This window comes from Pempheris klunzingeri, chromosome 4 (assembly GCF_042242105.1).
Source record: "Pempheris klunzingeri isolate RE-2024b chromosome 4, fPemKlu1.hap1, whole genome shotgun sequence".
NCBI classification, from domain to species: domain Eukaryota; kingdom Metazoa; phylum Chordata; class Actinopteri; order Acropomatiformes; family Pempheridae; genus Pempheris; species Pempheris klunzingeri.
This window is the reverse complement of record NC_092015.1, coordinates 12,513,172-12,641,943: the sequence shown is the minus strand read 5'-3', so window position 1 is coordinate 12,641,943 and position 128,772 is coordinate 12,513,172. Positions and strand designations below refer to the sequence as shown.

The 128,772-nt window shown below is 42.3% G+C and overlaps 2 protein-coding genes across 2 annotated transcripts; both read left to right on the top strand.

Moving 5' to 3' along the window:
• Positions 1-9,144: 9,144 nt before the first annotated feature.
• Positions 9,145-100,242, top strand: dscaml1 (Down syndrome cell adhesion molecule like 1). The gene is made up of 35 exons (XM_070829078.1): positions 9,145-9,187; positions 18,257-18,577; positions 25,455-25,601; positions 67,066-67,212; positions 67,741-68,019; positions 69,348-69,623; positions 70,334-70,633; positions 73,497-73,639; positions 74,376-74,505; positions 76,208-76,486; positions 77,787-77,915; positions 78,087-78,266; positions 79,751-79,956; positions 80,900-80,996; positions 81,171-81,299; positions 81,517-81,684; positions 81,953-82,023; positions 82,228-82,468; positions 85,843-85,989; positions 86,086-86,241; positions 88,566-88,705; positions 91,757-91,910; positions 93,811-93,928; positions 94,076-94,239; positions 94,417-94,515; positions 96,288-96,476; positions 97,192-97,320; positions 97,409-97,567; positions 97,694-97,849; positions 97,962-97,992; positions 98,133-98,251; positions 98,416-98,568; positions 98,852-99,046; positions 99,209-99,517; positions 99,671-100,242. The coding sequence occupies exons 1-35, from the start codon at positions 9,145-9,147 to the stop codon at positions 100,240-100,242; spliced, it is 6,276 nt and encodes a 2,091-aa protein (XP_070685179.1).
• An 11,258-nt stretch (positions 100,243-111,500) lies between these two features.
• On the top strand, positions 111,501-117,806 carry gvin1l2 (GTPase, very large interferon inducible 1-like 2). The gene is made up of 4 exons (XM_070829245.1): positions 111,501-111,543; positions 112,575-114,409; positions 114,587-117,561; positions 117,665-117,806. The coding sequence occupies exons 1-4, from the start codon at positions 111,501-111,503 to the stop codon at positions 117,804-117,806; spliced, it is 4,995 nt and encodes a 1,664-aa protein (XP_070685346.1).
• Positions 117,807-128,772: the final 10,966 nt, after the last annotated feature.

Below are 128,772 nucleotides of genomic sequence, written 5' to 3'. Positions count from 1 at the left end.
TATTTACCAATATAATATTAATATAAACACCAATAAGCTGTTGTCTGAAAAGAATCACGTGACCATACCTGTAGCAGAAGAGATGTAAAACGAGCGCTTCTTCCTGGACAGGCCACGCCCCCCTCAGGTGCAACCAAAGCACCTGAATGAGCGCGTGTGCAGATGCGTCCCCCTTCCTGCCACGTGTTGTGTGCTTCCTGTAAGCGGACTTCCTCATCAAAAATCAAATCAAATCAACTTTATTGACCAAGTTTGAACAGGCAAACAAGGAATTTGACTTGGTAAACTTGACTCTCTATGTACAGTGAAGGAAAGAATAGGACAATATAAACAATATAGAACTCTATTGACAACGGTATATACAATGGAGGTAGGTGTAGTGCAAATTGCAGTGCAAAGAAAGTAGTGCAAAAAGTAGCAAATGTTCGGGGGGGGGGGGGGCTGAAGCAGGAAGTACAACCTCTGCTGGGCCTTTTTCCGGACAGAGTCTATGTGCTGAGTCCACTTCAGGTTTTTTAGCCTCTCACTGTAGCTCCTCTTAGCTACCCTGATCTCTTTTGTCAGCCTGTGTCTGGCCTGCTTGAACAGGACCTGATCCCCACTTCTGTAGGCCTCCTCCTTGGTCTGACGCAGCTTCCTGAGGTTAGGTGTGAACCAAGGTTTATTGTTGTTGTATGTGCAGATGGTTTTGGTCTGCACACACACAGGTCCTCACTAAAACTGATGTAGGACGTCACAGTGTCCGTAAGTTCTCATGAGATATTTGATCCATCGGCACTTTTATTACGGCACACTAACCAACAATTAAAAGGAAATAAAAGTCCTCCGCATTGTAAACTGGGAGTCCCGCCTGGTCTGTGTGTGCGCCTCCATTTTAGATGGTAGCAAATGAATTTGGGCTTTACAACAAACTTGATTTTATATCCGGAAACGCACCACAAATGATTGGGAACACGGTTACTTGGACTTGTGGCAACAGAAACACTCACAAGGTGGCGGCATAAGACCAGCGTGACAACAGGAAGAAGACATCCAGCGGCCACAGCTTCCTCCGACGGGCCGAGAGGAGGTGAAAGCTGCTGAGGAGACCCAGCGACCCCAGACACGGAGGGACAGAACAAGTAGGTGGAAACAATAGCCTTGATAATCAAACGTTTTGATGGATAGTTGCTATTACAAGCCATAAATTAGGCAATAGTCTGAGAAGTGTGCTGCAGATCACATCAGATGAAACTAAAACACAACTAGAGGCACTTTATAGTCACCAAATAGCACCAAACACCAACTGGGAGGACAGAAATGGGCATTTTCTCTCAGGCAGGCCGCAGCAGACCATCCTCAGTGGTCCCAACATGGAGGGGGAAGCCAAACAAGCTGCAGCTGCTCTTATTTTTTGGGGGGGGTTAAAGTGAGGTCCTACATCATGCGTCTCTAACTTACTTCCCACTGGCCGTCACTACTTTAAACAGGACGTCCCGTTTTGCCGCCAGCCAAAGCCGAGCAGTGGCATCATGCACTACTGTATGTTCATCGCTGCAGCAGAGATGACAAAGCGCATTAATCAAACCGCCAGAAAACTGCGCCTGATTAATTATCCCTGAATAAATAAGTCGTTACAGGGAGAGACAGGAGCTGTCAGCTGGGTGAGTCTCAAGGACCCCCTGCTCTCTCTGTCTCTCTCCTCCACTCCCCCCCCCCCCCTCCTCTCTCCTCTCCTCTCTCTTTCCCCTCAGCCTCCTGAATTTGTGGAAAAATGAAGCTGTACACGTTAACCCAGCCTACGGCCAAGCGGTTTTACCGGTTAGATCCCACAGCTACTTTCCATAAGGGCTTCAGCTGAGGTAAGCATGGGAAGCCATTTATCACACAGTTCACTAGAGCTGATAACATCACAGCACCAGGAGCAGGTTTGGAGAAGGACGCACCAACTGTGTTGGACATTGTGTGAGAGGGCTGATCGGTTTCTGTTCCCAGAGGCCTTTAGGATGGCTACCAACTGCTGAGACAAAAGGCTTCAGGGTGGCGGAGGGATACGGACAGGTGGAGAGGGGATGAAATATTTACCCTGCATGGAGGGGTTTGACTCAACAGTTTTAAGGGCAAGGTGTTAAATAAAGCAACCGAAGCACTTCATGAGGAGCGACTGACACCGAAGCAAACTGTTTCTCTGCTGGTCGTTACTAACTTTATGACTGTTGCTCTCCTAGTTGGTGCAAAGCAGCTGTGTTAAGTTTCTATGAGCCCTTCCCTTATTAAACGGAATCATTTTACACTTTTAAAGGTTCATACTTGTATTTTGAAGTCCTACCAGAACAGCTTTACACGGTTTAATGTTCTAAAAAACACATTATTTTTCTCCTAGCAGAGTTGGCTGCAGCTGTTTCCAGCCTCCGTCTAAATGCTCCCTTTTAGAAGAACAGCACAGTGTGCGTGCCTCGCTCTTGCCTTTTGACATCTTCGTGTGCTTCGTCGTGCTTGTGTAAGTGAGGAAAAAACAATGGCAGATTCAGAAATGTTCAGTGAGAGGGGAACGGTCCATGGATGTATAAAGAGAATTGGATACAGCGTTGGAGGTGGGGCTCCGTTCATTCCTATGGGTATGTAGCATGATGATAATGGTGCGGCTCTTCTAGACTAAATGGCATTGGACTGAATGGATTAAATGGATGTCTGAGTCATTTCGTGGGGGCTGTGACGCTCAAAGAAATGTATTCACTGATTTACAGGCATCTCGTTCACAATGTAAGTCCAAGGGAAAAAAGTCTTATGGGCCCAGTGGCATCTCGTGGCAGCGCCATTATAATAATTACATGGTTTGGCCACTATGTAAAATTGGCACTTCCTCGGGGGTTGGAAAAGTTGGCCTGCTGAGGGGCTGTAGGAGGTCACGGATCCCCATATGACATCATAAGAGGAGCTAAATCTAAACAGAGCGTTTTCACACAAATTTACAGAAAGACAGCCGAGGAAACGGTGAAAGGCCTTTTCTCATAGTTTGGTGGTCTGTAGGCACCCCAGGGACACACTTTTATATTGAAAAAGACATTAAAAAGAGGATTTTGCATAAGATGGGACCTTTAATCATTTAGCTGTGGTGAAATCTTGTGACGTGCGCATCACCTGACCTCTGTCATGGCTGGCAAGACGCTGCTAACCTGCTTCTACCCAATATGACCAGCCTGTTTGTAGTAGTACAGTGAGCAGTTCACCATTCATCAAACATTTACATTAATTTGTGGACCCCCTGTACTTAACTCATTTGGCCCTATCCATTATCTCTGATGTCTTACTGTAGGGTTCAGGTAAAGGATAAGGTCGTTGATATCCTAAATTTAAAAAAAAAAAGAAAATACTTAAACTCATTAAAACCAACTGAGCTTCTGTCCCTCACGGACTCAGTAACTCCGAGCCCAAAGCCCACTGGTTCCTCCTCAAGCCGTGATTCTATAAATACACATCAGGAATGTATAGTTTAGTTTCTTCAGAAAAAAAAAAAGAAAACCGGGCAAAGTAGTTGTGAGCAGTGAGTATTTACAGCAATCTGGATTGACCCGACTTGTGCGATTGATCTATGCAAAATAAGCCGGAGTCTTCACGTTCATGTTTATGAAGGAACGTGTCAGCCGGATCAATAAAGTGGCTCACTGAATAGTTTTGGCACAGCGATGGCTGCAGTATCAGGCTGTGGCTGCACAGGTAGTACTTGTTAGTAACATCAATTCATCGTTGGCTCTGGGATTTATTTAATATAAGAAAAAAGGAGAATATGACAAGTCTAGTCCTTCAAATGAATGTCAGCGGTCCCTCTCACTTGGCCTTGGTCCCTACAGGGTTTCACAAATCAGTTGTCATAGTCACCAGACCGACAAATCACAGTGTCTTTAGGATAACTGGTGATGTTTTTTTTTAAAACGAAGAATGTAAGGCTGAAATAAGCTTTTCTGTCTTGGCATCATGTCCATTAATTTTGTTGTTGTGAGTGCGTTTTGTGTGTCTGTCTGTGGAACAGGTTCAGCAGTAAGACAGAGGTGCAGCACTGTTAAAGCGTGGGAAAGTGATAAGATCAAAGCACAGAGGGTCAAGATGGAAAGTCTGCCCTCAGCTAAGCTACAACATCCTCTCACACCTGCCAGCTCTCCCCCTCTTTCTTTCTGTCCGTCTGTCTGTCTGACTCTTAACAGCTTACTGTTGACAATTTAACATGATGTAACAGACCAGAACTGTAAAGATTTGACTGTAAACAGTAGTTTATTTCTGTTTGTTCATCCCATATTTACACACGCTAATTTTCTAAACGCCCTAGAGATACAGTTTGATTTATGACAGTTGACATGCATAATACTTCTAAGTTACAGTTAAGATAAAGAAGTTTAGTTACCCGGTTTCATAGTATGACTAATATATTGAAGAATATGTGGTGCAGGGAACACAATAAGGAAAATGGATGGAATGTATGAATCAAGGAATCAAGACTCGAGTATGGCATTCATTAAGCTATAGTATGTTTTGGTGTGGGGAGTCAAAGATGCCCCAGTGACACCCCCATCACACGCGTGTGCACACACACACACACACTCACTCAAATTCCCTACCTTATTATTTGTCGGGAAAACAAACACTACTTGTTTACTAGAATAATGCCACCTGGCCCCAGCTTTTCTGTTCGTTAGTCTGTGGTAATTTGACTAAACAAGGCTTTATTGTGCCATAAAGAAAAACCTTAATGGTACTAGACTACTGTGGTTCATAATCCAGCCTTGTCAAGAGCAACGCTGAGGTACCGATTTTTAGAAATGCAAAAAGTACTGTGACTGAGTTTTGAAGTATACCTGAGAGGGGAACGTTTTTTTTATCAGGCAAACATCTTTTAATTTTTTTCTAATTTAAATCAAATTTTAACATATTTGCTTTAAAAAGAGAGCGAATTGATCAGCAGGCCAGACTTTTGGCATCATCCCTTTATGGACCAAGACCTTGAATTGGAGTTTGCAAAGATCGGCCTATATTGGAAATTCAATGTTGTCTGATCTTCTAATGATAACATCTTTAAATGTGACCACTGGGTGTCACTAGATATCTCTGATCAATATCTCCGTACAAGCCACAACCACATTCATCTGACTCAGTCTTTAATATATTCAAATTCAAATGATAAATGTTAATCCTTTACTAAGCTGTTCGAATTTTATTCTCCTCGTTATGTTTAAGGAACACAGTTGAAGTCAGAAAGTCAGGAAGTGTGTGTGTGTCACCTACTAGGGAGGGAGAGCAACGGGTCTCTAGGTTGGTCCCACAGAGGACGCCTCCAGCGGCAGCCATCTTGGAAGTGGTGGTATCGCCCTGGCATGATGTGTTTTTGTCTGCGGGCGCTGTGTCTGCCTCAGATTCGCCCCGTTCTTCATCTCCAGTTTTTTTTTTTCCTCTTCCTCTTTTTCAGTCTCATCGTCTTTCTCCCCCATCTCCCTTGTCTCCCTCCTTTTCAGCCATGCAAATAGTCTCATTTGCAATTGTGAAAAAACAAGTGGGGGGGAGAAATGGAGAGATGAACCTCCAGCCGAAGAAGGTGCCCCCCTACACACACCACCTCCGCCCCTCACCCCATCCTCTCGTTATCCTCCCCAGCTCATTTGAATAAATTAACACCCCTTGATGTCTCATGTGCACGTGCACGTACTCGTGCACAAACACACACAAGCACATACACACTCAAGCAAATGCACACCTAAATACATGTGCACGCACACCCCAGTGTAGGGTAGGGGAGCAGCCAGAAATATGTCCTGCGCTTTGCCGCCATGTAGACACATGCTCACACACACACACACACACACACACCCTCTGATGTGCTGATACACTCTCGCACATCTGCCACAACAATCACGCGTGCTTGGTTAAAGGCAAACACGCTCCATTGGTCGACGCCTTCCTGTTAATGTACTGCAGCACAGTGGTGTGTGATTCATATTAGCCTAATGCAGAGGCTCGTTCACACACAGCGGCACACAGAGCTAGCTAGCCGGCCCCTCTGAATAAGAGGAGTTCTGCAGCACGGTGCTCAGCTTTGACCATGTTTAGGAGTGTTTATTTTTGTTTTCTCTGCCAAAATGTGGTTTTAAATGAGCATCCCTCCTCCATTTGACCTGCCATCGAGTGGTTTTGCCTCTTTCTCACTACCCTCCAGCTCCTCCAACCACAATCCACCACCGTCACCCCTATTCCCGCAGCTCTCTGCCCATTCTCATTGCAATCCCTGTGACCTTGCACAGAGCTAAGCAGCAGTGCCATGTGCCCTCTTCCTCTCCTAATTCTGACCTTGCTGAGGTTTCATTGGGCCGGGGGCTGTGCATTAATACTGGATACATTAGCGCTAATATGATCCTAGCATGTAGTCAGGGCCTGAGGGGAGCTCTGATTGTCTGAGCATTAACATCCACATTAAGTTATCCGCCTCATCACTCTCCCTGTCTACCCATCACCCCTCCCTCTGCTTTCTGTTCCTCTGCTGCCCTGCTCGCCCGGTTTCTTCCTCAGTCAACAAACTCTCTTCCTCTCACTCGCCTCCCTTCGTTTCCTATCTCCTTCCCTATCTCCAGGCAACGACGGAGCAGAGTGATGGAGATGAGTCACATGGTGCTGTGGTTTTTAGTGGTGTGGTGGCAGCCTGTCCTGGATCCTGTCCTCAGTGACAGTCACTTGAGCTGTCTGGGAGCTGCTTGCCTTTTCTCCGGCCTGGCTGGCCCGGCTCAGCCTGTCAGCCCCTATGATGATCACTGGCTGACATATAGTACAACCTGCTTGGTGCTGTCAGGCCGACTCACATCAGCCCCTTAACCAGCTTGCCACGCTGCCTTTTGAAGTCATGACAGAGACTTCACGTGTTACCATACGGGGCTGCTGGGTGGAGTTTCCGTGTATGAGGAGCTTGGTTTGAGTGCCAAGGTGCTGGATGTTGTAATATGACCAGTTCGTCATCACTCACCATTCACTACAGGCTACACTTTTAAACCAGGACTATGATTTGTGGCTGGGGAAAAGCAATAAGCTGGAAATGTGTTTGTCTATCAAAATAATTTTAGAGCACACATCGGGATGTATGGAATGTGTAATGGGAGTGCTGCTGTGCACACTAAATCTGTCCCCGTCGTTTTTTGTGTGTGTGCACGTTTGCAGGTCTGTTTGAGAGAGAGACAGAGAGGGTGCGTGGGTGTGTGTGTTTCCACCTGTTACATAATAGAGAGTGGAGGCAGAGTGTGCTGCCTTGCCTGCCACACTACAGCGGCTCTTCAGTGGGAGTGAGAGAGGCCACAGCTTGCCTCAGCTCGATTCCACAACCAGGACTACTTTTGGTTCCGACACTCAAAACACCACATTATATTACCGAGAGAGGCACAGAGAGAGAGTGATGGCGGAGGTTATGTCAAGTAGAAGGTGTTTGATGTCAGATAAGCAGTGTGACTGAGTGGACAACGAGTAGAGTTTCTATGGTTGGTCTGAAATGGATGAGCGACAATCGGCTGTGCTTTGGTATTTATTTCATTGTGTGTTGATTACTCAGGTGTTGAACTGAATGACATTAAAGTGGAGGAGATTGAATGAGACAGCTTTGCAGTGTTAAAATCTCAGAGGCCATGTGATTCAGTTTATTTTTTCTTTCCAGCAAATTAATTTAGAATGAAATAGGACAGCGTAAAACTTGATGAGTAAGAAAATGATTTTATAAAAAAGAATATGATTAAAGCTCTGGTTATAGTTAGGTTTAGGGGTAAGTTATGGTTAGTGGTACACAATGAACCAATGACAAATCTTGTAAGATTTTCAAGACTAGGGTTACCATTTAGACATGGCTGTTTTTCACACCAAACTCTAACCCTAGTATCTGAATGTCGCAGCAGAGATTGAGACTCATCAGGCCAGACAAAATTTTTTCCAGCTGACAGGTGTGGCCTTCTGCTTCTGCTTCAAGGTTTGACTTGTGCGCTCAAAGATGCTCTTCTGCATTCCTCGATGGTAACGACTGGTTATTTGAGCTACTGCTGCCTTCATGTCATCTCAAACCAAACTGGCTATTTTCCTCTGACCAAAGTCACTTAAATGACATTTCTTCTTCATTCTGATGCTTGAACTTCAGCAGATCGATATACTAGACTAGGGGTTGAACAGGTGTACCAAATAAAGAGGCGGTGAGTGTACCTATATGTGAGTGTGTGTGAGGGAGGGAGAGAAGAGGGAGTCAAAGGGCAAGATTCATACATAGAGATTATTGACCATCTCAAGCGCAGTATTGGCCTGATAAACGCCTTTTATCATTGAAGTTGATCACAGATAATTCACTAGTGCTCTGATTTGATATCAACTCTTCAGTCTCTTCTCAAGAAAAGTGGTTTGAGTGTTGGCGGTGACACGCAGGTGCGCAGCGCAGAGCTCGCTTCCACTTTCCCCTTGAATGAAACGGAGGCTGCAGCTTCTCTGCGCTTCTCCTCCTCCTCCTCCTCCTCCTCCTCCTCCTCACCTGCATTTCGCTCTCCAAAATGCACATGTTCTTTTCTAACTTTACAATGACATTCTGTTGTTGTGGACTGTTTCCCTGTTCGAGTCTCTGTGCGCAACACTGCGAAGACAATGACAACCGGTTTATGGAATTCTCGAGTTGATTTGCAAGGGAAATACGCACAGGCATTTTCCTCCAACGCCTGTTTTTGTTTTTTCTTTCAACTCTCTCGTATTTAAACAAATTTTGGACGACTTGTGCAACGATACACTTTGAACTTTGCCACTGGAACTCCATCAAGCTGCCGGATAAAACCGTCGGTCCAGTGCGCGTAATGCAAAGGTCCCAGTGGTTTCCGTTTGGTCGCTCTTTAGCGCGTGTGGCTCACCTCTCCATCACGGCGTATCATTAGGATACCGGGGGTGGGGCGACAGCAGCCTGTCCCGGTAAGGGGAGGAGAGAACAGGGAGCAGAGGCGGTACTTTCTCCGCGGCTCGTTTCTCGGCGCTGGAGAGTGTGGGACCAGGGCTGGAGAGACCGCCAGGGATCAGCAGAACCAGTCCAGCACGGAGCCTCGCCTGGCCGACCGCTGCGCCGTGCACTCTTCTTGGGGGGACTGCACAACATTCCTGTGAAATATAACTGCTTTTAATGGCATGTGGCTTGTAACTTTACTTCTGCTGTATTCTTTGCAAGAAGGTAGGTTGGAAATGGGTCTCTTCAAGTGTTGCTTATCTGCATGCTCTCCAGTGCGGTGCTCAAGTTGGCTGTGCGTGTTTATCAGCCAAACAGGTTCGTGCATGCTGTTGGATTGGATTGATGAAATTCTCAAAGGAGGGACAGAGAAGACGAATCAAACTCTAAATCACCTTTGGAGGAACTTTTCCATACTGTTTTTATATGGTGCCTTTCTGATAAGCCTTCATTTTCCCCCTGATCCAGTGCTCGGGCTTCTCTCACGTTCCCAGCATCTCATAATCATCAGCTTGCGGGTAGAATGATTAAAAAAAGGCTCCAAAAAGCTAATGACCACAGAATCAATATGCACTTCATCTGTGTGAGCAGTGAGAAAAACCACATAGGTCTCAAAAGTGCACAGCGCGTCCGTTAAGACGAGGGAGACGGCGGCATTTGCATTTTGCATGATGAATATGTGGAGGTGTCGTGAATATGGAGGCTGTTGAATAGAAGGAGAGGCTGATAAGGATCTGCAGGCGCGCGCACACGAATAGACGGGCGACCTCGAGCGCAGATGCTGGCCACAGCTGCAGGGTGTTTACTCGCAAAAGTCCAAGGAGGCAAAGGAGTTTAATGTATTTGCTGACTTTTTCTGTCCTGTCCCAACACATATAAGATACCCCTGTGTGTGTGTGTGTGCGTGTGCGCGCGCGTGTGCATGGTGAAGTGCGTCCCTAGGGGTTAAAGCATCCTTTTCATCAGTTCATTGTTTTTTTTGGAGGGATCACTAAAATAGTGCATAAACATCAGTTCTGTGCGTGCCGGTGTGTGTGCGCGCATGTGAGTGTGTGCGGCGGTGTGGCAACAAGGGTCAATACATTTTATGAGAGACGTGTGAACTGATGCTGGGGGTATTGAGCGCCGGCCTTTAATTTGTGGATAATGTGCTCCAGTTGGATGTTTTTAAAAGACGAGGCGATATATCAGTGTTTATTTTCTTTGATAAAATGTAGGAGTGTCAGTGGATGCAGACTCAGTTGTTATCATCCCTGGTCTAATTATTCATCCACCATTTTCTGTGGCACCAGATTCTACTGATTGGCTTCACTCTAAATACTGCAGATGGGGAAGAGAAGGATTCAGTAAACCTTTTTAAATGCAAAATCTTCTGTTTATTTGTTACATGTGAATTTCTGCCACTTCCTAACAACCGCACAACAGAAAGAAATATCCAAGATTTTATTTTCACTTAATTCACTCATGCGTTTTCTTTACGCACGCGTCTGTAAGGGGAAAAGCCTGCTTATAAACCTTATTAGTTAACAAATGTGAAATAATCTCGTGCATTTGTTCAGAATAGTGGGCAGTGCGCGTGTTTCGTGGTCCTGGTCTCCATCACTGGCCTTGGCAGTGCCCTCTGCCAGGCTGCAGCTGCGGCGAGGACTTCTGTGCTGTTTTTGTTGTATGTAATTGGATTACAGGGTCTATTTCGATTATACACACTGTACATCGCCCTGTCCCGTGACTGAACGAGATGTACTGTGTGTGTGTGTGTGTGTGTGTGTGTGTGTGTATGTGTGTGGTGAGGAGAGGGGAGGGGAGGAGGGTTGGGGGCTGCAAACAGCTACTGGAGCGGAAAGAGTGCTTGAGATGGGAGAGATGTAGATAACGCAGTGGAAAACAAACTTCCATTTCCCGATGTTTTTCAACGCCACGTTCCGCTCATCTTGCACGAATCAACTGTGATTTATTGTCTCGTGTGGCTGCTGTGTATTTTAGATGTGAGGCATTTTTAATAAACTTTATTTTAAGGGGAAAAGGTAGGTCTATTACCATACATGCATATGCATTAGTACTGCGTATTTTCCTGGCTTGGCCGCGCCTCCTAGAATGGCACACAATTCTCAGCTTATTTTATTTTTTTCTAGCATCAGTATGAAAATATGTTTCAGATCACACCACTACATATTTGTAAGAGATTTTTTTTTGTCTTTTTCCTCATCTCTTTTTTCTGTCATTAATTCGACATTCATTTGGTTATTAGTGACCGTTTGTTGCTTTGGTTTGGCTGCATATCAGCACACCTGCACCCTTGAGTGCGGAGAGGAGGGGGAGAGGAGGGGGATGGATAGATGGATTGATAGAGGGAGTGAAGGAAAGGGGGGGGGGGGGCTCATTCTTCTTTGTCATGATTTGGGAGGTTGCTTGTCATGTTATGGAAATAAAATTCAGACAAACTCATCTGAGGGCTGTGTGGGAATCTGCTGTTAGGCCTGACAGGCCAGAGCAGGGCCCGAGAAAGTGGAAAATGTCTTTAAAAATTATTGCAATGAGTATATTTTTAAATCTGTTGGAAAAAACGGCAATCATTTTGGTGTGCACTTTAAGGAGATTCAATCAGTGATTGTGCAAATTTCAAGGAAAAATGCCACGGAGTTAACGAGATGGAGTGAGAGCTCTTGCAATAATTATTTCATCAATTAATGTGATTCCGGTTTTATCCAGTTTCAGTCGACAGGGGCCCTGCAACACACACTCGACATTAAACTGAAACAGTTTGGCTTCTATATTGCGCTTGTACTTTATTTTCTTTTGTGCATTTCATGGACTAAGCATCGTTTTTCCCTTTTCCAGTAAATAATACACCGAATGTTAAGACCATTTCAATGCATGTGTGAAGTGTGAAGGGTACTTTGGGCATCTCCTCCGCTGTAAGCTCACCTGTACATAGTTCAGAGTGTTGTCTCATTCCTTTATGATGGACTCCCGGGTGCTCTTGAGACCGGCCTGAGCCGCTCATCTGCCGCGTTGCAGACCACGGGCTGTGTGTAAATTTGGAGTCAAAACAGACATAGACTAGAGGAGAAGTGCTTGGAGGGGGAGCCCAGTAATTGCGCTATGAGTCAGACTCTGGTGGCTACTAGGCTACAGCCGCACGATGCACTCAGATGTTGCGTCTGGATTGGACAGCTGAGGCTTTAGTGGCTGATGGACGTAGTATAGCAACAACTTAGGAGTTTTTACCCCCCTTTCTCTTTTTATCTTTAAATCTCACAGTATCATTTCTGGGTGAACTTCTTATTTGGGGATTGAGAAGTGTGTCGTGTGACATCTAATCCAAGAGCCACTTTTTTGGTGTGTTTAAAGGAAAGTTAAAGGGGTGTGCAGGTGAATGAGCAGAACTTGGACGGGCATAGGGTATATAGTTTGTCGTTTTATTTCCACATCTTCAATAACATGCTTTAGTATAATTTTACAAGAATTATGCCATACAGACCCCCAACATCAACTGTGTGTATATGTAAAGGTTTGTTTGTAATCAGTTTGTAATCAGTAAGAATTCGCTTACAGTCCACCCATTGCGCACATCTCCAATAACGCATGATCATTTCCAAAAGTCACACTGGATCAAAACACGAAAAGAGCCACCATATGTCTTATTTCTCCTGCTCCGAGTCCTGCTGTGCGTGCACAACCTGTCAGTTTTCTTTGAGAGTGAGAGAGAGAGAGCTCCTCAATGTAATAGCTACATGTCACTCTCAGGTTAACTCGCCTTCCTCGTTGTGCTCCGGCGAGCAAAGCCTGTTTTCATTGTCAAGTATTGGCGCTCTGCGTTTGGCATTTGAACCATGCAGCACAAACACGTCCATCTGTACAAGGCACTCAGTCTCACATTCAGTCTGAACATTTTGTTTTATTTTGAAACACAGGAAGACGTCGGCCATTCGTTGCTAGATGATGATATCTGAACTTTCATCAAAACACTCGGAGAAAATTCACCTGACAGCTTGAAGTGATTTTTTTTTCCTTTTCGCGGTTTTACAAGAGAACACATAAGTGCACGAAAGGACTTGATTCCCAACTGTTTATCATTACATAGTCATAGATCTTATTGTCCATAGCAACAACATCGTTATTTCACTAAGCTGTCACACATAAGTGGATTTTCAGAGCTCACTCAACAGGTTTTACGCACAGTAGTGTCCGGTTGCCCGGTGCCCTCTCCATTACGCACGGAGAGAGATTGACAGTTATGTCTTGAATGAGTCCAACAATCACACTTCATCAACTCTGTCTTCCACTCTGCGTCTCTTTCTCCTTTTTGGCTCACTATCAAACAATTTATGGCCCTGTCTCTGACGGAGAATAGGAAAAAAAATCATCTCTACAAATCTGACACCCACTACAACAGCGGAAGTCATCCGTTTGAAGTGGGAGATGCGAATTCAAATGCTGAAATGGCTGCCTAATATTTTACTGACACTGCATAAACTGTGTATAGGGGTTGTTTACCACCACCCCATGCGTGTGTGTGCATGCATAGTGTATTCACATCCCTAATATCATGCCATGCAGTTATTCTTTCTTGACTACAGCGTTTCTCCCAGTGAAATGACACCATGTTAGAAATTATTTCCTTTCTGTCTGCACACAAAAGCAGTGAGACACATTGTCATGCAACCCCAATGCATATCTCAATCTGGAGGCTTTGTATAGTAAATGAGCAGCACCCTCTATCAAACATGATCGTATCTATTGCCTTTTATGTTCTGCTATTTTTCTGTCGCATCCCTGCAAAGACTGTATTGCCAATGACTTCAATGCTTCAGCTGTTATTTGGCCTGAATGTGTTTTGTGTGCTGTTATCTGTAGTGCTACATGGTTTGCCACATAGAAAATCTACTTGCTATTATGAATGTATATGTGCAATCTGAAATGTATTTATATGACTTTACGTGTGTTTGAAGGGGAGAGAGAGAGAGAGAGATGCGGACGGGAGAAGGAGAGGGATTTATAGCCCTGTTTTCCTATGCACGTGATGGTATGAATCTCTGTGTGTGTGTGTGTGTGTGTGTGTGTGTGTGTGTGTGTGCTTGAATGAATGTAGATGAGACAGAAAAAGCTGCATTATGCATAGCGGTTCACCATAGGCAATATCCTTGCTTCTCCAACATACATATTCATACTCCATTTTCATATCCACTGCAAGAACAGGAAAAAAGTGCAAATGTATTTGAGTGTACAGCAAAGAAAGATTTGAGTCAAAAGAAAACCAGAAAGGGAAGCAGGTATTAAGAAAAGTGAAGGTTAAAAAAGAGGAAAAATGGAACAAATATAGAAAATATATTTTGAAGAGTTCAGCTGACAGGAAAGATGTTTCTGGGTGTTTCACCCCAAATCACTTTGACCTTCTTCATTGTAATCAATACATCCAGGCTTGAAGAAGGAAATCAAAATACGGTTCAGGATCAGATGAGTGCTGCTCCTTTGCTCCTTCTTTCTCTGCTGGGAAAAGGGTGGAAAGGGAGCCTGGGGCTATGAAAGGACTCTGATAACCATCTGAGGTTATATGTAGTCCAAATAAAGAGGGAAAACTAGGTTATTGTGCTTCATGTTATTTGTATGAGATGTTTACAGTTGATTATGATATCTGGCTGATGGCATTGTTTCTTTTGTTTCTGTGTAGTCATCTATACATTTTATTTCAATTTCATGGAAGGTCTATGATGGTCTTGTCCGCTGGAGGCCGAAATCGGTGCAGCGTAGACCGAGGCTCGCCTCTGTGTGGTTGTACACATGTGTCTTTGCGTGCAGGAGTGTGTGTTTTGTGAACTCAGTGACCTGAATTCATACCATAGGACAAAGCGATTAGCCATCGCATCATAAGCTGCTGCTTTTTAGAGGTTTTCCGTCAGAGTTTGAGGTGTTGCATCCGAGGTGTTTTGAATTTGTTTGAGGTGATTTTGGTGATATCACATGATGGTTTATGTTTGAAAAGATTTCCACTCTGGGAATCGGGACCCCTACAAGGAATGCCAGAACAAATCTGAGGGGTCAGGAGAAGATTAACAGGAAAGGAGGAAACATATATTTCTGCTGCACAACGCTTATTTATTCAGACTTTCCTCTTGTCACCATCAATTAGTTGATAATTTTACCTCTTCAGGCCTTTAGAAATGATTCTGATATAACGGGGTAACAGCTGGATGAAGGGGGTAATGAGTAGACATTGCTTCACAGGGGACAAAAGGCGAAAGTTTGCGAACCACTAATAAATGCAGTAATCTCAGGATCTCTCAGCCTTGTATGTTTTTACATGTGCAGGCATAGATCCACCATACCCACCATTTTCTCTGTGGTGAAATCAAACAATTCCATGAAGGCCATCCCATCTATCAAAAGGGTACTTGTACCCATTTGGTAGGGCTTTTGAAGGATAACATTATTTTGTAAGTACCAGTATGTGAAGGGATGATAGTAATCTGAAAACAATTTCTTGTGTAGTGATATTGTTTCTTTTGTGAGGGCTTTTACAGCTAGAATAAATTGTTTTTGTCATGAAAATATTCTGCTTCTAAAAATAGCGTTCATCATCACAGAGAAGCAGGTCACTGTCACCGGTATCATCTGTTAATAGTTTCCTCCTTATTTTCTGTGTGTGGAAACACTTCCGTGTGTGTTCCTCACCCAGCCATTCATGGTGGAGCTCTCCGTGGTGCTGAAAGTGCGGATCAGTCAGCCTGGCAGCCTGCGAGAGTGATTGACATGGATTCGAACAGTAGGATGGATTGAACTTGACCTGAATTCAGATTTTTTGAACACAGAGGATCTGCTCCAATTTTCTCTGGTAGGCAGGAGAACAATGACTCTCTATCTGCTCAGCATCTCTGCCGTGCCCCGAGCAGCGATCGCATCTTTTTCCTGCACACCTCAGCCTCTGCTGTTGGCTGAGTTTGACATCAAGAACCGAGGCAGTCATTTAACATTAACCTCTTTATCCCTTTGACCTTACCACACGCAGACACACACGCTCAGTCACTCAGTTGCATCCAAACACCTTTGCACCTGAGCACCTTTCCCCCCAAGCAGCCACCCGTGTCCTGTCTACAATATTCCACTCCTGTCTAGCACTTCTTCCGTTCCACACCCACACTTTTACACAGTAACCAGGGAAGTCGGACATCGGCCTCCCACAGCAGTGCGATTACAGAGTGGATAGACTGTGTGTGTGTTAAATGTGAAAGGAGATTATGTGGGTTTAACTCTCTGCGTCTGGCATACAAATTCCAATCACATAACATTGCCTGTCTCTGGTGTGGCAGGAAAAGACGAGAGAAAGTGTGTTTGTGTCTTGGAGAGGGTATCTGGTAAGGGTGAAAGAATGATGGCAGATGGGAAACACAAAGAAAAAGATGAGTGACACAAAAAGATAAGAGATAGTGATGCAGATGGGTGCAGGACGACAGACAATGGAGGTGAGCATGAAAATCACCTTATGTCAGTTTGGGTTTTATCCTTAATCCTTTTACTTTTGAGCCTTTGAGCCTTTTCTTATGTGATTCATTTAATTTATGTCATGCTATTAATGTCATTATGTCACTGCATGGTACTATTTATATTGGACAGAGCGGATATAAAATGGTCAACCATTCATCCATGTTGTTATTAGGTATTAAGATCTTAAAAAGGCAGCCAGTGGACCTCTGTCTGTCGTTTTTATAGCTACTTGCTAATGATATCCATTGATGTGGAGGAGCTGTAGAAATTAGAACCTAAATGACATCTGATAGTGTCTTTATATCTCCATTGATGTGCCTTAGCACCATATTTTCTCCCAGCTCAGAGCGAATTTAAGAGATAGGACTAATCCAGGCATTGTTGACACAATCCGGGAAAAGGGATTAATTAAGTATCATTGTCTGAGAAGAAACTTCTCTGGCCCGGGGTGCAGCGTCTTCCCCTGGCCTCCAGCCAAGCTGAGCTCAGCACTTCTTTACACTCCTCTACATCCCCTCCACCCCCCACACAGCAAACACACACACACACAGAAACGCACAGATCTTCAAAGACGCCTCGCTACCCCGCTCTAAACTGGAAGAAGGCGTTTGAAGGAGAGGATATATGGTGGTCGGTCTCCCCTAGGACAACTTATCTGGCAGCAGCTCTTCATCTGTGCCACAATACCATTGTTTTACAGCAAATGTCTGCGCTATTCAGCCCCTCGTATAGCTACAGACAGACAACTATATACAGTAGATATGATAGACTTAAGCAGGTCTAAGAACTGCAGCTGTTTGCTATTCCTGAAAGACGGAGGGTATCAACAGAAAAGATGAAGGTGGCGAGGGGTCGAGTTATGTGACCCGTTTTCCCCTCCGATTGAGAGGCAGATTTCCAAAGGGCTCTTTGGACACATATATTAGATTAGAGATATTAGGATAATGCATATGGGATGAGATGGATGACTGCAGTTTGGCACACAGTTGTTTGGGTTGAGGTGACCTGAGTGCCTGTGGATCCTGCTTGTATACTGTATGTGGGCGTCTGTCTAAGTTGTGTTAGATCAGGTAGTATTTTCAGTAATATTCCACAGTGAGTCATGCTCACCTTAAAATCTATTCCAGTGTATTGACTCATAAAATAACAAATAAGTAAACTATTGTAAGTGTTGTAAAAAGTCTCTAGAACATACTGCGCCTAAAAACAACAATACAGCATAAGGAAAAACTCTTTCCTTCCTTTTCCTTCTTTGTTCAAATGTGTTTGCATTCTCTGCATTATATGGCATGGTACACAACTGTGAAGACATTTCATTAAATAATGAACAAAGAATATTCATCTTGTTAAAACCAAGTAGTTAGTTGGCAAATCTGCACATCTCATATCATGATCGTATATTGTACAACTTAGTACCTCAGCAGTCTGTCAGTTCAACACAGTTTTACTAAAGAGACAGAAACACTAAATATTGTTGAGCAGTACTTTTGCTAAGCTCTCCTTTTAGTAAACGATAACTGCATTTGTGAACATAGTGTGTTAATACTTTGTATCTGCATTGTGTTGTTTCATCCTTAAGTTGCATAAGTAAGCTGAATTGGTAGGTTAAGTGTTAAATTTATTCTTCCATTGTATTTTTTTTTATACACTATGTTATTTAATTCAATGTTTAGATTTATTTTATGGTCAGTGATAAGGATGCCAGTAATGTCGCAGTGATGCACTGTGATGCTCCCTCTCCTCATACCTGTCTGATATGAATGTTGCCTGTAAGTCTGACTAACTCTGTCTCCCTTTCTCTCATCCTAACAGTCAACAGTGAGGATGTTGTCTCTACGCGGCTGTACTTTGTGAACGCCTCCCTGCAGCGGGTGACCTTCTCCAGCTCGGTGGGGGTGTCCCTGCCCTGCCCTGCGGGCGGCGCCCCCCATGCCGTCCTGCGTTGGTACCTGGCCGCCGGAGACGACATTTACGACGTGCCCCATATCCGCCACGTGCATGCCAACGGCACCCTCCAGCTCTACCCCTTCTCCCCCTCAGCCTATAACAGCATTATCCACGACAACGAGTACTTCTGCACTGCTGAGAACCAAGCAGGCAAGATTCGTAGCCCCAGCATCCACATCAAAGCAGGTGAGGGTGGGACACACCACGCCAATGGCCAAAGGGATTTTGTCATTTCCAGGGGAACTTCACTAATTTGTCTTACTAACCGCATCAGTACTGAGATGTTTCTTAGGTCTCTGCCTGTATTTTCAAGGTATTTTGAATTGTGACAGTACCTGAGTTTATTACATTGACCAAATGAGGTGGGGGGTAGTGGCGTGGCTCTATGTTAAGCTAGCCAAGTCGCATCTCCATTTGGCTTGCTAACGCCACTAAGAGTGACATGGAAAGCCTCCAAAAGTTGGTGGTGTTAACATTTTGTTCCCACTTACGTCAGATTACTGTGAAATCATCATCAAATGGGGTGGAGTCGGCACAGGTTTTAATCGGCATAGCTGACAACATTCCTGTGGACGCCGCCGGATACAAACCTGGGATGTTGTCATTCACAGTTGGCACCTTAACCCCAAAGCCAATAGGGTCTTTCATTTGACTTTAAACACCCACATCTTTTAACGCCACATCTCCAGTTTGTAGACTTTTAAAAATTAGTTTAACGTCAGCATTGTTTTTTCAAACTTTGAAAAACTCCTTGCCAAACTATTATGCACGCAATGTACTATTGTGTGCAGCACAATATACAGAAGGATCTGTATGATATACAGCCATGACGGCACTACTTAGCTACAGCCCAGCATCTGTAAATACGGTCACCCAAACGGCAGTCATATTGGCATCCTACACCTACAACTTCTCTCAGTGGGGGTGAAGTGTCTCAAAGCGCAGTGTCTTGACCCTGTGTATTAAAAATCCTGTAGAAGACCGACACACAGCCACGTAGACATTTGGTTTGGTGACCTGTCCACACTCCCTGCCAAGGTCAAAGCTGGAGAGAGGAGCTGAACACACTGAGGGAAGGTGTTAATGCTCTTTCTCACACTCACACACACACACACACAAACATCACAAACACATGCACATGACCTGTGATACACACTGGATACACGTGTATACAGCAAACATGCACACATGTATGCTCACATGCATATGCACACGCACGCACCCACACACACACACATTTACATGCACACCAGCCTGTGCGTAGCTCATGCCAGCAAGCCTCCTGTCTCCCAGTCTGTCCATCTGTCCACGGACTGGAAAGTCCCCTAACTACACACATGTACACACACACACACACACACACACACACACACAAACATAGAGCCATTTTCATCAAGCTGGCTCTTGGTGTTTAGTTGCCAGCTCTTTGTCAGGGTGTTTGGCAAGAAAATTTTGGAGAGTCAGCTACAGACATGGAAAGATGTGAACAGAATTGTGAAAAAAAGTGGATTTTCAGGTCATGGTAATAGCCAGGCAGACATTTTGACTGTGTTGATCAATCCTGCATGATAAGACCATCAGCAGTTCTCTACCCCACACATGGATATGAACAAAATGATTCTCCAAAATGCTGCCGGATTCTCTTCCTCACTACCATACACACACACACACACACACACACACACACACACATATATATGTACACACATATAAACACACCCACATGGCCTGTGTGGTCCCTAGAGGAGTCCAGTCCCTCCAGCGTGAGAGTGACCTTCTAGCCAGCCTCAGTGTTGGGATGACCTTCCCGCCCAAATAATTACAACAATTAATCAATTAAATGCTGAGGCAACCACAACTCCACAGCTCCATAACCAGGGCTCGCGTGCATGTGTGTGCACCTCATTACCTCCAGAGTCCTACACAACACACACACACACACACACTCACTCTCACACACACACACAACCCTGCAGTTGCCATGGGCGACAGAGGCGTGAGCGCTAGGGTGTGGCATGCCCTGTCTCAGGTGGCGCAGGAGAATGATGACAGCTGACAGTTCGCAGTGTGACACCCCCCCAAAAATCTGCCCCACCCCCACTCCCCCGCGCCATCCGTCTCGTTCTCCCTCCCTCTCTCTCTCTCTCTCTCTCTCTCCCCCTTGTCTTCACATCTCTCTCTATCCCTCTCCCTCTTTCTCACCCTCTCCCATGCATGCTGATTGTGGTCCAATAATAGCACTAGCACCTGTCTGGATAGCTCTGCATTTATGAAAATCACTATGTGGGGTGCTTGTTTTCCTGTACAGGTTTTTATTTGGCTCTCTCATTGCTACTTATCTAGTTTTCTTCATTTATTTTTACCTAAATTTCTTTGATTCCGTCTTTGTAAATACCAATCTATTGCAGATATTTATTTTTCAGTTTAAAACAAATTAGTCTGACAGCCATTAGTTTCCATTCTTTTTTGTGTGGTATAAAAATCAACTAGAAAACTTTTCAAACTTGCTTGAGTTGAGTAATTCATTACACCAAACATAATGTCTGCATAATTTTGTCTTGCTATTGTTACATGGTAACAGTTACGCAGTTTGAAGTCCAGATTGATTTGTCACAACAATTAGATAACTAGGACAAAAATGAAAGCAGACGTGACTGTGATGTATTACATAACAAGTACATTTCAAGAGTCTGCCATACTATGTGGAAATTAATTGAATCAATGGATGCTTGGAAGGAAAATAGCGTGCCCTATGATTTGAGGTGAATGGGTTTAACATGCAAAATCACAAGTGAGGTCTTTAAACAAGACAAAAAGATACAATGAATTAAAACATTTATTTGCTTGCTTGTCATCTGTTTTTTTTTTTTTGATTACCCCATTACTTACCCCATATTCTTCCTAGTGCTACGTGTGCTTCAGGATGTGTTCATGTTCATGATGGATTCTTTTGCACTAATGGTAATTATTATGATTATATAGCTATTTCACTTACTCTTTAAACTGATTACTGCAGATCTACAGTCAGGTGTAGAAAAAAATGTATTCTAATGATGTTAGGTTTTGAAAGAATAGTAGACAAAAAAATTATATCCCATTGTAGTTGTTTTAATTCCTTAGTTCTTTTGTAATGTCCTACTTTCTTGGCTGACTGAACCCTGGTTAAAAAAAAAAAACAGCTACATATATTAATGATTTGTTATATATATTAATGAATTCTATGTAATTATGCTCAGAATAATTTCTGAGAAATGCATTTGTTGGTAATTTTACTTCTACTACTACTTCTAACTGTACTCATCCCTGGTGACTGGGCTGTTTTTTGACACTGAATTATGTCTAACACATTATCTCCACTTGTTCATTCTTTCAGACGGATTAGGGAGGCAATCGGTTGGGTTTCCAAGAAAACCTGTCAGTTGTCAAACCTGCTATTATCAAAGAAAAAAGCTGAGAAAATCAATTTCACGTGGACAAAAAGACTCGGTATTAAGGGATTTTTGTGAATTGGATCCTAACCCCTAAAGCAAAGCTTTTTTGTGTGTGTATCATAGCCAGCAGTTTGGCAGCATGTATAGCCTCAGGAATCAGACCTTATTGTATTTTAAGGATTAACTCTCCTCTTACATCTGAACATCTTCTCCCCATGCATTCTGCATTTCTTCTTCACTTTCCATTCTTGAGGATACACAAATAATTTTCACTTTTAGTAACAAGCTTAAAGACCCAATGACAGATGTGTCATAACTCTCAAAATGAAAGCACACTTTTTGCGCATACAATTAGTATTGCAGTCATTTCTGCAAGAAACATATTCCGCTCGAATCTGAGGGTTTCATTTTTTTGTGCATCATATACATCCTTACACAAAGTTTAGAAAATGAAATGAGAACACCTGTTCAGTGAGCTCACCTGATCTCCCTCTTGTCCCGACTAAAACACACAAACCTGTCCTTACTGATACAGTAAGAAGGGTCCCTGAACCCTATACACTAGGACTGTGCTGTTCTTCTGCTATTCATTCAATAATGAAACCTGCATTCATTATTTTCTCCTGTATTTGATTATTTTTCTCCTTCTCTATCTTCCTCCTCCTCTGTGTTTTTGCTGCTTGCTTTATGAATAAGTAAATGCAGTATTTGGTTTCCCCGTCGTTAATTATTGAAGCGACAGTGATACAAGACTTGCCTCCCAGTGCGCCCAGTGCACCAGACCCATGTTTTAGCTCGTTCCTAGGCAACCAGGCTGCATATAGTCAGGCATCAGTAACATCCTAATGATTCTGCTGCGCATGCGATGAGGGGGAGTGCAATTTACACACAAATCAGTTGGGCTACCATTTGTATCCTGTCACAAGGCTTAAAAGAATGAATATGTAATGTTTTTTTTTTTTTTCTGTGTCTTTCATATCTTGGAAGAGGAACGTGTGTTAAATGACAATGCCATCACAACAGTTGCCTCTTCTTGGAGCTGGTTATACGGTTGTGTACAAGGGCATGCTGCCATACTGGACTTATTTGACTGATTTTAATGGCGAGAGAAGTGGTTGAACGGCACTCTCTTAGAAGTTACCAAGTAAAGGAGAAACTGAGGTCAAAGCACAGAAAGTACAAACCTGAGGTGACCTTGACTGAATTTGAACCTCTGCTGAATTGACTCGTGATGTCCGTCATTATTGTACTTAACGTTTACAAGCTATCAGGCTGGTTATATACACTCTATATAAGAGGCACAGTGGGCATTGGGGATCTTCTCTGCTATTGATGAGAGGCAGCAGGGTCAATCAGAGAGTAAATAAAAGATTGAAAGAGGTGGCTCGGCCACAGCAGCCGTGGCTACTCAGTCAATCCTGGTTATTGATCTGCAGGTAGATGGCATCAATGAGAAGCAGGGGCTGTTTAAGTGAAGAATTGAAATGAAGACTTGATTGGAATTATTTGTCCTTTAGCTTTGACTTGTTTACAAATGAGGCTTCAGCTCACATTAGCGGACTCTGTGTCAGGTGACCAAAGTGAGAATTGATAACCTCTCCAGAGGATATCTTACTGCAACCATTAATTTAGCTGAGCTACAAATCAGCATCAGTAACACCACAAATGGTATACTGAAGACCCCAAATCCAATGTAGTAAATCTCTATGTCTGGCATAGTTGCAAATATAAGGTTAAATTTCAACAGTGTTGAAAGAGTAGTCCCTAATCTACTCCAGTCTTGGCTCCTTCACAAGTCAGGAAAGAAGAAAGAAAGGGTCCAAGGTTCAGCCAATTATGAAAAAGTAGAACAGTGTAAAAGCAATGGACGGAATCAGACAAAGACTTGAGAGATTAAACCTCGGACCTTAAGGTGAAAGACTCCCCACCATTTGGACAAGGACATTGGCTTCGGTTCCACTGGGTTCCAGTGACAGTGGCGGCTGGCATAAAGCATTATTAATGACCAAGGAAACTGGCCTTCAGGCTAGGTGTTAATTATATCACTGGAGAGCTGGGGGAGAGAGCGAACACACAGGAGGGTGGGGCCACTCCCTGTGTTTGTGTGTGTGTGTGTTTTACATTGTTAAACCATTACTGTCCTCATTTCTAAGGGAAGCCTGGTTGAATAGCAGTGATAGATTGTGTTTGATTGTGATGCCAGAAACACTCCATAACATCAGGCTTCAGATCCAACCTGACTATATATTTTTTTCTCATCGTACTCATGTCAGGCAGTTTAATTTTTGTATATGTCACCGTTACCGGAGTAACATTTGGCAACGCCTCTTTATACAAATGAGATCAGGTGTTCGGCTCAGTTCAGCTCACAAAGCACAGGTCAGTGTTCATTCAGTCAAGCAAGCATGCCCTTGAACTACCTGTCTCCCCTCTTCACCAAAATAATCCATTAGTTTAATTTCACTTTACTTAATTTATTTAATGAAAATGTATTCTCTGATTCAGCATTTCACATTTTCTCACTAATCTAAATGTGACAGAGTTAACTGGAGAGATAATTTTGTTAGCTACAGGCTACTGTTTTCATCATTAAGCCTGTCTTAATCACTACCATCCTTTCTGTACACTGGCACAGATTCACAGCCTAGTGCTCTGCATGCCATGTGCAGGGGGTGTGTTTTTGATGCCTGGCGCCTGCATGTGACAGGTCCATCGGCCGTGAGCAGCCCTCCACTCCTCGCCGTCTCATAGCATCTGTGGCATTGTTATTTAAAAGGCCAAGGGCCACTCACTGCGGATCCCCTTCAACGCAGCTCTGTGTCAACCCTCCTTACTATCATAGTGTGACTTCCAGTCCGGGGCTAAAGAGAGAAACCTTGGTTTGATGTGGTTGAACAGGACACCAGAAATTTTTTTTTTACCGCTTTTACTAAGAGTTAAGGATGTCAACTTTACAGTGTCAACATCCAAGTCAAGAAGAGTGAATTGTTACTTTTATACAGTGCTGAAACCATTAATCAATTGGCAGATTGACAGAAAAATTAATCACCAACAATTTTTGTTTAAGTCACTTATTGAGCAGAAATGCCAAATATGTGATGGTTCAAGTGTAGCAAATGTAAGAATTTGATGCTCGTTTTGATGTCACAACAAATCTTTGGGTTTTGGACAAAACAAGCTGCATGAAGATGCCACTTTCAGCTCTGGGAAATTTGAGTGAGAGGTGTTATTGCCACAATTTATTTTGCTGAAGTGCAATGTTGCATGGTGACACCACAACCACCAATGATTTGGTATCCTAAAGGCCTAAAATGGCAATGAATTAATCTTTGCAACTGTGAAGATTTGATACTTTTCTGTGTTTTATATCCTTATAAATTGCATATTTTTGTGTTTTTGACTGTCGGTCTGATAAAACAAGAAATTTAAAGACAATCATGGGCTGTTAGAACCTGTGGCATCCTCTGATGACCAGTTGTCTGTTAGTAACTTTCACTTTCACCACTTTGTCACCTGTTAAAACTAATGATCAAGGTTTGCTGAGCCTGACTCTCCCTTTCTGAGACATTTACTATCACCACCAGCCAACATCCTTCCACTGACTAACTTCAGCTCCTCTCTCCACACACCAGTGTTCAGGGAGCCCTACACAGTCCGTGTGGCCGACCAGCGCTCCATGCGGGGTAATGTCGCTGTGTTCAAGTGCCTCATCCCCTCAGCTGTCCAGGAGTACGTCAGCGTGGTGTCCTGGGAGAAAGACACCGTCTCCATCGTCCCAGGTAGGAAATTCAGCCGATGACATTCAGTTAAGGTTCTCCAAAAACACAAACTAAGTCAGTCTGCAGACAAATCCAGCCCCACATCGACGTTGTGTTACTGTCCCTTTGCAAATCTGCCTTTCCCGCTGAAATGTACTGTCAGTGCAACTCCATTCGGCCATTTGAGTTATATTTGGCTGAGTGCGTGCTCGCTGTGTTTGATCAGATGGTGAATAATAATGGAAAGCAAATGATCTAATGTCATTCCAATATGTCAGTGGACTCAAGAACATTTGCCCTCAGAGAAATGAGAAATCTCTCCTGTTATTTTTAGACTGAGTAAATCCCAAACCACAAATACTGACTTCTGTCAGTGTTTTAAAAATGTTATTTTCCCTCAGATTTCTTTGTAATGAAGATTTTCTCCTCGTTTGCCAGGTTTGTGACTGTTGACAGACCTTAATCAATACTAATCAGTTTAACTTTGTCACTGACATTCCCCATTTTATCAGTGGGAGAAGATGGAGGAAGGTTTAAAAAACAGTCCAATCATTCAAAAAAGAAGTCTGATGACATGGCCCCTGCCTGGCACATCCCTGGCTCCTCACTCTCTATCTGACACTGCTGTGGTTAATAGCTGTGTTACAGGGATAAATCAGGCATTAGTAGACTTGTGTCTAGTGTGTGTGTGTGTGTGTGTGTGTGTGTGTGTGTGTGTGTGTGTGTGTGTGTGTGTGTGTGTGTGTGTGTGTGTGTGTGTGTGTGTGAAGAGAAGGACAGAGGGTTGTATGTGGGCGAGGTGGGGGGGGGGGTCTAATTTGATGAGTGATAGATCTGTTTAGCTGCTCATCACAGTCACCCAAAAGACAGGAGCCACACCTCTAGGGCTCTGCTGTGTCTGGAGCTGCTCTCTCTGCTTCATCTGATCTTCTGTTCAAATCATGCAATGTTTAACAGAGGAACGATGATATCAGTTTGAAACTGAGCCTGCTACATGCGGCTGTATGCCATGTCTGTGTGTGTGTGTGTGTGTGCGTGTGTGTGTGTGTGCGCAGGCTTGTGCGGTGCAGTGTTAACATTTGCTCCGTGGAGCAATGGCAAATTGCAGGGTGTCAGATGAGACTGTTTAGGTCAGATGATACGTATTGCTCCCACTGCCCCTTATCTTGCTCTCTGATACCGAGCACCCCTTTCATCTCTCTCAATAGTGTGTGTATAGAGGTGTGTGTGTGTGTGTGTGTGCGTGTGTTAGTGTGTCTCTTTGTATGGCTCTGTCCTTCACACAGGAGCACTCATTGATCCAGCACAGCTGTAGTGTGTGTGTGTGTGTGTGTGTGTGTGTGGCCTGAGGGGGGTTTCCAGTCTGGATCGATAAAGCTTGCTGTTGGATTCCCCTCTCTCTTGTCACGGATCCCTCAGTGTGAGAGTGGTGAGACCGGGCCAGTCTGTCTGACAGTAAAACATGCACATATGAGCAAGCAAGAACATGTGTGTGAACATGCACACACACACACACACACACACACACACACACACACACACACACGCAAACACATGCAAACACACACACATATTCACATGAGCAGCTTTCCATGGCTAAGCTGATCAGGACAAGTCATCCATATGCTTTAATAAATAAAAACTGTAATATGATTTTCCCTATTAACATTTGACATATTGCAATACAGTATGATTACAGAATATTCTTATCAATAATTGAACGTAAATTTTGGATAAAGTTGTATATATAATATCTGCTTATTTATTGGAAGTAGATCTACTGTAAATACTGTAAAATACTGTATATTCTTGGAGTGTAAAAGTTTTCAGAAAAATACTTGGCTATTTGGCTATTAATTATTATGATAATCAACTGATCATTTCACTTATTTTTAAGCAAAAAATGCCACAGAACCAGATGCTTGTTTTGGCTTCTCCGACGTGAGAATTTTCTGCTCTGACTCTGTTTTGTCGTTTAATCAAGTGAGACAAGACGTGAAGATGTGACCTTAGTCTCTTGAATTTTATTAGACATTGTATAAACAAAATGATTAATCAACTAACCCATAACACAATCGTTAGGTTATTCGATACTAAAAATGATCGTCCTACAGAACACCGTCTGAATTTGCATTTGAAAAGGTTTGTGAGCTTTTTGTTTTCCATCATTCTCTTTCTTTCTTTCTCTCTCTAGTGCTGATGAATGGGTCTTATTAGTAACACAGTGCTCCTCTTCTTCTTTCCGTCCATCTTTGGCTCGAAGCCTCCTCTCATCTCTTTCCCCTCCCTGGTACAGACTGGTGGCCTGTGTCAGCATCACGGCCACACACACACACACACACACACACACACACACACACACTCACGCACTGAGTCCACATGTGCGCCCCTCCTACCCCACTACACTCCACCACACACCTCATCCATCTATCCATCCATCCATCCATCCACTCCATCTATCAGATCCTGGTGGCATGTACAGCTTTCTCTCTTTCGATAGCACTCGAGATGCTCTAGTGGTTTGCCATTTATTAGAGACAGTGTATGCCAAGGTATTGGTTTGACAGGATGACACATGTCACACAGACAGCCGTGTTGGTCAATAAAACTGAGTTTCATTGGGCTTTGATGAAGAGGCAGGAGGGTGTTTGCTGACAGCTGGCCTCACTGCGAGACGACCCTGCCTGGGTGTTGTGTCACTATTTGACAGCCAAATCTGTTTGCGTTGAGGCCCGTTCATGGAGCCGTGTGCGTGTGTGCGTGTGCGTGTGTGTGTGTGTGTGTGTGGGGGGGGGGTAGACAGATAGATAGATAGACAGGCAAACAGAGGAGGGCTTTGTGTGTTGACTGGCTATCCTGGTTTTTACTCCCGTGTCTTACCTCCCCTTCTCTTGCTATCTCTCTATCTAGCCATGTCTCTCCCTCTAATTGATGGTTTGCTGTTGTTGCCGTTGGTTAGAAAATTAGCATTTGTTTGCTTGTCAGTTAAGGAACTGAAAGAGGATGCTCTGTTGACGGATGTGTATGAAGGAACTTCATCTGTGTGTGTGTGTGTCACTTTGTTAGTATCCATCTCCTCCTCCAGTTGGAGCTTAAAACAGTGTGAGTTTTATCTGGTCACCATGGTAACGGGTGCGAACCGGCGGGCGGAATGAGGAAGGTGTGAGGATGCATCGCTGCCTGATTTTTATTAGTGCATCACCATGGCTCAGCTCTGCCACACACACACACACACACACACACACACACACACACACACACACACACTCACACAGACACACACACTCACACAGACACACACACTCACACAGACACACACACCAAACAACACACACACATAGCTGCATATTTATTTCATACACTTCAGTGACAGGTAGTGTAGATATACATGTCATCACTGTCAGGAGAATGACAAGTGTAGAGATAAACCTTAGAAACCTTTTTCTTTCTTTCTTTCTTTCTTTAACAAGAATGTCTTGTGTATGTTGAATGTGTATCATGACTATGATCCAATATATCGTTATTGAACTCTCAAACATCAGTACATGGTATCAACCTCCTTTAGCCAAGCTAAGATAAAAATGCAGAAATTTGATTGGACCTATTCACAGGCCTGTTCATGATTTTTGTCATTACCTATGACTAACTCTATGATAAAATCATTTTTTACGTGTTTTATTTTGTGTTATGTTTAACCAGATTGAATCTTTGCTGTAAAATTTCACACACTGTGACATTAGAGATCGTTTTTTTCTTACAGATGCAAACATCACGCTTGTGTGAATCATATTACAAACTGTGGTTGACTGCATTAAACTGGTGACACAGAAACATGCTTTATTGAATGTTGAAGAAAAATTGACAGTGTGAGTCATATTACAGCAATGACTCAGGCTAAGGAATTTATACCTTTGCCATACAATGGAAACAATATTTCTAAAATGTAGCAGACTGGCTAAAACTTAACAGCTATTAAGTTTTAGCCAATCTGCTACATTTTAGAAATATTGTTTCCATTTTAGGAGCAAATGCATATAAAATGGTATACTAATATTAATCATAACTTGTTCACAAGTTCCTGTGGATCGAGTCATTGATTGGGAGAGATTGGGAGAGCATCAAGGCTGATGAGGGTTTGGAAAAGTGTGACGTCTGTGTTTTTGCATTCATTGATTGAGGTTGTTTAATCCCCCTTCTCTTTCACACACACTGCCTCTCTCTCTCTGTGAAGTGTAGCGTCACCACAGCTGCTGCAGCTTCTGTCCCAGTCTCCATTTTGTGGCCACTCTGCAGAGGCCCCATACACTCTCTGCCCCTCTGTCTGCCCACTCTTCTCTTAACTTCATCACTCTCTCATCCTTCCTTTCTAGAGGCACTTATTAGGAGATGGTGAAGTGACAAAGCATCATCTTTTGCCTTCCACTCCATCAAACCTGAAAGTGAACAACAGATAGGCACAAAAAATGGCAGAATAGGCAGAAAATGAAAGACAAAGTGGTACAAAAGCATGACATGCTAAATTATGCAGATGGCAAAGTGGCATAGGATGGAGGGATGATGGAATGAGGCTGGTAGGTATATGAGGACATATGAGAGGATGGGCAGATGGACAAAGAGAGAGGTGTGTGTGTGCCTGGTTTTCTTGCTGTCCCCAGCACCCCAGGGAGGCAGAGGAGGCCAGGGGCTCCAAAGCCGCTGTGTCTTGCCATTAAAGATGCATCTGACAAGTGCTTAATGCCCCCCACCTACCCTTTCTCCTCCATCTCTCTTTCTCTTTTAGACTTTTTTTTATTCATTCCTGTCCTGACCATTAACCATTACACACAACGTGCGCATCTATGTGTTTTTGTCTTTAGGATTGTGGCCGTTTGTACCGAGTGTGAGGGGTGGGGGTGGAGGGGGGGCATGGGGAGGGGAAATAGGTGGTGTTTACTTATTGATGTGTGTTTATGGGCTGTGGTGTGTGTGTGTGTGTGTGTGTGTGTGTGTGCGTGTGCATGCGTGTGTGAACCTGGCAGTGACTCGTGTTAGGTTGGGTTATTTATTCAGCACTCGTGTTTGGATGTTTTACAGAGAGAACAGGTGCAGAGCGACTCTGAGCGCGCTCTGTTTGAGCGGACTGTGTGTGTGTGTGTGTGTGTGTGTGTGTGTGTGTGTGTGTGTGTGTGTGTGTGTGTGTGTGTGTGTGTGTGTGTGTGTGTGTGTGTGTGTGTGTGTGTGTGTGTGTGTGTGTGTGTGTGTGTTAGTGAGACAGACAGACAGACAGACAGACAGACAGACAGACAGACAGACAGACAGACAGACAGACAGACAGACAGACAGAGAGAGAGTTTAAGACACAGTGGCATTCACTGCTGTCCAGGCACTGATAGGGCTGCAGTGTGTATCTGAGTGGTTGATATGATTTGAGTGTTGAAAGGAAATGAGGATTTGTAGCTTTTAAGATCCACTGAGACATAATTGTTGACACTATTTGTGAAGAGAGAGAGATAGATAGATAGATAGATAGATAGATAGATAGAAAGATGGACACTGAACATGCACAGGAACATGGATGTTCTGTGTTGAGATTGAAATGGCGAGAGAGATGGAGGGAGATTGAAGGAGGGAGGGAGGTAGGAAGTGAGACAGGGCTGTGCACGAGGAGAATTTCAATGGCACTCCAATCATGCAGGCAGTCTCGTTAGCCCAGGGAACATTTGCATAGCGCTTCGGCGAATTCATTTGGCCTTACTCAGAGAAGATGGCTCCCTTTCCTCTCTGCTAGTTAGTTATTCATTAACCGCTCACAGCCAAGGTGTGCGCAAGTGTATGCATGCGTCTGCGTGTTTGTTTGTTTCTGCACTGCCGGCCAACATGCTTTTAATTTTATACTGTATGGTACTTGTCGTTTGGGGATGAGATCGGTGTTCGCCGTGTTTGCAGCGTGGTGGTGCGTCTGCATCTTTCTGACTGAATGGATACGCCTCATCTCATATCCTCCTGCATATATACTTACAATAGTAGTGCAAGTACATGCCAGCAGACAGAATTGCTGTCAGATATTTTGCCAAATGCAGAACCGACGTCAGAGCATTACTCATCACCCACCATGATCTCTTTGCCAACACCCTCTTCCTCAAACAGTGATGCTGTGCCTCAACTTTGTGTATCATTGCTGCATTCCTTCTCCTCCAGGCCAATGAACTAATTAGGGGGAAAAAATACATGATGGGAGCTGAGACAATCAGATCTATACTTGAGGCCATCACTAATGGGGATCATGACTTGCCTTAAAAAACACGTCACTTGTAGGGTGTGGTAAGAAAGAGTGTGTGTGTGTGTGTGTGTGGGTGGGTGTGTGTGTGTGTGTGTGTGTGTGTGTGTGTGTGTCAGGGGTGCTGGGCGTTGGGGGAGGAGGACGGTGTCAGCGAGGAAGCACAGCCAGTAAGTGAAGATGACACACATAATGAAGAATACAGTGGATGTGTTATTCTAATTATCCCACTGACACTGCCTTGCAATCTAATGTTGTTTGACAGTGCACAACAACCATGGTGTAGAAGTGTGTGTGTGTGTGTGTGTGTGCATGGGTGTGTTGTGCATGAATTTGCAAGCAAGCCTTTGCTAGAGTCTGACAGTGGTTGTCACATCTGCCTGAGCTAAAATGTGAATTTGTTTAGTGTGCCCTTTCCTAAAGATAACAGTTATACAGCTTGGTCAGTACGTAGACACAGACGAAAAGTAACCACATCCCCAACATTATTCGATGCTCCTTTTTCCTTAAATGTATTAATAGGAATGTTCTGTGACTCTATCTAAAAAGTTATTAGATTATATGTTGGCTTTAAATCCATCCATTTTCTATACCGCTTATCCGTCAGGGTCGCAGGGGGAGCTGGAGCCTATCCCAGCTGACTTCAGGCGAGAGGTGGGGTACACCCTGGACTGGTCGCCAGCCAATCACAGGGCCACATACAGACAGACAGACCACTCACTCTCACAGGGCAATTTAGAGTTACCAGTTATCCTAATGTCTTTGGATTGTGGGAGGAAGCCAGAGTGCCCGGAGAGAACCCACACTAGCATAGGGAGAACCAAACCGGGATTTGAACCCTGGACCTTCCTGCTGTGAGGCAACAGTGCTAACCACAGCACCACCATGCTGACCGCTTTAAATGGCAAATACTCTTTAAATCGAATGCAGTTTAGGCATTTTTTTAGCCAGTTTCTTTGGTGAGAATTATCTGGAAAATCTAAACTAAAAATGATCTGTGAAAATAAACTTTAAAGGTGCCCTGTGGAGTTTTCTCGTAACCAAAAAAAGTTAAATATGTACATGTGTATGTTGCTGTCCAAATCCACTTGTGTGTATCTTAAAAGCTCACAAACTCATTCAGTCTTTGTTTTTGCTCATCCCTCATAAAACATTTTCAGTAATAATTTACAAAATCCAAGCTTTTTACAGACATGTTAACTAGCTTGCAGTCTTCTACTTCATTACCTTTCTTCATGCATCACCACCAGCCATGGGTATGTTGTGAATTGTGCAAAACTACAAACAAAACTGGGACACACCCGTAAACATTGGTTACATAGTGCAAAACAGTAGTGGTCTAAACTCCACAGGGAGTCTTACAGTAGATATTATTTTATCATTTGTTTATTTACAAGCACTGTTGTACAAATATCTTGATGCTATTGTTTCTAGTTGCCACTGAACATAGTGCAGGGTGTATGTTGGCCTTTTCTGGCCCATGATCCTATTTTTAGCAACCAGAAGACCTCTGTAATTAGAGAGTTGTCAAGTTATACAAGGTAGTATCAATGTGACTGTGTGAGTACGGCTGTTCTATTTTCTGGTGCATGAGAGGAACCTCCTGGGCTTATACAGAAATGGTGATATATGAATGACATATTCCAGAAATATGATGTGAATATATCCATGCTATCATATAATACAATTCTTTCAAACCCTTTGCAGACAACAATCTTTTAGGAAACTCTGGATTTTTTTTTGGAACATAACATGTGACCCTGCATCTGTTCCTGGCCCTAAACTTAAGGACCTGGCATGGTGTTTATAGAGAGAGAAAGATTAATAAGAAATAAAAAGAATGCGAATCAAGAATTTGCGTTTGAATGTGTGGTTACAGACGTACGTGTGTTTGTGCACATTTGTGTTTTAGTAGCGCGGAGGGGGCAGGGCAATATGAGAGATATCCTGTTCCAACACATCCCCTCTGGAGCTGACTTAATGACCCGTGACCTGAAGATGTACATGCGAGGGGAAAGGGAGAGGGTGGGAGGGAGGGTAGCCGAGGAGTGACAGAAGGGAGGGAGTAGAAGGAGGGAGGCAGTGGGTTGAGGAACCAGGAACAAAATGGATGAAATCTGCAGCAAATAAAGCAGAATGAGAGATGCAAATGTGTCCTGTCTGACGCATCAGTCTCTCTCTCTCCTCTCACCCTCTCTCTCTCTCCCTCTCTCTTTCTTTGGGATGTGTCCTGACTTGACCACAGTCTTATCCATCATTACCTCTTTCTCTCCGTCTTTGCTGCTTTCACTCACTTTTCCTTATTCATTCCTTTCATCGGGCTCATAGATCACAGCTAATCAAAGACAGGATGGAGACAACCAGTGGAGCTCTGACATGCAGCCCACAATTGACACAGGCAGAGGCAGAGAGAGAAAGATGAGGGGCCTCAAAGTGAAAAGAGGACAGGGAGATAGAGGTAGAATAACTTGGTAGGGGAGTGGGCAGAAGACAGGTGAAATAGATTGGCACAATTTAGCCGCACTCCCTCTTTTTCTTTAGTCCTATTCAATTTTTCTTTTTCCCTTTTGACACTCTTCATTTTTTTCATTTTCTGATGCGTCGTCTGCGCTCTGCTGTCCTGCTCTTTCCTTCCAACCTCACCTAACCTCTGCCTGTTCATTTAAACTGTGAGGCTGCCTTTGTGTGTGTGTGTGTGTGTGTGTGTGTGTGTGTGAGAGCCCTCACTGACCTCCCCTGTGAGCAATGGCATCTCTCTGCTTTATTAATAGCTAATCAATGGGCTCTCTGGGATGTATAGGATGCCTCGAGGACTCCCACAAGACATATGCCAGTGTGTCAGCACACACATGGACATTTCGCCCCGCACACACACACACACACATCAATAGCTCATAGAAGGCAGTGGAGTATAACACATGTAAAGGTTATGTTGCCTGTATAGTGGTTTTAAAGTTTTCATTATGTTTTTATTTAGCCACTGCGACAAAATGATGCAAGTAGCTGTGATCTATTGTAGACAGTTTCAGATTTGTCCTTCATGTTCCCCTTTTCGGTTTGTTTTCATCATGAATGCACTCTCGCTTTCTCACTTTCTCTTTTACCTCCACCTCCTAAGGTTCTCTTACTGCCTGACTTGACATTTATTCCTCTCAAGTGCTTATCAGACCCACCTGACCGCCTCTTGTTTTGCATCATTATTTTCCTTCCCTTTCTGCTATTTTCAGCGTGCCTGCCCTCTCCCTATTCTTCCCTCACCTACTTATTTTCACCACTCTGCTCTCACTTTCTGTACCTTAGCGCTTGGTATTTTGAAAGTGCAGGGGTTTTTTTTTGGCTGTTTTGTTCATGTGCATAGCCATTGTTTTACAATGCCCAGGGCAATGCAAGTTTTCTGTTCCTCTCGCTCTGTCTCACTGGAGACATTGTTTGAAAACGGCGATGTGAGTTTCAAACATGTCTTGTGAGGAACCCTCCATGTTTTTTTTTTCTTTTTACCTCCTTTTCTCCTCTCCTAATGGCTCACTCCTTACTCACTTCCTGTGCTTGATGATCATGACATCAACACAGCTACAGCATTCCTTGCCCCCAAACATAAGTTACAGCTAAATTACTTGTCTTAAAATGGGTTTGCTATGTGTTCATTTCAGCAAAGATGAGCCTACTGATATTCTGTATTTTTGTTGTTGTTAACAAATCCCAAGAAAGGACTAAAACCAATAACATGTTAGCCAGTCTCGTTGCAGCCCCAGGGCCCATTTGTTCCTACCAAAGACACATATCTTTAGCTATGGGTCACAAATGTATATTTTGATGTTTAAAAAACACAATACTGAATGACTGAATGATTTCCTTAAACAGCTGAGCACTGCGGTTCTTCGGAGACATTTTTCAAACAAGATTGACTTGCGCATTTGTTCGTGATCGCCACAGATTTGGTGCAGTACTGAGTAGCAAGCAGGAGGACAGTGTATGTGGGATTGAGTCAAAATAAACTAAAGAGCCAATGTTTGTGGTGATGAAGGAACATGTCATCCAGCGCAATAGTGTGACTCATTGATCTGTTTGTGTTTTTAGTCAACAATGGAGGTCTATGGCACAGAGAACAGAGCTGTTTCAGGCTTTGGTCTAAACAAATAACAATCAACTTTTAGTAACTTCCCAGTTACTACCTAGTGTCTCCACTGGCTGCCTGGCTACGACAGGCCTCTAGGACCAGGCATATTCTATAGTAAACTATGTAAATGCTAGTATTTACTACAAGTGTTGCTGCTTTTTTGCCTTTTCAGGTTGACCTCAGCTACAAAGTCGTCTGTATTACGCCCAGGCAAGAAATAGTCCGACGCATAATCAATGTTAAACTACAACTTTAGAGGTGCAGGTAGATGGATTTTGTTGCTGCTGGACAGAACCAGGCTAGGTTATGCTAAGCTAAGCTAACAAGCTGTTGGTGGTAGCTTCACATTTAACTCATATCTCATATATAAGAATGGTAATGATCGTCTCATCTAACTCAAGCCTTAATGCCGAACTATTCTTTTACCTGGAATTTCTCCTGTATTCATACCTATATCCAACTGCCCTTTGACTAAGAATGTGTGTGTTTTTGTGTGTGTGTGTGAGAGAGAGAGACAGAGGGAGAAGAAAATCTTTTTACATCTGAGCTTAGCTGACTAAGGCTCCCAGAAGACAAAGAAAGGGGGAGAGGAGTGCGGAAAGGGAGAGTACTGTATAGAGGAAAAAGAGAATGTAATTTGAATCTCATATACATTTCAGTTGAAAGTCGTTCTAGCCTTGATACATTTTCTCTGGAGTCGGCCTCACACACACTCACACACACACACACACACACACACACACATACACCCCCCCCACCCTCTCGCGGACAAAGCTCTTGTGTATGAGCCCAGATTGACAGTTGAGTGCTCGCACTACAGCTCATTCATCCTTGTTGACTACATCTCTGCTGCCAAGTTGCAAATACAATGTATGTCAGTTGCAGCCTCTCTACAAAATAAAATGTATTGTAATGCTTACACACTTTAACACCCCAAATACATCATTAGAAGCTGTAGAATAGAAAGAATGGAAAGAAAACACAAACTGCAGGCACTAAACTGATTTGTCTTGTCGCTCTTTTCTCTCTCCAAACTTATGTTTCTTTTGTCTAGGGAAACGTAATGCTCCAACCCCATCTCCTAAGAGGAACGCAGCTGTTTGTAAACTAAGTTAGATTCCCAAGCGTAATCACTTGGTCTCAAAGAATCCTACACATGTCACTGTACAGTTTTGATATGTTCCTTACATGACAAGAAAAATATCTGGTCGTGTGCTTTTTTGTAAGTAGTGGAAGTAAGATTCATAATGCTTGTAATTTACTGTAATTTAGGCCCACAGCCATACAAAGGTAGGGCTACGTATCAAGTGTTCTGACATTGTCAAGAATATACACACACAGTTTTTTTTTTTTTTTTTACTTGCATCCCTCTTTAAGCTCCCCCACTCACCAACAGCACCCATCTCCAGATTTGCCATTTGTGTGTGTGTGCATCTGTGTGTGTGTGTGTGTCTCTGTTTTCCTCTGCATAAACAGTGTGCCCTTCTCTTGCAGGCTGACAAGTGAACGCCTTGTTTATTTCTGTTGAGGGGAAAACAGACGGGTATTTATTCCATCGCTCCCCTACCTCCAATTCTTTCTCTTGCTCTCATCCACCGTCTTTCTGACATGTTCAGACAAACACAGAGCCATAGCAGAGCATCATACAGTAATGAGCTAATATTTCATCCAGGTGAGATTGTTTGAGTGAGGACAGATGAGGATAAATGACCTTCAGGTCTAGGTTTATATGTAGCTATGCAGCTAACTTAATATTGTGACAGTGTATATAGATTAGGCATCGGTATGTGACATTTTGGACCAGGAAGAACACATATATTTGTCCAATATGGTGCATTTTGTGATCTATGTCTCTCCGTTATATGCGGGCACTTGCTGAATCACTGACTCCAAACCTCTCTGTCTCCTTTAGGAGCCTGCCTTCTCTCTGTGACTTACTTATTTTATGTCTCACTAAAACTTTGGCACTGATTTCTGAGTCGGTTGGTATCTTCCTAGGCCTTTGGGACACAACAGCACTGTAGGGGGCACACAGTGTATGTTTACTCAGGGTCATTGTTGTGTGAAGATGCAGTTTGAAATTTCATTGTGTATTACGATAAGAGAGGGTGTTATTATTGAGCTAAATCATGTATGTAAATGAATTGTCGTCCAGTATGCCTCCAATGGTGCCAGATATTAAAAAATATTCATGTTATGCTCATGTTACACCATATTATCACATTTTTAGTATAATTTGTCTTGCTATATGCCTACTTACATTCCCTCTCTTGTTTAAACTGCTGGTATTGTGAATCATATACATTTACCATCCGTAACTTTTGCAATTTATAAACATAATCGAATCTTGTCTGTAAACAAAAAACACTTTATCTCTGCTGCTCTGGCGTCCAGCATCAGGTTAGCATCAGTTGCTATGGAAACAGCATAAACTATCAGAGAACTTCTAGTTCCCACTGCCTCAAGCTGAACCTGTTTCTTCATATTTTTGAAGACATTTAATTAAGCTTATTTTCAGTTCATATCATCTCAAAGCAGTGTATTAAACAGCTGTGTGTCTGTAGCATGACGTCCTCAGATTTAAATCCTGAACTTGCAATAGAGGGAATAACTATTGTGACACTGCCTACTTGACTGTTTACTGACAAGCTAATGAGTGAGCTATCACAGAGCAGTGCTCCTAACCATAAACCAGCCAACTAACCACCAGTCTCTCTGGAGTGCACAGTCTGTAGTGGCACAAAAGCAGCGCACACAAGCAGAAGAGAATTTCTACTAAAGATTGAAACCGAGGAAGTGTATTAGCCACCTTTGAAGTCTATAGAGGGTTTATTGTTTGCTACAACATTTGGCAATAAGCACAGGCAAACTGAGTATTTGCTGTGTAAGTTACCTGAGGGTATGTTGCTTGTTAAAACAGTAGAGAGCCCAAGTACACAAGTGGCTGATATAGAAACTTGAGCAAAATAAGGACTTGGATGTTTTTCCTCTAGAGTCAGTGAATGAAACCAGAAGTGGAACATCAGCCTGCATTAGGTGGTCAGAAACTCCAATGGGATGTTTTTGCTGCTCTGTGTCTCCTAGATGTGTAATCAAGCAGCTCTTTTCACACAGGTTAACCGTAACAAGTTCTGCTTTGTCTTATTTATTTTTTTTACTGCTTCCTCTCCTTCACCACTTCTTATCTGCCCTTTTCCAGTGAATGCAGTTATCTCATATTGTTGCATTACCTTTGCAACTGGTTTAAGAAATTGCTGAACCTGAAGGCTAAACTGATCTTGTGCACATAATCGTGATCTCTTGGGGGTTGTCATTCATGTTCATGGACAGGTTTGTCCAGCATGTCAGAGTACCATGTTCCAGCTGTTGCAGTTTTTTGAGGTAATAGGTTTTGATGCTCCTATGCATGCTCCTTTTTCTTTTTCAGACATTCTTTCAGTCCGTTCACTACTGTTAGCTCTCTTTGACATAACATGAACACTCAGGAGTGCATTATGTTAGTTTTCATTTTTTGATCTTATACTCTCTTTAGGTTAGGAAAGATTTGATGTGTTACTCCTTCTTTCACACTGTTGTGCTGCCTTTTTGTCAGTGCATTGTGCAATACCCCGCAGTCTGTCTTCATCCTGAACAGGAATAAGTGGGTACAGAGAATTGATGCTTGGATGGATGAATGGGTGGATGGATGGAGTGATGTAGATGAAACCCTCCACTGTATAAAAGCAGTTGTGCCTAAAAAAGATTGGAAAAAGTGGTGGTGAACAGTTGATATTTCATGGTAGTATATCTTGTAGATAAATGTGTATCTGTCTGTACCAGTAACCAGGAGAATCTTTTCAAGGAGCAAGTCCTGAGCTTTTAGTTCTGTCTATTTAAGACCTCACAAGAGTCACTGGGACCTCATTTGCATCTGGAAGCCTCAGTTTCCATTTTTGATCCTCCTCTACCAATAGGAAGTGACCTAATTTTTCAATTACATGAATTCCTTGGATGTCATTATGATCATTATAGTTTCATATATGGAAGTCACCTCTCTATTATGCACACACTGTACTCGCTCTGTGAAGGGCTGGGTGGCAGGTGGAGGGGTGGGTAATTGTGGCATCAGTTGATAACCAGTGGACATGACTGTATGTTTTCCTCTCCAGAAGTCAACAGCGCGTAACAGTGTTCCACTAATAGGGAGAGTGGCTCTGCATATACGCAATGTGTTGCTGTGCAGGAGAGAACCATTCTGCCACTGTCAGTGTCTAGTGGTGTGTGTGTGTGTGTGTGTGTGTGAGAAGATACTGTCTGTGTGCGTGAGTTTGTACATTTATGTATGCATATTTATGGTTGTGTGTCTGTGTACATGTGCCTTTGCGTACTCGTTCATGCATGCTTGCATATCCAGTGTGTACACAGTTATATGTGTGACAATAATATTAGGGTTTCCTGACAGGTAGGAGACGGGAAAGAGATTGAGAGAGAAATAGGAAGAAGGGTGTGATGAAGTGATGAGAGAGATACAGCATAAAGAAAAAAAGAGCAAGAGCGCGTGAAAGACAGAGAGGTACTCTCCAGAGAGATGCACATGAGGACCAAAGACACATTCTGCCACCATAAGCATGTTTAAATTTTGAACAGGCACTTAAGAGGGACAGCACAGAAATGCATATTTCTCAAAGAGGTTCGGAGCAGGCACTTGTAGGTAAAGCAGTGATTTTTGTGCGTATGAGAGAGAGAAAGAGGTGTTTAAAAGAAGGGAGAGAGCAGAAAAGAGGAGAGAAGAGTTGGAGTAGAGGAGGGGAGCAGGGGAAAGAGATGCAGGCTTTCTTAATGGAGGTGTTTTTGCTTCACTAATTTTAGGGCCCATTTAACAGAGTGTGCTCCTCTCTCCTCTCCCACTGTCTCTGCCTGCCTCGCTCCTCATCCTTCCACCTCACCCTCTCGTCTCTCCCCCTACATCTCCAGTTAATTTAATGAAGGGTTGCCCGATTGCTTTTAGCATTAATATTCCAATACCAAGTGATGTAAATAATGAATGCAACCTCCCTCTATTCTCTCTCTCTCCCTCTGTCTCACTCTCTGGATGATGTTGAGCCCCATCTGTCGTCTCTGCGGTGGCACAGAGCACTCCCCAAGGATGAGCGGGAAAAGTGGGATAAGAGGACAGAGAGAGAGGAAGAGGGAGAGAGAAAGAGGAGGGTGAGGCAAGGTGTGTCTAGAGGGATAACACCACCATGTCTTCCGTTTAGTGTCAACACAGAGATTTGCTGGTTGTGGGTTTTTTCTGTCTGAGTGGGAGATTTAACTTTACACACGATTGAGTATCACAATAGATTAATAATAAACAATGTGGGCTTTAAAGGCAGGGTCTGTAATACTGGAGACACTAGCATGAGCAGCTCGATTGTGAAAGTATCCATGTGATAAAATCCCATCACCTCCCTTCAGGCCTCCCTCCGAAGACACTCCCCTAAAGCACATGAACGCGCGAGTCCACGATAGTGATGAAAAGACTTGCTACAGCTAACACAGCTCCTCGGCCAGGTGTCTCATTTGTTTTGCACACAGCTGCTGATTGAAAGTCAGTCTAAATTTTTCAGTCTGAGAAATAAACAACTCCGTTGAATGCTGCTATCATATAATCACAAGCTAAATAGCCGTCACCAATATAACTTACCTTTAGCTCATAGTTACTGCTCACTTGGCTCAGTGGCTAGCACTTGTGGAAGACTTCACTCATGCACAATGAGGTCATGGACAGAGTGTGCACATGTAGGCAGGTATGTAGGGTAAGCAGGCAGGTTGGCCATCTAACCATTTCGTTGGGGCCAAATGAAATGATTTGACAGGCTTATTACAGGTCTGCGACAGCCAGACATTTTTTTTGAGAATTTTCTGAAATCTGACAAAAACTGTCTCTAAAATAAGATCCATATGCTGTCATTAAGTGTCTCTAAGTACTGGCCCAAGTGCCTAATCTATGAGACAGTTCCACGTTTGTAATCAATTTTAGCATCCAACCCACTAATTATTTCTTTGCATTTTTCCATTTGGATTTTTTATCCAGTCTTTCACTGATTAACGATTTTCTTCAGATCACTTGGCCTCCAAAATTTCTCTCTGGATTTAGAGCTCAGCTAATTTCAAGAGAGGTGGACAATTGATTGGTTTTTGTGAAATAGGTATAAGGGAAAAAATAAAAAAAATTTTCTTCACCAAATGTTTAACTGTCTCCCTAATGGTGTGGGATGTGTAATTTCTGCAAAAACGATTCCTGGACTTTGTGAGCAGTCTGTGCTGATTTTCCCCAAACATCCCAGAGAGTACAGTTTCAACTGTACAGACCTTAGCTTTAAGCTAGCTAGCAACAAACACATCGGCTGAGTGTGTGTGCGCGTGTGTGTTTATGTGTGTGCAGCTCAGCCTCTGAATGATCTCAGATCTCACCAGGAAATACAGTTCTCTCTGTTATCCCCCCTCCCTAATCTCTGTACATTTATGAAACAGATTCATACTGCCTCGGGACAAGCATGAATTTTTGTTTAAGTTAAAAACATTTTCTAGTAGTGGAATGTGTCTTCGCCACAAGTTCGTACCAACAGGGCAAATTCATTTCTTTTTGCACCCACTCAAGTTTTTTTCACTGATTTTATGCACATTATTGCTGCCTCTAAGATGTGACTTCTGGACAGTGACCTCCAGATAATATTTTCAAAAGGTAAAAACTTGTTGGTTTACTTTTAGGTTCTAAATGGGAGCTTTAATTTCACACCTTTTAAAAAAGTAGTTTATAACAACAAACACAGTGGGCCTAAATCTAAGCTAGGAAGTTTTTTTTTGTCATGGGAGAGGGTGAACGAAGAAGAAATTGCAAGAAAGGGGAGTTGGAGAGCTGGTGTCTGGTCTAGACTGCAGGCCTCTTGCAAACTAATAATGAGTGGAGCTAATTAATTTAGACTCTGCCAACAGATGGCTAAAGCCACATGGCAGCCGCTAAGGGAGGTACTCCTCTTTCCTCTCACTCTCTCTTTCTCTTTTCCTTTAACTGTCCATCTCTCCAGCAGCACTCACTGTTGGGCCCTTTGCGTGTGTGTGTCTTCAAAGTTGTCTCCAGCAGCCAGAGTATTTGATCGATCTTCAGCAAGCAGAGGCCTCTGGGGTAGACATGGGAGCTCTCAGGCTATTAAACAATTACACACTCTCAAGGTGGTCACCTCAACCTTCAACACACACACACAGAGAGAGAGAGAGAGAGAGAGGGAGAGAGAGAGGGAGAGAGAGAGAGAGAAAGGTATGTGTTTGTTCCTGCAGGTGGAGGAGACTGGATGGAAGGATGAGAAAGCAGATGGAGAAATGGTGGAAAGGGGTTTCGGTATTAATGGCTACATTTGTCTGCAGCTTTGCTCGTTCCTGTAAACACCACTCCAACATCATATTGTGACCCCGCACTCCTCCTCCCCCAACACACACATACACACACATCACCACACGCATACACCAACCACTAACCACTTAAATCTCCTTCCCTTACAGCACTGCCACACAAACACACATACAGAAGCCATACTACAACCACTCTGGTGTTTCTGCAACCAAAGCCATTTCTGAGGAGTTTCCCTGAGTACTTGAGCGGGAAACGCATTAAAATTTAACTGGTGGAGGAGAGAAAGGAAGAAGGAATGAAAGAAAGGGGACATCGGTGTACTGTCGCACTGTTCTCCCCCCACTGCTCATAATCTGAATTAAGTTCTTTTTTTCTTTCCTTTCTGTCGAAATGGAAAGGTTACATGATATAAGGGACATGCAAGGCAGCAGAGGAGAGGAGAGGAGAAGAGAAATCTAATTATTAGAGTAAAGATGATGATCAGGTATTGGAGAGAATATTGATATTCAGTAATAAGCCCATCACACAACTGATGCATTGTTCTATTGCAAACTTCACATCATTGAGTAGGACAATCAACTGACAACAACTGCATCAATATGTTTTGTCACTGCAAAAGAATCAACAACCTCCTGTACAACACCGAATCAATATAAGTGGTTAAAATTTGTCTTTATTCCACCAATCTTTCCCCCTCTGTAGTGCTTTTCCCCTTTCCTGCCAAATAGCGAATGTCAAAGGGTGCAGAAACAAAAACAGATAAAATTGGAGAGGGGGGATAGGGAGAGAAAAGGGGGGAGAGAGTAGAGGACAGATGGGGGAGCTGGCAAGCACGTGGCACACTTTGCATGGGAGTGTGTGTATGTGTACGACACACAATAGTGGCAATTATCTTAGCCGTTGAGTGCACAGAGGGCTTGGCGGTATAGGGTATGATGAGGGGATGGGGGGACAGGCAGTCAAACAGTAATATAATCATAGTCCTTTGTGTGAGCTAGAGCAGAGGGCAGCTCAGTGTCAGCTGTTATTGAGTCCTTATCCCCTAACGGCCTCCCCTACACACACACACACACACACACACACACACACACACACACACACACACACAATGTATAGCCATGTCCATAAAATTGCACTATTCATACATTCATGCTCAGCCACTTTCACACGTCAGTTACACGCAAATCTGTCAGTCACAGGCGAACAATGTGCGTTATTTAAACCAAACACTGGCATGCCTAATCTGACATGCAGTGAAGGGTTCCTAGTGGTTTCGACAGGTGACAATTTGATCCACTAACACAAAGCCAAATCACTATAGTAACCTGTGTTAATGTTAGAGTTGCCTTAACTACAAGCAGTACAAATTATGTTCATTCATCATTTGTTATTTTATTTGCGACTGTTCATGCAATCACAAATTCCTACTGTTTGTGTAAAAGCCAACATCTCTGAAATGAAATAAATAAATAAAAAAAGCAAACCATTTGCTGATTCTGACATCTCAAATGTAACCACACATTCAGATTGAACATCTAGCTAATTTTCTGCCTTGTGTCATTTGAATGTGTCCCACACAGCCGATGAACAGGCTGTTCAGGCTTTAGCTGTAGCTACTGTAGCTAGCAATGTACACATTCACTGCTTGCGTGATGTGTGGCTGCGCGTGTGTTCACTCTCAAATCTCCCCAGCGAACCATTCTTTTCCCCACTTTCTCTCCTTCTCCCCTTGTCCCTGTACATTTATGAAGTGGGGTCAAAGGGCCTTTAGGTAAGCGCAGTTGTTGAGTACAAATCTTCACATGATCTTGGACTGAATAAATTAAACGTTGAATTCAAGAATTTAAAAAATATAAGAGATATAAACCCATAAAAATAAACCTTATGTAAATCCGTTTTTATTTCTTTTCCCAAAATGAGGACAAAGACTTAAGACATAGACATCTGGGAAAAGTGTGTGACAAGAGTCAAGGGATGGAGTTGAGTCTGGAACATCAAAGTTAGTGTAGTGAAGGGTTAAGCACACAGTGTAGTATGGAAGCCTGTTCAGGACTCATAAATAATTCTCTGGCCTGGTGTTGATCCTTCAGCCCTGAGGAAATCCCACAGCTGACCAGAGAAAATACACAGGACACATCTTAGACTTGACCTTCTACTGTATACTCACACACAAAACACACTCAAGCCTCTTTAGACGTCTTCCTTTCAACATGGCCTCTCTTTGTCTCTTGACCCTCACTTATACTCTCTGTCTCTCTGTCTGTCTGTCTCTCTCTCTCTCTCAGCTCTGCAGGGATCTGCTTAGCTTCTACACATCCTTGATGATAAATAAATGTTTCGCTTTGTCTCCACATCAATAATGCAGTCTTACTTTAAGTGCTGCTGTGGGGGCTTACGTTCTTTTGTCTTTTTCCTCTGTTGTTCTCTCTCTCGATATTTCCCTCACCTCATCTCATATAGGAGGGGAGGCGGGAAGGCGAGACATAGAAAAGCACTCAGAATCTCCTCCAGCCTTTCAGAGCCAACCTGTGGCTGTGGCTGAGAGAGTAGCATTGGTTTACCTGAGCAACAGGAGAGAGCAAAGAAGAAGAGGAAAAAACTCTGGATACATTTTTGATAATAAAAAAGTACAAAGTATAATTACAAACAATCTCCTGTGCTTGTTTACACATAGTGCATGCTGCTGTTGGATCTTCTTGACTGTCTGGACTGCAGGACGCTTACCTTGATTCTTTGATGACGTTGATGGATTAGTCTTCATGTCCACCAATGCCTTCAAGATCTCATGTATGTTGGCCATGTTGCAGCTCCACAGTAGTGAAAGAACATCCCATTTCAGCCAAATTGCTTCTTATATCCTCATTTATACAGTATTTAATGGCATTTTCTGATTGCTGTATGATCACAGGTGGTGTTCACGCTGCTTTTTATCATACTGAGCCACATATTGAAGCTTATTCAATTGTTGTACACACTGTAAGTCATTCCATGTAGAAGCATCAGCTACGTGTCTAAAGAGTGATTGCACTGTGTTAAATTTTCATACAAGAAGAAAATGAGACTGTTGGACTAATGGCAAGAGTCAAAAGAAAAGAGGGAGCAGAGAAAGTGAAGGCGTTTGCAGCATAAAGGAATCACCTTGATACTGCAGTGATACTGCAATGACACATTTGTATAATGTGCCTCATTGAACACGAGTGTATACGCTTGTGTGCAAATGTATTATGTGACAATCTACCACACTCTCAGACTAAGGTAGAGCACAGTTGTATCTTTCAGAATTCAAAAGCGTTTCGCCTTGGCATTACCCTGTACAGTACAAGTTTAGTGAGATAGCAAGGTAGTCTAAGGAAGCAAGAGCAAAATTAAATGAGCAAATTTACCAAATTATTATTACAGAATACTGAGCAAATCAGAATGCTACCTTTACTTTTGGTGTGTTTTTTTTCCTCTTTATCCCAATATATCCCATTGCAGTCCTTGTTGCTGCTCCATCCTTCTCTTGGTTTAAGGAAGGTGTTTAGACATTACAATGTAGATAGACCAACTACGACGAGTTGCTACCGATACAACAAGGATGTGATTCCTCGCCCGCCGCCAACCATCCCAACCCTTCCAATGTCATTCAGCAGATCCAAGCAAGAAACACTTCTGCTGGGAATTGACCCCTGATATGTAGCACCCAGGCCACCTCAGTTGATGACCTACCTTACTTTAGTAACTGTTTTTCAAGCTCAGTTGGTACAAATGTATACTCTCAATTATTTTGTATCTTTATGGTGGCTCAAAAAGTATGCAAGAGCTCTCATTAGTGCTCATTATATGCCTGTTATGGTACGTCTATGAAAGAATCCACTTCCATCTATGATTGGGGTTGGAGTTGTAAAGCATTTTGTCAAATCTGAATCCAGTAAAATCCAATTACAAGAGACAGGAGAGAAAAACAGTATGAGATTTGTCATGAATTATGAGGAAACAGAAGTGGGAACAGTATTCAGAACCTATACCTACTTAGCATGGTATGCCATCTGTAATGGTGTAATTTCAGAGACAACAGTAATATCAATAAAGTTATATTAAACATTTTATGGAAGTCAATAAGATAATCAGATGGGAATACGTATTTTAGAAGATTCCATCCTGTAAATTAAATAGTTGGTAAATCAAGGTATGTCATCATTGAATTAAAATCACATCAATCCTATAGACCCTTTTCATGGGAGTCCAAACAGTACAGGTGTAAATAAATGAAGGCTAAATTCAATTTAGCTGCTTCAATTTCAGATCCTAGGTATTATTCATGGTGACTCACTATCACATTGTCATTGCTTAGTGGGACGCTTAAATAGAACGGAGCCATTGTGAATGTTATCAGTAACCGTACTAAAAAACAGCCCTGATCACTAATTTACCACATTAATCCCAAACAGATACCAACGGGATGCCTACACTGGTGTAAACTATACCTGTAGCAAAGTCTGTACTGATTGACAAACCTCCACAATCTTATTGGATATATGGTCATATTTCCCTAAACTACCTCCACTGTATCATTTTTTCAGTATTGCAGGTCCATCCATGTTACTACATATCCTCTCAGAATACTACAGGACAATACTGTACATAGATATGTATGTGCGTGTGTATCTGGTAAAATGTAACCTGACAGTATAAAATGCCTAGAAGAGTGTGTCAGCATTTGGTGAGGCAAGCGACGGTATGTGTGTGTCATTGTGGTCCACATGTTTCAGGGTAAGGAGCTGCTGTGTATCTGATGTGATGTGCAGTGTATGTTATGTGTCACAGCAAAACAGCTGTTCCTGCATAGAGCTGTTGGGCACCTGTGTGCATGTGTATGTGTTTGTGTTGTATGTGTGTATGTGTGTGTGTGTGTGTGTGTGTGTGTGTATGTGAAAGGGGCAGACTGCCTTGTATCACTGTCACTCACAGAGACGGAGAAAGACACTGATGTTGTTTCACACTGACACTTATCTGACTCCACCGTCCTTAACTCTTACCCTGCTCCAGGCAAATATATGTGTTCTTGTGTGTGTCGTACAGTCACATCACATCAAACCATGGCACCCAAACTCTGGCCTAAAGCCCATTCCTCTCCTCCACAATCATTTTTCAGTTCGCTCACTACATTGCTCATGTTTCTTTCCGTCCTCTCCTTTCCATAACCCTTCAACAGTGTGGATTCATAAGTGGACACAAGTGGCTTTATTCCTGTTTGTTGTATGCCCAATCATTTATGTGTGTGAGCCTGTGAAATACTTGGTTGGTTGAATGCATTTTATCAAATCTGAATCCAGTATTGGATCCACTGATCAAATTTGAATCTTCTTTAGGTCTAAACATCAAAAACCGAGGATCAAAGATATAAAATTCAATCTTTCCAAATAGAATACATATATTTGATATTTAGATTAATAACTAGTTAAATGTTTTGGGCATTGTTCTTTGATATATTAATAACTAAAAGTTAGATGGATGAAATGTTGACTAACCGATTTGTTAGATCCTGAGTTTAATGACCAAACTTGGATTTGGACCCAAAATTGAAGCAACTTTTGGAAACAAACCCAAGTGTGTGTACAGTTTATATTTGGTCCACACAGTTGCTGTGTTCAAGCACATGCTTATTATTAGCCTAGATTGGATGGGTGCCACATCATTGCCACAAGACTGTAACCCTCAGCAGAGGTTTGTGGGTCACAGTCTTGTGTCTGGCTTGACTGTGTACTTGTATGTTTATGGTTCCACCGATGTCGTGAAAGTGGAGCCAAAAAACTCTGATTTATCATGAAAGAGGCGATTACAAGAAATAATGACTTTGGGCTAAACAGAGGGCGAGTCATCTGCCCTGCAAGTCAACCTCCTGGCTGTTATTATGAACTGAGTCACACGGAGGGTTTGATGTTTACCTGGAGTGAGCAGGCCTGCACAGAAATATTCTTTATTTTCTGCTCTAGTTCTGTTACAAAAATACTGTCTCTGATGTTGTTATGCTCTGAATTCATGGGGTTAGGCCATGGCACGCACACACACAAATGCATGCGCACACTCACAGTCAGCAGTCATGTTCTGCCAGCACTCCTTGTAATCCCTCAGACAAATTACAACGTCTTCTCCTCCTCCTCCTTTCTCCTCCTCCACCTCCCTCACTCTACTCTCTCCTTCCAGCTGCAATTGGATTTGGATAAAGATGGCTTTTCCTTTTCTTCTCTATTCTTCCCTGCTTTGGCTAAAGAGGGATTTGCCCGGGGAGATTACACACAAACACACACGCAGACACACATACATGCACGCTCTCAGACTGCAGCACGGAGACATTGCATTTGAAGAAAAAACATCTTCACTAACAAACAGCTCCCCCACCCCTCACCCACCACCCCTCACTCCCCCCCCCCCTCACCCACCACCCCTCACTCCCCCCTGCCTGCACTAAAGCGACGAGCTCCATAGCCAGAGGTCAACAACCTCTCTTGCCTTCGCTGTCTTTCACTGCTTTGCTTCTTCTACTCTCCCACACACTCGGTCTCTACGACTGTTTAACTCGTTTGCGCTACTTTCTCCCATCCTTCCCCTCCGTCCTCTTTGCACTTTGTTCTCATCACCCCCACCTCCACCCCACCCCCTTCATTCACTCCTTCTCTCCTCCTCTTTCGTCTCATTATTGTCCTCAGTGCACTCGCTCAGGTCAGAGGAGTTGGCCTTAACACAGTGTGATGTTAACTCCGAGCCCCCCATGGAGCACCGCTTTCTCAGAGAACAGGGGTTGACCTCCTGCCACTACTGCGAGCAGTTAAACTCATGTAATGGACAATGTGTGTTTGTGCTCCGTCTGTGGGTGTGTGTGTGTCACGTTGTCACGCAGTAATGTGAAGAAGGAGACTCTGACAGTAACAGATAACTCAGCCATTTTGCATAGCACGGTGTTGTATGCATAGTATTAGACTATTATGACACACTGAAAAAGGAAATACGCCCCCAGGGACTAATTTGTGTGTGTGCGGGGCGGGGGTGGTGGTGTTGGGGTGTTGGTGGTGGTCTGACTGAATAATTGAAGGGTGGAGGCAGCAGATGGTCTTTAACCCTGAACCCCAGACAAGACAACAATCAATATTTAAGCAGAGAAGGAATGATACACTAAACATATAGACACACACAGGCACATGTGCACTGTATATACACTCAGTTACACATTCTTGTGAGACAGTACATGGCTGTCAGTGTGCATGATATATGGGGTGTATTTTTCTGCATACTGAGGGAATTCATGCCGTGCGTGCAGTGTGGTAGCAGGAGTTTAGAGTAAAAACTTTGTGTGTTTGTGTTTTTTGTTACTTTAGATTGTCAGGTTTGTTTTTGCATGCTTGTGGCCAGCACGCGGAAATGAATGAAAATTGTTTTTCGCAGGCATCTTTTCTATGATAATAAGTCATGATAATATATGTGCGTGTGTGTGCACAGAAAGGGACGCACATCATGTGTTTTGACTTGTACAGGCGGTTGGTAAGAACCACAGTGTCTTCCATTTCTCCCCCCTTTCTCTCTCTTTCTCTCTCGCTTCCTCCCTGGGCCACCAGTAGTGGTAATGGGGAGGGACCTGTCAGCTCACTTAATGCAGCTAATGTTTGCCTGCGCCTGGGGACACGAGCACGGAGACACACACAGTCCTGACACACACAGTGCTCCACTCTCTCCCTCTGTCACCACTCTGTCACATTCCCTCTCTTCTGCCTCCCTCCCCCCTCCTCCCCTCGCTCTCCCACTCTCCTTCCCTCCCCGCATACCTCATTCTCTTCTAGCTTCTTCTCCCACACTGCACTGCACCCAGTCTCTTAATATTTTTCAGACTTGTTTTTCCTCCCAGCTTGAAGCTTTTTAGGCCATCGCTATCATAATCACCTTCACCTTCCATATTACTTATGCGCTCTTGATATTCCAAATGACTACACCATTTCAACAACAGCGAAGTGGTCTTTTTCAAATGAAATAGTCTTGTTTTCCATTAAAGAATAAGTCTTGCTTTATTCTGTGTTTTTCTTATTGTCAACAGATCCCCTGAGAGGACAAAAAACAAATAATGCATTAGCCCATCTCTCACTACCTAGTGACTTCTCTGCCCTGTCCATAGCACTCAGCCACAAAGCCATTCATTCCAGTGAAACATAAGGATTAAGCAGAGCTCTGTAATTATATGTTACTCAGACAGGAGTAAATTTGCATTTATTGAGGACAATTTCAGCTGTGAAGTAATACACATTTGGTGCATTAGTAAATATTAATTGCAGCAGGATAGTAATTGTGGGATTGACTCAAAATAAACAAAAGTGGCCATATTCATCACAATGAAGGAACATGTCCCAGTGCTATGGTGTGACTCATTTATGTGTTTTTAATGTTTTGTTTGTAGATGGAGGTCCATGGCACAGAGGAATAAGTAATATCAGACTTTGGCCACACAGACGATACAATACTTCAGTCTTTTCATGGGATTTGTTGATATAAAAGGAAATATACAATATCACCTGCCGTATCATTTAAGACCAATTGAAATTAAAGTAAAGTACATTTAGTGAGTTATAATCTCCTTCATAATTTCCCCATAGTCAAACCACAACAAATAATTAAAAAATAAATGAATGCAACTGTTTACTTTATGCTTGTAAATAAGTCTATGGGCATGCCCGTGTAACTGAACATAAACAAATACAAGCCAGTAGAGAGCACAGGAAATGGCTACAAGGACAGGCAGGGAAGCTTAATAAAAACAAATGGCTTATAGTAACAAAAAATACTTTCTTTCTCTCTTTTCCTTCCTCCCTCGCTGCTGCCTTTCCCCATCTATTCCTCCCCTACGCTCTGTCGCTCTGATGAATATCACTCAAGCAAATCAGAGATGCAGAGGAATCTCTCTTATTTCTCACCCCTCTTTCCCTTCTCCTTATCTCTCCTTTTCTCTCCACCCCCCTCTGTTTCTTTGGTTCCCCTGTCTTTCTCTCTCTCTACCCGATTTCCTTATCTACCTTCCGCCTTCCTCCCCCTTGCGTATGTGGATCTCATTCTCTCTCATTATGATGATTTGAGGTTCAGCTTCAGTTGCTGGCCCATTAAAACCAAGCAGCAGCAGCAGCAGCAGCAGCAAGCCTTGCTTTTCCTTGTACTGCAGGCAGACAGCTAGGCAGTCTCATAAGATGGCCCCTACTCTGCATACTGCATTATAAACTGAAATGCAAAAATGGCCCTTGTCTGCACTGTTCTTGTATCCAAATATTATATGCTGGAATCCTCTCATGCAGCTGAGATGGTGGCACACACATACAGACATGCTGGATGACCTTGGCAAATGCCACCTCTAGCCAAACTACCATATCTCTGTGCCAGCCCTTGATGAGACCTCCCACTCTTCAGGGAGGAATGTTGAGGACTGCACAGGGATTGGACAGTGGACAGAGACGGAGGAGGAGGGATTTCTGTTGTAAAAACCTGGATGTGGGTAAGAGGTGGAGGCATTAGCAGGGGCAGGAGATTGCCAAGGCTCGTTCACGCTATCCTGCTCTGTTCTACATGGCTGGATCCATGTGTATTTGTACTCGGAGAGTTCATCCACTGGTGCGTTTGGACTATCATTAACAGTAGACATCCGCAGTCACTCAACTCAAAAATACAATAAAATGTGATTAAGATCATAATGCAAGAAAGGGAAGAGCCATATCATGAGTGTGTTTGCATCGTTACGGTCTGTCCTGCATTGAGAAGAAGCTCAGGAACATGGAGAACTTCAACTACATATAATGCATGTTGTGTTCATGTGGGTGAATTTCATGACATGGAAGCTTCTCTTCAATTGAGATTAAACTGAGATTAATGGGTCTGTCTGTAGTTTGAGTTCAGGTGGGGTAAAAGATTATAAATAGGGGTTGAACTGCAGTAGTATGAGTTAAAAGAGTTTGAAGTATGTGAATATAGGACAGGATGGAGTTGCCAAATTGAGATTTAAGGAGCTGAGGATAAAAGGAGAATGAATGAGTGTGAGAGATGGATGCAGTAAGAAAGAATATATCTCTCCTAACCATAATTTACAAATACAGTTATAACTATAAGTTATAATTGTCATTGACATCAAGTAATACATTTAGCCGCTGTGTTGTGTTCTTCTGCTCTTCTGCAGAAGAGAACACAGTCAGGGAAGACACCACAAGTGGACACAATGCAGTGCTTTATTTTCATATTTAGCTTATAAGATCTTTCGGCATCGACCCTTTATATTATATCAATATAAAGGATAGTATGAACTGGTTTAATTTGGGTAAAAAGCCTTAGATTTGTAGTCAATTCAGGTGTCTTGCCTGGAAAACCTTCATAAGTGTCTCTTCATTGGCAAATAGCAGATAAGGTGATTTAAATGTCCTTCAGCTAGAGTGATCATTGGTTGATGGAACAGCAGAATTCATCTGATAATATCTGAGAGGTGGAGACATGGGATGAGGAAATTACTCTGATAATGGTCTTCCTGCTTGAACTTACTCTTTAAGTTTCATTAGGATGGTTCAACCTCTGAAGTTTGGATGGATGGGCATGAGATGAACGTTACTCACATGTTGAATGTGTCTACTTGTTTAGGGTGGAGTTTAGTAAAGTGTAGACTTGCATCCAGCACCCTGTTGTCACAGTGTGAGTGCTTCCTCTTTGGTAGCCATGTTTGGCTTTTTGTTTGACCAAGCTGTGCTCATTGAGTCTCTACTCAGTCAACAATTGAAGCTACACTTAAAACTGTATCTCTCAGTTTGGTACAGTAATAGTGATTGTGCTAACACAGTCTTCCCTGGTGCGCAGTCCTTAGAAGTTTTTGTCCCAGTGGGTCATATAATGTACACTTTGTTGTAAATGGTGCATGCTGCTTCCATTTGTCTTGTTGTGGTACTTTATCTGTATCTGTAAAACTGGTTACGCTGGTTGAGCAGCAGTGGTTTGTAATGATAATACACTATAATAATGGTAATCATACTGTCCTGTTTTCTAATCTGTAATTATCTAATTCTACCCTGCACACATATGACTCCGGACGTATGACTTCAAAACCCATCACGCTGTCTGAATGTTTGTCCCTTTTGCTGAATTCTCTTATTTAAATGTGGACCAAACACTTAATTGCCTCAAAGAGCAATTCATTTGATTTCTGATTAAAACATCTGGAGCTAAATTATCTTCAGAGGTCAATTAATTTGATATATCCTGCATGTTCTTTCACTCTGTTCATTTGGAAATAAATCAAAATCAGTTTGGCGAGTACATCCAGAACTTCATTCAGGGTCACTCGTGCCTCTCCGCTCTAAGACTGATGTTGTCCTTGTATGTTGTCACGGTTGTTTCTTTTAACATGTTTCACAGTTCGTTAAGTTGATCAAATTTTGTCTGCTTACAGGCCGGTAGCAGTATAGCAAATACTACCTGAGCTTACAGTCTACAGTAAGCCATTTGCTTCACATGACCTTTGAGTAAATAAAAAAGCGAAGGGAAGTGTTTGCAAAAGACAAAGCTCGCAAGCTTGATAGGTTTAACTTCTGGTAGTCATGACAAAGATTAGAGAAATAGACTGATAGCGACAAATCCGTTACTCTCTGTAAACCCTAAACCCACAGTCCCCATCAGCTCTAGTCTCTGTTGCAGAAAACAGAGGGCTGTTACTTTATCCTCGAGTCCTGAAGTGTCATCAGGTGCTTCTGAATGTGCCTCTCTTCTAATGGTGTCTAATGGTGACAGTTACCAACCTTCTTTAATCCCTGCAAAGGGAACTCCACCAAAAAAAGCATATAAAGGTATATTTACGGATCTTGGGGAGTGATGCTGCATATGTGAACGTTTTGTAAAGCCTTTTGTGGCCTCAGAGGGAGCTGGCAGTGTTGTAGGAGTGTAACATAAACGTGGTGGAGTACTCTATTAATAACTTTATTGTCTTTAATTTATTTTCCACTACTATCACCCCAAAACTTTGTATCCTTATTATGATTACTTGCTGTAATATGAAAGCCAGTGATGAATTGTGTGTCCAGTGGGCTGCAGCTATCTGTAATGGTAAGTGGAATGAAGGACAGTTAACAAATTTAACAGTATCAAAAAACATAGTGAGAAAGAAACATGGTGTTTATTGAGCCGTTTTGAGTGTTGTACTGCCGTCCTGTTAGGCATGCTTATCTCCAAGAATCACACATCACCATGCCATGGGACGCTGGATCAGCTGACAAGACCACAAAGCACGCCTCACTAGCCTCTCTGTGTGTGTACGCAGGTTCGTGCAAGAATGTGCCTGCACATACATGTATTTGCGGCGGGGACTTTGTGCCTGACTGCTTGTGTAACTTATGCTGAGTGTGGTATGTGTGTGGGACAAGTAGACAAAAGAATTCCCAGCCAAGGGATTGTGAGAGAGGACGAGAGAGAAAATCGGCATGAAATGGCACCTTAGCCGGACTCCCCATCCTCTCCTCCAGCATCAGTGTTCTCATCATTATCATCATCATCCCTGGGATCATTCTTCCATCTTTTTCTTTCAGTCCTCAATCTGTCTTTCCTCTTTCTCTCCCTCTTGCTTTCCTCCTTCTTCTCTCTCTCCTCTCTTTTTTTTTTTTAATGTCCCCTCCCCCTTGGTCTGGCAGTGACATTGGGCTAAAGTGGGACAGAGTGTAGGGGGGCAGTGAGGCAGAAGAGACAGAGATACAGCCAGGCAGGGAGAGCTGCTGCTCTGCTGTGGTGCCCCCCCCCCCGCCGCCCTCCTCTAAGCACATACCTCGGGCACTCCTGGCCCCTCAGGCCTCCCCACAACGTCTGGGGGACCCGCTTTTAGCATGTCACCACTACTCTACTCCAATCTGCAACATCTGTCTCTGCAGCTCTTTTGCCTCCTATCATTCCTCATTTCGTTCTCCTGCTTTGACTCCTCCTCCGTCTCCTCCTCTTCATCCTCTTTTGGGTCTCTGTCGCCAAGATGCCCAGCAACAGTGGTGAGGGTGCATCATCACGGTGGCGCAGGCGAACGAGGGGAGCCAGGGAAGGAATGCGTAGGAGAAGTGTAGGCCTTCTCGCCCCCTCCTTTCCCTCCCTCCTTCCCTCGCTCCTCACATCCGCCTGCCATGGAAGGTGCACTCAGCCGCACACAGGCCTTGCTCCCCGGTGACCCCCTGCTCCCTGAGATTCAGTATTTGTCACTGTGGTGCTGCTTGCATGCTGTGGCAGTGTAGTACTCCCACTGAGGACAACATAGCTTTACAAAGGGCAAGGCTTTATTGATTTGTGTGAGAGTTTATCACATGTGTGCCGGTGCTCTCCCTGTCTCTGTCTTCCTCATACGCACAGACTCTCTTGCGCAACAGCAGCGGCATTGTATTTCTACAGGTATCATTAGCTTGCCAAGTGGATGGAAGATGGAAGAATCAAGTTCAACAGCAGAGAGTCAACGTGCTGCTTTCAGAGGATCTATGATCCATCTTTTCCCTGTTTGCCGTGTCTTCCTTTTCATAATGAATGACATTCATACAAAACCGACCTGTGTGTGAAATTAGTGTTCACACACTGTTGTTTTTGTTTTCCAGAGCAGAAATAAGGTCACGCTTTAGTGGAGTTCACCGTGTGTATGTGTGTGTGTGCATTGTGGTGTTTATAATGCATTAGATATGTCCCGTTAGCCTTCTCATGACTGGCGAGCATGTCTCTATCTATTATCTATGAGGCTAAATAATTAAAGACAAAGTAACACAATGCACCGCATGTTGACAAGTCTTGAGTTTGTATATATGTATGTGTCATTGTCAGTGACTAAATGGAATCACAGAATAATGTAGTTGGAGCCATTTTTTGGTTGTGTTTCTGTGTGCAGAACACAATTTTTAATAGGAAAGAAAAACATGCAAACTATCTGAGGAAAACAGTCTGTGTTTTTGTGTCACTTTTGCTGCTCTAATTTTAAATATCTTTTCCTTTTTATCCTATTTTCCTAACCATTTTATCGTCTTCTAGACATCCATCCCTGCCTCCATTTTGCTGCTTGAATATTTATGGCCATTCCAATTAGTGTGGTAGAGGCCTTTAACCATTACAGAGTGAAAGACAGAGATGAAGACGCAGAGAGTGGGCTGATGATAAAAACAGGCAGATTATCAGATTTCTCCTTCTTTCCATTTCTTTTGGTTTGGATGAGTGCATTTTTCCATTTCCTTTATTTGTTTTTTCTTCCTCTCTCTTTTTCTCTCTCTAGTCTCAAGCATGAGTTGTTCAGAGAGGGTGAGGGGTGTGTGGGTGTAAGGGGTGTCACCTTCTAACAACAGATATAGAAAGGAACAGAGAGACAGCAGCAGGAAGAGAGACAGTGGCAGAGAATAGAGAAACCAAGGAAACCAACTTTCCCTATCTCGATAGATATTGAGAAATGGAAAGACAAAGAAAACAGGAGATGTAGTGGTGGGGTTGATAGTGATGGGGTTGGTGGTGCTGGGGAGGACGGCAGCTGGCATTTGACGGTGAGGCATACCTTTTTAATGAGTGCTTTAGTCCTCTGCATACCTACCCTCAGATCACTGCATCACACCGAACCTGGTAAACAGACAGAACAAGAGAGGAGAGGAGGATGAGAAGGTCAAGGGTTGCGGCTGAAAACTGAAACACTTGTAGAGAGATAAGAATAGGCCAAGTGTGTATCCCGCGTTTCCTCTTCAATTATTCTGCCTCTGGTAACCATGTGTGTCCTGCACTTGTAAAGAGAGAAAAAGAGACAGAGCCTGTGAAAGTGACACAACTCGTCTTTATTAACCTTCTCCTGTTATTTTGACATAACCTCTTCCCAGTCCTTACACAAGCTTTTGTCTCTGGCTGAGTCAAAGAAAGTGGCAGTAATATGGCGTCCTTGTAGCTCTTTCTATGTCTGGCTTGTTCTCAGTAGCACTTAACTATTATAGACTACTTTGAATGTGAATAGAGAGGAGATAGGAGCAAGCGTCATTCATTTCATACTAGAGGGAGAGGGAGAGAGAGAGAGGGGCTCAGATAGGGAGAGAGCCTATTGTTGCTAGGTGTAGATTTCCCTTTGTCAAACACATGTCAATTCTTCAGACCCAACAGAGGAGAGGAGAATAGAAAAATTATAGCAGCAGAGAAAAGGATGAGGGGAGAGAGGGCGGGTTGGAAGGCGGGAGAGGAACAGAGGAGGAGGGGAGTGGTATTGATTTGACACTCAGGGAATCACACCACAGCTCTGTTCATTTTCATTCATCTGCCCTTGTAATGGGGGTGTTAATATGGCAGGTAGGGAGAGAGGGCAGGAGGGGGATTTAGGAGGATGAGAACATTTTATTAGAATTCAATCGTTATTATCCTTCACCCCTGCCCACCTTTCAGCCCCCCTGTCACCCCCCACACAGACATGCATGTCTGCACTGGTGCGCATACATGTGTGCACTCACTGCATGCTTTCTGCACACAAACACATACATGTGAACACCCGTGGTTCTAGATGTGAGCAATCTTAGGGTGAGGATTTTAATTACATGTTGGGCATGAATGAACTCACAGTGGTACAAGTCATGTTTTATATACTGTACGTGTGTGTGTGTGTGTGTGTGTGTGTATGTGTGTGCATGCATATGCAAGAAGGGGGCTTAGATACAGTATTAGCAGCTCAAATGAAATAGCTTTTAGCAGGTCTTCCCAGTGCCTCCTTGAAATCAGCCATAATGGGCCCTTGGTAATTATCAAATAAATTAGCCAGGGAAAGAAGTGGAGGAGGAGGAATTAGGACTGAGTCCTTTCGTTCTTTTTCACTCTGAAAAACATCTTTCTTTACCTGTTCACTATTTGAAAGAACAAATGCTTTTATATAATTTTTCTGTATAATTCTTGCATGTACGAATTTTGATCGCATGCTGTGGAAATGCAAATCAGCGTTGGTGTTATTGTAGTGTACAGCATGTTTTATGATGCACCTTTCTGTGTTTCTCATCAGCTGAGCCAGAGTTGATTAATTAAGGACTAGCAAGCCTGCATTAAGACAATAGTTACAACAAACCACTGATTTTCAGTCCTCATGTCTTTTACGAGTCATTCATTTTGGAGATAATACAAAGTCTTTCTGGTAGGACAGTTCAGTCCAGCGAAGACGACAAAACATAAAAAATTATAAAAGTCTAAGAAGTTATCGATTAATTATTTGTGTATCTTCTACTTGCAATACTTTTCCGTGAAGGTACAGGAGGGCAACACACAGAAGCAGTGTTGTGATCCTGGTTTTCCAAGGAAAGTTATTACTTCACTCTTTTTGCAACCATGTAATGTCTGGACTACTTAAGAAGCTTGATGCTAACCTGGCCCAACATGGTGTCACATTTGTCCCAGCTAAACTACTGGATGGCCGTTTTGAATCAAAACAAAGACGTCACTGTGTTACCATGTGTGTCACCGTTTGCGCTCTGAGCTTTCTTGCTGTAGCTTAGTGCACTTTTCTCTAGTATGCTTGGCTGCTTTCAAGGTTTCTCCAGCATATGACTGTTAGTTGCTTGTTTGTCAAACCATTTGATGGACTACCATGCCCTTTTATTTATTACACGGCGTATCTGTCACACCACCTTTACTCATCACAAATGCTTCCACCTTGTTTACCAGTGTTGGATGCTCTGTTATTGAATGTCTCTGGTAGGGAGGTGACTGACTGCTGGTAGTCTGAGCTGCAGCAGTGGGCCATATGTCACATTACTATTTCATTACTCTGCCACAGTATCCACCGTCGCTAACATTACCATCAGAGAGACACACACACATTGTTTAGTTGTGCCAACCATTGTACCACCAAGACCTGTATGATGAGACAAGAAGGTTTTCCTAATTTGGGTTACAGCAGCAGAGCTGACCGTGGTGCTACCTCAGCAAGTATTCCTGATCATTTGGAAATGCTGTCCATGGTGCTGATCTACTGTAGCCTGTGAACATTTCTCCTAACTGCACCACTTCTCACTGATTTGAGCATGAGTATATGCACCTTTTGTAGCTTCTGTAGACACAGCTCCATATGCTCAAATAAGTGATGAATAAAGTTAAGGCAGATGCATCTTGCTTAACTCTACCGATGTACAACGCTAATGTTAACCTCAGCTCTGGTCATTCATTTATCCTTAGAGATCTATCAACTTTATCCCAATCCAAATATTGTTGTACTGGTTCATAGCTTGCTGGGAACTGGTAGATGCATCTGCTCAGTTGAACATGTGAAGGTGTTCCCAGGCGCAGCCTCAACCTTTCCATGCTCTTACACCACTATATTGTAATTTAAAGACGTTCAGCTCTGTGTATGTTTTCTTGGAGACGAGTATAAACTTTTGTGTGGCCAACTTGTTCTTCAGTAAATTTCAGTGGACTTACTGAAGGATTGAGGGCTGCAAAAAAAGAAGCTGTCAATGGGCCTTTCACATCTAAGCATAGGGGGTTAGGGGTGTTTAAAGAATTGACTAGATTACTGATTACTAGATTACAAGATTACTAGATCACTGAGGTCTCATGGTTACTTGCTGCCTTTCTGCTACAAAGTGGTTTTGACTGATAATAAAACTGTCAGATATTACAGAGACATTTCTTGCACTTTGTCACTATGGTGAAGAGTCAACACTGACAACTAATGTGGTGCAAATAGGCATACACACCCAGTCCCACGTTCACTGGATCTGATAGTTTTATATCCTGAAACACAAACTTATAATTAATGTCTCACACATACTCAGACCCTCTTATAGGTCCTTTTGTTGCCAACGTGTGTGTGTGTGTGTGTGTGTGTGTGTGTGTGTGTGTGTGTGTGTGTGTGTGTGTGTGTGTGTGTGTGTGTGTGTGTGTGTGTGTGTGTGTGTGTGTGTGTGTGTGTGTGTGTGTGTGTGTGTGTAACTGGGGGTTAGATGGAGACACAGCAGAAGGAAAGAAAAATAAGAAAAGCAGAAATGAAAAGTTGAATCAGAAGAGGGAGAATAAATAAGGAATGTGTAGGTGTACTCCACTGTCTGCTCATGGCTGTGGCATCCTGTAGTGAGGATGCTCTGCACAGAAACACACACTCACACACACATACATACTCACAATTTGTCGAGTGCACTCAGCAAACGTGGATTGTGAGACAGTGGGAGTAAGAATGTGTAGATGGTGAGACCGATTGTGAGTGTACTTTTATGTGTGAGTTTTTTCGCAAGTGTGTGTGTGTGCATTTGTGAGAAGTCCATTTGTACAACCACTGGTACCGAGCCTGCGGTCCATTTAGCCTTAAAATCTGAAAGGCAACCCATGGCAATAATATTCATTACAGTCTTCAGCATATGTTTTTTTTTTTTTTTAAAGCACAGAGTGAAAAATGAAGTGACATGATGCACAGAGAGATGTGCTGAGCTCCTCTGTGGCCCATAGCACAGGCCTGTGAATCAATTACAGGTCCATTCAGCAGTTTCTCTCCTCTCCTCTGATCTCCATCGGCATCATTTAAATGGCTGATTCTGTTTTTACCTCTAATGAAGGGTACTCACACACACACACACACAAAGTATGCACACATACACGTTAAACACACATGAAACGCACACTTGCACATGTCGCTGTGTGCCATCGCAGCGCCCCCTACCCAGCTGTTGTCACGTGAGTGCACGGGCCCTAGCAACAGCGAGCGAGAGAGCGAACAAAAAAGAGAGATCCTGGCGAGAGCAGGGGAGAGAGGAATGGGTAAAGAGAGGGAGAGAGAAAGAGATGGGAGGGAGGGAGGGGGAGCCGTAGAGCATTAATAAGTAATGAGTCCAACAGTGTGAATACATGTTAGTTAGCATTGCTGCAGCGCCGCCTTCATTTGCATGGCAGCACCAAGAACAAACCCCCTTACTTACGCCATTTCCTCTCTTGCTCTGTTTCTCTCCGATCTCACTTTCTTTATCACATTCGCTCTCTGTTTTATCTATTTCTGTCTCTGCCTTTTCTCTGTGGTCTAGCCAGCATCTCAAAATATGTACATCTTTTCTTAGTTACTTTCTTTATCTTTCTTTCCTGTCTGATCTGATCCTCGTCTCCTCCCAACCTCCCTGGTGGCTACAGCGTTCCTATTAACATTATCATTTTCTCTTCTCATTGTTTTGCTCTTTATGATCTATCATGCTGCTCTTCTGTCCCCCCCATGTTTGATGATAATTTGTTGAAAATGGCAGCCATATACTATACTTGGATATATTTAGCTGCGCCTTTCCTGCGTCCCTTCATCATCTGCCTCCATCTTTTCCTCCTCTTCCATCTCTCCCCCCCTTCCCCTCCTCTGCCTCTCCCACCTATCTCAAAGAAGAGGGGTGTCCTTTCTCTGGGGGAACTTTGGGGAAGACAAGTGATGCTCCAGGGCTCCCTAATCCTTTTTTCATTGTGTGTGTCTCTCTCTCCCCACCCTCTGTCTCTCTGTCTCTGTTATTTGCATGTGTGTGTCTGTCTGTGGAATTTGTGGCATACATGCACACACTGGCACACACACACACACACACACACACACACACACACACACACACACACACACACACAGGCATGCAATCACACAGAGATTCAGCAGCAGCTTTGCTCTGCACTTGGCTTGACTTCCTGCCTCAGGCTGATCAGCTGAACTGATTCCATTACTTACAGACCCCCCTGAAAGAGAAGGGAGAAGGAAGAGGAGTACAGAGGGCAGAGGGGAGACTGGAGGAAGAGAGGCCAGGAATGGAGAATAGACGTCACACAGATAATAGAAAAAGAAAAATGTAAAAGAAGGCGAGGAAAGAGTTGGGAAATAAGGAGGAAGTGAGGCGATTTTGCGCCTCCCTTGGGTGTGGGATAGACCTCAAAAAATCTCATCCTGCCTCCCACAGCAAAAAAAAGAGTGAAGCAGACACAGAAGCACATACATATATACATACACACACTCAACAACAACAACAAACTCCTGGAGGCGTAGGCAGACTAGACGAGAATTGATCTCCTCTCCCACAAGGAGAAGCTTGCAAGGGGAGAAAGAGAGAGAGAGAGAGAGAGGGATGAGAAAGACATAGAGGAATTGTTTTTACCCATGTGTGGCTCTCGGCCTGCAGGCCCCTCATCCCTCTCACTCTCACTCCCTACTCTGTCACTCCCAACGGCATGTTTCTCTTTATCTCCCTATCTCTCCCTCCATCAATCTCCATCTGCCGTTCCCCTCCCTGTAGGGTCAGCCCCTTCCTCTCCTTCACTGCCTCCCTCCTTTGCTGCTCGTGCCCTCTCCACTGTTTTAGGTGTGTCACATCTTCACAGACAGCAGGAGAGCAGACAGTGACTAGAAATTAGGTATCGGGTGGAAAGAGCAGCAGTGAAACGAGGAGAGGGGAAGTGATGAGTAGTAGGCTCAACTCAAAGCAGTCAAGGGAAGATGGAGAGCAGAATGATTTTATTAATGAGTATTTCACCTCATATACCTCTGTCAATAAGCACTTCAGTGCTGAAATTATTAATTGATCACAAAATTAATTAATTAACATATCCAGTAGTTAATTAAGTTAATTAATCTTTTGACCATTTGAACCAGCTGCTTTTGCTTTGTCATTACTCCCTTAATTCATAGACTTATGGTGTTGACAGTGCATATCGTGACTGGACATGTCTTATAATTCAGGCTACTCAGATAAGCATCATTTGACATCTTCATATGTAAATATGTTACTATACCTGTTCTAGGACACCTTTTTATAACAAAAAAAAAAAAAAATTGACCAATATATATATATAAGAGATAGAAGGAAACAATTTTTATGTGAAATTCTATCCCTTTGTATTGACAGAAATGTATTGGAAAATGAATTCCAATATTCTTCATATTCATAATATGCTTCATATTCATGTTTTTTTTTCTGATATCCACTTGGGATGAATGTTTTCAGCTGCAGCACTACAATTCCCATCATGCTTTATGATGACACAATTTTCTGACATTTTATGGACTAAACAAGATGAATATTTATATTATTACTATGTTTTTATATTATCATTATGTGACAAGCTCCTTCTCATTAATGTCCCCCATACTTTATTTTCTCTCATTCTTAACCATCACTGAATTTTTTACCCTACTGCCCCCCCCCCTCCTCCTTGCCCCCCTCTGGTCTGTCTTCCTCTCTACAGGCATGTTGTGACAGGGTGTAGCACTGTGTTATACAGGGTTCTACTCGCCAAGTGCATATTATCCTGTAAGGCTTAATACCCAGGTTGGAACAAAAGGGCAGGCTTCGAAATTACAGCTTACGTCGCTTAGCACTCAGCACAACAGTCTGACTCACATGAAAACACGTGCACACGTTTCACATATGCATGCGTGTGCACAGGCTGACTCTTATATGTATGTGTTCTTACACATATATGTTCAGAAATGTGATGGCCAAGTTGCACGTGTGCGCGCGCACATACACACACACACACACACACACACATATATATTTTACCAGCTTTTATAGATTTAATGCAGATGTTGAACATTTTCTTATACTGGTTACTAGTGGTATATGTGCTGATATTGATAGTCATTATAGCTTTATATATTAATTTAAAAATCATAATGAATGAAATGGAAAAGACGTACCGAAATGTGGAATAATGCACATTTTGTCTACTTGGTCAAAACTTTTTTAGCTTCAACACGAGAAGTAACGCCACCAGTCTTCTTCACATCTGTGTGTGTGTGTGTGTGTGTGTGTGTGGAGATGGAGTTTTGCTGCTATAAAATGCATTGTGGGACATGCACACACATGCTAGTTGATGTCGCACAGAAAGTCAAGTATTGACATTTTTACACGCATATTTGAAGAAATACATAGCGGTGCACACAATGAACATATGTTGATCAAAACAGAGGAACAAGAACTGAGAAATGTTAATGACTACAGTACTGGTAATGACTCAAACATGATAATTTAAGAACAACATGAAAACCAACTAAAACTGTAGCTTCAGTCCTGAAGTTTTCACACAACATCAGCCCTGTTTCATCAACAATTAAACACATCCTGCAGCTAGCACTCTAAGTGTTTCAAAATAAAGTTGCTATGCTGTGACAAGGTCCTGACCTATTGCCTGGAGTTGTGTATGTGTGTAAGTATTTGTGTGAGCAGCAGGATATCTCCAGTATTCAACTATTCAGTGCACCTGTGTTTTACTCAGGTCCTCTCTTGTCTACATTGCAAAGAGACACTGAAACATCATGTACAGCAAACAACAACCACACACACAAACTGCAAAGGCATTCACATAACCAAACAATCTGCAATCTACCACAAACTCTAAAGTGCACACCGTCTAAAATAACCCTTTGGGGGAACAGAATACAAAAAGATTCAGAGAAGCGGAAAGAATCAAACACTGAAATACACTCTCCTCATCTCTTTTCCTTCCAACTCTCTCCTCTTTTAATTTTTCTCTCTCACATACACACTTGTGCACACACTGTATCTATTGACATGAGGATAAATCAGAGGTAGACCAAGCAGTCACTGATGTGAAATGAAAATGACTCTAATCTGCTGTTACCACAACACACACAGATACATCAATTATTAACACGTACAATAACTCTCCTATCTTTTCTCTCTTTCTCTTTCTCATCTGTCTTTCTTTATTGTGTATATTTCACTAGATGGATGGGACAGAGTATGTTAAAAGCTCCCATGTGTTCTCCTAAGTGCTGTGGTTGGGCCTTTTGAAGATATGTATATTCTAGTCCTGCTCTTTTTTTTTTCCTTCTTCTGAAATCAGTGATTTCTCTGGAAGATGTGCTTAAGGTTTGTCAAGTGGGTTGCGTGATGGAGAGGCATGTAGAATTATTCAAAAGCAGCACATATCTTAGATGACCATTCCCGTCACTCAACAGCAGTTTTTCTTTGCTTAGTTTGCCTTTTTCCAGTTATTCCAAACATATTGACTTGAAAAATAATGAACAGAGACGAACGTGTGGATCAAGAGCATTTAGAATAGGAAATATAACATGAAAAGGCATGCAAACATCTACTATTTGTGTAGACTGTAGAAGTATGAAACCCATTTTATTTGCATGCATTTTAGGTTGTAAGGATGGTTTTCTGCATGTCTTTAAAAATAGATATTTTAAGCAAGACTGTGCAACTTCTGAAAAACAGCAGCCACTGTGGCCACAAGTGGCAATTATATTACACCTATTGGCACAGTGTATTAATTTCTTGTTGAAATATAGTAGGAGAGTCCTAGCATCAGTGAACAGTTGAAGTAATGTCAGCTACATAATGTCAGCAAAATCTAAAGCCACCATAAACAACTGGCCTTACCAGACCACATAAGGCTGTAGCAGCCTTTCTTCATTAATTCTACTTTTTTCTTTGTAAATGGATCATTGTGGCATTTTTTATTTCAAAACTTACACAGGCTCACTGTACTTTTTAGAGAAAATCCATGATTGCTAAATCATGATCCTCCAAATGTGATTATTGACTGAAATATTTGATTAGATAACCTCAATTCAACCTGAAACAGTCTCAGTGGGGCTCTGAAACAGACAGGAACCCTACCCGATGCAAATGCATCAGCATAGAAACGCTGCTTGACATGCAAATGAAATGCCTTTGTTTTAATGGCTTATTTGTAACTCAAATATACTGACTAACTTATCTTCCCCCCCCCCCCCCCCCCCCTCTACCTGCCCGCTCTCTGCTGTCTTCCACAGGTAACCGTTTCTTCCTGACCTCATTTGGTGCTCTGTATATCTCAGAAGTACAGAAAGAAGATGCTCTGTCCACCTACCGCTGCATCACAAAGCACAAGTATAGTGGAGAGACTCGCCAGAGCAATGGAGCCAGGCTCTCTGTTATGGGTAGGCATCAACTTACCATTGCAAAATCAATCAAAGCATGGGTATATGAGTAGTGTCTTCTGTGTCTGTATCTCATGGTTATTTTACTCAATAAATCTATTGAGTCCAAGATAGGGTTTTATGTTTTAGTTTAAAGGAGTTAGAGTGCAGAGGGCGATAGCGCTCTGCACGATAAATATCAAGCTGGAGCCAAGAGATGGTTAGCTTAGCATAAAAACTGGAAACCAGCATGCGGAGGGCAGTTATGCTCTTCACTATTTCTTGGCCATGCCCAGTCACTTTCTGTAATCTTGTCTTCACTATGCCAGAGGACAGAGCCAGACTGTGCTATGCTGTCTGCTGGTAGCTTCATTTTCATTACACAGACATTAGAGAGGTATTGATCTTCTCATCTAACTTTAGGCAAGAATGTGATTTACCCAAAATGTCAAACTATCCCTTTATAAATTTAAAAATCAGTTAGGTCTGTCAAGGACTGATAATTCCACGTGAAAATACAGTAATTTCTGGGACGTGCTTCACCTACAGACCCTACGGAGTCCACCCCATCTGTGCTGGACAGTTTCCAGTCCGGTGAGGTGCAGGTGGGGCACAGTGTGGAGCTGCCCTGCATCGCTTCCGGGTACCCAAACCCCACCATCAGATGGCTAAAGGATGGCCGGCCATTACCTGCAGACTCCCGCTGGACGCGGCGCATCACTGGCCTCACCATTTCCGACTTGAGGCTGGAGGACAGCGGCAACTACATCTGTGAGGTCACCAACAGCTTTGGCTCCAAAGAGGTGACAGGTCACCTCAACGTCATAGGTGGGTAAAGGACTGAAGAGAGAATGGATGAATCTAGATAATATTTAAGTCCTGTCACCACCCCTCTCAGCACACAACAAAGTATCAGTGATCACTTTATCTACCTCTCCTGACCTACACTGTTCTACACTGACAACTACAGATGGAGAAAAAGAGTGAGATGGACAGAAGTAATGAATGTGATGTCAGGTCACGGACAGGCGCGATGGAGACATCATTTAAGCTCTGTTGGCTTTGCCCTGGCCCTGTGCCTCCTACGCGTCCCCCCCAACCCACCCTTGTCTAGGCCAAGCATGAGCTTGATCTCCAAGGACGGCTTGTTCCCCCACTGTGCTCTCAACCCTCAGCAAGGCGTCGCTACGGTGACAGAGCAGAAGAGTGGCCGTGCAGGCCTGCCGCTCTGTTTGCAGAGGAAGTGAGAGGGGGAGGCAAAGACAGAGAATTTCATAATCATGTGCGCATGAATGAAAGAGATGTGAAGAGGTGCTGCAGATAGAGAGGATGGCACACTTGTGGAGAGAATCGGTGGGGTTGGGGGGGGGGGCGGGGGAGAGGTGGAAAGAGGAGGTTGTATTTGAGTGTGGTTGGGGAAAAGGGTGAAGTTAGCGGACACTGGGCAGACTGGCCACAGGGCACGTCACCGCACAAGCAACAAACCTCCTTTGACAGGGCATAGAAGGTGGTACACACACACACACACACACACACACAACCACACACACACTTGGACACAGACTTGCAGTACGTGCACTTATTGCCTGTGAAGAAAGTCTTACACGTGCACATGCACTGTCACTCCCTCACACACAGACACACATGCTCACACACATTCAGCAGCCTCCAGCACTTAACACCAGCTGCTTTATTGCTCACTGACATTTTCTCCCCTTTCTGTCTTTCTGTCTCGGCTTTCCTCACTGTTTAGCACACACACACACACACACACACACACACACACACACATGCAACCGCACACACACACAGGCGCGCACACACACACACACATGCACGCACAGAAACAAAAGCAATGACAGAAATTTGGACTCACAAACAGCAAGTACACAATCACACCACACTAAAATATGATTTGTGTTGCCTGGCTAGCATGGCATAGCTCAATTCAAATTGCTTTTGTCCAGCATTGCAAGTAATACCCTGCCCGAGACAAGCCTGCATACACACCGAAGATACATACAGAAGTGCTGTGCCTTCAATATTTTGGTAGTAAATTGTGAATGAGAAGGTGTGACTGACATTTCAAAAAAGATTTGCTTCTGTCTACCTTTCTTTTTTAACTCTGCTCTACCTGGTCCTCCTTTTATCTCCAGAGCCACTGCGGGTCACCTTGTCTCCCAAGAACTTGAAGACGGGGATCAGCAGTACAGTCATCCTATCATGTGCCGTCCAGGGTTCCCCCCACTTTGCTGTGTCCTGGTACCGTAACACAGAACCTGTCCTGCCCGATCAGCACTTTTCCATCCAGGGGGCTCACAATGAGACATTATTCATTTCTGCTGCACAAAAGAGACACTCGGGAGCCTACCAGTGCTTTGCCACACGCAAGGGCCAGACTGCCCAGGACTTCTCCATCATACTGCTGGAAGGTGAGGACAGAGAGTGATTACCATGTTGGTGCACAATCATGAATGTATGAATATATGTTCAAGTTTATTATACTGCTGAGTGAGAGTGATTGGGTGTCTATTTTTATGCCCACTGAGGCAATGATAACACATGGTTACACTGAGTATTTACATCTACGAATTGTGCCAGGAGTTATGCTTCGACCTCATATGTGCAGTTTGTGTCTGTTACAAGGTAATCTGTTTGCAGTCACAAAGTATTCTGGAGAGGATGTTTACAGCACAAGGGAGAATAGATTGAGTTACATTAATTTACTGAGTATTAACAGTTTAATTGACAGTGACACATTTCTGTTATGTTTCATCCAGTTGGGTCTCTCCAATAAATTTACTGTACACATTCTGTACATGCATTCATACACACTCATGAAAGCATGTATGCAAACATATATAACATCATACCGTCATCCATCCACCCTGGACTGGTCGCCAGTCACAGGGCTGACGCATAGAGACGGACAACCATTTATGCTCACACTCACACCTATGGGAAATTTAGTCACCATTTAACCTGACCTGCATGTCTTTGGACTGTGGGAGGAAGCCCGGAGAAAACCCACGCAAACACGGGGAGAACATGCAAACTCCACAGAAAGATTCAAGATTGGGTATATTGTGTTACTGTTACAGATGTTTGTCTCTAAATTCAAACATCTCTCTCTGTTTTTCAGATGGTACACCCCGTATCGTTGCCTCCTTCAGCGAGAGGGTGGTGGTCCCGGGTGAGCCATTTTCTCTGATGTGCGCGGCCAAAGGAGCGCCTCCTCCGACCATCACCTGGACTCTGGACGACGAACCTGTGGCCCGGGACCTGTCTAGAGTCAGAGCCAGCCAGTACACGCTCTCCGATGGCAGCACTGTGAGCCACGTCAACGTTAGCAGCCCGCAGATTCGTGATGGAGGAGTGTATCGGTGCGCCGCACGAAACTCGGCCGGTAGTGCCGAGTACCAAGCGCGCATAAACGTAAGAGGTGCCTGTCTACTTTTCAATATCAGTCATACAGAGGCTTCTCATAGCCTGACCCCCACCCCTTCCCTGACCCATATCCTATCCTGTACCCTTCTATATCTCTACCTCTATCTCTGTATGTGTGTTTTTCTTTCTCATGTCCTGCATATATTTTTACTTTATCTCTAGTTTTCTTATTTGTTCCAGTTTGTCCATCTTTACGCCTATATATTAATTATCTGCAGCAGTCAGTGTTTAGATCCTCCAGCAGCCACTATAGCGTGTGTCGTCTGTCTCATTCTGTCTTTCTTTCTTGCAGTCTGTCTCCTGTTGTTTCACCAACTGGAGCTCTGCACATGTGCCTGTGTAAACACACAGATACATATGAACACATAAAGAAAAGAAAATACACCTACTCATTCACCTACTGCACCTGTATGCACAGTCACATGCGTGCACACACAGACATTTACACACATAGACAAAATGTTAAAATAGATAGATTGTAGCTTAACATTTGGAGACAAATAATGGCTAAAGGAGAGGAGGTGAGATTTAGGGAATGTTACACAAATGCATAAAGAAGCATTAGAAGAGAAAGAAACAGATGGCCAGAGATGGAGGAAAGAGAAAGAATAGATTAAATGAGAGAAGAGGAATGAAGAGGAGAGGAGTGCTTGTGTCTGTTGGGGGAGTGATGGAGAACTCTGGTGACAGGACTGGTGATGTCACTGTCGGAGACAACGAGGATGAGGAGTGACACCGATGGACAGCGCTGTATCGCTGTCTTTCTCTCTCTCTCTTTCCCTCTCTCTCTCTCTCTCTCTCTCTCTCTCTCTCTCTCTCTCTCTGTTTCCTTTGGTGAGATGTGTAGTTGTGACATGTGAGTCTGCTCTAAGGAGACATGCCAGAATGATCATTGGAGTGAGAATGAGCCCCATTGCCAGAGAGCTACAGTCCTACATGCAGCACAAACTGACACAAATACAGGCAATACACACACACGGACACACACACGGACACACATATGTATAACTACACATAAAAAAGCAGCAAACACTAGTATACTTATCTACTCACTGAAATGTGATACACTCAACTTATCAACTCATTCAGTGAGTGGCCAACAGCAAGGATTCTGAGCCACGCAGACATAGCTGAGCACACGTGCACGTGTATACTGTCTATGTGTTTGTGGCGGTGTGTGTGTCTGTGCGACGGTGCTACTGAATAATACATCTTTCACTCGTCAGAACTTCAAAGCTCAGCACACGCTGAGAAAGGGAGGAGAGTGAAAGACAGTGAGAGAAGTGGGGGTAGGAGGGCTGGAAGGAGAGACAAAAACAAAGATACAAGACGAACAATGGTGAGAAGGTCAGAGAAGAAGTGACGGATGATTGAGTGATAGCTCCCAGTGTCTTCCAGTAATGCTAACCACACTTTGTGTCCAGCTGACTGCCTGTCTGCGGGCCCACAGCCTTTAGTCTCCTTTTGGCAACGATACATGACCAACATATTGTGGCAGTCAAGCTTTGTTTTTGTTATATTTTAGTATTTCTTCAGACATAGTTCACATAGATTTAGCTGTAGTTAGCCTACTAGTTATGCTTTGCTGTTGCTCTTGCTCAGCCTCGCTACCACTCAAAAATACTATAGCTCATGTAGTGTCATAGTGTTCTCAGCTTAAATGCTGACAGATTCATTAGTCATAACACAAACTAAGCAATGCATTTGTTACACTATGCAACCAAAAAGCAGAGAGCTTTGTCCATGCCCCATAATGAATAAAAAGTACACTGTACACATATGGACACAAACAATCCATAATTAGGGTGTTAAAGCCAATGAGTTCTGCATCGGACAACTGCAACAGCACTAGGATCCTGCAGGTCCTGCAGCACCCAACAAAATGGGGCAGGTGCCCCGATACATTTACTGTAAAACTGTCAGGAGCGGTTCATCAACACAAGTAAAAACAAATATATGAAAAAATACAATATGACACGATGAAAATCCTCTAAATAAAGTGTAAGTGTAAGTAAATAAAGTTGAGTGTCAATTTAGTTTGTTTCACCCACTCACTTTCCCTCTCTCTGTTACTCACTCTCTCTTTTAGACTAGTTGTGTCAGTTACACTTGTTTTTTAAATGTCAGTAACATTAAATAAAATTGCCATCGCTAATCCAGTCTGACCTGTGAACAATAACACCATCGCTGCTGCTCTAAAGTCTGGCATTCCTGTATTACTGCATTTGGTTTGTGTTTGTTACCAGGGGAAACAATGTGAACTGTCAGAGAAACAGGGGCATAAGCCATAACATTTTCATCCACGTTTTGCTGCCTGCCTAAAGCTGAAACTTTTAGAGGCATTTAATAAAGCTTATTTTTATTTCACATCTTAGAAAGGTAGCTTAATGAAGAGTTGAGTGACTGTGTTTCTCTAAACTTAAAAATCAGTCAGACCTACATGTGTCTGAGATGGGCTAAAGAGAGTGTTAAACAGGGCAGTAATGGTCAGAAATTGCATATACATTTGCAAATGCTTCTCCAGAAAAGCTCCAGTATTGAAGTTGCTTTTTAACATTAAGACACTATACAGTAACCTTACTCTCTTCCTATGCCCCTACATACTTTTTTTTTCCTCTTCTGCCCCTTCCCTCCCCTCCCAACTCCCTTCCCTCTCACCCCTTCCCTATATTCCTAAAATTCTGCGACCTGCTTCTGACACCATCAACTAATGTTCTTCTTCTTTTCCTCTTTTTTTCTTCCTCTGGTCACCACCTCCCTCTTTTTTCTCCCCATTCCCCTCCCTTTGCACATTTCTCTCTCTCTCTCTCTCTCTCTCTCTCTCTTTCTCTCCCTCTTCCTCTCCCTCTACCCAACAGGTCCTCCGAGGATTCGGCCTATGAAGAACATCACTGCAGTGGCAGGGAGAAACAGTTTCATAAACTGCCGTGTGATCGGGTACCCTTACTACTCAATCAACTGGTACAAGGAGGGGCTTCTGCTGCCTGACAACCATCGTCAGGTGGAGTTCACTTTCTGCATTTCTGCGCAAAGAAAAATGTATCTGAACTTGTTTTCCACACATCACTGTATATCAAGAGCATACAATGTGTACATACATAAATCCTGTCATATACTGTACATCCTAAATAGACTATTGTTTAAAGGCTCATTCAGTACTTCATCAACCAATTGAATTTTTTAACTGATCGTGTGGCCTTTTTTTGTTTTATAGCTTTTATATGTATCAAAACACATGAATAAGCTATGTCCTAACAAACTATATTTTTGTATCACACAGTGTGCCTTTTAGAGTAATACAAAATTTTACTTTCATATGTATGCATTTCATATGTGATAAATTCATATATAATAGGCCTTCTAGACATTTATGCTCTTATGTCTATATAACAGAAGCTGAACTAAGCATTTGTGAAAGAAAAAGAGTTTCACTGTCAGATAGGCACCAGTGGCATCAGTCCTATAGTCTCTGTGGGCCACTTTTTATTTTATTGTAGCCTATATCACATGTTTTGCTTATATTTGATTTATTAGTACAGCAAAAAAGATTTCTCTTGGACTGAACCTGAAAGCTCCCAAACAGAAACAAATACAGGCTTAAAGCAAATCAGGGGCGCTTCTCTTTGGTACCATGTTTTGCTCTGAGCATCACCTCATTTAAATTCACAGCTTTGTATGTGAATAAGAAGACCAAGCATGTACCAGGTCTGAACATAACGCTGCTGATGTCTTCTCAGGTGGTGTACGAGAACGGGACCCTGAAGCTCAGCGATGTTCAGAAGGGGATGGATGAGGGTGCCTATGTCTGCAGCGTCCTCATCCAACCGCAGCTGTTCATCACGCAGACTGTCTATATCACTGTCAAAGGTCAGTGAAGGTGACAACTTTGTTGAAAGGTTTCACAGGTTTTTACGTACGGCTACGATGGACAATCGCATAGATGTCTACATTCTTATTTTCTATATGCTTGTATGTTTGTTTGGGATCTGTCCAATGAGGTGAATATAGTGTAGGTAAAATGATACATAGAATTGTGATTTATATGCGTTTAGCTGTGTTTTAACGGGTCATAAGTGTGCAAGCTCAATGGAAAAAAGCATGAATGTAAAAGAGGGTAATTGTAAAAGGGATGGAGAGTGAATAAGGCTGGTTTGGAGCAGGAGGGTGTGAGTGAAAATGAGGGAGAGGAAAGAAGAACGCTGTATGCATTGCCTCTAATAACCCCTGATTAAGGGGCGGAGTGGCCTAGTGCGCTCTCTCAACCACTCAGCAATTACATAGAGCAGGAGTGCTATTGTATAAGATTTGTGTGTGCGCATGGCATATGCATGCATACACGTGTGAAAGTGTGTGTATGTGCTGTATTTGCATGTCACCTTGTATGTTATTTCGCTCTGCTCTCCGCTGCAATAGCATGACATGTTTGTTTTAGGAAGTTGTCGAGCGCGAGCGTGGCTTGTGCGTGTTTCGGTCTGACATTAGCAGATGTGTGAAATTTGTGGTGCTCTGTGGTCTTCTTAGTGTTTGCGTGTGCGCCTGCATGTGCATTTGCCGCGTGTGGGTGCAGGTATGTGCTTGTATGAATGTGTGCTCGTCATGTCTCTGATTTAATTAGATGAATTTTAACGAGGCCCAGATTAAATCCCCCAGATGTCTCAGCTGTAACCCCCACCACCACCACCACCACCCTCCCCTCCTCCCCCACTCCAAACCACCGCCATCACCTCCGCCGCTCTCCATAGCAACACCGTTCTTCCCCCTGTGGATGGGGCTCTAATTAGAGCAGCTATTATGGGCTGGCTTTAGCAGGGCAGGGTGGGGTGGAGTAGAGGGGTTTGTAGGGGGCACAGGCGGCTGCAGAGTGGGTAGTGGGCTAGTAGGCCAGGCTGCATTGGAGTGTAAACTTTGGCGGCCCAAGCTTTGATGACAAACTGGAGAAATCAGACAGACAAACAGTTTGTCAGGTGATAATGACAGATTCTGAGACATTCTGAGACATGCCCCCTAAAACCAATCTCACTCTGTCTTTTTATCTCCCTCCATGGTATCTTTCTCACTCCACCTCTTCTCCCTTTGCATCACTCATTCTCCCACCCCTTGTCCTCTCGATGCCCCCAAATCTACAAATCTGTGCGTCTTCAAATCTGACTTTCTCTCTTTTCTCTATCCTTCACTTATTCATATCTGCCTCAAATCTCTGTCCTCACCTCTTACTCACCCTGCTCATTTAAACAACCCTCTAACTGTTTTCACTCATTTTTTTTCTTTATTTCCATTCCCTCTTTGCCTTATTCTGTCTTCTCTCTATCTACCCTTTATTTCACCCTGTTGCCTGTCCTTGCCTTTCTCTCTTCCTGGCTCTTCTTTTCGTCCTACATTTCCTTGACTTGATCTGCCTTTTCTGTCTCTTTGACTTATCCTCTTTTATCTCATCTTACTATTTCCCCCCCAATTACTTTGTCTCTACTGCATTTCTATTTACTTCCTCTTCCTCTCCTCTGAACATATACTCTCCCTCCTTCACCTCTCTTGCTCACTTTTTCATTCTCTCCATCCGTACCTCTCTCAGTTCCTCCACTGATCCAGCCATTTGACTTTCCACCGACTTCCATCGGTAAATTGATGTACATCGCCTGCGTGGTGTCGTCTGGAGACATGCCCATCCGCATCACGTGGCGCAAGGATGGGCAGGAGATCGTGCCCTCGTCGGGCATCACCATTGACACAAAGGAGTTCATGAGCTCCCTCCAGATATCCAAGGTGTCGCTCAAACACAATGGCAACTACACCTGCATTGCCAGCAATGATGCTGCCACTGTCAGCACAGAAAGGCAGCTCACAGTTACAGGTAAGGAGAGAGTGGGTTAGAGGAGGAAGAGAATATGAAAGTGATATTTAAAAAGGGGTGAAGGGGTGGGGCAAAAGTTTTTGTTTTTGTTAAATAGCACCGTAGTGATTTAGTATTGCACAAAATATGGTGAAAATTGGTGCCCTGGCTCTTTTGTCTTTTCTACAGCCAACAACAAACCTCACAGCCCGCACAACCATACCCAGTGCACTCACATGTAACACTGCATAAACACTAATCATCCTCCTTGTGTGGTAAAAATCCACGTGTTTCAAACTCCACAACCTCTACTCTGTAACACAGACTTTCTGAGTTTTCTGAACACAAGCTGAGTGATTGATTCATTTTCTCAGACTTGACAAAGCTTCCTCCAGAGCCACAGAAGTGACCATACAACTGTTTTAAAAGGCTGTGTAGTACTTTTTGTGGCTAGTACATTGACTGGAGTGGTGCAAAGTATACTTACTTAAGTACTGTAATGAAGTGATATTTTGCAGTACTTGTGCTTTCCATTTTATCACAATTTATACTTATATCCTCTACATTTCTGTGACAGCTGCAGTTACTACCCACTTTGCAGATTAAGATTTTACATAAAAAAATATGATAAGCCTATAGAATGCTATACATTGTTAATGATGCAAGGCATGTTTATGGGTGTTTATTTGTATTACACCTTTTCAAAGTGCTACACGCAGACAGAATGGCAGTGGTCCCAAATGTTTTGGCTTGTTGCCCCATTCAAAAAAGGATTGTATTTTTTGGGGCCCTTGTTACATTTGAGATGAGTTTTTGGCAGTTGTTTGAGAAAAAAATGCAATAATATCCATATAAAAGTTTTTCACAAAAAACACATGAGATGTTTAAACTAGCTGTAACATTAAAATGCTACACGCATATTGAAGCATTAATACTAATAATCTAATAATGTAATATACAGTAATAGCAGTCACAAAGGCTATTTATTTCTGCAGGACAAGTGCTATTTGCTGATAATACTTTTGTAATTTTGAGTATAATTTTGAGTGCATTGGGGTATTCTGACATTGTTGTATCAGTGCTTTAAATTACGTGAATACTTCTTCCATAATTGAAAGTCAGTTTTGTAACTCTTTAACTGGATCTGTATTTATTACACTTCTTTTTTTATGAGCAAAATAGCAGATGAAAAGTTTCAGTTTAGTGGTACAGCAGCACTGTTGGTAAGGGTTTGACTCGAATACTGTTTACTGCCCATGCAGGAAACACTAACCATGGTTCCAGACTTTTTTTATTTACTTCTACTCTGCTCTACCTCCAGTGCCTCCTCGGTTTGTGGTTCAGCCCAACAACCAGGATGGGATCTATGGGAAGGCAGGGATCCTAAACTGTTCAGTAGATGGATACCCTCCTCCCAAGGTCATGTGGAAGCATGCCAAAGGTACACTAGGTACATGACCCATTTTTCATTCTTTATCTATGTACTGTGATGTGTGTCTGTCGGCTTTTCTCTGCACATTGTCATATCCATAGGTTCATACCGACCATAGTAAATTTGACTAAATTGTATTATCAGTTACTGTACAATTCATCGCAATCTTCTCTTTCTCTATCTGTCCAGCGGGTATTGGAAACCCTCAGCAGTATCACCCTGTGCCTCTGACGGGCCGTATCCAGATCATGAATAACGGCTCTCTACTCATCAGACATGTCCTGGAAGAGGATCGTGGCTTCTACCTCTGTCAGGCCTCCAATGGCGTGGGCTCAGACATCAGCAAGAGCATGGTCCTCACTGTTAAGAGTGAGTGCACAAACTCACACAGGCCACTGTAGCAGAGTATGAGTTTTTCATGGCGTAGATGACTGCTGTGAGGTCATCTAGGATGCTTCAGTGCTCCTGCTTTATCAGTCTTAATACACACACACTCGCTAACTGTGTCAAACCAATGAGCCAGCCCGAAATACTCTCCCTTGCTCTGTGGGCATACACACATACGTGCACACTGATGAATTGGTGGAGCAAAGGTGACCATGGACGTAAGAGCAAAATAATAAAGAGCAGTGAAGAGGGAGCTGTGTGTGTGTGTGTGTGTGTGTGTGTGTGTGTGTGTGTGTGTGTGTGTGTGTGTGTGTGTGTGTGTGTGTGTGTGTGTGTGTGTGTGTGTGTGTGTGTGTGTGTGTGTGTGTGTGTGTGTGTGTGTGTGTGTGTGTGTGTGTGTGTGTGTGTGTGTGTGTGTGTGTGTGTGATAGGCAGTGAGAAAGTGAGCTACTGAGCGATTGATCTTTTGACTCTTGGGATCTGTCTACAGACAATCAAAAACACTTTGAGCTTAATCATTATGTGCAATCAATCTCTCCACCCTGCCCTCGCTGTCAGTAACACCCCTGTGTAATGCAATGTGAAAATGCATAGGAAAAATGTACATGAACACTGTCAACATCAATTAGGGCATTATATGAGGGCAACGTACTTTGTAGCATGCAGTACCGTGACCTTACCAAACAGCTAAAACAGCTATACCCACGAAAGAGATGTTAACACATCTTTTTCACACTTGCACACACAAACACATATAACCAGGTGCTCATAGATGTTTCTGCTATCACAGGATTGACGACCCCCCCCCCCCCACTCGCTCTCTCTCTCTCTCGTTCTCCTTCTGGTGTTAGTGTTATTGATTGAACCGTTCCTCTCCTCTGCTTCCCTCAATTCTGTCTGTTTTGCTCAGTGGAGAGGGAGGAAAAGAGGAAAAGAGGGAGGGTGAGATGAATAAGTGATGAAAACAAAACAGCAGAACGCTCCTCAAATTGGTATTGTGTGTGTGTGTGTGCGCGCGTGTGTGTGTGTGTGTGTGTGTTGGCCAGAGAAGAGTGTATAGAGTGTACACAAAAGGTAGAGTGTATCATTTTCGCCTCCTCATTCACCTAGACCCCACTGTTAACTATTGGAGAATGAAAGAGGAGCTTTATTGACTTTACCTCATTCACCATAGCTCTTCATTACTCTACTGCAATGGAACTCAGATACTCTGAAATCCACTTTTTTAACTGCCAGCTATCCTACCCTTCTCTCCCCTTTTTACTTTTTCTCTACTTTTCTCTTCCACTTAAATGCTGCTTATTATCCACTTACTCTTTCTTTTCCTTCCACTGTCCCTCTTTTGTCTGCCTCTGCCTCCTAATGTCCCTCCCATCAATCTGTTTACCGTCACTATTTCTCCCTGCTTCCCCCCATTTGTTCTCACCTTCTCTTCATCTCACACTCCATTTCCCTTCTCCTTCCAGTCCCAGCGATGATCACCAGTCACCCCAACACTACCATGGCTAAGAAGGGTCATGTGAAGGAGCTGAACTGCACAGCCAGGGGAGAATGGCCCATCATCATCCGCTGGGAGAGAGGTGACACGGTCATTGACCCTGACCGCAACCCCCGGTACTCCATTACCACAAGTCCCAATGAGAAGACAGACGAGGTGTTGTCCACACTCAAGGTAAGAAACAAGTCACCATGTCATGATTCTTCTCTACCACGCCATGGTGGTCATGGCAACCACAGGTCTTCCTCTACTGCATTCAAAAGTGAGATGCTTCAGGTGATAAATTTGCCAGAATCATATGAAAGATGTGGATGATGCACACAGCTCTTGCAGCCTGGTAATGCAGTGTTTTTTCGATGATGATGCTAAGAGAGGGGGAACTGGTAAGAAGCAGTACTGAAGAGCCTGGTGATGTAAAGAGGAACTGAACCAACTGTGTCCACTGAGTTCTGAAGATGTTATCATCTCACTCATAACCAACTGGTTTGATGCCCACAAGCGTACAGAAGTGTATATTTTGCTCAAGACTTTATCAAGGTAAGGTAACTTTAGATGGAACACATGCCTTCAAATAACTGTATGGGTTAATCGTCTGGAAGGGCAGGCATCTACAGAGTGTATGTAAGCAATTGTGGATGACAATGACTGGTAAGATGGAAACAATAATCATTACTTCTGGTATTATTGGCATAATCAGAAAAAAATGGTATGTAAGTGTGAATTTGATGTATCTACTAGTTAAGCATGCATCTATTTTAAGTATAGGTAAAACATACTGGAATGGGGTTTGTGTACTGTTGCAGAGTTCTGTGAAAACACCTTTTAACAGAACTGGCACAGAGGGTATGTCCAGGTGGGTGGCAAATGGTGCAAAAAAAAAAAAAAATCTTGACACCAAAAACTCTGTGTACTACTGGATCAGTGATACTTCCTCTATTGCACTTCTCCTTGCGATGCAGTGCACGCTGAGTCACCTAAGTACCAAACAGTCATGGTAGAGGAAAACCTCTCACCGGGTCTCTTCTCCATCACAAAGCTGCACTTTACACAATCTGCCTGCACAGATATAGAGTTGTTTGTCTCTCTCACGTTTCTCTTTCTATTTTTCTCCCCACAGCTAAAGCCAGCAGAGCGCGAGGATTCAGTCTTCTTCTCCTGTCATGCCATCAACTCTTACGGAGAAGGGCGAGGCCTTATCCAGCTCACTGTGCAAGGTAACCGTTCCTGTGTAAATGCATGTGCTGTACCAGCTCGTCTTTAAATCGATCAAGGCTACACAAATCTGCTCTGCTCTCTTTCCATCCTAATTGCCTCTCTTTTGGCGCTACCTGCTCCTGCGTTATCTTGCTTCTCTCACTTTGTTCACTCCTCCTCTTTTAAATCCGCAGAGCCCCCAGACCCTCCAGAGTTGGAGGTGCGAGAAGTGAAAGATCGCAGTATGAATCTCCGGTGGACACAGAGATTTGATGGAAACAGCGTCATTACCTCCTATGATATTGAGTATAAGAACAAAACGGGTAAGTAAAAAGAGTATATTCCTCATTTTATAGAAAATTAGGACAGAAAAGTGAATCTGACAGTGACATAATATACCAAGCTGTTGATGCTTCTTTTGAAACACTACAGAATAGGATGAAACTGATTGTCAGTGTCAAAATATAGCAAGTGTGTTAAGAAGTGGGAAAATTATGGTCAATTGTGTATCTCAATATTATTATCCTCCTTTTGTGTCAGATTCCTGGGAGCTGAAGCATGCCACTCGAAACATCTCCCCCACCAACAATCAGGCCAACATTGTGGACCTCCACCCCGCCTCCGTCTACAGCATCCGCATGTACTCCTACAACTCTATAGGCAAGAGCGAGGCCAGTAAGGAGCTCACCATCAGCACTGAGGAAGCACGTAAGTATCTTGGCAGCACTGCTTTTTCAATTTCACTTGTGCCTGTTGTATTAGCTCTTAGCCACTGCACCTGTGATGGCACTGAAATCTGTCCTTGAATAAGCATTTGGTATTGAAAGTCTATCTCAATGAAGGTGAGAAAAAAAACATCTTTTAAAGTTGTAAAATAGAATATTTGAGGGCGGGCCCTGAGACTTACTGGAAACATGAAAACATGTCTGACAGTAGTGAAACGCCTCAACTCCTGTGTCCCTCCTTCCCCCTGCAGAGCCCGATGGTCCTCCTATGGAGGTGATTCTGCAGCCGGTGACCTCTCAGAGTATCAGAGTCACCTGGAAGGTAAAGTATTATTCTATAATTGTCTGCCTTCTAAACAGTTATGTATAAAACTGCCTCATCTTACGTTGTGACAATTTCCTGCTTGCTGTCTTGCTTCCTCTTCGATGTATTTAGTTCATGGAGGTGGTTAAATAATCATGCGCTAAATGAATAGGAATAGATGATCCTGATCTCAGTGCTCTGGTTCTGTTTTACCGTCTCCAGGCTCCAAGGAAGGAGCTGCAGAACGGGGTGATCCGGGGTTACCAGATCGGTTACAGAGAGAACGGCCCAGGCAGTAACGGCCAGTACAGCATTGTGGAGATGAAGGCCACAGGAGACAGTGAGGTCTATACCCTGGACAACCTGAAGAAGTTTGCTCAGTACGGTGTGGTTGTCCAGGCCTTTAACAGAGCTGGCACAGGGCCCTCTAGCTCAGAGATCAACGCTACAACACTGGAGGATGGTGAGGATCATAATAAACAAAACACATACAACATATCTCAGCATGTATGAAAAGGGATTTATTGCTTCTCCATGTGTTTATGAGTGTAAATGTGGGCTACGTCAGTGACCAGCAACAGTAAGGAAATGTATTATACAGCATTATAAACAGTGGAAGAGCAAACTGTCAAGCCAAAGAAATACCACCCTCTGTCTGCTTTGGCATTGATTCACAGTTACTGCACTTTTCCTGTTGCCATTGTTCTTTTTGCTTTCTCACTATCTGATCTGTGTCAAATCATGCCATGCTTTGTAACCTAAAATTACTACATTCTCTCTATTCTTTCAACAAGAGTAAATGTTGGTTGCTGAAATCCAAATGCTTTTTACAAATACCAAGGACACACATGGACCCGTAGACACAGTACACATTCAGCAGCACTTTAGAGAGGACTGAGGGATTTATGTACAGTGAGATGTGAGACCCTGCCATGCATCCTGATTGCTAGGGGCTACATGGGTCAAATGTTCAGTGAGTTCAGTTTTGTAGTTGATTCAGTGACTGAATCAACTACAAAAACCTCTTCCTAGGCTGCACAGTTCTGAACAATGTTTAGAAATGTTTAAACTGCATCTGGCTGTGAGCATGCAAGTAAATGCACATGATGAGAGCCATTCATGAGACACATGTGCCAGATTCTTTTATTTATTCAGGTGAGAGCTGTAGTAGAGAAACGGCAAAAATTCCCAGTCTCGCAATCATTACAAATCCTTTGACAAAAATATTTTTGCTGGATACACACTTCTATTCAAATCTGAACAAAAAACTAATCTCTTCTGTCCAAGTACTTTCAACCAACTGCAATCAAGTTTTGAGATATCTTAACTTAAAGACAAACAAATGAGGGTTTTTAAGCATACATGACGACAAAATATATCCAATTGTTCTTCGAAAATCTGATAACGAAAAACAATGTTTGTGAGGTTGAAAGTAGTCTTTGGGGGGAAATGAAAGTGGTCGGTGTAAAGCAGTGGACGATGGACTGGACTTCAATTAGTTTATCGGTGGAGTGGACTTCCACAGGCTATAATTTACTAGGCAATGCAACTTTTCCTTTTATTAATTTCTTGTGAAACAATATTTTCCAAGCGAGCTTCTTTCATTGACTTTTGGCCACAAAGGAGCAGAAGAAATCCGAAACAAGCTGACAGATTTTAACACGAAACAAACAAAAGAGAAAAAAATTCTATATTCTAAGTCGTCGTTTTTATTTCTTCTCTAATGAAAGCCTCAAAATACTGTACTTCTTGTACTCTCCATTTCTTCCTTTTTTCACTCTTTATTCATTAGTGTTGAGAGTGTTTAATATTAAACTATTTATCTGCATGCTGCACGTGCAAACAGACAATTTTTTTCAATACATGCCATCTCTTTTTATGTCTACAAATACGTCACAAGTTTGTTTCTCCATGCACACAAATGCAGACAAACACACACACACACGTCACGCACATACTTGTCCACCCAGTGAACAGTTGGCTGAGCCCCATTGGTCCAGAGCAGACAGAGCCCTCCAGTTCTTCCCTGTGGCTGTCACCGTGGCGACAGTGATATTGATGGCCATTATGATAATAGTGATAACAACAAGCATACTAAAAATAATTATAATTAGCTTGTCTCTCTGTCTGTCTCTCTCTCTCTCTCGTTCCCTCTGTTAGCTTCCTGCTGTAATTATCCACAGCTGAGCGCATTGTCTCTCTGCTTCCTCTTTTCATCTTTTTCTGCCCTTCCCTTGCTCCCCTTGCTTTTAACTCCCTTCCTCCCATCTTCCTCTGCCCCTCACCCCCATCTCCTCCTCCCTCTAGCCTCAGTCCAAAACTGCCTTTTATCACGTTCCCGTATTCCCCATCTTTTTTTTTATCCAAACATTTGCGCTTATATATGTGAGGTTATTTCATACACCAACAACCTTTGCAGTGATTTATTATCCTTTTTTTTCTTTACACCCTATTCATCTGCCTTCCCTCATCTCTTTAACCCTCCGTGAGCCCTTATGCTCGCAATTTGGAGGCACTTGAACCAGCTCACCTTTTCGTTCACATCCTCTTTCAATCCTCCATTTCTCTTCTCTTAAAAGTGTGAATGTGACGGGAGGAACTGGGCTATCTTTTGTTGCCTTCTAATTATTTAGACTTGGAGCCTAAAGGTTTATTCATGCAAAACCCTGTTTTAGTTTTCTAATCCTCCTTTCTCCTTTCCCTCCCTTCCTCCATCCTCCTCCCCACCTCCTCTCTCTTCACCAGCTGCAGAGAAATTCCCTGGTGGACTTGGCCCAGTCTCTCTCTTTCATTGCTCTCTGTCTTTCAGTCGGCTCTCTTCCTCTCTTCCTGCCCCTCCTTCCCTCACAAGTTGACTTCTGTTCATAGTCAACAGTGTGCGTTATTCAAAGCCTGAAAGACTAATGGTCAGCGGCAGCCAATAGAAGAGACACCTGGACTGGCGGGGACAGAAGGAGGCTTGTACAGAGAAAAAGAGATGGTGGTTGTAGAGATGGTCCTATACATCAGGCTGGACGCATGTCATGAGCTTTTTATCTATCGCTAGCCTGTTTACTCACTTCAGGTTTGATATGGAAATGCCTTTTAGGCTTTCAGGGTGGGTTCATTTATTTATTTAGCAGCTAACCAATGCAGTCCTAATTTTGAGGAGACAATGGTAGCCTTTGCATCTACGTCTACGTTTCTCACAATTATGAAACTCTGAAACCCCGCTGAACATGTGATGGGCCATTCATTTGTCACAGAACTCTATTTTTTAGTGAGGATAAAAATATTCATAGGTGCCAAATATGTCAGGCAAAATCTTAGATAAATGTGTATAAAATAATGCGAAAAGCATTCATTTGTTGGAATGGTGCTGCCATTAAAAACATAATATTGGGTTATCAATATTTCACTTGATCAGCCAAACAGTAAAGATCGTTTGTCCAACCGTAAAGCTTCTTAAAGGGAAAATGAAAACCCGCTGAACCCGTCTGACCTGTCGAAGGCCCAAATCGTGAAGTTTCCAAATGTGTACTTGAGATGTCTTATACAACAAATATAGGATGAATGATTTACCTTATGTAAACATCATATACTGTCAGTGAACAAGCTGATACAGAACATACACATACGCTGTATGTGGTATTGTCACAACCCCGAAGGTGTTAAAGGAAAGTGGATATTAAGGGATTAAAGACTGTCTTGATTTGTTCAGTCATCAATTGTTTTTCCTCCTTCAATGAACAGACTCAAACTTTGAAATACATACAGTTAGATATCTGACAATAAAATGTTTAAATAAAGTATCTTACATTTTTTCTTCTTTCTCTCTCTCTCTCTCTTTGTCATTAGTGCCAAGCCAGCCTCCTCAAAATGTGCGCGCCATTTCTGTTACATCAGACGAGGCCGTCATCACATGGGCTGAACCTCCCAGGATGACACTGCACGGCGTATTGAAGGGATATCGCGTCGTGTTCTGGGCTGTCTTTCCTGATGGAGGTGTGCTGAGTGTGTTCGTCATCTTACTTGGACATCATGACTAGTAACAGCTCAGTCCTGGGTCCTGAACATCTCTCTGTCTCCTTTGTGACTCAGAATGGGGCGAAATGCAAAACATCACAACTACCAAGGAGCAGGTGGAGCTCAGAGGCCTGGAGAAATTCACCAACTACAGCATCCAGGTGCTGGCCTACACCCAGGCAGGAGATGGGGTGCGCAGCAACGTGCTGTATATTCAAACCCGTGAAGACTGTGAGTCCACATTTTAGTAACACACAGATAAGGCAGATAAGGTCCTTATCTGTGTATAATATGTTATTTGCTTTGACCACACCTTTGGGGCAGGTTTGAGGGTTTTTGTTCTTGATTTAGGCTGCAGTGTGGGAGGCAGATAGCCGGGGGGGGGGGGCAGAGGGGGTTCTTTGTAAGGCTGAGGTTGCTGATTAAAACCTCTTTGTGCTCTGATGTGCCATTACCAGTGCTAATGAGAATTAAGAAGCCAAAAAAAGTGTGTGTGGTTAAGGAGCCTAAGGGTGTGGGTCTGTGCGTGTGAATATGCGGAAGTGTTGGCGGCGGTAAAGTGTGTGTTTGCATGTGTACATGTGTGCAATGCCTTAACGTTGGTGTGCGTGTATGGGCGCATGTGTGTGTATATGCGCTATTGTTTGTGTGCAAGTCTAGCTCAGCACCCAGCACAAGGAGAGGGATTAATTCTTTGTGGCTTAAAGAGAATTAATTTTGTGCTTACACTGGCGGGCTGTGGATTACATCCGTATCCGCCTCTCCTCTCCCTCCCTGGGGCCAGGCAGAGGAGGAGGCAGGCGTCTGGAGATGGAGAAAATGAGGGAAAGAGGGAGCACAGGAGGAGGGGGGGGAGCAGAGATTCTAAGAAGTGTCATTTCAGAAAAGGCCTTTATTCTCTCTTCCTCTCTATATCTCCATTTTATGAGCTGGCCTCGCTGCAGTAGCTCTTCAAATATGTGTGTTGTGTTACTCTTTGAGTATGTGTGTGTGTGTGAGTGTGTGTGTTTATCAGCTGAGTGTCTCTTTTTCCCTGATGCGGGCTGACACTGTGTCCACGGGCAACCTCTTCACATACGTTCTCTCTCGGTCTCTCCCCTCCCTTTGCCCTCAGTTCTGTCTGTAGCATATGGAAAAGTGTTTGCTGTGGAATTGTGCAAACAGACAATTCGCAGCCTGCCTTTCTCTGCCTCCGTCACTTAGACACAAAGACAGTAGACAGTAAGCAGAAAACAGAGATTCATCATTCAGTTTATTTCATGCTCATCCCAAGGGCCCCTGCACCCTTGAGGCCACAGCATTAGGTCCCTTGAATATGTGCATGCGTATGCGTATGCGTATGCGTATGCGTATGCGCGTGTGTTTACATGAGCACATGTGCATTAATTTACGGGTTTGGTTTACTGTAAATTACTGCATGATGTCTAATTCTTTCAAGATGCTCTATCTTTTTTAGGTGTTCATAATCATCAATGTTAAATCATGAAAAACACTCCAAATGTTTGACTCTTTTTGTTGATCTTAATGTTGTGGGGATTTTACCCCTGAGAAGAACAAACACATCAGAATAATCCATGAATCTCTGATAGATGATTGGCTGCAGTACAACATGCTAACACTTAAACATATGGTCATTACTACAAGTTAGCATACAAGCATTTACTTTAAATAGTACTGAACTAACTTTTTAGTTTTTTACATACAAGAAGTCACTGGTCAAGCTTAGCGATGATGCACACGAGTTTTCCTATATGGCAGCATGATACACGAGTAAAGAAGGTTGATAACATTAAAGAATATTTGCATTGCTAATTAATCTGCCAGTCATTGTCTCAATTAATTGTTTGGTCTAAAAAATATTTAAAAAATCATTGTGAAACCTTTGCAATTTAACCTTTTGCAATTTCTCGTAAGGCCAATGGGCCTATTCACGATGCTTATTTTGTCAAACAAGCAGTCTAACACCTGAAGGTAGTCAGTTTGCTATCATAAAAAAAAGTACCATAAAAAAAAAATCACAGTTCTGTAACAAGACACCTCAGGTGTCATTGTTATAACACAATCATGGAAACTGGAGAAAGGCTGACGAAATATTGTATCTGCTCCACCTGGTATGTGAGACAGCACAGGTTATCACAGTTACGAAAGGGTTTATTTTTTGTTAAGCTAATTAATAGAAAAATAACATGGTGGGTTGCTGCATGAGGTTGATTGTAATGGTACTTAACATGTTAGCTAGCTATGCAGCCCTTAGAGTCAGGTTTTTTTTTTAAATTCATATTTTGTGATATAAAAAAACTTTCTGCAACAACTCAAATATTGTAAAGTATGTAGTGCGAACGACTTGCGTCTACTCACTGGTGGATACATGTGGATGTTTTTGGTGCTTGTGTTTATCATCTAACCGGTAACAACAATGCATGGGCAAGTCTCACCAAAAACCATTGTGTACCCTTAAAGCTATTCATTCTGTTCACTGTAAATACAGAGGAATAGAACTGGTTCATGTTTTAATCTGCCCTCCATTTCTGTCTTTTCTCCCCTTCATGATTCAGACCCCGGACCCCCAGCTGGCATCAAAGCTGTGCCCTCCTCCGCCAGCAGTGTCGTGGTGTCCTGGTTACCCCCTCACAAGCCAAATGGAATCATCCGCAAGTACACCATCTATTGCTCCAGCCCCGGGTCAGGCCAACCGGTGAGTAACAAAAGGGGTGCAGAGAGTTTGAGGATTGAGAAGTAAATGAAAGAGGACCATCCAAACACAGGCTGGCGATGAAGATGACGTGATAATTTTTATGCACAATATAGTTTATGTTATACATTTCATATAATGCTAGGATCAAAGAAAATATATTCAATTATGACATTGTTCTGCATTTGTGTGTTTGTGGGTGTATGTGTGTGTGTGTCTGTGTGTGTGTGGTCTAGTGCTGCAGTCTCAGCAAGATGTGTGTGTGAAATGAGCTCTCCTCATACCGCAGTGTGTGTGCGTGCAAGCTCACCCTCCAGCCTCATTTGCATATCTGCGTCTCATCACGTTGCCAGGACAACCTCATCTGTTCATCAACGAGGGCAGAAAACAAGCCGACAGCAAACACACACTCTTACTTACATGCACACACACACACACACACACTCAATGTACCACACCATGCATATAGAGGTACATACACAACTCCTGTCTCTCTATCTATCTATCTATCTATCTATCTATCTATCTATCTGTCTATCTGTCTATCTGTCTATCTATCTATCTATCTATCTATCTATCTATCTATCTATCTATCTATCTATCTATCTATCTATCTATCTATCTATCTATCTATCTTTTCTCTGAAGCCCCCATGCAGAGTTTGGGATGATTACTATGTAAATGAGTGCGACTGGAGAGAAGGAAGGAGGGATGGGGGGGGTCAGACACACCGCGCGGGGAGTACTTTTGTTCCTCTTTTCATTATCTCGCTCTATCGTTCCCCGGATCACCGCTATCTCCACGCCGGAGGAATATTTTAATATCCGTTACAGCAACACACACTCTGTCACTCCTCCCTCTCATCCTCCCAACATCTAACCCACCCACCCACCCATTCGTCCATCAATCCATTCAACCATCCCTCCGTCCATTCATCCAACCCTCCATCCATACCTCTAACTGCAGTGGAGAGTATAGAGACAAATGTACAGAGAGGAGAAGAAGAAGACATTGATGTACGTGAGAGTCAGGGAGAGAAATGCAGAGAGGATGTAAAACAGAGGGGGGTACTGCTGGATAGATGGAAGGAAAAGCAAGGAGTGGGCCCACAGATGACAGGGAAATGAAGAGAGGGATGAAGAGTGATGGCAGGAGGAGAAGGGAAGGATGGCGCAGTGGGGTAAAGCATAGGCAGAGACGAAAATACAGAAAGGACAGAGACAAGAGGAATGGATGATGAACAGGGAACACAGGGAAGTAATAAAAAGCCCAGTGGATTCCTCCATGACGGCCTGCTCATAAATGTGAAAAACAACATGAATACTGGAATCTATTTGCCCAGAATAAACCGTTGTGCAGACAACAACCCAGCAAGCTAGCACAGAGCTCGGCAACACTGCAATGTCTTCGCAGGTTTTTACAGGTCTGCTGCATTTACTGACTCTTCAAATCATTTGACACTTGCGTTGCTGTCCTTATTTCATCTGTGCATGTGTGTCTGTCAGTCAGAAAAAAAAAACCTGTTCCAAATTGTAGTAAAACATGTGATTTAGAGGGAATGATAGGTGCTACCTTACAGTGTACACGTTAAATTTATGATTGTGTTTTCTTTTTTCATATTCTTCTATTCATAGTTGAGACCAGCACCACAGTAACAGACACAGCTGCTGCTGTGTGTGTGTGTGTGTGTGCGCCTGGGTGTTGGGATACCTGAGGAGTAGATGAAGAGTAGGAGTTGAGGGAATAAGGGTATAATTGGTGGGTAGGTGAATAGTGACTGGCAGGCAGTTAAAAAGAGAGGTTCTGTCTGACTGTGTGTGTGTGTGTGTGTGTGTGTGTGTGTGTTTGTGTTTGTCTGTGTGTGTGTGTGTTGAAGGGACAGTGATGTGTATATGTCTAGACAGCAGACACATGGCTGGGTTAAACACACTGCAATTACACATCCACCTCCAGGTCATGTATGCCACTGTATGTGTGTCTGTGTGTGTCATTTGTGTATGTGTATTTGTGCTTGCTTGTGTGTGTCCATCCCTCTTTTTCTGGCTGTTTATTGAACTCCTCTCCTCTCCTCTCCTCTCCTCTCCTCTCCTCTCCTCTCCTCTCCTCTCCTCTCCTCTCCTCTCCTCTCCTCTCCTCTCCTCTCCTCTCCTTTCCTTTCCTTTCCTTTCCTTTCCTTTCCTTTCCTTTCCTTTCCTTTCCTCTCCTTTCCTCTCCTCTCCTCTCCTCTCCTCTCCTCTCCTCTCCTCTCCTCGCCTCTCCTCGCTGATGCCTGCAGTAGATAGCCCTCATTAGTGTATGACTGTTCATGATATCTCTGACTGACTCATTTGTCTGTCCCCCATTGTCTTCCTCTGTCTCATATCTCTGTTTGCCCTCCCCGAGGAGAACAGAGGAGGAGAGGGAGTGGGCTTTGCTCCCCCCAATCAAACCCTCTCATCTCTGTCTCTCTCCTCTAGCATTCCCCCTTATATCTTCCCTCCCTCCAGCTCCGTCTTTCCACACAGATTTTTTGGCATGTCATGAAATAATATGCCCCAGAACCTCTGTACCTTCATCCCCATCCTCCTCTCTTTTCCTGACTCAAGGAGAGAGTATGGGCCTTGGTTCACATTAGAATGATGTTCACTCAGTCCTTCACATTATGTCTGCCTCTCCAGTAAAGTGACAAAATGATCTTGTCTTTGGCGTCCCCCAGATTTTCCTTTGTGCTCCTCAGCACATATGATACAATGCAGATTTAGTGATATGACAGAGATATTTGTTAGGAGTACGCAAAAGAAATGATTTCATGTGTATTTCTCATTCTTATGGAAATGTAGAATTTATATGGGAAAATGCCTTATGTCTGTTCTTTTAATTGGGATTTTGGGAGCCTTCAAAACGTATCTGTTCTTATCTATCTATTCTTTATTGTGTTTCCACATCATCAGAAACAAGTGGAAGTATTTGGCAGACTTATTGTTTGATTAAAAAAGAAAAATTAAGTTTCCTATAATACTCAAACCTTGAAACCTTGAGATTAACCTTTTCTTTTCCTCTTTCGGTTCTCCCCAGCTCCCTAGCGAGTATGAAGCCAATCCAGAGCTGCTGTTCTACCGAATCACCCACCTTAACCACCGGCAGCAGTACCTGATCTGGGCTGCCGCCGTCACCACCGCAGGCCGGGGTAACTACAGCGACAAGGTCACTGTGGAGCCAGCGGCCAAGGGTAAGTCCCTGAATATGAAAGCTAGATTCGTGATGGGAGACATACAGTGGAGAAGTTTGATGCTCAGTAAACATGGTTTTTGTCATTTGCAGATCAGTAGATGTCTAAGAGTCTACGTCAAAATTTAGCAAAATTTGATTGACATCTGGCAAATCTTTAAGCATATAGGTTATATTAATCATTGTTTTCACAGCATTTAAAGGGGAAGTATTCCAAGTTAAGACATTGAAATGTTTACAGGTGTTTGGAAGCACTACTGCATATGTGAAAAAGTGTCCCTGTCTCTGACAGGGAGATGTTTTAAAATCTGATAAATAGACTTATCTCTTTATCTCACCAGAGCTACATTAGCTGCTACTAGCATGACACACCTAATCCACTGACCAAACTGTCAGAAGTCAGACTGAATTGTGGTTCATTTAGGCACAAGGTTTTGGCAATGAGAAGGAATGCATAGGAGTAAAAAAGACGATATCACTTGTTCTGTCCCATCATTTTTTTACACTGTCCACTAAATTGGTGGCGTACTTTTTTAATGTACTGTATTCCAACATTTACTCACACAGTGCGTCCCGTTGAAATAGTATCACTGAAATACAGCTGAAATATATTCATGTAATTCTTCAAAGAAAAAAGGTCACCGTCTAACCAAATTTGGCCAGATTTTAACCTAGAAAAGTGAAAGACCGTTGACTTGCAAACCTCCAGATCAGTGGTTGTTATTCTAATGTGGTCGGATGTATTCTTCAAGTCTCTTTTTAACAATGCCATGAACTAAAAGAACAAAAGTTTTTAAAGGATGTTTTGCTCTACATCTCACATGACTCATGATCTCCTTCTTACTCTGTCACTTACTCTATATGACTCTTCTGTGCATATTTTTTTCAACCTGTTTATGTGTGACTGCCTGTTTTGACTTTATGCAATAGAGCAGCATGCGCTATTGATTTCAGAATTCAAGGGGACACCAGATAAACTGGCCTGAATCAGGGAGATGATAAGTGGGTGAGCAAAAGGGAGGACAGCAGGTGGAGGAAGAAAAGTGGAGAGAAAATAACACGACAGGAGCAGAGCTAACCAATACTCAGGACAATAGAGAGGCAGAGAGTTTAAGAAAATGAAGAGGGCAGGAAAATCAATAGGCTTTGGATTAAAAGACAGGAAGAGTAAGGGACTGAGAATGAATAGAGTGCACCTTTCACCACGTTATCCTTTTCTGTATCTATTCGTTCCTTTGACTGCTGGGTGCAAAGGTTTGCGAGTGTATTTGTGTGTTAGTGTGTGCTGGTATGGGTGGGTGCGTCAGCTGATCGGCAACTGTAAAAGGCAGTGTCCTCCAGGCTTGCCCACTCAATACTTCATTCAACCTTAACATAAGTGCACTACAGCACTGGCATTAAGACGCCGAGCTTGAGAAAGAGAGAGAGAGTGGGTGGAGGAGTGACAGAGAGGAAGAGGGTTATGTGCCTGAATGGATGGATATTTTCTCATATGCTCTCTGCTCATTATTTGTCCTCTCTTATGTTTGTGTTCATATGCTATTCTTTGCTGGACAGTGTCACATTAAACTTTAACACACGTTTCTTTTCCCCTTAGTGTAAATCACAGTAAATACGCTGCTCTACTAGTAAATCCTGTTTAATGAAAGAACCTCAAATGGATAACAAATCAATGTATACAGTGCAAATCAACCATCACATTTCTGTATTGATTCAACACATTCTGAAACCTCTACAGCATTTGCTTATTGGGTTTGAAAATTGTTTATTTGACAAATGCAACAGTAGATATTAATTAGGCTGGTGTCTCATACAAGTGTTAATGCCAATAGCTCTAATTGTCGTTTATTAATATCTCTGTCTCCACACACCTTTCATTTTTGCTCTTCATCCTCCACCAGCTCCAGCTAAGATCCTGTCATTTGGGGGTACGGTGACCACTCCTTGGATGAAGGAGGTGCGACTCCCCTGTAGCTCAGTAGGAGAACCGACACCCACTATAAAATGGACCAAAGACAGGTGAGAATTTTATTTGAGTGGAAACAGCACACGTGCTTTCGGACAATTTTGTTGCCTCCGGTTAAGCAACACTAGAAACAAAGTAAATAACCTTAAGCAAGAATCTCATGATGTCCTCCAATGATTCTCTTTTTCTTCCTCTGCTAGCGAGGACACAGCCATCCCAGTGTCTCTAGATGGACAGCGTCTCATTTTGGCCAATGGGACGCTCGTGCTGCGCTCTGTCAAAGCGGAAGATTCAGGTTACTACACCTGCACGGCCACCAACACGCTGGGCTTTGACACTATCATAGTCAACCTTTTAGTACAAGGTAAGAGAAATCGAATACCTTTACCTTTCGTCTCATGCAGTCCACTCAACTCAGACTGAAGCCCACTCGTGGGCCTGTTCTGCTGAAAATAAGAAATACAGTTTACATCATAACAGTGATGTATTTTATACACCCCAGGTGTTATTGAGTGGTTAACTCTTTGCATCTCTTCCACAGTCCCTCCAGACCAGCCTCGTCTTACCGTCTCCACCACCTCCACCTCCTCTATCACTCTGGCCTGGATACCAGGAGACAACGGAGGCAGTTCTATCAGAGGTTCGTGGCCCTGCACAACAAAGCTTTCCTCCTCTTCTGTCTGTCTTCCTGTGCACTCACATCTCTTTTTCTTGTTTGTAACATATGTGTCTAAAGGTGACCCTGCACAGTATTTCGGTAGAGGTGATCAAGTTGGGTTTTTTGCATAAAATGTGAATATATGAAAATGATTTCCCTTTGATGTCTGATCTTAGTTATCCATCTGTCTGTCTTTTTTTCCCTCCTTTTTACATGCCACATTGTTGGTGTACATACCGATGTATTAGTTTATTGATTTGCCTTCTGGTTTTATGTTTCCCTTTTAATTATGTGTCCGTTTGATTATCTGATTGTTGGTGATTTCTGTATGAAGGTGGTCATGGTGTGTGTGCCTGAATGGGCATGTATGCAAATGTGATGTGAATCCATTTTGTCTGTCAGTACGAGGGTGTTGCAGGGTCATCCGTTAGACCCCTTGTTGCTCTCTTTACATCTATATCACGCTGTCAAACACCAGGCATGTGATCATGTTGGAGTAGTGACCCCTAAGAATTAAAGGCACCTAGAAAGACTTCTTGTCCTATATGTCTTTACTAAAGATATAGCTGTAAAACTATGAATGAACTCATGAGCTCACATTCAAAAAACAACTGTTTGAGCCATTAGGTCAAGTATATTTCAAAGCCACCAAAAGCTGTAACAACATAATATTGTAGTGTGACTCATGTGGTTCAGCATACTGCCAGGAAGACCCGCAGAAATACACTGATTTGCACGCATAACAACCACACATGTAGGAAGTAATATAGACTTTGGTGCAACCAATATGTTTTCGGTATGCAGCTTTTTATTTGAATAACAATGGGCCATCAGTCAGTATTTGCATGAATAATCCAGTGTGTCATCGATCCTGTGATGCCTGTCTGTATATCTTTTATGTATAGCAGACTGCCTGTCTGTGAAGCCGTTTGCACAGTGTTAGCAGACAGTGATGCTGAAGTTTCTAGTCAAGCATCTATTTTACATTACAGCTGCAATGGAATCTAGCTTTTCAGATAAAACATGTTAATATGTTTCAATGGAATAACTGCTTGTGTAAAAATAAAATAAAAACATAAACGATAAGGAAATCCGGTAAGATATTAGTCCTGCAATGAGAAGTGATGTTTCGTCCTAATCTGTTCTGCAGTGGTCTGTTATTGTGCTGTTCTGTGCTGTTCTCTCTGCTATCGTCTGCTGCGACTATAAAACTTATAAACAAACACTGCAGGATGTGCACATGTTAACCCCTCTAATGTTTTGGAATCTTATCGCACCATCTGTTAGAGAGAGAGGGAGGAAAAAAAGATGGCGCAAAGAGTACAAAGGAACACAGAGTGGGAGACGTTCACATATACATATTTATATACAGACAGAAGGAAAGACAGACAGATTTGATGTAAAGTGTCTCAGAGCAGGAGGGAGTTGGCTCTCCAAGGCAGCTGATTATAAAAACAGTCACCACATTGCATACCCTCATTTGCATAGATGCTTAGTCAGCTGCATCCCAGTCTTGGGGTTTGTAGGTAACTAATGGCAGCGTAGATGAAGATCAACTAGACCATCCTCCAATCAGAGCCAATCTAGGCAAGGAAGTACAGTCTGACACTGCCATCTAGTGGTGAAAAGAGGTACTCTTTTTTGCACTAACTAGGTTTAGTGCAAAAGAGTTCTTCATTTTAATTTCCGAAAAGAGAGAATTATGTAATAAAGCAAGGACGTAATACTCATGTATGTCTTTTGTGTGTATGTAGGTTTTGTGCTGCAGTACTCAGTAGACAACACAGAGGAATGGAAAGATGTTTTCATCAGTTCCAGTGAGCGTTCCTTCAAATTGGACAACCTGCGCTGTGGCACCTGGTACAAAGTTAAGCTGGCTGCAAAGAACAGTGTCGGAGCTGGACGCATCAGTGAGATCATTGAGGCGAAAACCCACGGGCGAGGTGAGATCTCAGGAATGGAGGATAAAGCAAATTAGTGTCGGCAGACAAAGACAAACATTTTTCAAGGAGGAGAAGTGGACATCACCATTGTATAATGGAAAAGGTGTTGAGCAATAACGGACAACCGAAATGTCAAATTTTACAGGAAATAGAAAACAGACCACATGAGACATTTCTGTGGTGCAGTCAACAATGACGCTTTAAATATATAACATTCATCCAGTAATATTAAGAACCCATAAAAAATTGATCCTTCATATCAACATAGAACAGACTTTTGACATTTAGATATGAAAGAGTTCTGCTTTTTACCCAAAGGATCACACTACACCTCTTTGTGCATCATGCTTTATGCTCACAACAGCTGATTTAGGGTTTCTATCTTGTATCACAGATGACGATGTTATTTTCCATCACCTGTGATTGGGTGATTGAATCAAGAAATAGTATTATTATGAATATTGATGATAATGAAATTGTATTTAATACTTTAAGTAAGATATTTTTGGAACACATACCCTGAATTTGTTTCTAGCAGTTCTACATATGCTGGTAACTGTTCAGTTACCAGTTGTCATTGTTATTGCTGAATCACACAGACCTGCTTATGTTTTCTTACATTCCCCTGTTATCTGTTATGGAGCACAACACCTGTAATTTTCTAGTAATCTGAAGAGACATAGCCAAACACATCATGACTTTGCGTCTTTTACAGAACCCCAGTTCAACAAGGATCAGCCAGTCTTCACCCACATTAACTCCAGCCATGCCCGCCTCAACCTGCAGGGTTGGGCCAGCGGAGGCTGTCCAATCAGCGCCGTCACACTAGAGTTTAGACCAAAGGGTGAGTCAGGCTTTTTCATCTTCGTAACGAAACACAATAAGGAAACAAAAGATATGAGACTCAGCCTCGGTATGTCTGCTTGTTGCAGGTACATGGACATGGCAGAGTGTACGTACCAATGCCACCACAGATGTGTTCCTGGCAGAGCTGCGTGAGGCCACCTGGTATGAGCTGAAAATGAAAGCCTGTAACAGTGCTGGCTGTGGCAACCAGAGCTCCCAATTTGCAACACTGGACTATGATGGCAGTGAGTAGAAGACTGTCTTTGTTTGGTATTCCATTTAGACAAATTCTTGACAAATTCACTACACTATCTTAGAATATTGTTGTGAAAGGACACTAACTAATATCTAATCTTCCTTTGTGTGTGCAGGCACAATTCCACCAATCAAATCCCCCCTGGAAAAGAACGACGATGTCAAGAAGCTGTTTTCTATTGGCTGTCCTGTGATCTTGGTCACACTGGGGGTTGCATTGCTCTTCATCATTCGCAAGAAACGCAAAGAGAAGAGGCTGAAGAGACTAAGAGGTAAGAGAAGAAATAAAAGGAGAGTGGTAGGAGTGAGGAGTTGCATTTATTTTAAAAGATTAATTTGTATGTCAGGAAAAGAGCAATTTATTATGTTGTCTGCTCTCTCTAGATGCCAAAAGCCTGGCAGAGATGCTGATAAGGTAAGGCAGCTATTTCCTGCTCCTTCTCACAAATGTGAAATATTATTTAGTATAACTCAAAATTAATTTCACAAATGCACATTTTGCATCTTTATCAAACCTGTGAACGTGCGTGCGCTTGTCTTGTATGTCCGGATCAGTAAAAACAACCGCAGCTTTGACACCCCAGTGAAGGGACCTCCTCAGGGCCCACGGTTACACATCGACATCCCCAGAGTGCAGCTGCTAATTGAGGACAAAGAAGGCATCAAGCAAATTGGTGAGAGGCAGAGAGAGTCGTTTGTGTTCACGTGTCTGTGCATAAGCTTTGGATCGAAAGGTCTTTATGTCGTCTGATTATGTCTAATGTCTAATAATAATTATCAGTTTTTTCTTAACCCTGCAATAGCTGCTGGTCTGAAATAATCATTCTGTCTCCTAAAGGTGAGGACAAAGCCACCATCCCTGTGACAGACACAGAGTTCAACCAAACTGGAAACCCTCAGAGCTTCTGCACAGGTGTGTCTGTCCATCATCCTGCCCTCATCCAGAACACTGGCCCTTTGATTGACATGTCAGACATCAGACCAGGAACCAGTAAGTGCTCTCTCCTCTCTCTCCTTGTCCATTTTATCAGTGAAAGCTTCAGCTAACAGCACTATAGCACAATAGTTCCCTTTTAATTATAAGGTAGAGTACATAAGCAGGTGTAATAATAAACTGTAAAGTTCCATAATTTCTGCTCAATTTTCTTTTTTTTTTTTTACCAAATGCCAGAAATATAAAACATGCATGTGCATGCAAATGCATGTACATTTTCCTGGCTTTTAACAGTCTCTCTACATAAGCACTTCTCATTTCTTTATCCATTTACCACCAGACCCAGTGTCGAGGAAGAGTGTTAAGTCAGCCCATAGCATCAGAAACCGCTATTCCAGTCAGTGGACTCTGACCAAGTGCCAGGCCTCCACGCCAGCCCGCACTCTCACCTCAGACTGGCGCACAGTTGGCTCCCAGCATGGCATCACTGTCACAGAGAGTGACAGCTACAGTGCCAGTCTCTCACAGGACACAGGTTGGCACACGGGTGAAATGACACTTACAGCCATTAACATGCACATATAAGTTTTCAGACATTGACGAAAATGTGTGTTTGCAGGGGGCTGCTCCTCAAAAAGCATTTGTAGCATTGACAAAAATGTGCTTACCTTTATTTCTTTTCCTTTCACTTCCATAGATAAGGGTCGCAACAGCATGGTGTCGACAGAGAGTGCCTCTTCCACCTACGAGGAGCTGGCAAGAGCATATGAGCATGCCAAGCTGGAGGAACACCTGCAGCATGCCAAATTTGAGATTACTGAGTGCTTTATCTCTGACAGCTCATCTGACCAGATGACCACAGGTACCAATGACAATGCAGACAGCATGACATCCATGAGCACTCCATCAGAGCCTGGTATCTGCCGCTTCACTGCCTCGCCACCCAAACCCCAGGACTACGATCGTGGCAAGAATGTAGCTGTACCCATTCCACACCGCGCCAAGAGTGAGTGATTGCTGCAAAGCTTTCCAGCTGACATTGTGCATTTAGAATGGTTTTAAATATAAACTGACTCAGGTCAAATGTTCAAATTGTGTTACATCAGAGATCTGATTACAGGCATTGGCGATTACATTAAATGTGACTTTTCCCCTCCAGGTGACTACTGCAACTTACCCCTCTATATGAAGTCAGATCCCTTCTTCCGAAAGCAGTCGGAGCATCATGACCCATGTCCAGTGGTTCCACCACGTGAAGCCTCTATTCGTGGTCTGGCCCAGCGGGCATACCACACCCAGGGCCGCCATGTGACTATGGACTCTGCAAAGCAGCAGGCCCTAAGCATGGGCCACTCTGGCCTGTCCAACCTTACGTCCTCTGGGGCTTCTTCAGGAGCAACAGGAGGCGGTGGTGGAGGTAGTATAACATCTGCTAGCTCTAGCAGCTCCACACTTCCCCAGAGGACTCTCACCATGCCCAGCTCCTCTGCCGCAGTGGCCCAGAGTGCAGCAGCAGCGGCTGCTGCTACCGCTGCAGCTGCATCATCCTCCGGTGGAGGTATGGTAGCAGGGGCCATAGGAGGGACTCCTGGAGGTGCCTCCTCATCCTCCTCCAAGATGGGAGGATCCAGAGACTCTCTCCTGGAGAGCAGCTCCTCGGGCTTAGGCAGACTACAGAAGCAGAGGGATGGAGGGGCAGGGGCCTACTCCAAGTCGTACACACTTGTGTAGCCAGCCATCACTGCGGCCTGTCACTGTAACTATTAATAGAATGCTGGTCAAGCCAGCGCTTGCCTGGAGCCTCTATGGAAAAGTGGGGTGAGGAACATACACATGCACAGCTGACCCGTCAGTGCCTGCACTGTGCCAGGCTGCAGGGGGCAGGTTGGTTCCCATTGACACTACTATATGAAAGGGTCAGAGTTGAGTCTCCACTGCACAGGGGTTTGCCTTTCTTTCTGCCTGACTGCTTTCTATTATTATTGTGTCACCTTTCTCTATCTCTTATTTCATCACCCTGGAAATCACTTGCCAAAACATAAATGATTTATCTGTTCACTTCATGTTTTCATTTTCTGGTAAGGACACAGTACTTATGCACAAAATGCTTTCCACGTGCACTGTCTTGTTTTCTGGATCAAGACAGGTGTAGAATGAACCAGGTTGATTGAGTTCTTGAGGCTTTTAGGTTTTTTTTTAAATATGTTACTTTCCTGGTCTCTGATGGAAGAAGAGCTCATATCACAGCATTTTGCCACAGCAGGATGCTTTTACTGTATGCATAAACCACCAACGTTGGTGTTACACTGGCTCTGAGAGGTTACTCCATCATGGATTCATACATTAGAGGCAGTGGAAGGACTGTTGTCTCAATACCAGTTTTGAGATGTGGAGAATTTTCTTATACATGCAATGGATGAAACAGCATAGTAGTCTTAACCGATGCTTTTATAAACAGACTCACAGCAGAGGAGATAAAAAAAAAAAAAAAAAAAGTCAAGCATCATCAAGTGAAAGATGAATCCAAACCTTTTTTTTTCCATCAGTTTTCTGTGTATTTTCAGATGATGGAAATATAATCTCATGTGCACTAAGAAAAAGTTGGAATGGAACCAAGTAACAGAAACCTTCACAAGCCTGCGTGTGTGTGCGAGTGGGTGTATATGTGTAAATATATATGTATACATGTGGCAGGCACACACCAACAATGGACCTTTTTAAAATCAATCTGTATGCTGACCTCTCGGGCAGACGTCTGTGTCAAAACTGACTCCCCCCCCCCTCCCTCCCAACTGTTAATTTTGTACCTGTGAAAGGGGGTTCGGGGACAGTAACAGTGATGCTGACGATGTAACACTATGATCCTAATTTGGTCCAGCATTTTGAACTTTGTTTTGTTAAGCGTGATTGACAGCACTGCTTAGGAAATGAGAAATACTGAAGAGGAAGTGGGTTCAGAAGAAAGCGATTACAGATGATAAGGAAGAGGTTCCTTTCTTTCTCTCTTTCTTTCTCTTTCCCTCCCTCAGAACAAAGAAGAGACCCTTTTATGATTCATCATTGCGCCACAATGCTATTATGCTTATTGCTTTGTTTAACTCATTTTATCTGTACACACCTCTTCCCTTTCTATCCTTCTCCACCTTCACCTCTACACACCCAGTCCCCCATCATATCCATACAGTGTCACTGTGACCTACTGCTAGTGTACTGGCTAGTTGAAAAGACAGACAGACTGAGAGAAGAGGTCTAATATGCACAGACAAGCAGAAATGCTATTTGACGTTCAGTGACAACTTGAATGGAGAGACGAGTTGCAAACATACAGTAAATTTATCGAGATGTATACGAGAAAAATCATATTTGTATGAAATTATCTTGAATTTATGAACGGACAATGACTTTGAGATTATAGACAGAGAGATCAAGCGTTGAAAGAGTTTGCAGTTGTGTTAGGGAAACAGGGAGGGGGGTTACATAGAGAGATACAATTTTTCTGCAGAGATAAGTGGTCTTCAAAACTAAATGATGTGTTTTCAAGTCCCTCAACCTCACTGAAATTTATTTTAGCTTTATGCATGGTACTGTATCTTTTAACTTAAAATTTTCTTTCCCCCCTCATTTCTTCTCCCAAAGCTTAATCCCCTAACAAAGATCGTTCCAAAAAAAGAGTTGCTCCAAATGTTTTGCAATGGTAAAACGTAACATCAGGGCTCTCGCAATAGAAAAAAGAAAAAGATATGATATATGTTTGTTTTCAAAAGTATGTACATATATATTTCTATTCAAATATATAGCAAATATATGAATATTGAAAAAAAGCAGAGAAATATAAAAGCAGTTCTAATTGAAAATATATATAAAAGATCACAAGACAATCGCTCAGAGTGAAAAACTGTAAGAAGGAAGGAAGAGGAAAGAAGAGGGAAGCTTAAACGGGTAGCACAACCATGGACGGGAGATCTTGGAGAAAAAGAAAGTGGTGTGAAAGAAAGTTAAATGGTGAAACAGAGGAATTGAACTGAAGAATGATACAATGACCCCCTTGTGATTTTGTAAATGTTCTGGCTGCAGCACCTGTGCAGCAGGTAGCAGATGAAAGGACAAGCACAGTAAAGTCAAATTTTAGTGTGAGATTGTGTCGCTGGTTAACTGTGGTCTATGGCTCAGTGCAGAAAGTGTGGTGTTGAAAAAGAAAACAGTAAAACAAGGACAGCCTATACAGCAAGTGAGTCTATTGTAATAAGTTGTATTGTACCTTCCAAAGGTGTGTTCAAACTCAATGCCATTACCTGACTATAATTAATGAAGACAAACAGACCAACAAGTATTTCTGTTTCTCATCTGTGTCATAGGGAGTCCTCCCCAAACTCCAGGACTGCAGGCCAATAAACATTATAATAACTGCTATAACTGCTCATAAATGTATTCATGCTCCATTTCTATTTTAGACAGGACTGAACTTCATTTTGCTTTCCATTGTTAATGGTTACGATGCCTTTCATTTTGGCCTTGATGTTTCAAATTGTGCAAATACTTGTTTTTAGAAAAACAAGAGTTTGGGAATGGGGAAGGCCTGTTTTTAGCAACCAAAAACAGAGGCTTCCTCACTCCAGTTGTATGGATATTGGATGGAGTGATGAATCAAACTCCTGTCCAATCTGCTTTCCCCCGTTCTTCAGTGAAGTTGCCTTTACTGTGAAACACTGATCCACTCTCAGTTTGCTCAAAGTGTATGTTATGTATACCTTTAAGGAAATTTCCACCCTCTAATACTTATACAACAGGAGGATATTTGTTTTCTTGCCCAGAGTTGGATAAGATTATTGATAACACTCTCATATCCATCAAGTGAAAATATTAAATTATGTACAAAACCCAAAAATGTAACTCTTTGCGAGGCTGCAGGGCGACTGGTGCAGACTTGGTGTTCATGCACAACCTGTGTATGAATTACACAAATGAGATATAATGTATTAATCGGTGTGCTTTGTGGTGCTGGCACTCTAGGCGGGTTATTTACCTTCTAACAGAGCCAGGCCCACAGTTTCAATCTTTTTATCTAACTCTTGGCAGTATAGGAAATAAACATATTTCAAAAAACTATTCCTTTAATGTATTCCAGGAGTTATGTTTATCTATTCAAATCTAATATACATTTTCTTGTACTCACTATCACAATGCCAAACTTATGTATTGCACTGCATAAGTGGTGACTATGGTGGGTGATTCAGGCCGTTGAACAATTTAATTCTGGTATTTTCATGTCCTCCTAAACATGAAAATTAGTTTGGGCCCAAATAAATAATTTCCAGATGTTGATCTTTTTCAGTCTAATTTAAAAGAAAATATATGCAGCTGAATTTGCATTATGAACTAAAATTGACAAGTTGCGTAACCATACTGTACACCAGTGCTTTTTTTTTTTTTCCTCACTGAACATAGTGGGTGCACATTTTTTGGCAGCAACTTGTCCAGATATCTGCAATGTTTAAATGACAAATATGTAATCAAGGGTGGATTTTTCTTCAAAATACAACAACAAACTGTTTTGGTCTGTGTTCATAAGGCCAACTTCACGTGCGCTACTTCCCCAATCTTTCCCACATCTGCTCAACCAATCAGATCTTCCCCTCCCACTGTACCCTTTGCCCTCCTATACAATATAATTTCTACTCCATAATAGAAGACTTGTGTACATAGGAAAGTGTTTTGTATAAATGAGTACTATTTTCGACATCTTCACTAGAAACCAGGGCACAATGTAAACTTTGAACTGAAGTTATTGTAATGAAACAGAAGAGGACTTAATGAAAAATTATAGAATTATACAGACACTGCTTTATCTTGATTTATGGACCAGTTGAAACATGAGTGGACCACGCATAGTTAACAATATCGATTTCTTGTTTTACAGGACATTTGGTTGCATTGTCCCCTTTTTTTGGTTTTGTATTTTTTATTTTTGTTTGTTTTTTTACTTTGTCACAGGTTGCTTGATTTAGAGTTTGTCTTTTTTTTTTTTTTTATTACTCCACTTTTTGGGGGGAGGACAGCAGCATTGCATGTTCTGAAAATTTTGCTGGTTATAAAAGTAAAAGGAAAGGAAATGGTGAATTGAACAATTTAAAAGGGGGTTAATTAAAACATTTTAAAAATGCAGAGGTTGTTCCTTAAACTTTTATGGGGAAACGTTGCTTCAATTTGCAATTGCTTGTGTTTAACTCTACATTTTCTTTTCTACGAAAACAAACAAAAACAGAAAAAGAGTACTCAACACCTTGTGCAATAAAGCTATCTTTTTATGAACTGTGATATTATTCATTCTTTCACAACCGTTTAGCATTTGAGATGACGGGTTTTTTGTAGTATTCAGATTTTACTGTAACTGGAACATGTTAAGCTTTAGAGTGCCTTGCTTGTGAAAGAGTTTGACTCGTTTGTCCTTTTGGCACTCAACTGATCCACAGACTTCATAGGAACTATTTCTTCAGGCAGAAAGACGTTCAGCTGAAGACTAACAACTACTGCTAACAACAATGTCAGTAAATTTCAGACTAATGGAGGCACTGGCTCTGGAGACATAAATTACATTTTTAAAATCTAATGAGCATGACAAGGGTGAGACAACAATGAGTGTTATCAAAACCTGCAAATTAAACCAAAAGCATCTGCATTCTAAACCACCAGAGGTGAGTGCTAAAATTATTTTTTTAAATTCATTTGTGTAAACTAATTATATGGACAGCTACGTATTTAAATCACACATCTAATCATTGATCCCTGCACACAAAAAGCCTGAATTCAGCCCACCAAAATGCCTGTTTATAGTTATTCAATAAAAGGCATCAATTATCAGAAAATACATATTGTCATAGAATCAACATTTAAATTGCGTAAAAAATTAGGTAAACTGTCGACTGTAATTTCTCTCAAAGTTTTCAGTCAAATTGTTAAGAATTAAAGGAACAAGACATTATGAAATAAATATATGAATGCTTACAGGCAAAACATATAACCATGAAATTAGAAATAAAATACATTTTAAATTATTTTTCTTCATTTCACAATAAAATAATAGGTTTGTTGCAGGTCATAATACATTTTTTTCAGACACAATTTTACTTCCACTTCCAATTACAGTCTTTGTCTTTGTCAATCAAGTAGAACAATCCAGTGATCGGCTGCTGTTTTGTTCTAGATGAGTGGACATCCAATTATTATCTGTTGAATTACTTCACAATTTCATTATGTTAATTGTTTTGTCTGTATTTATTCATGTGGTTATCTAATGTCTTATCTATCTATTCACTTAATTCTGGACCTTTGAAGTTTCCATACAGCCCCTTAATTTTAACCTATTCTTTAAAGAACAAAAAGTGCTTTTAAGGCTACTATTGCATTATGGATGAAGCACCAGAAAATGTAGCTCATCCATAATATGTTTCAGAACCTGATAAAAACACTAGAGGGCATCATGCTGCAATAACACACAGTGCAGACTTACACAGCAGTTTAGAAATAGGTTGGTAAAATTTTAAAATGGTGAAAAAAAAAGCATAACATTGTCAAATGATTTGATTATTTATTCAATAATTAAATACTCAAAACACTGGTCATACATACATTGCACCACACTCACAGTCACTCACACACTCACATTCAGATGTACAGGATATTCACATATTATTCACATAGAATTTTAAATAGGAGATTACAACCAGCTGTTTGAGACGTACTCTACTGTACATTATTTGCTTATACTTTGTTATTAATTCTGGAGCTCTACTAAGTGTTTATGATACAGTTTGAATGTATGTACATTTGCATATGAGTGTACATATACTTTTGTGTATGTCAACAGAGTCCATCCATCCTTTGAATCCACAAACGTCCCACCTGCTTCCTGTTGTCTCTCAGGCTTGCTGCACCAGCACCACCATCCCTCTTTGTCCATCTACTTGCCGTTCTTCTGTTTCTTCTGTTGGAACTTTCTGAAATGGGTCTGAATGGTGGCGGCAGCCTTCTCAACTTCAACAGGGCTCAGTGGAGGAACAGCGGGCACGTTGCACGTCCCATTGCTGGCATTGGAGTCTGAGCACGACAGGACACAGGGGATAGCCAGAGAGGTAGAGGCAATAGCCATGGAGACATAGTCTGTAGCAATGATTAAGTTCAAAGACATTTACACATTAGCCTGGATTCAAGCGGGCTATTTTTCTGATTCAAGTTTGAGAGAGTTGGATTTAATACTTGAGTCAAACCCTTGTGTTTGATAGGATAAATGTAATGCAGAAAAATAGCCAGCAATTAAATGATTTAGAGTATTACTTACTCTTTCTATACACGCCTATGCTGTTCCTCCTGAAGCCATCAAACTGTAGATGAAACAGAATAGCTGTGTGTTAAAAGACGCACTCAGTGACGCAGAAAGAAAAAAAAGGTGAAGAATGAGTTGTGCGGGTTTGCGAGAGAAGCATGAGATACCTGTCAGGTTTGATAATTATCAATGTTACAATCTTATCTTGCAAGCACATAGCCACACGGGCGCTTTTACTAAATTCTTCTGCTCAACTGTACAAAATGTGCAGCGCTTGTGGAATGAATGTGCAATGTGACTGCACCTGTGTGAGTGTGTGTGTCCTTTCTATCTACATTTACAGCAATGACCTCAAATATAAATCCCCTTGATTGGGATTACAGCTCAAGCAGAGCAGCAGCAGGGAAGCCAGAGGAGGACCGGACCAGTTTAGCCTGCTTACGCGTCAGTTTGGCGGCGTGCCTGCATTCTGCCCCACACAACGAGGTCTGCTCTCTCCTTTTGACTTTAAACTGTGGCCTCTCCAAGACACAACATGTCTTACTTTGCCTCAGCATCTGTCTTACCATCTCCCTGTTTGCTCGGTGCTTTCGCTGTCCCATCTCAGCCCAGTGGTCTTGGTTAACCACCGGTGTTCCTCTTCATGCCATAGTCTAGCCTTCTTTTCCTCTGTTTGTTTGTTTGGTTATTTGCCAGCTTCATCTTTATAGAGGTCTAAGTCAGAAGTAATCTTTAACTTATTTCAAACTAAGAAAAGGGTGTAATAAATCCACAGGCAGGTGAACTGCAGATTTTTTTTTAATGAGTAGGACATCAGAGTTGTACACTGTGGACTGGACTGAAATGTGATTCTTAATTTATGAATCCGCAGCCCGAATGCCTAAGGAATAGCCGAATAACTCTGAGGTTGTGGACAGTGATGATCTCTGTACAAGGATTTGGTGATTCACTGAGGGTTAAAGGTTCATTGTTGAACTGAGTCTGATGCAAAAATCTGTTTTATATTATTTTATTACATTGCTTGGCTGGTGCTGTTTAAATGCAGAGGCACTAAGTCATCTCTGTCTTATAAATCATATTCCTCCTTTGCAGTCCTCTCCTGAGACACTACAACCAAACACTGAACATGCAACCAGGCTTATATGCTCACATGCTGACTCAAGTGTGACTGGTGATCTTTCCACACACTGTCTCACCATTACATAAGAGAAGATTAGAAAGGCTAATTTATGAGTAAAAATTCCAAATTCCAGTCCGAGTTGCGCAAAAATGACTCCACCAAACACCATCAATATTCCTGTACAAGAGGAAAGCCCAGAGAATGTAGTCTATGTCCAAAGGGGATGATGTGCTTATTGTGGATGACTCAGTCCAGTGCAGAATGAATATGTGTTGAATCAGCTGTAAGGAATCAGTTGTCTTGGTGCATTAGCATGGTGGTGTGTGTGACAGCAGCTATACTGAGGTACAGATTTCATTACAACTAACCTCATCTGCTTTGCTGCTTCTCCGACTGTGCGATACTGAGTGCACCTGCCAAGGCAAAGGCTGGGACACCATGTAAGGCAAAGGGTCCTGCTGCCGTGCAAACCGCATCCCTATCTGAAAGTGAAAAGCAGTTCGGGTTAGAGGTGTCAGTGTGTGGGACACAAGCAAGTTTAACTGGGTGCTTTTCCTTTGGCCTGCTTAAGTTTTTTTTGATGGTACCTGAGACTTTACAATACTGAACTGGTAAACATTTTTTTTTAGAAACATTAGCATTAGATGTTTCATAATAATCACACTAATTAAATTTGGATGCTGACTATATAAACCCCTTTATAATATGACAACCTGCTGGGTGGGATAACCACAGCGTTGCAAAAACACAGACCACTTTACCCACTAGTGACCTTCTTCTAATCCTGAAATAGTTATAATTGTGAATTCAAATATAAAGAATATTAGCTTAACACACTTAATAAATGCGACATCTACCCCCCCCACCAAGAAATAATCAACTGAATTTCTATTTCTATTCCATCTTTCATTACAGTCATCTTACCGTTTCTACGACTCTGACCACCATATACATGGCTGTTAGCATGGTGATCAACATCTTGACCACTATTCCTTTAGTGTCTGTTATTATTCCTTAATGCTCTCCTTGGTTTTCAATTGCTTTCCTCAGTCCTGCTGAAGAAAAGACGAAGTCCACACAGGAACAGATCAGAGCAATCAGGAATGCAATAAATGGCTGCCCAGACGGAGCACAATTGAACACGCAGTGCTGAATATGTCCACTCACACAAGTTTCCCAGGTACACACAAACACGCTGTCACATAGACGTGCACACACTTCATTCTCACAGTCTCTGACACATGAGGGTAAGACTGCTAAAGAGCTTTGCAGGACACAAATAGAGAAGCAGTAATCCTTTCTCCTGCACAACACTTATCCCTCAGGTGTGTGTCCTCCTCTCCAGCAGTGAAGGCAGATCAGGTTTTCTTCAGACATGTCGGATTAATAAACCTGACTGATAGTTTGCTCTGCGTATAACTTTATTATCCTTCTAGTACACATGTTTTGCATGGAGATGTTACAAGTACGCCATCACAAAAGGACATAACTGTGGTGCCCTCACTGTGAAAAATATTTTCCTGGCATTTGGCCTTTCAGTTTTTAATAATACGGTTATAATATTTAATGCTTAATAAGTTGTTGGATTTTGGTCCTATTCTTTGCCCTTTTTTAAAAGATGAGTGGCCATGTGGTTCAATCAATCAAAGAGATTTTTCACAATCCGGCAACCCAAGAGATGTCCTTATTAATGGGTTTTAAGCTTTAAGACATCATTTATCAACTATTAATAAATCTGTACAATTATACAGTATAGTTTATACACAGCTTATTAGAAAAAAAAAGTATAGAGTGGACAAATAAATGATTAAATAGTATTGTATAAGTACTTTCACTTGAATTTCTCTCTGTAAACACTGTCTATTCTTATAGAGCCCATAAACTTGCTCTAAAATAAGGGAAAAGGCCCAAACACAAGGAGAATAGGCTGTCTATGAATAAAAGGAAGCATCAGTATGCCAGCTATTTATTTCTAGTAATCAGATAGACCTATATCTGAGAGATCACACATGACTAAGGGGTTGTGTGCGTCATTGTCTGTAGCCTTGTATCTGACCTTTGCAGACCAATGATAATCCGCTGAGCAGGTGTCTGTGAATGCATTTCACCGGGCTCTGCACTATGAAAGACAGACACTGGCTGCTGTTATCAAGTCTGAGTATCAAGCCTGTCATGTGAAGAAGTTTTACATAATCACTAATGTCACTCCTGTACTTTTGTCTATGTGTTCTCTGGTGTCTGCCCCGAGTCCATATGCGTGTGACTACTGATGTTAATTTTGTTAGACAGAACTGCAGGAATGTGTCTTATCACTGAACACAAAGGTATAAAAGCTGTCGTGACTGAGACACAACCACCTGGTGACGGCTAAAATGTGAAGGATACTCATTTTCTTTTAACAAGCAGTTGTTAAACGAGGAACGACGAGAAATGGGTGAGAATATTATGATTTTACTACCAGTTCTACCAAGAAACACAGACACTATCACAAAGATAGTGAAATATTTAATCAATAGCTTATATATTTGTCTTATCTAAGAAATTCTACATGAAACAGCACACTTGTTTCACGAGGGGAACTTTTTTTTTGTGCAGAAGGGTAGTGGAGGATAATTCATTCAGGAACATGGATTACATTTCCAATGTCATTTAATCAGTGGTGGAAAGTAAGCAAATGTATTTACTCTAGTAATGTAGCTTATCTAAGTATAACTTTGACATAATGTTGCTTGCACTTTACTTGAATTTTTTGTATACTTCTGTTCCACAACACAGTAAAATGCTGCCTAAACTTTGCTGCCTCACTATTGATGCAGCAATAAAACCACTACTTTTACATTTGACATTTTAAATATCTGTACTTTTACTTAAGCAGGACTTAAAATGCTGGACTTTTACTTGTAATTGGGTATTTTTACATTGCAGTATTGCTACTCTTACTTAAGAGTCTGAGCACCTCTTCCAAGATATTAACCTCCTTACTAACCTTACTTTCACCAACCTTATTCCTAACAGGTGCATAATAGTAGTAGCCCTAAGCTGAATCTCAAGAGCTGTGAGGTAGTAAAAGTACGACACAGTCACCTCAATTTCGAGCCATCACTGGTGTCTACAGTCTCCTGATCTGAGAAGAGGCCATAGTATCAGTATATCATGTTTAGCCTGTCATGGATGAGTTTTCATTGTATTGAAAAACAAAATGAAACAGCATTTGAGCATTGAAGCATTTGAGAAAGATAAGAGTCAAGACAAACAAGCCTCCTCCTTTCTTACCACAATGAGCTGTCCCCTGAGACAGCAGGCTACAACATGTTATCATCTATTGTAAGTAGGACAACAGAGGTTTTCACATTTGCAGATACTTGTGATTATGGGCCGAAGGAGCTTTCAGGTACTTTTGACTGTGTTGTGCTGCCCTTTGTATGCTAGTAATGTTCATATGATGAATTTTAATCACAGGCTTCGAATCAACACTCCACATTGTTAGTGGCTGACCAGAGAAGGAAAACTCATTAAAACGGAGAGGAGAGACACTCAGCTGGATTTATCATGTCGGTCAAGCTTCCTAAGAGGCTGAGCAGCAAAAAGAAAAGTAGGTTTCTTTTTTGTTTTGTTTCACAGAGGTTATGGCATCATTCGAGGTGTGCCACCTTGTAGAGGTGCTGCTAAAGAAACCCAAGCCAAGACTGTGTTGCCACTGAAAATGACTATGTTTCCCTAAACCTCAACTCATGTAATTATATTAACATTCTACTAAAGTGAACGTGTTTGGCTAATAATGCTAATTCTGTGCACAGCAACCTTGATACAAAACAATGTGGTTAGCTGTTTTATTTTGGGAGGTCTGTTGCCATTAAGGAGGCAGAAATTAATTTGGACTGACCACAGCAGCAGCCTTCTATGACTGCTTTGGCTTTGGTAACAAAACGAGACAAACAAGCCGGGAGGGAGACACTTGAATAAAAAACACAACGCTGCTGAATGTTTTAATGTGTTTACTCATTGACGATAATTGGCCTGGTGGCACCAAGTGTAAATTCTGATGTTAATGGGCTCACAGGATGGTCTGTTTGAGAGGAAATCTACTCATTTGTTTGCAGGTGTATAAGACCCTAAAATGTAATGGCTAGTTTGCTGCGGGGATAATTGCCTTTCTTTTGTTAACAAAATATTATTAAACACTGTTCATGTTCTCTGTTTATATAGCACTTTACATGTAACAATAACAACATTAATAGGAAAAGTATTGACTTTCATTTTTGAATTTTAAGATATTGTCTACCATTTCTTTAAAAAGCAAAGCCATTTGTTATTCTTGATTAAAATCAGTCTGAGGCAACAGCTGACATGGGGGGCATTAAGGAATGATAGAATTCAGTACATGTCTAGGTTTGAAGACATGCAATACATAATCTACAAGTCAAATTTAAAAAAATATATTTTTTTACATTCAACAAAAACAAAAGAAACTGATTAGAAATAAGAATTCCTACAATAAAAAAATCATCTGTCTAAAGTTGAGCATGTTTACCACTATCAAATTAAATACATTTGTAATATATTAACTTAAAATTCAGCTAATCCACAGCCTGAATGATTGCCTTTTTTTTTTTTTCAAACCAGAAGCTCCACAGAACAATGCCCAGGCAGAGGTTCTACAAAAGCTGGGCTTGGAAGCCCTCTGCACTACACCACTGGACCCAGTGTCCATGTTGGACATCAGCACTTGGACTCTGGAAAACAACCCTCCTCTCGAGCCCAAGGACCTACCAAATGCTTTTCTCCAACGGCTTTGGCTGCTTAGCCCAGATGCCCGGAGTCCTTGCTGTAAACCTGTCCATGATGTTCTGAACGATGCCAACAAATCACCTGAGGAGATGATCAATGGTTTTGGAGGAGAAAGCCAGAGTGACATCAACCCCCTTGATCTAGTTACAGCCATCTTTATGTCTTCCAACACTTTCCTTCAGCAGGAGATTACTGTGCGTATGGTGCAATGCAAGTTTGCTGTGCCTCTGGTCCTTCCAAATATAGATCCAGAAGAACCCAGTCGCTTCCTTCTTTGGCCTTTCAGGGGTGTTGTGAGCCAATGGAGGTCAAACTTTCCAGATAAAAACAGGAAGGTCCACAGGGGGGATTTAGCAAGTACATACATGCCAATGGTTTCCTGTGTGAAGCTTGGTCACTGTGGTGTCTCCAAGTCACAGGTGTTAAACAATGTTATAAGTGGACTCAGGTCTCCCAGTCAAACATTTCTCCACAGGGGGATGGAGGGTGGACAGCTACCTCGTAGGCTCTCCAATGGCTTGGTAGAGATTGGATGGTATCTACCCACTGGAGACACTGCCAGCGATAGTTTCCCTGTCCCTGTGGTCATCTCTAACCTACGTGGTGATGCCAGTACACATGAGAAGAACCTCAGCCTTCTATGTCAAGCGTCTTCAGCTGTGGTTGTTTTCTGTGGGAATCTCAGAGAGAAAGATAAACAACTTCTTGCTACCTGTAAAGGTATGGCATGCAAGCTCATATTGGTTGACGTTTCAGACACTGAGAAAAATGAGAACCGAGCTGTGGGGTTTGTTGATCAGAACCTTGAAGAAGACATTGGGCTTCCCAGAGGATCTGTGCTGCAAGGTAGAGCTTTAAGTGAGGAGGAACTGGCCAATAGACTGTGTGACAACCTAAGAGATCTGTTACCAGATAAACTGAAACTTGTTACACTTGAGGTAGCCGCAAAAATAGCAGTGGAGCTTGGTCTTAATGTGGATGAAGGGGTGGTCTGTAAAAAGGCAATGGCCACAGTGGAGGAAGTTTTGAAAGGTTTAGATGAGGGTTCAGCTCAATTCAGGAAGAAACAGCTTCCCTTGCAGGGGCCTTTGTGGAGCAAACTGGCTGAAATAGAAAAGGAGGAAAGGAAACAGAGAAACAAAGAAAAAGAAGTCAACCCCCAACTGCAAAAAGAAAAGAAAGACATCTTGGTTGAGTTGAGCACCTACAAAATGACCCCAGCGATGAAGATTTTCACCGATGCACTTTTCACAACAGATACCATGGAGAGGACTTATTTCCTTAGTTGGATGAAACTGAAACTTCAGCTGATGCAAACCGAAAATCAAAATAGTGCACAAGGTCTATTCACAGACCAACAGACAGAAAGGAAAGATGACATGCTTGAGCATTCTGATGAGTTTGAAAATGAAGCAAACAATGACCTAGGGGACGATGATAGTTTCTGCACAGATTCAACATTTGAAGAGGAAGAAACTGAAGATTCTCAGCAACAAGTTGAGCAAGGCCAAGAGTTAGAGTATTGGCAGACATTTACAGAGAACACCATAGAACCACAGTCACAACAGAAAGAACATCTTGAGTCCACGCTTGATCCAGCCATAGAGCAGGAGTTACATATGATGTCAAATGAAAAAGAGATTCAAGATGAAGAAATCATTGAAAGCAAAGTCAGTTGTGAAGAGCATTCATTTCCAGTCTTTGAGGACCAAAACCATCATTTTGAGTCTGAAGAAAGTGGAACCTTGAGGTGCCACGTGAAACAGCCAGAGCTGACACAAGATAAGTCAGATTCAACTACATCTGTCAAGGAACAAACATGTCTCGACGTTTTCTTTGAACATCAGACAGCCTCATGTTCACAACTTTTTGAACCTGATCTGTCGTTGCTAGGGCTTGAGCACTTTTTGCGTGAAATGGGCCTAATTTTTGAGCTAACACACATCAGCCCCAGCAGTGGGAGCCACAATGTGTTGCGTCTGCCTAGCTTAGCTACAGACCTTCTTCTCTATGGGATGCCACTTGAACTAATGGATGGAGATGCCTCAAACATCCCCATCCATTGGCTGAGCTGTGTCTTTGCAGAGCTCAAACGCCGCCTACCTCAAGAGCAGTGCAGGACCCGAGTGCTGACAAACCTTAGTCTACATGATGCTAGGAATGCTGAGATTCTGTCTGCATTATTTGGGGTGAAATTCCCTGAGGGCAGGAAAAGATCAACTAGAGGGTTGTACATGGTTGTCCTGTGTCTCCCTGACGACCTTAGAAAGGACATGGAGTGTGAGTTTCTGTTGTTAATTGATGTGGAAGGTCTCTGCTCAATGTCTCTTGACAACCAAAGCAATATGCTGATCCATGACAATGAGATGGCCACTGTTGCAACAGGACTGTGTGATGTTTTAATGCAGAACATGTCTTCACATGAGGATACTGATCTTGAGACTAACTTCACTGTCATGGTCAATGCTCTCCTGCGCATCAAAGAATGTGGCTCTTTTCCCATTTGCCAAGTCCTGGCCCAAGATGAAGGAATAAACAACGTATTACAAGCCTCACAGTTGAGGCGTGTATTTGAGATGCTTCAGACTGAGCCTGGGGCCAACGTAACTAGCTATAATGGTAGCCATCATGCAAAGATCCCAACTAGTATCACATGTGTCAAAGGGCCTTGGTACAATATGTTTCTCTCTGAACCAATTGATATGCAGTATAGGAAGGCTGTGTTACAGCTTAAGAAAAACCTGTTTGGTGCATTGAAGAAGTGTGCAGCTAAGTCTGAAGCCACAAGTCTCTCTGAATTTATCAGCCGCTTGTGTGCTGTTTGGGATGCAGTGAGGGCAGAATCATTCTCCATTGACCTGCAAAATACTGACATAGCTTTAGCATTCTCTTTATTGTGCACACAGCTTTCACAGTGGGAGGACAGTTTCCTGGAACACATGGAAAGCTGGCTAATGGGGGCAAAACAGAAAATCTTCGCCACAAAGGCTAAAGCTTTAGATGCTGCAATCCAAAATGTCCTTCTGAGTGAGTTGAAGGATAAAGCCAGAGAGGAAGTCAAAACAGAGACAGACAAACTCAGGTCAAAAGTAGAGGCCTATTTGATGACAGATGACTCTCTCAAAATGAACACATTCAAGCCAGCCCTAATGAGCAACATGAATTACCTCTTGGAGCAGGTAACAGAAGAGATAACAGAAAGGTTGGAGACAATCAACGAGAGCCATTGTTCTTCAACACAGCTGAAAAAATTTGAGACCTTACTGGAAAAAGAACAGGAATCCAAACTACATGCACTTGTGGAGAATAGCAAGTCAACTAATGTCCTACTTCAAGATGCAGAACTAGAAGCGGAGTTTGAGGGTATGTGGAGTAAGATATTGTCCAACTTTGACTTCAGGCCTTCAGAAACAGATGATATAACTGCAAGAGTTACAGATATTCTGAAAGAGAATCTAATTAGCCGTGGGCTACAGAAACACATGAAAAAACTTGAACTCATTGGCCAAAACCAGACATCTAGCTTCCAAGTTTATGATGAGCACTTTGGATACCGCAGCAGATTAAAGCACATGTTTGAAGACAATAACAGACAACAGAGGTTAGAAGCTCACCAGGTGGCATCCAATATCATAGAAGAATACAATCAGTTTGTAGCAGAAAAATCTAGCTTACCAGCAGATTTTTCTGACAGCTACATAACCGAACTGTTGGAAAATGTTGAAAAGGCTTTGCAGGAAAAATCTATGGAAATTAGATCAGCTTTTGAAGTAGATCTGAAAGTTTATCTTTGCAGCACTGCATGCCAAGACTTCCAAAAACTACATGACCGCTATGCCAAGGACAGAGAGCTTTTGACATGCATCACTGAGGCCAAGAGTACATATTTGGGAGAGTTTATCTACCAGTTCAGAAAGAGAGACCAGTGCCAAAGGGTGGCTCAAGCATTCACCACCATGGTTATCAAACCTACAGTTTTGGACTACATCCATGGACCGCTAGGCATGCGTATTGTAGAAGAGATCCGAGGTCAAGCCCAGCAGTTTAAGTCCCCTCGTGCCTTCCACCAAAGTTTGCTGGAAAAGCTGATAAAGGAAGACTGCTTTGAAAGCTTCCTTGAATATTTGCTTTCCTATGACAACTTCAGACTGAGAAAGATCCAGGAGACAGTGGTGGCTCACCTCTCTGAATCAACCAACTTGGATAAATGGAGGCAACAGAGACTGGGAGAAATTGTAGGAAAGATTGCAGCAGCAGTGAGCCAAACAGCAGAAGGTACCAATGGAGTGCTGAGTGATACAAAGCCACTCCTGGAAAGAGTGTGCCTCACATTAGAGAGTGATGGAGATATGGATGTCACTAGGGCCTGTCTAGATGGACCTCTCTTCAGTATCACCACAGAATGGGATCGCTTTGTTACATGTCTAATGGAGCTACTGGCTGCAATGCGGTTGGACCTAGCCCAGGAGTTCTCCCAAAATGTGGATATCACCCAGCTTATTCAGTGCCTTCCAACTCAGCCCCAAGATTCCCTCTTCAACAGAGTGAGAGGCTGTAACAAGCAATGTCCGCTCTGCAGAGCCCCATGCGATCTGGAGGAGATGGGCCATGAGATTCACAAGGCTCTGCTCCACAGACCTAGAGGCATGCTGCCCCATGGCTCTGATTCTCTGTCTTGCCCTGAGAGTATGGCTGAGGGACACTCAGGCCAGAGCAAGGAGACACATGACATGTCCACATGCAGGGGCCTCCATTCTCTTTACGCAGACTGCAGCATCTCCCCTGAGGATCCAGACAGCCAGATACCCAGTGCTTACTGGAGGTATGTGTGGCTACTATGACTAGTTCCATAATCTGTATGTTTTGTATTGTGTTTTTAGTATGCAAATTTTCCTGAAATTAACTTGATATTCTTTAATTTACAGGTATGTGATGGCAAGGTTCAACGAGAGGTTTGCAAAGGAATACAAGCAAGAGCCAGCAAATATTCCTGAGGATTGGAAGAGGATCACTGAGGAGGAGGCACTGTCCAGTCTGAAAGAGGCCTTCATCGCTGGACAGTGGTGATATTCGGACTGCCCTGTGCTGTATGCTGTCTTCATCATAATATGTGACATTTTATTAATTCAGGGTCAGGTTTAATCTGGTTTGAAAATGAATAAAGAATGTTGATAGTAACTGTATTAATGGATATAAAGTCAATCAAATTGACCATTCATTCAAAACACTGAATAACTGATTTGTCTTTGTTATTTGCCTTTTCTTTTCATCATGTCCTTAATAAGGTATAGTTTTTTCTGTAAAATATATTGTAAATGCTGACTCTGTATCATCTCACTCTCCTTGACTGCTCCCTGATCTGATAAAACAACGTGATTAATTGTAGGGTAGTATCAGGCACTCAGAACCAATCAATGGCAAAAACCTCAAATATCAAAATAATCAAATTTGTCATTTAAAATGAAATATGACTACTTCAATATCAACACAAAGGTTTTTTTTTGTTCTTTTTTTATTTTTATTTATGCCACAGTGTAACTACAAAGATGTCACAATATTTATGTGAAACATTGATTCTAAAAATTTTTATGAATGTATTAAAATGATAAATTACAAACAATTTTATTTCTGCTTTGCTACATTTGTACTGTCACACTTCTGAAATTAGCTCCACATTTCAAACCACTTACAAATATGATGCTAGATTTTGATTTTGTCTTTTTTGATTATTATAGCTTCCAGGATAAAATGTCAACTCTACATGCACACTTCATCGACTTGTGCAAATTTTACAGATACATTTCTTCCACATCACCACCATCAAACTAAACTTTATCTTGTGTGATGGTAGCATGCAAAAACAAACAATGTCCCTGACAAAGGTTACGCACTGTTACTCTTCTTTGATGAGCACAGACAGAATCCTTTAATGTGCTTCATTAACTTGATTATTCTCCACTGGGAGACAGTGCACTAAAGTTTGCCTGTCACTGCTGGGCCAATCAGGACAAACCTGATTGGCCCTTTTTTGATAGCAGATATACAATTTATTGACCCTATTCAGCATCAATGAAATAAAGGAGAACAAGGAAGACAGAAAAGTCAAATGGTGAAATCCACAAGAGGGCAATGTGGGATGGAGGAATCCCAGTAGCTCAGCACTGAAATGTAAGAACAGGCTTCAACGATTTTATCTATCCATATACCAAACCTGGCCTGCTATACCTTAAAATCTACTGTACCAGTCCATTCATCCATCTATTCAACTTCTACAGGCCATCTTTATTCTGTGAACATAACTAAACAAAATACACAGTTGATCTGTCCCATGTACAACAGCAAAAGCAGACACGGTTGACATTTATATTATTCCTGAAAAAACTGCCCTTTTGGAAGATATATACATACAGTGACATTGACAATGACAGTGACTTACAGTTACTGGACAGATCTCTTCAGACACTCAGGTCACAGCCTGACAGCAAAGGTCACCATCATGGATTCTGTGCAGCCATGTGACCACAAGGATCTCAGGCTAAATGTGAAGGCTTGGGAGGGCTTAAAAGCTAAACAGTAGGTGATAGCCTTCAAGCCAAGTGCTTTAAAAATTTTTAAAGTTTAAAATCTATTTTTAAATGTGCAGGATTTGGTCCTGTTTCCTTACTTTGGTGGTCTAAAGCCTCATAATTTTACGTGCCCCCAGGACAGTGGAGGTCCACATGCCACTTCGTCTTTATGTCACACTTGTTTGAATACTGACAAGTTCCATATTTTTTGAGCTGTACGGTACATGTACAATGACTGAAATGGAGTTGGGGATTTGGTCAGGATTAATGGTGAGAAATACAGGCAGACACTTAATCATCAGGCAGTACCATCAGGGAGGCGTCTGATTGGCTCCAAATTTATTCTGCAGCAGGACAACGACCCCAAACATACATCCAATGTCATTAAGAACTATCTTCAGCGTAAGAAGACAGTTCACCCACAGAGCCCTGATCTCAACATCATCGAGTCTGTCTGGGATTTCATGAAGAGACAGAAGGATCTGAGGCAGCCAGCATCCACAGAAGATCTGTGGTTCGTTCCCCAGGAGGTTTGGAACAACCTACCTGCCGAGTTCCTTCAAAATACTGTGTGCAAGTGCACCCAGAAGAATTGAAGCTAAAGGCAAAGGGTGGTCGCACCAAATATTGATTTTATTTAGATTTTTCTTCTGTTCGCTCACTTTGCATTTTGTCAACTGATAAACAATCAGCATTTCTTCACACCTGCCTAAAACGTTTGCACAGTCCTGTATCTATGAGAAAAAAATTCTCCAAACCCCATCAATGCCATCGTACAACTCCCATAGCTACTAAAGCCTGACCATTATTAGACCTTGCTAAAACTAATGCAGTCCACTACAACAGTCCTGCAATAACCCCTACCTACATGAACATTATAAAATTCAGTTGTTTTTTTAGAAGGTTTTAGAGAAGTGGTGATTCAACAGTAAGATCATCATTTGGTTTCTGCGTATGCCATGATTAGAGAGCCACATCACTGACAGGCAACACAGAGGAAAAACACAGCGTACAATGACGTCACAAGCAGCAAGAAAATTCAAAGCAGCTAAGCGTTTTCACATCTGAATGTCTCACGCACAGAAGACACACAATGTACATGCACAGATAATAGAGGCAGCACTGAGTGTGCATTATGGAACACAAAGCAACTTATCTTGATCTAATCTGTGATTTGTTGTGAGCATGACAGGCTGCAGTGATGTGCACTGAGAATTACTTCAAGAGTGAAGACAAAGGGAAGAGAGATTTTCAAAGATGTGCCATTTATGATTTTTGTAAATGTAACAACATCCTAAATGAGTAAAGTGCTATTGCAGTAGATCTCTTTTTTTAGAACAAGCTAGAATTATCAGTGTCTAATGATAGCAGGTTTGTGTTGCCCTATTTTTCAATACTTCAAAAACATTTGAGGTAAAGCTGTGGAGTACTGTAGTCTGACACCTCGAATTGGTTCAAAAACAACATCAATATCAAGCCCAAGTTTCTTTGAAGGTGTTCTTGGCTCCGACAGATTTTCAACCCTGACTCTGTCACAAGTAGCCAGCCAACAACTGTCACCACACTGGCTGTGATACAAGCATTAACCTTTCCAGTCTGGGAAGTGGGAGTAAAAGACTGATTACGCAACAGCAACCTGAGAATAGCGAGCGCCTGCCAGTTCATTTTCTTTCTAAAGTGAAATGAATGGGAAGTAACATCTGCATGAGAGGTAGAAAAAAAACTTGCTCAAAAACATTTTGTGGTGATGTAAAATATGAACAGTTTCTATAGTAAGTACAAGATTCGTACTACTAGAATCTGCAAGATACAAATCAGTAAAAAACCCAGTTTGTGGCAGGGTGAATCACCAGTCCATGGGGAATACCGTGTACCGAGTGAGTAGCTTTTTTCCAAACAATAATAGTAATAATAATTAAAAAAGACCTTTACAGAGCTCCATGTTCTCCAGCAGTGATATAGTGTCAGAAAATAACACCAGAAGTGGAAAAACGACAGAGGAAACTTGCAGTGCTGGTTATTCCAGTGTTTCACAAGGCAGTAACATCTCCTTTCAACATGACCAATATGATAAGGCATTACTTTTAGCTGATGCCACATGTCGTATAAATTAGAGATCTCCCTCCCAGCTGCTGCCAGAGCAGACAAAAACAAACAGCAGCATATAGTGCCTGAACTAACAGATGCATTTGAAACCACAATAGTTCTTTCAGTCATTCTGTCCCCCGTTGGCTCCAGCATTGACTTGTTTGACAAAAATAAACATGGAGCAACAGGCGGCAGTGGTAATTTACAGCCCATACATAAGCCATCAGTGGACATGATGATGATGGGCAAACATTTCCAATTGGCACAGTCAAATAACACTGCGGCACATGAGGTGATCTCTGAGAACTCGCTTACAATTTTTCACAAACATCTTTATGTTAGTGAAAATGTGTGCGTCATTTAACTTATTAATCGTGCATTGAATGAATTCTTACTTCTGTTAAACTGGCATTGGTCGAAATGCCAGAATATTAATATATTCACATACAGAATTTACTGGTGTTTGCACTGAACATGGTTACACAACTTGAAAACTAGAAGCTATTTTACAGACAGGAAACCACTAAAAGTGTTATAAAACTTTAGTTATAAAACTCATTTTGGTTTACAGCCATAACCATCTTGAGTTGTTCTCCCCACCTCTGATTGGTTATGTTTAGACATGTATACTGCTCAAAGGGGGCCATAATTTATGAAATGAACATCATGCTGTAATGAAGAGGACTTGAAACTAGCGATTCAGACCATAAACTCAGTTGGAAAGTGTTTATTGAGGTAAGAAATCAAGTGAAAAGTATGGTGATTTACGTTATGGAGCCAGTGCAGTCGCCCCCTGCTGGCTATTAGAGAGAATGCAGGTATAAGACGCTTCTCCACCGGCTTCACTTTTCACATCCAGAAGCTACGTTCACTTCTTTTATATAGTATGGTTTAGAAGGAAGATAAATGTCAAACAAATTAACATCACCAAGAAATAGTTAATTAACATACTTGGCAAGTTGCAAAATTGTTGATACTAAACATATCTGTCAAATGTTTAGTAATATTGTATTTCATTTGTTCTCCGCTGAAATATCTGCTATATACTCTCTAAACATGGTGACTGCAGCATTATTCAGCTTTTTTTACGGGTGTATTTAGGCACTGGCAGCACTTGGTTAAGCTTAGGGAAAGATCATGGTCTGTTTTAATACAGAAAAAGTGACTTGACATGCAAGATTATTTATGAACATTTAACCAAAATCATGATCTATCCCTAACCTTAAACAAAGTGCTTTTGTTGTCTAACCTAACCACAGACAGGAGTCGAGACACGAGCACTGGAATCTGGTGTCACTGTCCTGCCCTTATCCACCCTGACAACCTCTCTGCGAGTCCATCGTGGTATGCATGTGTGATGTTTAATTTACTCAAACGTTGAATATAATACAGGCAGCGATTAGGTTTCCCTCAAAGCGTATTTGCTGTTGCAAATTAGTTGGATATAAATGTTATTTCAAGGAGGCAGGGTTGTAGAGACAGACAAGCTATGGATTTTTACACCTCTGGGCTGCTTCAATGATGAGACTGGCATCCAAGCATGAAATCAAGATAAATGACTCAGAATATTGCTCTCCTGTAACGCTCCCTTGTAACTATAAATATTAATCTTTTAAATTTTCCTTTTTGTTGTCATCTCTTTCTCTCTTCTCCCTGTTCTTACAAACATACACGCATTTTTTATCTTGTATGTATGCCATTACTGCCGTGGTTTACTGGCCATCTGGCACACCGGGTCATCTGGCCCACCGGGAAAGATCCCAGTGGGCTGCAGCAGGGGCCATTGCATTGGTGGGTCACAGTGGACCATCAAAAAAAATCCATACAGTTGTTACCGGCCGTTCGGCCCTGTCTGTCTTTCTACCGGTGCTCTCTGTCACACTGGGTGTGCATGACAGCGTGCTGTGTGTGTCCCGACACGACACGAGCAGCTGCTCTGGGCTGGTCTCAGCGGACGAGTTCAGGGCAGGATTTCTTTCCCAGTACACCACTGCATTATTGTGTTAGTGACTGCAATCATGTCTCCTTGATACTTATCCTTTCCTATCATCACCTAAAGTGCTACAATCAATAGAGTAATCTTCTGTTTCTACTGTCAAATAAAAACACCATCCCTCTGCTTTCACTTTAACCACTAATCCTCTTAGCATGGCCAACTCGGTTCTCTCTCCTTCATCTCCTTCTTCGCCTCCATCTGTACAGCATTTCCGCATCTAATGGGTGGCTTGTGTACATACAGACATATGGAGGTCAGAGTCAAGATGAGATGTGAAGCCAAGCTAATCTGCCATGACTGTTCGTCACTAAAGGTGTCCTTAAGGGGCATTGAATCAAAATTAGACAGACTGTGACATTTAGCGAGGCAGACGCGATGCGCTGCTACACCCTCAAAACATCACTTCAACATCAGAGTTAATCAAAATCAAAAATTCTACATACCGTGAAATAACCTGATTTTGTAATGTAACTGTATTTATAAAAAGCAGCCTCTGTTACCCTTTTATTAAATGTTACTTAATACTTATAATCCACTACAACACAAATAAGCTCATTAGAGGCCCTTTTAATACTGCTATGGACATGATACTGCTATAGACAAATGTCAATAGCAGTATTACATCAAAGTAAGTGCAATTGCCAATGGTTTCAAACACAAGGGTTAAACAAAGACAAGTCCAAAAAATTACTCTAAATTGATGGCAGAACTTTGTTTCTTATTTTCTGGCCAATTTAATATCTCAGAACATCTTATATTGTGTCCCTAAGGATTGGTGCAGCCAACCTGATCTCATGGGATGGCGTATAAATGGGATGCCTTTTTAGGCATTTTGCATGTCATATCTATGCATTTTAAGCTTTCATGTGTCATTTAACACCATTTGCCTCACCTAAGCATCAAAACTAAATTTTTTTTTAAATTCTTTGGTCAAGTTAGTCATAATAAAAAGACCAACATTCAGTTGCACTTTCAAAATAAAGCTTGTTGACAACCAATATCCGATTACACTTTCACAATAAAGCTTGCCGATAAGGATTTCAATTGTCACAATTTTCTTGGGTTTAGGCACCGAAACGAACAGTTAGTTAGGCGGTCAGGTTAAGGCACAAAAAGTGTCATTAAGTTGCAAAAACGACATTGTTAGATTTAAGCAACAAAACTATGTGGTTTTGTTCAGAAAAAGATTATAGTTTGCCTTAAAATAAGCATGTTAGTGAAGTTACATTATGTACATGATACAAGTTATGTCAGTAAAAATCATTTCATATGGTAAACTCCAGCCTCCTGTGTCAAAATCCAGTGTTCGACCCGTCCACCCCTACTTCCTCCCTTCTCCAGACAGACCCATGCGCACTGTCGTTTCATTTGTTTTCTTTTCTCTATGAGATTTGCGGTAAAATAGACACATCGTCTATGCACAACATTAGTCTGTAGAGACTAAATATTGAAAGACAAAAAATGACTAGACATGACATATGAAATGTCTGTAAAAAGACATACTATTCATACACCATTTGGTGAGACCAGGCTGGCATAGTAGTAATTGATAACTTGCTCTAGCTGTTACAAATAAAGTCATGATTCTGGCCACCTCGCAAATGTAAGTTCAATCTTCACTCTCTTTTAGCTCTATTTTTGGTCTCTACCAACTGCTGAGATAAGTATTTGCCTCTTTAGCTGCTAAATGCTCCACTATGTTCACCAGCTAGTTTGTCTCTCTCTTGTTCGGTGCAGAGCAGGTAGTTGCTGCCCTGCCCAATGTGATGCTGTGAGAGCCTTGAAAGTGATTGATAATTCTTTGTAGGTTTACTCCCATGACACTTTGCCTGGCAGTAACCCGCTTCTGCTGACTACCTGAGGCTGGTGAAGTGTGTACATTGAAATGGTGACAGAAATAAGAAAGTCATTTTCTCTCAGTGACAAACAGTCTCCTGGAAGCTTAGGACAAACTGCAGAAAGCAAGCCAACAAAATGCAGCAGCTAAACTTGGTGATCCTCAGGCTGCCTTGACAAGAAACATCCAGGCTTCTGGTGACGGAGACAGAAAAACAAATGCATGTGGGGAAAACACCTGTGGTTGAAGACGCCCTCACCAGGTGGATTGATAATGTCTGGTCACAGAATGCATAATATAATATACTGCAAAGCTGTCCATTTCAATATTTTCAGAATATTCATAAAATAAATACTCAAATGTTAATTGGATGGTAGCCGACTCTGCATGAGAAGTAAAGAAAAAGATAAAAATGGCAAGTAATAACTATAAACATTTCCACTGCATAAGAATTTTGGATTATAGCTATTAAGATACAATTCTTAAATACTTCCTCCTATTTTCTAAAGAACCTCTCATAATTAGATGCATCTAGATGTCCCAAAGCCAAAATCATTGTACAACAAACAATAAATACTCTACCAAAAAGACTCAGTAGTTTCACAGTCAAACAGTAAATTGGCTCTCACACAAAGCTAAATAAATGTCAGCTTACACCTCAGTGTGAGTCATCTGAATGCTAAAAGCTTACTCATACATCAGCAGAGATCAGAAGCAACCATAGTGATTACTGAGTCCAAGGAGCCAGGCATTAATTTATAACATAATGCTTAAACACATATATCATCTAATATTTGCGGGTTGGCAAAGACAAAACTATTTGACATTTGAAGCATGCCACACAAATAATACAAACCTGCATTTATGTACTTTTGATGTTACATATTTACTTGATACCGTTCATCTTTATGACCTGCAGCCTCACATCTCCTGAATATCTCTGCCTCTTCAGTCCACTCTTCTTTACAAGCTTTCAGTGGTGAGAAAGACCAATCAAACATCGAGTTTTCTTTCAGGCTCCTGCAAAAAGCCCTGCCGTGCAGAATTTCTCTGAAATACATCAATCCATATCTAGCGCTTTCCTCTATCTGTTTCTTTTTACTCTGCGTTTCTTTGCTCAGAGCTCTCATAGGTTGGCCAGGATAGTGTGCTCTATTGAGTGGTCCGTCTTGTATCCGTATTGAATTGGTCCCAATTGATGTGGTGTCAAACGGTAAGAAAGAACCTGTGGAACAGATTTCTGAGCTCAGGTATCACATCATCATCACAACTCCTACAATTTAAGGAGCAGCTTCTACCAGAGAGAGAGGGGAAGAAAAATGAAGCTGAGGGAAGAAAAAAAAAAAAAACAATGTGAAAATTATTTGTCCATTGTAGCTGCTGTCGATGTGCCAGCATGTGTTCCTCTGAGAGGACATTACTCTACAAAGGCCAGTACAAAGATCAATTGGCAGAGGAGTGAAAGCACGTAAGATTACCAGCATGGTCTGTTTTAGACAGACTAATGTGTGTGATTTTTTTAACTGTACTTGTTGATTTTGTGTTCAGGACATTTGACATGAGTGTATTTGACATCTTCCCCAGTTAACTGCACCTCATTTACTTGGGTATGCAACTACAATACTTACTAATACTAATTTTTTTGTGCAATAACTGGACATTTTTATTTTTCTCCTCACCCTGGAGACATAACAGTGAATTTAATTCTGTCCTATTTTCACACAGTTGCTAATTTTCTCCCTCATTCCTCTCAACTGTGAGAGTATCTGCAGGCAATCAGGGCTTTTTATACAACAAATAAAAGGAAAAAAGACTGGGTTGCCCTCTCCCCCAGGTTGCAGCACAGGTCTTCACAGTGTGTTGCAAATGGATGCATGCAGAAGTGTGTGTTTGTGTCTCTATGTGGACACGTACAAAATAAAGGAGAATGGTGGGAGGGGGCACAGTTTATGAGGATTTGAAGAAGAGAGGGTATGTGGGTCCCTTTTCTCCCTCCCTCTGTCACTCTCACTCAGTGCTGAGTGAGGCAACACTTTCTCCCTGCCTGACTCCTCGTATCACTGTGGGCTTCTATATTAGCTGCAGAAAAGCCTTTCAAACTAGAGATTTAAGACCTGTAACTAGAAAGAAAAGGAGTGAGGAAAAAGGTGAGAAAGAAAGGAGCTCATTTGCTGAACTGAAGAGACACTGAAGGGATATTCTCAGTATTTCTTAATTTCAAACATCTGCACAGGTAAGATACTCAACCTCTGTCTGCTTATTCACTGCATGTATTGGCACCGACAGGACACACACAGATAGCATCAACATATTTACTTATACATTTATTTCAATTGCTTAAAATTGAATATAATTGAATTTAATGTATGGTATAATTTATGTATTCGTCTAATTAGAGGTTTTATTTGAAATGAAACACTATTTCAGGCTAATTCACAATTATCATTTTATACAAGCAACATTTTAGAGTCAACATACAGGGACTAAAAAAAAAAAGAATGCAACAAAGATCTTACTTCTGAAATAACATTTAAACAATTAAATAAAATTAGGGGCACAATTATGATGAATGCCAATTAGCAGCATTTGTAGACTTTGAAGGGGGGGGTTAGGGGTGAGATTTCAAAGGAAAACCCAACAACAGGGCACCAAAGATGCAAAAGCATCTTTTAACTGCGGGTGCATCAGTCTCCTCAGCCCTGCGACACAACATGTTTCTTATATGTACATTTTGTAGGCTGTGCAGTACTTTAGTGCTTCATACATATTTGCATGTTTATATATATATATATGTACATATATTCACTGAAATATATCAGAAATGCGTGGTACTACTCTATTTTGTGACAAAAGACAAAACATGGGTTCGGATAGAGAGCACATATTTGAACAATTTGTAGGATGTAGGATTTTTCTATAAATAATTGTTATTTAATATTCTTGACAGAACATTATGCAAAACATGAGAAGCAGCAATAATTAAATGAGGGACATGAACATACACAGCGCAGTTTGTCCCAGATATTGAGTTTTTATTTTAAAAAACTAAAATAAAATATTCTTGCTGCATATATGTCAATGTCATTTTGTCAAAAGAGAAGCAAACCCTGCCCAAAGCACAATTTATCTAGTCAACAATCATCTTCAATCATCATCAATTATCTTATCAAAAAAGTTATCTAGTAATTCAGATTTTTAAAGCATGTTTTTTTGCATGTCTTAGCCCACAGGATGAAATTTTAACGGGAAAACTTGTCCATTTTGCTGATATTCTGTGGCATCTGTGGCACTAAGCATTTGTGTGCATCCTGTCAGCATTAATGCAGAGCACAAGGGAGGCAATGACTAGTCTGGCAAGTAGGGGAGAAATATTTCCAGTAGTGCAACACATGCACGCACTCTCCTACTCAAGCTGGAATTAGCAGAACCAAACACTGCAAACCTTAAAACCTTAAAGTGTTGATTTTTCTATTCCCCACACTTGTACGTCTTAAATTGTGATGAGTTGTTCCTCGCCAGAGCCAATGCTATTAGAGAAGCTCGGAC

Bases quoted from the DNA above. Each gene is read 5' to 3' on its own strand.
- dscaml1 (XM_070829078.1), top strand. From the start codon at position 9,145: ATGTGGCTTGTAACTTTACTTCTGCTGTATTCTTTGCAAGAAG. The intron at 25,602-67,065 runs GTAGGAAATTCA...TGTCTTCCACAG, and splicing joins CACCGTCTCCATCGTCCCAG to GTAACCGTTTCTTCCTGACC. The intron at 97,993-98,132 runs GTAAGGCAGCTA...TGTCCGGATCAG, and splicing joins CTGGCAGAGATGCTGATAAG to TAAAAACAACCGCAGCTTTG.
- gvin1l2 (XM_070829245.1), top strand. From the start codon at position 111,501: ATGTCGGTCAAGCTTCCTAAGAGGCTGAGCAGCAAAAAGAAAA. The intron at 111,544-112,574 runs GTAGGTTTCTTT...TTTTCAAACCAG, and splicing joins GCTGAGCAGCAAAAAGAAAA to AAGCTCCACAGAACAATGCC. The intron at 114,410-114,586 runs GTCAGTTGTGAA...TTTGAACATCAG, and splicing joins AAGAAATCATTGAAAGCAAA to ACAGCCTCATGTTCACAACT.